The sequence below is a fragment of the Ruditapes philippinarum genome, unplaced genomic scaffold (genome assembly GCF_026571515.1).
Source record: "Ruditapes philippinarum isolate M1 unplaced genomic scaffold, ASM2657151v2 ctg6132_1_1_1_1, whole genome shotgun sequence".
Classification (NCBI taxonomy): domain Eukaryota; kingdom Metazoa; phylum Mollusca; class Bivalvia; order Venerida; family Veneridae; genus Ruditapes; species Ruditapes philippinarum.
The window spans coordinates 4,038-148,216 of record NW_026856819.1 but is presented as its reverse complement, the minus strand read 5'-3'; the positions used below and the strand labels follow the sequence as shown (position 1 = coordinate 148,216).

The 144,179-nt window shown below is 32.8% G+C and overlaps 5 protein-coding genes and 2 long non-coding RNA genes across 8 annotated transcripts; 1 reads left to right on the top strand and 6 right to left on the bottom strand.

The window, feature by feature from the left end:
* Window positions 1–5,278: 5,278 nt before the first annotated feature.
* Window positions 5,279–13,223, bottom strand: LOC132747796 (tripartite motif-containing protein 42-like). Its single transcript, XM_060737296.1, has 2 exons — window positions 12,800–13,223; window positions 5,279–5,387 (listed from the first exon to the last, which is right to left on the bottom strand). The coding sequence occupies exons 1-2, from the start codon at window positions 13,138–13,140 to the stop codon at window positions 5,345–5,347; spliced, it is 384 nt and encodes a 127-aa protein (XP_060593279.1). The 5' UTR covers window positions 13,141–13,223; the 3' UTR covers window positions 5,279–5,344.
* A 22,571-nt stretch (window positions 13,224–35,794) lies between these two features.
* Window positions 35,795–42,891, bottom strand: LOC132747801 (uncharacterized). Its single transcript, XR_009628164.1, has 2 exons — window positions 42,590–42,891; window positions 35,795–38,785 (listed from the first exon to the last, which is right to left on the bottom strand). It is a non-coding gene; the product is annotated as an uncharacterized LOC132747801 (long non-coding RNA).
* Window positions 42,892–65,279: 22,388 nt separating this feature from the next.
* Window positions 65,280–65,765, bottom strand: LOC132747795 (uncharacterized). Its single transcript, XR_009628163.1, has 2 exons — window positions 65,662–65,765; window positions 65,280–65,442 (listed from the first exon to the last, which is right to left on the bottom strand). It is a non-coding gene; the product is annotated as an uncharacterized LOC132747795 (long non-coding RNA).
* Window positions 65,766–70,009: 4,244 nt separating this feature from the next.
* Window positions 70,010–92,840, bottom strand: LOC132747800 (E3 ubiquitin-protein ligase Midline-1-like). Its single transcript, XM_060737302.1, has 2 exons — window positions 92,488–92,840; window positions 70,010–71,462 (listed from the first exon to the last, which is right to left on the bottom strand). The coding sequence occupies exons 1-2, from the start codon at window positions 92,826–92,828 to the stop codon at window positions 70,370–70,372; spliced, it is 1,434 nt and encodes a 477-aa protein (XP_060593285.1). The 5' UTR covers window positions 92,829–92,840; the 3' UTR covers window positions 70,010–70,369.
* A 4,114-nt stretch (window positions 92,841–96,954) lies between these two features.
* LOC132747799 (uncharacterized) lies at window positions 96,955–100,850 on the bottom strand. The gene is made up of 2 exons (XM_060737301.1): window positions 99,933–100,850; window positions 96,955–98,979 (listed from the first exon to the last, which is right to left on the bottom strand). The coding sequence occupies exons 1-2, from the start codon at window positions 100,271–100,273 to the stop codon at window positions 97,638–97,640; spliced, it is 1,683 nt and encodes a 560-aa protein (XP_060593284.1). The 5' UTR covers window positions 100,274–100,850; the 3' UTR covers window positions 96,955–97,637.
* Window positions 100,851–106,030: 5,180 nt separating this feature from the next.
* Window positions 106,031–122,435, bottom strand: LOC132747797 (U2 small nuclear ribonucleoprotein auxiliary factor 35 kDa subunit-related protein 2-like). The gene is made up of 10 exons (XM_060737297.1): window positions 122,330–122,435; window positions 120,752–120,843; window positions 119,691–119,896; window positions 119,103–119,186; window positions 116,710–116,748; window positions 114,843–114,949; window positions 113,702–113,808; window positions 111,724–111,886; window positions 108,057–108,166; window positions 106,031–106,919 (listed from the first exon to the last, which is right to left on the bottom strand). The coding sequence occupies exons 1-10, from the start codon at window positions 122,386–122,388 to the stop codon at window positions 106,132–106,134; spliced, it is 1,755 nt and encodes a 584-aa protein (XP_060593280.1). The 5' UTR covers window positions 122,389–122,435; the 3' UTR covers window positions 106,031–106,131.
* On the top strand, window positions 122,424–131,669 carry LOC132747798 (motile sperm domain-containing protein 1-like). 2 transcript variants are annotated; one of them, XM_060737299.1, is made up of 7 exons: window positions 122,424–122,522; window positions 125,717–125,978; window positions 126,839–126,914; window positions 127,575–127,669; window positions 128,622–128,756; window positions 129,946–130,110; window positions 131,401–131,669. In XM_060737299.1, the coding sequence occupies exons 2-7, from the start codon at window positions 125,831–125,833 to the stop codon at window positions 131,430–131,432; spliced, it is 651 nt and encodes a 216-aa protein (XP_060593282.1). In that variant the 5' UTR covers window positions 122,424–122,522; window positions 125,717–125,830; the 3' UTR covers window positions 131,433–131,669. The 2 variants fall into 2 exon arrangements, with proteins under 2 accessions (XP_060593282.1, XP_060593283.1); XM_060737300.1 differs by having other exon boundaries at window positions 122,445–122,576.
* Window positions 131,670–144,179: the final 12,510 nt, after the last annotated feature.

Genomic DNA, 144,179 nt, shown 5'->3' with positions numbered 1-144,179 from the left:
TAAAATAATGCAACAGTAATGTACTGTAATATTCACTGCTGACGATTGTAAACCTTTATACGAGTATGCCGTAATTTGAGATAAAATGCATATATGCATATATATTGTACTGTTTGGATTCTTTTATAATAATTGAAGCATAAACGTAACATCTGATGTTAAGCATTTGATGTTTGGGAATGACACCAAAAATAGCGACCAGTGGAGGTATAAATTGCTATGTGAAAACATCTATTAATATTACCCCCCCCCAAAAAAAAAAAAAAAAAAAAAAAAAAAATCTTATTATATTTGTATTCAACTTCTCGGTATTAAGATGTGATGTTTTGATGAATGATATTGTGCAATGAATAAGCAATTACATGGCTACAATCTTTATTTTTAAAGCGCACGGCAACTGAAATGGCATAAAATATAATTGATATTAGATAAAAATGTATTACATTTTGACACATTTTTGATAGCACGTAATACGTCAATGACACTTGACATTTTAAGGATTATTCCAGAGTTCTGGACTTTCATATTCCCAAAAGCTCAATACATAATAAATTACGTAAGTTTAAATTTATGCAAATCCTAAGGTATATACGTTATGGCATATATATTTATGGCATTTTTTGCATGTTACCTTTTCAATTTAAGATTGTGTATTCTATCATATTGTGATAATTGTTTGTATACATGTATGTTGTTTACATGTATAAAATCTCAAAACTATGACATCTTTATTGTTTTAAATTTGTTAACAAACAATCGTTTATGTAAGTGTAATTGATTTGCTCTGCATTTGAGTTTGGAACAGTTTATGTTTACAACAAATACAAAAATTGCGCTTCCAACAATATACAGCCACAGCGAAGCGGTAGCCTAGTGGTTTAGGTATCTGCCTCTCCACTAAAGGATCATGGTTCGATTCCTACTACTCGAGTCGCGAGCATGACTCCTCATATGACACCAGTACTAATTAGGTTTAGGAAGCGAACTCGAAAATCATTATTATAAGTTCAAGAACTTGCTTTGCAATCGGGCTAAAACAAATATGTTTAAAATAAACTATATTTAGCCCTATCAGACTGCACGGATGCTGGTTTGTTTGGCACTAGCTTTGCTTGTGGCAAAAAACAATTCACTTTCTGTTGCAGTAAGTTACTTGCTAAATGCATTCAACTAATATGGTCATATTATCACAAAATAGATAAAAACAAAATCCCTAAAAAAAGCCCAACACGTCAAAATTGAAAATGTTGCAGGCTCGGTTTGATTGAGCCTGTTCATGGACGGTACTGGAAAGTGCAAGTTACCATCCACGCCCCCTAGCACCGGCTTAAGCAGAATTCAACATTTAAACATGAAATAGTAAAAACTTTGAATTTAGAAACATTTATTTCATGCTTTCCAGTGTTTTATTGTAATATATCAGATGATTATATTCTGATAAACCACTAGTGAAATTTATAAAATATAATTTTCACTGTAGCCGGACTATATCTGAATGCGGATGAAAAGAAAATCATAACTAAATGGAATAACAGGTAGAAATAAATGCCGTCATGCGTAAATTTTGCTTCTTTAGGAAAAGAAAGTCGATGCCATCATACATCATGCTAAAATGTAACAAAATAAGAGAAATTTAACAGACCTATATTTCAAAATTGATGATGTGACGTCATGATGTGATGACGTCACAAAGGAGAATGCGTGACGTTACGCGGCAAAATTAGTAAAAATATACTTAAAATCAATTAAAAAGCATGAAATAAAAAGAAAATTTATTTGTTTTACATATAAGATTGAAATATATTTCATTCGTGAACACCAGCTATTATATTTTCACTCGTGGCTACGCCACTCGTGAAAATATTACATCTGGTGTTCACTCAGTGAAATTATATTTCAATCTTACATGCAAAACAAACAAATATCCTCTATCTATCTAGAAGCTACATCTATGTATTATTTTAATCTGTTTTACAAGTCCGAAGTGTTGTTTCAGGTTGTTTTTTTTTTAAATCGTACCTGAATAGATGCAGAAGGGACAACTTTTAACAGTAATGCTAGAATGCCGCATATGACATTCAAAGATAATTCTTACTTAACACAAAATATTGTCATTTACGCCAATAGATCTAAAGCTATTATAAGAATTAGAAAGGTTTTGGTCTCTTAGGCAATACAACAAGCTTGAAGGCATGATATTGAAAATGTATACACTTTATGTCATTAAGCCTTTATTTAATATTTGATGTTTTCAATATTTGGTAAGAATATGCCTTTGTGTAGAGATTGAGGATCATTAGGGTTAAGGCCACCAGTGCTTAAAATTCATTCTTCATTTCTCTCATATAGTCTTTATTCATTAACTGAAGTTTTTTATATCTGCATTGTTCCTAAGTTTGAATGGAGCTTAGGATCACTTAGTCCAGTCAAGTTCAAGGTAACTGTACTAAAAATAGGTTTTTTACACTTATGGTTTTACAGCATTTATCTATCAAATGATTTTTTTCATATTTGGTGTGTAAATACAATGGTCTTCTAAGCTTTGTTGGAGCTTCGGGTCACTTTGTTTAAGGTATCATAATTTGAAACGTCAATTTAAATAGCACTAATCCAGTTATCTTTTTTTTTTTGTTATTTTTATATTTATATGTAAGTCAAATATCATATTTTCATAATAAAAAGTAACATTTTATTTAAATATTTATATACAAAACAATTGTGAATTTGAAGAAATAGCAAATAAAATAGTGTTCTTTTAATGATCATGTTAATATCATAATTTAATATAATGTTAATAATAACTTTTATTTTACAGGAAATTGTACATAAGATATAAAAATATGTATATTACAATATAAAAATATACCAATGTAACATTTGCGACAACAATTAGACAAATGAGGTCTGCAGAAAAAAAACACACAAAACAATACATGTTTGTTTGGCATTATATCTCAATATTTTATATGCAACTTGTTTTGATAAGCCTTTCCTGACATAAATTTTCAACAAATAAATTATATTTTGAAAACTTTGTACTCATATTGAATATGACTTTAACATCCTCTTGATGCTACTTATTTCAAAGCATAACATACAGACTCGGAACAACCGGTTGTCGTCCATTTTCCCTTTTCAAGTTAGTACGCCAACATTTTCAGAATTTCCTAAAAACTCAAATGCACCATCAACAAAAAGTCCAATATGGAAACAAGCTCGAAAGTATTTGTCAATGAAATTATTTTACAAACACAGCCTTTAACAATGTACATTATTATAGTTTAATAATTGATTTACACAAAAAACTGCAATAAGGTAGTTTTCTTAATTTGCTAAATGCATTTATTAACTTTTTAAAATTCCTTGATGTTTGTTTTACTTTCTACTTTTCATTTATGAAGTGACAAATATTTGTATCATTTCAAGAACACTTTAATCACAGATATAACTTTATTGGTACATAATAAATTCCTTTTAACAATAATATTCTAATTTTTGTCCATGATCCCTGTAATATTTTCAAAAGCTGAAAACAGTACTCTTTTTTCAGAAAGTGCTGTTTCAGCACTGAACTTCATCAAGTACCAGTAAACATTTGAGAACCAATAAAAAACTAAGCAAACATCAGAGAATGTTTTTGATAAATACTACGTAGTCTCTAAATCGGAGCACCTCGGCTATTATTCTTAATAACTTGTCCGAAGTTTGACGGAAGAGGACCGAGATGATGCGATTGATAGTCTCTATGCTCTGTATCGGAAATCATCCAATAAATTACCTGAACATTTTCAATTAAAAAGAATGAATTAGATATAAAGCATACAAAACGACTGCAAAACACCGATCAGATAATTGAAATTAATATTTATCTTATCATCAACTATATTTTTGCAGCAGAGTGTTAAAACATTTTTTTTCACCAGACAAAAATTTTCAGTGACACATACCTTCCATATTTCACAAACGGTTAATTTGATCAAATTTCAACTCGAAAACACTCTAACATCACACCGTTTGTTTTCCTTAAAGACAAATTAATTAGTTACTTTTAAAGTATAAACCATTATTTTGTCACTTGTATCGCTGGAGACAAGAAGCCTAGACCTTTTGTAATCGAAACATAGACCTATAGGATTTTTTATACCATTTTTTCCTGTCAATAGTTCTACTCGATCCTTCCCGTCATGTGACATCAAAAGAACATTGTGTGATAAATTAAAAGCAACACAGAACTGACTCTTGTTTATCTTACAGATACCTTCAGCATGAGAGAATACGTTGTTATCTACATTAATGTTTGTCATGCCTCGCGTTTTGTCTATGAGAAAGATACCTTTATACGCGTCACTCACAAAAATATCCACTGTCGAAATCGGGAATGCTACACCTACAGGACATTTTATCTCACCATAGTATGATGTTACCATTTTTCCAGTAAGTGAATATACTCAATATGACCAACACTTCTTTACGTTTTTCTGATCCGCCACAACAAACATAGATCATCCCGTCATTGTAAGCAAATACCCCGACATCTATCACGACTTTGAACGACTGTTGCAACTCCATTGTATCCTTTTGAGAGATAAACTGAACTTTTCTATCATTAATCAGTGTAACGGCAAGCAATGACGTTCCCACTTTGGCAAATCCCATAAGGGTTGTCAGCGACATTGAGTGAATATACGACCTGGAATGATTCATTCATTTTCTTAATCCTCTTGTTGTTGTAATCAGTCATAACAATACAACCGTCTTCACACATACCACATTTCAATTATATTGCTCTTCTTCTTGTCATCTGCTATCCGTACATTAAATTCAGTACATTTTCCTACTTCAATGGCTGGGAGATGAAGTATGTTTCCAACAGTGTTGCATTTTCGAATCTGTCCCACGTCGATATGGATCAAACCTTAATTTGCCTGTCTCGTTTGCCCTTTTTTGATTCTTTTAACAATCGATAGTATTTTGATATTTTTCTTTGAACAGTTGTATCTGTACATATTTTTCTGATTCGTTTTCATGTTTAGCAGTAGTTATCTTCTGAAGACTTTTTTCTAGTATAGCAATCCGCGTCATCAACTTTCTTCATGCTTGACTCTAGATGTTGCATTTGATCTGAAAAGTTCGCATCGACTTCTTGAGAAGTTCCATTTCCATCTTGTCAACGGTCGTTGATATTTTTTCCTTTCTGATTTTATTTCTTGAATCAATTGCAATTTTTTTTTTCCTTGCACTTCCAGTTCTTTTGCTTTGTTTTGTTTAACGTCATGGAGAAGCGGGATTCTAGTGTGTGTTTATTTCGGTTTCGAGGATCTTTATTGCCTGAGTGGTGCCAGTTTTACATGCTAGGTTCAGGTATGAAGGTAATGTCTTTACAGCCACTGCAATGACCATAAACAATAAAATAGCAATGTTGACAGTTTTATGGGAATACAATGTAATTTCTTTTCAATGCATTTTACTACTGTAACTATGTAATGTTTATCAGTGAAAACTGACTTTAGTCAGCATGAAATAAATATAAAAAAACACTTTTTCTGGTTAAGCTTTGCCCAATGTTTGTTGGTGTGGCAAACTACCTTCTTGATTTGATACGTTTTATTGAAATACATTATTATCATTTCACTAAAATTGTAAAATTGTTTGTTACTATATGATGATGAAAATGTGATATTCTAAATAATATTATATAATGTTTGCGCAATTGGGCGTTACAGCCGTTGACGGCGTTACATTAATTCAACTGTCTTTGTTCCGCTTTTTCAATAAAATCATTTAAATATTATCCATTATTAAAGTTGTTTTTTATTCTTCAAAATTATGTACATTTAATGTTTCTCACAGTGAGGTAAGAGCGTACCCACTTTTTCACTCGCGTTGAGGTATATTCATCATATTCACTAAAAACAATTGGTTACTTAAAATTTTGTTGCAAAAATGAAGAATGAATATATTTGTGTAATGTAATCTTGTAATAAAAAACAACACACGTGTGCCTAAATATCATCATGGTTTACAAAATTCAATATCATAACATTACACTGCGGATTTATGTTTGATTGTTTGTATTTGTAGATTTTACGCCGATTTAACAATTGTTTTTTCATATCTGGGCGATTGATCCGCTAACCGGCTTTCCTGGATAACCAGTCATTACCAATCTCACTGTTAGTGACCGACTACTTATACCAAATGATATCTTAAACAGCGGCGAGAGAAAAATTATTGTTATAAGCTAGCAGACTGTGATTCTAATAAAGTTTATCATGAATGTAACTGATTCGTGTGATAATCATGATAAATGTTGACATAATAACTAATTTTTTTTATGCTTTTCAGTGGATTACTGATTTATCGGTGAAAATTATATTTGATAATTTCACAGTGAAAATTATCAAATATAATTTCATTTCACTCTTTTCAATGACGAAACTACTTTTTTTTGATTTTCCCCATGTGGTACCTCAATTTTATTTTTGCTGACAATTCTGACAATCTCAGGCTGTTTAAAGAAAAAGCAAAGCTGAAATTGATAAATAACTTAAATGTCAAAAGTAATAAAAAAGAAAAAAACTTACTTCTATTCATTCAAATTCCAATCACCAAAATTTGTCTCTAATTTTTTTTGTTTCATTTTTACAGTCTGAAAATACGTTCTTACCCATGCAAAACTACTCTTTAGGCATATTAAAGTATCCTACGAGCAATAACTGCCGTATGCTTTATGAAAAATTGAAAAGCATTGACAGCCATCACTCGAAGAATAAGTAAAACAACCCAGCGTTCTTGAGCAAGCTTCCAAGTTTTCAATATTCTAGCTCCTTTTCTGAATGTTTTCATATCTGTCAACACTTATTTTTTGTCTGTTACAATCCTCAAATAAGTTTTCTTTCTTTTAAAAAGGTGTAGGACTAACAAATCCAATGATATTCCTCTGAATCAAACACAATCATTTTCCTCCCGTGAAATACAAAACTTTAAAAAAAATGGCTGCCGCTTACATTTTACAAAGCCAGGTCTAATATAAATTCGCAGTAAGTAACAGAAATATGGATGGATGGTTGGACGTTTTCTCCTACAAGAATTGTTTGTTTTTATTTTTGAAACAAGCGATCATTCATATTTTTTTGATAAAATGAATAATATTACCATCATTTAACGTCGATTGTCGGAACTTATTTTTCAGCTCAAGACTTCTTGTTTTTTAATGAGAAATTCCGACTAAATGGGCTCTCAATGGGGAAAACAGATTTTAATATTAACGTTAATATTATGGAAAATTTCGTTTAACTTGTTTTTAAGCATAAAATAAAAAGAAAATTTGTTTGTTTGTTGTGGAAGATGTAATTTTATTTCATCTCGTGAACTTTAAAAACAGTATTCTCACTCGTGGCTACGCCACTCGTGAGAATACTGTTTTTAAAGCCCACTCGATGAAATAAAATTTCATCTTACACACAAACAAACAAATATCCTCTATATTGTATGGTGTTAATGGACTCTGTCAAATCTGGTAAAAAATCTTTATAATCATTCACCCCGTGTCTGTTCTATTCTGTTATACTTGTACGGCTATTAAAAGTTCTGGATAAAATTAATCTCTCGGAAGTTTAATATTTAAATGTAATCTTATTTTTTTGTTTCAACAAGTAAAAAAAAAAACGTTGCTTCTGTGGTAGGTCTGTCTATGAAAGTATTTTTTCATGCAAAATATTTTTCTATTTAACATAATAAGAAATTGTGCAGCGTAAGCATCTGTTTTAAGGCGAAATCATGTTGTCAAAGTATCATCAACATGTATCCCAGTTCGTATGTTTACAATGCTAAATGTTACAGATTCTCATTGAAACTGTTTGGCAAAAATAAATTATGTGTAGCAGTGATTTTTGTGGGCAGGAGACGGCGATATTTTATTTAGACCTTGTACTTACCCTCGACTGTTTTGAAATAAAAAGGGAAAAAAAATTTAAAAAAATTTAAAAAAAATGCATTTTCGTTTCACCTCGAGAAATTGGAACGGCGAACCTTTTTTGGGTTTAAAAAAGCTGACCGTACAATACTAATTTAAAAAATTGAAAAAGATCTTGCCCATTATTTTTAGCCCACCCGTGGGGAAAAAAGTGACACTACTTTTTCAGGTATTTTGCCCCATTAAAGCAAAAGGACCAAGTGAATTTTCAGTTTCAGAAAAAGCGTTTTTAAAATTTAAGTTCTATATAAAGGTTTTTTCAACATGGAAAGAAACTTAACATTTTTAGATAATATTTTAATGTCAGCTCAAAAATTGGAAGCTTATATTTACTATTAGTGTAAATTAAACAATTAAAGGAATGGGGTTCCCTTTTTTTCACTAAAAAAATATTTTGACCAAAAGCAAGAAGGTACCATATGATCGCTTGGCCCCTTTTTGCATTGTATGATTTTTATTATTTGATGTTGAATATATCATAAAAAGGGACCATGTGGCAGTTGGCAACTTTTTGTCCCAACAATATTAACAAAAAGCATCATTTGGTTACAGTTTTATTCTACAATGATGCAAATAAAAATACGAAATTCTTGTGTTTTTAGTAAATGTTTGATACAAGTATCAAACTGCATGTTTTGAAAGTCTTCCACTGTGATCAATCTCAAAGCCTATGTCAAAATCTTCTACATTGTTAGTCAAAATCAGAATTATTCTCATCCGATTCCATCGTGACATAACCCTTTTCTTTTCAGTATGTTTTTAAGTGGCATTATAATTATGAAACTCTTTTGGGATAATTTTCTTTGCACACAAAGTAACCAAGTCATTTTACTTTTGAAAAGAAACTGTAGGTTTTGGTATCATAACTTCATATCCATTTGTCCACTGATACTTTCTTTCTGTCTAGATTTTGTATTCTGAACTTCAATTTCCATAAAATCTTCAGCATTGAAGCTGTTATTTACAAAAACTGACTTTGGGCTTTCCTTTGGTACCTGTATCCATTTCACCTGTAGCCAGTTTACTCTTTGTCCGTCAATGGGTGTTTTGAATCTCGGACACTGTTTTTTATTAAATATTTAAAATAAAAAACATAGTTATATTTCATTGGCACAGCAATGTTTGGCTGTGATTTGCTGGCCAGTGATATAAGAGAACACAACTGAATGATACATAGTTATACAGGAATTATTTTCTTTGCCCCTTCAAAGGTCAAGTTTTCACTCCATCTGTAAGTGACCCGATACAAGAAATTTGTGATGACCAATCTTAAACTTGGAACTTGTGATAATATAAAAGAAGAGACGCAGCTGCGAATCAATTTCTGTTTTGTCCCACGTATGAATCTGAAAAAATATGACTTATTTGACATTACCACTCTGGCAAGTAAAAAGGGCTTTTATTAAACAAGAAGCTATTTCACATGCCTCTCTTTGCAGTTGGTTTTATCCCATACATGACAAACAACATTTTTGTCTCATGAGGAATATACTGTCAAGTTGTGTAGCAAGAGTTTTTTTGAATAGTAAAGCTCACTCACTAATGAGCAACCTTGGGATTGTTACAACGGCCTTGAGGTCAAAACATGCAACATAAACGCATGTGTCACCTTTTGCTCCAACTTTATTTTAACCTTTACTTCTTGCGAATTTTCTTTCTGTTTTTGATGTTCAATATATTGTTCCTCGATCGTGCCATCTAGTGTGCCTACTGCCTTCCTATACGTATGTTGCTTAACAGGTTTTATTTCCTTTTTTCAAATTCAATAGTTTACAATTTCCACATCTTTGTAATGTTTAGTCACAGTCATGAGATAGGTATTGTTTCTTTCAGTTTTTGTTCTTGTATAATGAGATTTCATTTTAGGAAATTACTCTTTATGCTGTTTCACCAATTTTACTGTATCATAATCTAGTATATTTGCAGATGAACGCTTCCCTGTCATGCTTCTCCTTCCATATAACCCATGTATCTTGTTGACAAGAGTATAGTCAATTACTTTTCTTTTAACGTCCACGTTTTTGTGAAGAAGTCATTTATACACTATCATAATCTTCACACTGTTATCATACCTCAATTTAAAACAGAAACAATAATTTGGGATATATTGTTATATTTGATGTCCTTATCAACATCTAGATTGTGTATTAATTAAAAAGCTAAAAGGTACCAAGCAAACAATTTAATATATAAAATAATCCTAAGAGTCGTAAATTATTTGTATGCAGAAAGGGACCATGTGACACATGGTTCCTTTTTGCATAAAAATAAGTGCTCAAAACTTACATAGTCGTTCAATGCAAAAAGGTACCATGTGACGCTTGGTACCTTTCTGCTCAAACTGGTATACATACGGTACCTTTTTGCATTACTAAATGGGAAAATATTGACATTGTACCTTTTTACATTACCTTATATGTCTGTAAATAAACATGATACTTCAGAGATATTTCTACAGATTAAAGACATCATTAAAACATTAAAAAGTCATTTTTGGCCAAATTGTCGCTTGGTACCTTTTTGCTTTAATGGGGCGAATTTTGATAATGTGTACAGTAGAACCTTATTGTGAGTAACCCATCAAATGCCCGTCCCACGCAAATACATCCCTTTTGTTATGGTATTAACTATGCATGCGTCGGAAAAATACCGGACCAAAAATTATTTTCTGTCATTACTTGTGAAACATTTCATTATATTTTATTTTGTTTTATTAATAAAAGAGTCCGCGCATTATCTCTTTGTTAAACGCATATGCATGTACACACAATGATTCCAGGGGAAAATCTTCTTTTTTGTAAAGACAGGTTTTAAAACATTCTATCTACGTACATCTATGTTTGTGATTTAGAAATGTATTCAAGAAAAAATATATACGCAAGGTATTTGCCTGCGGTGGTCATTTTATAATGGGTTACTTAATAAAATATGCGGGTGTGTCATTTTTCAACGGATTTTGATCAATTTTCAACTTTGAAACACCGACGCGTGATTAAATGACCCTCGCTTAAAACTGACCAAATATGACATCATCATTGATAAGTATTATAAATCAAAAATAATATTTTCAAACATTGCTACTTATAGTCATACACATAAAACAGTAATAAATCTGTATTCCTTTCAGACCTTTAAGTGATGAAATATTTATTCATTTTAGTTCAAAAGGTCCGTGAGCTTATAACAATTTAAAATCCATCAACACAGATATATGGTACTTATTTGGTGAACTATGATATGACACTGCATGCAGGGTAATGTATTGTTTTCACTTTTATTTAAATGGTTTCCTCATAATATTGTTAAAGTTGAAAAGATAACACACTAATTAAAATCCATCTACCTCTATTATAAAGGATTTACAACAGTCGTGTTATCTTTTAATCGGCCGTGTTATATTTCAATCTGCATTCGTATTACAGTTCATTTTTTACTGCTCAGGGGAAGGAACCGCTGCGAGAAGTTTAGTGTTTCTCCAACGGTTTCATCCCCTGATACGTACAGAAAGTTAGCAAGGTGCGAGAAGATTGGTTAAGCAGACGAAAAAACTATTATGAGAACAAAGTGCACAAATGTTATCCCCTTAGGTCTAAATATTGTCGCAATGTAAAACTAACAGTTTTTTAGCTTGGGAAGATATTAATTCATTATTGGGTATAGATCGGTTTGTTTAGAAACACCATATGGAAGATAAAATCGTTCTTAAAGGGACTCCACTGAGGTTTTTTGACATGACGGGACTGGAAATAATTTTTTGAGATTATTACTCCAGTTGATGTAGATCTTTACTAATAACGTATGTGCAAAATTTCAGATCATAAGCTCCCTCCGTTTTTCCAGAATAATTATAATAGTGAAAAATGACCCAAAATTGAAAAGCGTTTAAAAGCTTTTCACTCAAATCGGACTGACAATAGCACAAACATATGATTGTCAAGGTATTTCTTGTATCTTTCTTTGTTATATTTTATTTATATTTCTGTTTTAAGTGCTCATGTTTATCTATGTGAAAAATTAAAATTTTATGTTTTTAGGCTTATAAACCTCAGTTCCTTTAACACAATTTTAAGAGAGTATTTCTTAAAACCATGGCTAGCTATAGATATTATATTTCAATTCAACATTTGATTATACTAGTTCGTAAATACCTATTATCATGGTTTAAAAACTTGAAAAGATCCTTCCTATGTAGGACTCGGACCACATAGATCCATCTGTTGGAAACCATGGTCTTCAACTTTCGTAAAACAGTTCACTGTCCAACATACAAATTATATTGCCTTTCTTGAGGAAGTACTAATAGGTCGCATGTGACAGGCTTGATCATGTTATGCTTGTATAATCATTTTCATGACGCCCGTGAGAGATTCTGTTTCTCTACTTAAAAGAGACATTTAACTAAAATATAACTCACCGTTAAAATTGACTCTAATCTGATAAAAATTTAAGGATTGATTATTTCTCGACGACTGTTTGATCAAACCGAATGTTGAAATGCTGGTAGGGTCACTTCTGAGCGTTGAAAAATGACCCAAGTTTAAGTTCTCAACATTAAAAAATGATCCATGTTGTTAATTTTCAACGGGGGTCAAAATTCAATGTTTCACCCTACGTACTGTACACCTTATCCAATAAAATATTATGAAATAATAAAAAAAGGTAAAAAAGCCGCTAGACCTACATGCAATATTTTTAAAATGCAATGAATCACTGACAAGTGTTAGTTTTTTTCCCCCTCATCAATTATTATTAATTTAAACTGAATTTTGAATGACATCTCCATTTGTTTGTCATTGAAACCGAAAGTAGAGTTAACTTTCCTACCTGTGTTCAACAGTCATACAAGTTGAGCAGCCAACCTTATCATGACCAGGGCAGTAGTCATCTATCAATTTTCCTCCATGTTTTTCGCATCTTTGACTTGGTAATTCTTGCTTTTTCCCGCTCGGTTGTTTCACCGTGTCAAGTAACTGGTGACTTCTCATTGCCGAAAATTTATTGTGATCACCAACACATTTTTGACAAAGGTTTTCGTCACATTCCACACAGTGTTTGATAGCGGTTACATTCTTTTCTTCTTTAGTACAAGGTAAACACGGAAAATCATGTTCTATGTCCGAACCTTGATACAAAGATTGTCTTATTTTACGACCGTCTACTGCCATGTTTCCCCTTCTTCGCTTGTCTCACATATCGTTACTTTTGAGATAAGATAGTTTAATTTGCATTATAATAATATTATACACTATTTCAAATGTTTCATTGTTTCAAGTGAAGTGGTAAAACTACTTGATTTAGTATTTCCTGTGACCGGCAATATTATCGGAAATCAGCCAAGTGTTCCGAATGTATAAATATGGTAATTTAAAAAACATCATTTAATGACGCTGGATGATTTATATAACTTTATGTTTGTTGTCCTTTTCCGATAATACGAAATAAGGTGAATTAAGCTTGTTTTCGGCTATACACTGTTAAAGATCTCAATCGCACTCAGTTCGACAAAATTAGGATGTACTTACAAACATAAGCACACACGCACACATGTTCGTACGCATGCACGCATGGAAATCGAATTAGATGTTCAAAATTATAAACCAATATATGATAGACGATTTATATTGTCACGTTCTTTGCTTTTATCGTTATTACCTTATTTAGATAACATATTTTAACAAAAATATAACACTTACACAAAGTTTTATCGGAATACATTATTCATGTATTTACACGGAGGTACTTCGCTAACTCACAGCCTACAAAATGTTTTGAGCTCTATATAAGTAGGTCGAAATTCAAATTCTAGCTAACTTTGAACTACGATCAGACTCTGACATAGGTTTTTGTCAATTTAAAGTAAACAATATATGGAACATGTTCATGGAACGAGTTAGCTCTGAGTTTAGTATGATTGATCTTGTAAGACTGATATTAAAAATTCACTACATTGGCGAATTTCCCGCCAGCGTCGAATTAGGAGCCAGTTCTCTTTCACTCTTTCAAAAAACAATGTCAATATAATTATCCTAGGATAAGAAATATGGTAATGTTACTTGCTCGTGCGTGTGTCCGTGCGTCCGTGCAACAATTTAACCGAATCTTTTTCACTACTATTGGACATAATTGTTTCAAACTTTCGGGGATAGCTACATGTATTATAACCGAAATCTAGCTTCAGTCTGCAGGAGGATAAAAATTGATTTGATCTATATAAAGAGTAATAGCATTGTCTACAAGTGACAACGGCTAGGGATTTGTCATTCGACTGCAACTCCTGTTTGTTCTTATTTTGACTGACGATTCAAACTATTAGGCTATCGATTTCATCACTTTGCCTAATTTTTGGGGTATATTTGAGTATCATATTGGTCACAAAAATGAATATTAAAATAAAATAAAATTGTTGACACCACTTTCATCAAGGTAATTAGACGTAGTCCTTTTCCATGCTTCAATCGCCTTTTAACTACCCAGAAAATGAAATATTTACCGTCAGTTGCATCATTTTTTTTAAACTGTGAACATTTTCTTTTTAAATTTCGGACCAGATCACCGTTTCCAGTTTCAGAATGCTTACATTACACTGCACACCTGGTATACATATGAAACCAGTATGTTCTCTTGATGAGGAGGTAGGGAAAACCAAAATCAACCGAAGTCGGTATAGCTACATTTCTAAAGAGGCGTTATATATTACATGTACTTAAATTCTAAGAAAAGTGTATTAATGTATTTTTCAAGACCGACGTTGTAATGATCGAAATATTAAGAAAATATATTGCACTGGAAGTCAGTATTCATAAACAGGTACAACTTTCTTTCACTTTTGTGCGACTCAGATATTCTCTTTTTCTTTCTTAAGCAAATGACCTTTTTGTACAATCAATGACACATTAAAGTGTATGGACTAACAAAAGCTTATTTGCGTAGGGCATTCATTGCAAAAAATAACATTCGACAGCAGTTAACATTATAGTAACATGACTGTATTGTAAGGCAGAAATGTCATTATGGCGAACGTAAAAATGATTTTAAAAATATGCGATTCTTTTAAGGTTAGAGAAGAATTCTATGGGGTCATTTTAAAAGTTACATCGGCTATGATCAAGACCGATGTACAGTATTAACTGAATGCAAATATCATATGGAACTATAAGCGAGTTTTAGATTAGAATTTTAAAATTTAAATAAAATGAAATATTTCAATATCAAGGATTAGTTGCAATCAAAGTAAAATGTGAATAGTTTATCAATATGTCTTTAAAACTGTAAATCTTTTTTTCGGTAACTTATATTTGAGCATATACAATTAATGATTTCTATATATCTTAAGCCACTAACAGTTCATCTATAGATGATACTCAATTAATATACAGGAAGTAAATATTGGACCAACAATTAAACCACATCATGTATAGATGACTATCAATAAGCAAACAATACGTGACTAATTTTTGATCCTTGAAATCTTGACAAATAATAAGAAAACAATTGAAAATTTAAATTTCCGAAATACTCAATTAGTGAAAGAAATTGTTTTGGTTGAGTGATGATTTAAAGAAATCTTAAAATAAGTACAGTGAAAATGTTACACGGATATAAAGACCCCCCCCACCCCCAGGAAGAAAGAATTGAATTGTCGCTACAATTTATGGTAAAAAAGTACACATTCGTACATTTAACATCTTCCTAGAAAAAATAAACTTTAACACATATAAGAGTGGTATATTATGCTTTTCTTTCCTTGCAATATTTTTCACTTGTTATCAATATTAATATTGTTGCTCTGAAGATTTTTAAAATGCTTATTTTTTTTTAAATTTTACGTTTATGCTTCAATTATTATAAAATAATCCAACAGTAATGCACTGTATATACACTGCTGACCATTGTAAACCTTTATACGAGTATGTCGTAATTTGAGATAACATGCATATTGTACTGTTGGATTATTTTATAATAATTGAAGCATAAACGTAACATTTAAACAATATAAGCATTTCAAAAATAAAAAACCAGTCAAGAATGATATTTTGTCTTTATATATACCCATTTACAAGGCAAACTCTTGTTTGATAGCCATATACATAGACCAACCCTCAATGGCTGTCCACTCTAGAATAATACTATTGCTTTATATAGCCATATAGATAGATTGTCCCGTGCTGGATGCCTACATGAAAATGATATTATGACTTTATATATCCATTTACAAACAATTATCGTCACTGGATGTAAAATCAAGCAAAATAATATCAATGTTTAATCATTCAAGATTAAACTCTTTTATTTTACATGAATGACACATGTCTTAATCTATCGATCAGTTGTACTGCGTATCAATACACATGCTCAGTCTGAGAGCTATATTTAGAACACTATATAAGGAGCTGCGCGAGCCTGCTGCATCCTTTTCGTTCTGGATCTCATGAGAAAGGTAGCTGCTGATCATATTTTAAAATTTTTGTTAAAATCTTAATCTAGGTTTTTTTAATTTTGGATGTAAGTTGTAAAATTTTAATTATAATTTAAAACCTAAACTATCGAAGATTTTTATATTTAAATCTTTATAAATCTCGCTTTTGATTGAATTTTAAATAAACGAAAATAGAAAATAACCACGTGGCCCTATTTATCCGAAAGGGACAATGCAGTTACAATTATTCCAAATTATAAATAGTTAAAAAATAAGAAACGTTAACCATTGAATTGCTCTTTATATGTATATTTTTGTAAATCTTGCTTTTGATTGAATTTTAAATAAACGAAAAAAAGAAAATAACCACGTGGGTCTATGTATCCGAAATGCAGTACTGTCATAACTATCTATCCTAATTTATCCTATTAACCAAATGCAGTTATAACTATTCCAAATTATCAATAGTAGGTCTATAAACATATATTATAAAACATGGCAAGGTTTTTAGGTTGTTTATAATAAGACATTTTGTTGTTTTTCTTGATCAAAATGCCCAAACGACGTGCGGACGAAACTGAGAGACTGGTCAGTGCTGTAAATGAGAAAAGACGATAGCACAGAGGACAACTGGCTCGAATCCGAATCAACGTCAAGAAGTTGTTCAAACTGATGACTTTCCCCCCAACTTCAGGTGAAGTAAACTTTCAATCTAACATTATTTTGTCTACCCAAGTTTCTCACTCTATTAAGGAGATAATACGGTGTAATAGTTATATAGAACTACAACATTTTCTTCCTTAAATTAAACCAGATTCTGCAAGAAAAACAAAAAATACATTTTTTAAAATGGAGGGCTGATCCTATATCTTTTCATATATTCCATACTTTAATTATCGCTGTACATATTCTAAAGCATCCTATTTGCTACAATATATGGTAAACATACGACAGGCAGCAACCAGGCATATTGGTTGAGCCGCCTACGACTCGAGCTTTAGACTGACAAAATGATGAGATTAGCCATGAAACCAATTCAATCGGTTGGTCTTTCGAATACCCCCCCCCCCATTTCCATTCTCGAAAAGTATTTTCTTGTAATAATAAGGGCTTTTGCGTCTATACAAGGTCTTTTGCACATAAGTGTATAAAATAGTAAGCAGATACGACACCCAATATGCTTCTTCGATATTTAATAGAAGGCCTAATCGTTTTCAGTCCCAGCAACTCCCCCACTGTTCCTGTAACAAGGTTGTTCTCCTCGACCAGATTATTTAAGGGGCCTAGGTTCAACGCCAATTAATATAAGTTGACCGGTTACAATAAAAACGATGCTTGTTTTTTTTGGTTTTTATTTAATCATTGGTTTAAATTAAATTATACTGATCCAAGAGCACCAATCCAGCAGTTTTAAATAACACTTATATGAGGACAAACATTTAACTGGATTGTCGGACCATACAAATAACCACTTATTTCCAATTTTCAAATTAATGCTGCTTGGCTCGTTCCAAAAGTCACGGGTGCCCAATTTGTTATTTCCACCAAGTAACAGCTTAAATGAATTTATCGAACCAGTCTATTAGCATGTCAAATATGCACAATTCGACGGAGCATGTTTTATCATTGGTTCAACGTATAGCAAAATATGTCTGTTGCAAAACTGATAAAAAATCAGCTTTTAACTTGTGTCCTTTTAAATAATATGGCCAGGTGACTTAAATCTGACTTACCTGGTACATTATATTACCTGGTTAAAATAAATAAATAAATAAATAAATGTTACCTCAGGGTTCCGCCTACCCCTGTTTCATTTTGAAAAAATTGTTTCTTTCTTAGATTGCCTTGTTTAAAAAATGATTTTTTATGGCAAACGTTACTTTTTGAATCCTGTTTAGATATTTAACGTATTCAAACACGTTTGTTTAGACCTTGGGGTATCTCGATCTGCGCAGATCTATTAAAAACTATCGATTACTCGGGGGTTGAAATAAATGCGGAGAATCAAACCATTCATGTACCCGCATCAAAGCCATAGACGAGCTTTTGAGGCTTATATCTTCAAAAATATATATCTTTGAAGGAAATTCAGTCTATAGCATGATTATTTAACTTTATCACAAACGCTATTCCTACTGGCAGAGCTTTCTTGCGAAGATTTTATGATTCTATGTCTAAGATTAAACAATATTTTTATTTTATGCATGTAAAGGGAAATGCGCGAATGCGCCATGACCTGGCTCTTATTTCTTACTGAATCTAATGGACTCGCAATGTTACATGGTAAGAATTGGTCAGAGAATACATTTATTGAACCCTACACCGATGCGTCCTGTAGCAGTTATTTAGGTTGTGACTGCTACTTTAAATGTCAGTGGTGTGCCTTTAAGTGGCCAGCTCACTCGGAGGAGAATATTTTTAAGGACATCACATATCTTGAACTCGTGCTATTTTTCTAGCACTCCAGTAATCTGGCAATGAAATGAAAAACGAAAAGGTTATGTTTCCGTCTGCTAATAAAATATTCGTAATCAATTATCATGGGTTCGAAACATGAAACATTTGAAAACTGACCAAAGAGGTCATGGGGCTTCTCTCGATATCGAAATTAATAATAATAATAATAATAATTATGATAATGATAATAATAATAAACTGCTACATGTACAAGTTTTGTTATGATAATATTCACTCTTATCTGAACTACTGCCAATATAATGATGACCCCCTTTTTTCCATTTTGATGGGTCTCCTCTGACGTCTTACCAGTTCAATGTTGTTTTCAAAAAACTGTTAAAATTCATTGGTCTGCATAACAACAAGATAAGATCTCATTCTTTAGGATAGGATGAGCTTTAGGGATGTATAGAGTTGGATGTCTTATAGATACTATCAAAACACATGGTAGGTGGAGGTCTGATACCTATAAGTCATATATATATATATATATATTCGTTAATTTCAGACAATATTATGCAAAGTATCTCTATGGGTTTTCCTGAAGCCGATGTCGGATCATTTAATCGCCTTTGTGGCCTGTAATTCTTTAAAATGACATAAATAAGTAGTTCATAATATTGAATTCTTCTCGCTAGTTCCTCTCTGTTTTGCATTTTTAAGACGTCTTTGTGTGAAATTATTTTTCGTGTTATCTAATGTGTCTTATAATAGTTGAGTCGCGGAGCTTAATTAGTCAAGTGATAGCAGTTACTTATTTTTCTAAATTATAAAGATATTAGGAAGGATCTGCCAAATGCCAAATGATAAAGATAAAGTTGTGTGATGAAATGATATAGATAATGATGAACTAATAAAGATAATGTAGAAATAATAAATGCCAAAGGATGAAGATAAAGTTTTGTGATGAAATGATAAAGTTAATGATGAACTAATAAAGATAATGTAGAAATGATAAATGCCAAATGATAAAGATACAGATATGGTGAAATAATAAAGATGATGATGAACTAATAAATATAATGTAGAAATAATAAAGATAAAGATGAATGTTGATTAGAACATCAGAATGTTTGTGTTGTTACGATAATTATTTCAGATTAATGATTATTTGATAAAGATAATGATGAAATGATGGCGATATCATCAGAATGTTTGTGTTGTTATGACAATGAGTTCAGAATTTTAATGATAATACTATAAAGATAATGATGATGATAACATCATAATGTTTGTGTTGTTATAAAATGATTTCAGAATAATGATAACTTGTTAAGATAATGATGATATGATGATAACGACGAAATGATGATAGTCGTCGCTGTATGATAATGATAGTTTGATAAATATAATGATGAAATGATAATATGATTTAAGAATGATAATGGTAATTTGATAAAGATAATGATAATAATAATACCAGATCGATTCGATGGTATACATATTTATGTATTATTTATGTCATAATTGGTGAGGTGATATTGGCTATAAGTCTAACAAACGCATTTGTCAATTATAATGTTGTTACTGGTCGGCGATCCGCTTTTGGCAACTTAAATGTAACATTTGCTATCACAGTAGAGGTAGACCGCTGGCGGATACCTTTACCTTAATATTGACGATTAAGCTCCAAATTTCCAAGTCTCTTTAAGGCATTGTGTAAATAACATGGTATTGATAATTAGTTCCTTCTTTATACTGGTTCCTTCATTTTAAGCGGTGCATATCAGAGACTGTGTTCAACACCAGACGGTGTTAATCTAGGGTTAAGGAACACTATTGGTGGTAATCTTGTATGGGAACATATGGGTGGTATGAAAATCGAGGATCTCGAACAAAGTATTCGTATTCATTGTGGAGGCAAGGATATAGGCCTTAAAACATCTGCGGCTATTATTGCGGATCTCAAAATAATTATAGATAATATCAGAAGTAAGTTTCCATATACAAAACTAATTTGGTCACATAATTTACCAAGGCGATCATGGCGATATATCACGCTGACCGAGCAAGAAAACGTATAAAACAGCTCTATAGTCACCTATGTAATAAATGGCGGGGTCACTACTTAAAATACCGGTATATAAACTGTAGCCCCAATGTTCTTTAGGTACGACGATACACACTTGTCTCCCAGTAGCTATAATATACAGTAGAACCCCTCCTTAAGACCACCCCGGAATTAAGACCACCCCGCTATTAAAGACCATTTTTTAAAAGAATGGAATTTTCTGTTCTTTATATCAATGGTTACATGATCCAGAATTAAGACCACCCCTCTTATCCACTTTTAAGACCACCAGATTCGGTCCTAATTCATTGTTTTATTCTTAATTTGACCTCACTATTGAGACCACTGATATTAAAGTCAGCACCTACCTAGATCTTAAATTTGTTGTCATTGTCTGCTTGAATGCTCTTATGTATGACCTGATGCTAAATAATATTTTCGAGGCCATTTATTCATTCAGCCTATCTTCCCGATGTGATTTAGTGACGTAAAGACAGATTTGTCACTTTTATCAGTATTGGTTGTTAGTTATTCCTAAACAATTTATATATAAATCATGTTTCTAATATTAACTTCTAGAGTTTTTCAACGTGGCTGGGTATAGTCGTTATGTTAAACCGCTTTGGCGGAAGGTCCTCTCATTCTTCGAGTCCCTTTTTGGCTGAAATTTAACATAACGTTTTTCTATTTGCGACCGTTGTCGGAGCAAATATGATGTGTATTTAAAGTTCCTAAATTGCTTTTATACCCAGTCATGATGGAAATTATTCGCCAAAAGAAATAAAAAAGTTATTACAAAAAATTGTTTTTATTTTCTTCTTGTATAAGACTGATTTGCGATGTACAATGGCCTCTCGGGTTCGAACCAGCAACCTTCGTCCAGAACACTCTTTATTATGCATTCATTGGAAAATAATATCAATGTTTAATCATTCAAGATTAAACTCTTTTATTTTACATGAATGACACATGTCTTAATCTATCGATCAGTTGTACTGCGTATCAATACACATGCTCAGTCTGAGAGCTATATTTAGAACACTATATAAGGAGCTGCGCGAGCCTGCTGCATCCTTTTCGTTCTGGATCTCATGAGAAAGGTAGCTGCTGATCATATTTTAAAATTTTTGTTAAAATCTTAATCTAGGTTTTTAATTTCCCGCCCTCCGCAACCCTTTTTTCTGCTGTGCTATGTTTTTACATTTCAGGAGTCAGCTATCACAACTCTTCGTCATGATTGGGACACATGTTTTATGCTGGGCGACGGAGTACCTAAATAACAGTCAATTGCTAATCGAATAGACATTAGTCAATTGCTTGATGCAACCGTTGTCGGTGCTCTTGCAACACTATGATATGATCCAAAGGACATCAAAAATGTTTGTGTAATTATCGGACATACATAACACGTGTAACCGTTGCATTTTAATTGTGTTAATTTTGCAAACTTTCATATTTGACTACTCCTCTCAGCTGAAATTTAACATAACGTTTTTCTATTTGCGACCGTTGTCGGAGCAAATATGATGTGTATTTAAAGTTCCTAAATTGCTTTTATACCCAGTCATGATGGAAATTATTCGCCAAAAGAAATAAAAAAGTTATTACAAAAAATTGTTTTTATTTTCTTCTTGTATAAGACTGATTTGCGATGTACAATGGCCTCTCGGGTTCGAACCAGCAACCTTCGTCCAGAACACTCTTTATTATGCATTCATTGGAAAATAATTAGGTTTTATGTACTCTATCATTTACAAAGACATACCCTCGCTGGATGGAGTCCGTTTTAAAATCATTATTTATGTTTTATGAATATACAGGTTTTTTTTAAGACCTACCCTCGCTGGATTTCTAATTTAGTCTGTATTATCTATGAGGTTTATAATCATATATAAATAATAAGAACTATCCTTGTATACTTAGAGTAAGAGAATCATGCTCTTCATGCTTTCAATCTGTCTCATTGTTTTAAGAAAATTAAGAAGAAATCAACCATACGACCTTTGTTGTAGGTCCTTTTATTGTGAACTTTGCCTTTGTCAGTTGTATTGTACAAGAAGCAGAGTACAAAATTTGTTACTTGAGTTATACATATAACACATAATATATACATTTCTTTTAATCTCTGAACTTTGCAGATTTTTGTGTTATACAACTATGTTAATCCCCATAAACACTTTGCAGTTATTGAAAGACACGAGCATCACTATAATCTAGGCTTTTAAAGATCCTGTAACACAATTTTTTCATGGTTTTATTTCATAAATATGATGCTCAAGTTAAGACTTGTCAGTATTTTATGTTATAATAAGCATTATTTATAAAGATATTACCCAATTTAACATTTCATGTAAATAAAGAGAGGTAATTAGAAATTCATTTTCTATAAATTCTAAGTCAATTTTTCCAATAAGAAATGTATGCATGCAATTTATTAATTAAATATAATGTGCACAGAAATTTGCAGTACACATTTTACATATTCTTCAATGTTTGAAAATTGTTTTATTTGCATAATTATATACATATATAATTGTTTGCTAGTGTGGTATACACACAGTAACAATATCGATAAAAAACATACAGGATCTTTAATGATTTATAAGTAAAATAACTGAATTATTTATTTAAATAAAACGTATAAATGATTGTGGTAAATTTATGTATTCCACACCGATACAATATATTCCCATTTATTTGATAGTTTAATTATCTGTTAGTACAATAGACATATCAATATATACAGCTGCAACAATACGAAATTAGCGGATACAAATACCTACAAATTTGTTTTGAATCTGCTCAGCAAATATAGTGTTCATATATATATATAGTTTCCTTTCTTTTGCAAGCGGATAACAATCTTTGATTAATTTGGTTCAGAACCATAAGGGTGTAATTTGAATCGATATTTATGTCTTTCATGATATATTCTGAATGCATTTTAAAGCTGCAAATATACCGTAAGTTGTCATCTTGCAATGACAGGTTAGATAAGATTTGAAAGGAATAGTTTTGGTAACGAACATACTCGTGTTAATTCAACGGTAATGCTGAGGCTTGCTATATGGCATCATTACTTCAGATAATTTAATGTCGTTGTTTAGATTAGCTAGATAAGAAGTCGTAACAAATGATTCAAAGCATAAACAAAACTAATTAAGGCAAAGATTTCCTCCCTTTTTACACATTATTATTATTAGTAGTATTATTGTTAATACGGCGCTTTTTCCCCTATAACCACATATATATTTCTCTTAAATGCATTTTAGAAATATTTGCATTTTTTAATTAAACATTTTGCTTTTTGAAATATCGTTGTGAATTATACCACAGTAACGTTATCAAAATACCACTTCATTATAGGCAGCCCTCTATTATATTCAAATACTTAGCATCATGTATTATTTATATATTAATTCTAGCAGAAGAAATGCATAGTTTAACTAAAATGATACATAGTAACAAACGCCCATATTCGCTACTTCTTTTGCTGTTGAAATTTGCAAATGCCTGTGATAAAGTAAGTTATTAATTAAAGACAATAAAAAACAATATCCTTAATTTATCACGTCTTGTATAGTTTTATACAGAAACAGACACGTGTGGTAGTCTTAAGGAATAGGCCTAATACCGACACTAGACAGCCATTTTAGGATGGTATTGTGTAGAGTGTAAGCAATTACATGGCTTAAATCTTTTTTTAAGAAATGTATAAACAGCATGAAATGTAATTGAGTGTATTTTATATATTACATTTTATTAGGCCAACATTTGTCTCATTTGTGGCACATTGTTTGATAGTTATATGTCACTGACACTGAACGTTCTAAGGATTATTCCAGAGTTTTGGATTTTCATATTCACAAAAAAAGTTCAATACAAAATAAAACTATAAAAAATGTCTGAATAGCAGAATTTTAATATGAAACTTAAACCTATAAACCTGAGAGCATGCCACGCCTGGAACAACTGTTATCCTGTACTCCCTATTAAATAACACTCTCGATGCTCCACCGAATGCATCAAATCTCCTTTTGTCAACCACTGCATGTTACCATCTTCAAGTTACAAATTTGTAATGTATGATTTGTATTGACTGTTTATATATGTGTGTATGATGTTCACATAAATAAATTCTAAGGAATATGACACCTGTCTTGTTTTTAATTTGTTAAACCATAATCTACTATATTGTCTTGTATTTGAGTTCGGTATAGTTTATGTTAACATCAGAGTATAAAAATTGCGCAACCAACAGTAAAGAGTCAGCGGATAGCGGTAACTTTGTGGTTAAGGTATCATAAGTCGTATATGAGATTGTATCCCAATCGAGCTAAAATGAATATGTTTAAACTAACTATAGAGCAGGATCAGACTGCACGGATGCAGGTCAGGCTCTAGCTTTATTGGTGGCAAAGGCTAATTCACTTTCAGTTGCAGCAAGTGATTGGCCAAATACATTCAATTATTATGGTCATATCATCACAAAGCTATATCTACGTATTGTCTTAATCTGTTTTACAAGTGTCTAGTGCTGTTTCATATCGTACCTGAATAGATGCACAGGGGACTGTACTGGAGACACGTTAGGTCAACCTTCAACAGTAATGCTAGAATGCCACATATAACCTTCACAGATAATTCTGACTAAACATAAAAGTTTGTCATTGACGCCAATTGATTTATAGCTATAATGAGCATTAGAAACATTTAAGTCGCTTCGGCAATGTTTCAAGCTTTGTTATTGAATGAAGCGTTTATGGTGACGCTCTTCAAACCAACCAAAGAGTGGAAGTAAACATTTCTATAAATGTTGAATTTGTGCCCTAACAGAGCTGTTAGCAGCGGCGTTTTCCTTCAGTTCTTTTGTACATAGTTCGTGCTTTCCTATACTTTAACTTATTGGTCTTCCCTTATTATCTTTCATATTTGGTTGGTAGAAACTTTGGATATTCCCATATAATATACATATCAAGTCACAAGTGCTAAAATTAGATTACTAGTATTACTCGCCAATGCTAAAATGTAGGTTTCTACACTTTTAGTCATACAGCCTTTAATTTAAGAATTTGTTTATACAGTATTAATTTATTAAAGGATTTCTTTCATATTTGGCTTGTAAATACGATGGTCTTCTAAGTTTTGTTGGAGATTTGGGTCACTTTGGTCAAGGTCATGGAATAAATTTTGTTACGCTATTGCCTTCACAACCTTTATCTATTGTCGGATATCTTTCATATTTTGTAAGATTTTTCTTTTTCTATGTGGGGTTTAGGTCGATTGGGTCATGGTCATCTGTGCTGAATACAAAATGTTTACATATGTGCTTAAACAGCCTTTGTTTTCTTTTTTGACGAATGCATTTTGCAGAAACATACCTTTGTCTATTTCTCTTTTGCTATGTTAATTTTGCTTGATATTTGCTCATGTAAGCTAGATCTATATCTTTAATTGTTACTTGTTAATGGATTAGCATAACATTTGGATATAATCTTTTGGACAACAGCTTTAAATAGACCGAATTGGTTTTCAGCTTCACTCATCAATGACCTTGATATAGTAGGTAAGGTTAATGAATTTTGTTTGATTTTGCCATAATTTGCTTTTACTGTAATTTATAAATGGATTGCCTTCTTACTGGAGCACAACTTCCGTGAGGACAATGTCTTAAGAAAATGTGACCTTGACCTCGTAAATTAACAGGTTTTTTTTGCTATAACTGGCCTTAACGTTGTATGTAATGTGTAACAGAGGGTCAAAAGCAGGGCCTGCGGTTTTGGGTCGTGCCGGGGAACTAGACTCACTGACGTAGTAAGCGCTTTATGCGGCAACCCTCGTATACTGGGTGGGATACTGGTGTATACGTTCCTTTTATTTAATCAGTGACATCCAGTATTCTCCATGTTCTCCTTGTAATTGGTTGTATATTAAAATTAAAAAAATAACACTGTTCAGTTCTTTCCTTTATTTTCATTTTGATGAAATAATGATAATTTCTCAAACTTAATAAGATGCCACATATATTTTATAAAAGCTAGCACCTGAATTCTCTAAGTTAAATTTTAATGTTGTTCTAAAGATGTAATTAAGACTTGATATCATTCGTCCGAAATCAAAATAAGACTTATTTAACATATGAAAATCAACAATACAAAAAGAGAAATTATACTCATAGTAATTAAGCCTTAAGCGATATCAGCAATAAATGCAATTAGATAATAATATTTGACTTGTTTTATAAAAAGACTAGGAAAAAGATAATATGCTTTAATTGAACCTTAAAGTATTAAAACTAAAAGGTGATAATATAGACCACTACATGGCAAGTTTATACAAGAGTTGTGAAAGGAAAATCTAAATCTAGAATCTAAAGTTAGTTATAAAAAAAATATTTTTTTAAATGAAATTCTATCCAAAATCGTAAAAAAATGTAAGATTATCAATAATATTAAATGTTTTAGATTTTTTGAATAATTAATGCATTTAAAGAATTTTCACAATGAAATGCCATGTTACACATCACCTATCTTAATAAAATGAGTGTCATCAGTCATAGTCGTATTTCATAATGAATACAATAATAAGAAACATACACAATCATGCAAACAAATCAAAATTCCTCAATTACACAAAGAACATACAAAATTGATCATACTAGGCTAAGTATTCATTTTTTTCTCTCAGAAGTAACTTTACTTGAGACGTCAATTTGAATAGCAATAAGCCAGTTATGATAATCAAAACGTAAGCTATTATGTTAATAATTACTTATTTTAGAGGAAGTTTTACATTACATTTAAAAAATGTGTCTATAACAATGTTAAACAAGTACCTCTGTTACATTACGACAACAATGAGGCAAATGAAATCTGCAAAACAAAAATAACAAAAAAAATCTGTTTGGCATTATCTTAATATATTATATATTATATACAACGTGTTTTGATAAGTCTTATTTGGTATACATTTTCAACAATAATTACTTTTATTATGAAACCTTTATATTCATATTGAATACGAATTCACATCCTCTTGATACTACTTATTTAAGGTATGACATACAGACTCGGAACAAACTGTTTGACTTCCATTTTCCAAAATCCCTTTCAGGTTAGTACGCCAACTTTTGTTCAGCATTTCCTCAAAATACAAATGCACCCGTCGGGTTTTCAAATCAACAAAAGTCAAATATGGAAACAAGCTCAAAAGTATTTGTTAATGCAATTATTGTACAAACACAGCCTTTAACAATGTACATTATTATAATTTTATAAATTTAAATGATACATATATTCACAAATAAAAAATATGGCATCAGGTAGATTTCTTTATTTTACTAAGTGCATTTATGTAACTTCAAACATTTCTAAATGTTTGTATTTCTTTTTACAATTTTATTTATCAAGTGCAAAAAATTTGAATCTGTTCGAAACCTTTTAATCACAGATATTATTTTATTAGACCATAATAAATTCCTTTTTAACAATATATTCTATGTTTGTCCATGATCCCTTTAACGTTATTCAAAAGCTCAAAAAAGTACATTTTTACAGAAAGTGAGGCTTCAGCACGAAATTCTATCAAGTTCCAATAAACATATGAGAACCATTCAAAAATAAGCAAACATCAGAAAATGAATTTGAAGAATATTACGTAGTCTCTTAATCGGAAAACCTCGGCTATTTTTCTTAATAACATGCGAATGTTGACGGAAAGGGCCGAGATGATGCGATGAAAGTCTCTATGCACTGAATCATTGGAAATGATTTTTCCTTATTGACAAATCAATCAGTTATTTTTAAAGTATAAACCATTATTTTTTCACTATCATCACAGGAGACAACAAGCTTCGATGTTTTGTAATCGAAACACATACCTATAGGATTTTGTAAACCATTTTTTCCTGCCAATAGTTCTACCCGATCTTTTCCGTCATGTGACATCAAAAGTACATTGTGTGACGAAAAAAAAGTAACACAGAAAAAACTTTTTATGTTACAAATACATTGAGCACCCGAGAATACTTTGTTATCTACATTAAAGTTTGTCATGGTTCGCGTTCTGTCTATGAGAAGAATACCTTTATACATATCTGTCACACAAATCCCCCCTGAAAAGGGTGGGAATGCTACACTTAGAGGTAATTTTATCTCATCATAGTATGACTTTACTATTTCTCCAGAAATCGAATACACCTCAAGATGACCAACACCTTCTTTACGATCTTCTGATCCGCCGCAACAAACATATATCATCCCGTCATTGTAAGCAATACCCCTGCATCTATCACCGACTTCGAACGACTGCTGTAACTCCATTGTCTCTTTTTGAGAGATAAACTGAACTTTTCTATCATTATACAGAGTAACGGCAAGCAATGACGTTCCCACTTGGCAAATGCCAACAGGATTGTCAGGTACGTTCAGCGAGAATACGACCTGGAATGCCTCATTCATTTTCTTGATCCTCTTGTTGCTTTCATCAGTTATAACAATACAACCGTCTTCACAAATTAGCATGTCAGCTATATTGCACATTTCCTTGTCGTCTGCTACCCCTGCATTAAATTCACCAACACAGTTTTCTACTTCAATGACTGGCAGGTGTAGTATGCTTCCAATAGTATTGCGTGCCAAATCAGCTTCACGTCGGTATGGATCAAACCGTAATCTGCCTGTTTCGCTTGACCTTTCAAAGTCTTTTAAATAATCGCTTGTATTGTTATATTGCTCTTTGACACATTTTAATTGTACATATTTCTCCGATTCGTTTTCATGTTTAGCAGCATTTATCTCCTGTAAACTTTCTTGTAGAACAGCGATCCGATAATCAACGTCTTGCATGTTTAACTCTATATGTTGCAATTTGGTCTGAAATGTCGCATCGACTTCTTGAAGGAGTTCCAATTCCATCTTGTCTAAACGGTCGTTGATATCTTTCCTTTCTTTATTTATTTCTTTAATCAATTGACTTTTTTCTTTTTTAGTTTTATCCAGTTCCCTCATTTTCTTTTGTTTTAATGCAATGAGGCGAGATTGTAGTGTGTTTATTTCGGTTTCAAGGAGTGTTAGTGCCTGAGAGGTGTCAATTTTACACGCCATGTCTGGTATGAAAGTAATGTCTTTACAGCCACTGCAATGACATAAACAATATATTTAATATTTGAGTGAACAAGTGAAAAACAAAATATGTTTACATTTTGCAAGAATTTCTTTCAATGTCTTCCCACAAATAATAAATAACTCATGTGGCGACAGTCACTACAGTTAATATCCATCCCAAGATACCTAAAACGTAACGTACAATTTATAAAAGTTTATATATATAGGCAATCTTATCCATAACATTTTCTAAAATCAACTTTTCGGCAATCACCATTTTAATAGTCAAACTTTTGAAATATATAGTCTATTCAGCTAAACTTGACAATGGAATAATGAACATAATGTTCATCAGTGTAAAAATGAGTTTAACCAGTAAGATTTAAATTATAACACTCTCTGTACACTTTCTGCAACCAAAATAACTTTATATTTATATATTTATAAAAAAAAAAGTGGTCGTCTGTTTTTTACCACGGACTTTAAGTACAGTAATTAAAGTCTGTTATATTCCCTTTTCAGAAATAATACTTTTTATTAATATACATTTTTATCATTTTTCTAGTATTGTAAAAATGTTTCAACACCTTGATGACTTTAAACATGGTGTACTTATGGCACTTAATGACGAAAAAGTTGTTTTTGATCGACTATCTGCCATGATTTTTATACACTTTGATCTCAAATCAATAAAAATCTTCCGAAAAAAAAATGCTTTTTTAAAAAAGATGTACCTACTGTGTACGATAATATATCTCTTCGTTAAGTACCGGTGACTTAATTTAGCGATGAAAGGGTACCCTGTTTGGAACCTTATTTTGATGATTCAATTGACAGACTACTCCTTTTCTCTTCGTTAGGTACCGGTGACGTAATTGAGCGGTGAAGGGGTACCGTAAAGGGAATCTTAATTTGATGTTTCATTTGACAGCAATGATTTATTTTAAAATCATCTTACTCGGCAGGCGAGGGGGATATAAAGTCTTGGCAGGTAATTTATCCACATAGATCACTCCAAAACCCAAACAATATTTTTATTACCCTTCCCCTGCCTAACGGATCGGGTGATATAAAATCTTGGCAGGTAATTTATACACATCCATCACTCCAAAACCAAAATAATAATTTCATTACCCTTCCCCTATATTACAACGTTCAAATGATTTGCTTCAAGAAAATACATCTTATTAAGTTCAATGGGACTTTAGTGATAAGATCTGAATACATAGACAATATCTGGGTGAAAGGATGTTGACAGAACGACGAAATGGTAACTATGCTGTAAGTTGTAAGTTGGTATGTGAATGATTTTGTGTACAAATACGATGCCACTACTTCTGTGTCAATCGGTGCTCGCCGAAGGAATACACGCCCACGTGTTTTACCACGTGGCCAGACAATCGATGTTTTACACGTAACGCACCTATTGGATGTACGAGACCACGTAAATGCTGAAGTAGATCCCGATCAACCGCGAATGTGGACGTTTGCCATTGTGTATAACTTATTTTGTTAACTGTATAAAATACTGGTGTAAATTGTTGACTGTGCCAGATCATAGATATCCTAGACAATGTTATAAAATGTTAAAGTTCCTAGATGAGAGCGGTCAAAATTGTTGGGCATCTAAAGTAAAATCACTACTTTATACTTATGGTTTTGGATATGTATGGCTTTCACAAGATATTGGAAATATAGACACATTTATTTTAATTTTTCGTCAACGACTGAAAGATTGTTTTGATGTTCCTGTCACAAATTAACGATTTAAATGGTAATACAAAGTAATGTACCACTTCATGAAAGAACATGTTTATTTTGTTTTAACCAAAATAATGTAACTGCTATTGATTGTAAATAACATGCTTTTTTCAATAATCTAAGTAAAGTGACGTCCGAAGTAATTATCTCTATAATTGGTAGTCAAATGGTACTACAATTAACGATTTTTATTCGTTAATGAATACACAAAAATGAAGGAAACATTTTTAAACTATCTCTGTTTGTATTTCACTTGCTAAAAGGTACCAGCTCTTGACTTATTGTATTCTAATTTTATATATTATACAACTTCATTATATACATGTATACACTATTATATTTATACTGATGTGTATTTTGGGCCGGAGGCCTTTATTTACTTAAATAAAGTTGAGTTTAGTTTAGTTGAGTTTAGTTTAGATATATCTATTTCTTAAAAAGGCGTTTAGCCGGTAGTTTTTTATTGATTTGAAAACTGTGTGTGTTATGGGTGAAAGTTTATAAAAGTCACGGCGGGTGGTCGGTCACAACGGTTAGTCGATCAAAAATGTTTTGCCATCAAGTGCATAAATTATGGCGTTGACGTCAATTCTACTGCTTATATTCCCACGCTTCAATAAAATCATTAAAATACTGTTTCTTCCAGTAAAAAGGCCTTAAAAAGATGTTTTTTTTTTTAATTATGTTATGTTTCTCACACAACCGGAACATCTCGGCTATTTTTCAAAAATAATTTCAGACTGAAAGTAGTCTACCACATGGTTTTAAATAACATTAAATCACTTTCGGAGATTTCTTTTATGTAAACATTGAAGGCCAGAAGCGTGAACTATTTTTCAACAATGCACTCGCCGTTCTTATTCCCTCCTTCTGTATTTTCAAACTGACACATTGACGGCGCCATTTTATTTGAAAAATCTGATAAATAGAAAACAAGTTTTTGTTGAGTTTTGCTCTGAAAACTATCTAGAATGACAGAAAATGGTCTAATTAAGAAAATAAATCCGAACAGTAATATCTTTAATTTGTTTGTTTGCTTGATTGGGTTTTACGTCACACCGACACTGTATAATTCATATAGCGATGTTCCCGCTTTACTGGTGTAGGGAGACCTTAGGTGCCCTTCCGTGCATTATTTCAGGCACGAACGGACGCCTGAGTAGAACCACCGACGTTCCGTAAGCTAGCTGAATAGCTTACTCACAGGAATAATTTCAAAGACCCTGTCGGGATTCGAACCCTCAGCGGTGAGGGGCAAGCAGATTGAAGTCAACGACCTTAACCACTCGGCCAAGGACCACAGTAGGGAACGTATTACAGTATTGCGTTTTCCGGTTACATTTTTGAATTTTAAAGGTGGAGGATTCTTTGTGTAGAGGACAGGTAGGTGGTTTTTTGTTTTGTGTCCATACTACAAGTAGTTTAGTTTCTTTAAGATGTTTTTGTGCTTTGCTTATAAGGAACATAATTCGTAATCTAGTCATTTATTTCTTCAGACCCTGCAGCCCACTTTGGCAAATTAGAAGAACATGCGGGCGATAATACGCACTTTACTACCGTTCTTGAAACTCTACGCAACAAACTTATGGCGCTGGAAGAGATCAACGAGAAGATAATGTCGCAGGTAGATGAAGTAGACATGGAGACCGAGATGTTCGAAACAGAGGACTATATGCTGGAAGTTCGGCTACGCATTGGAGATTTGGAGGCTCAACACTGCGCTGTCGTGGAGATAACCGGTTACCCACAGATTGCCCTTGAGCATGCCACACGTTTGCCATATTTACGAGGTTTGAAACAAGCCAACCCAGTACTGGAAGTTGACACATTCAATATTTCATTACTTATTGGAGCGGATAGATATTGGGAGATCATTGGAGACCGTATTATACGGGGCGACGGACCGACAGCTGTCCAGTCAAAGATTGGTTTTCTTCTGTCCGGACTACTTCCGATGGCGTCATCAAGTACAGATACGAACTACATTATGAACATTATTACATCTGCACCAGATTATGATGATCTTGAGCGATTCTGGAAAGCTTTTAAAAGTGACAGCCTACATGATGAGATTCATTCAACATTGCCGATCTGCGAGAACTTCCGATAATACGTCAACTCTGACGTTAACTGTAAAAGAACTTGCCGATGCAGAGAAGATGTGGCTTCATAATTGCCAAGCAACCACCTATAGCGCTGAGATTACATGTATCAAGACCCGAAAAAGAAACCTAACGCTTGTTAGGCAACTAAATTATACCTTGACAATAATGGCCTCATTCGCTGTGGTGGTAGGATTCATAACGCTCCTCTTGCTAAGCAAACCCGAATACCATATCTGCTTCCGGCAAACTACCAACTGACAAAACTTATAATTATAGACGCCCTACTCTCCTGCGCATCGGTCGAATGTTCCACTATCGCTCACTTCTTACCTCTGCTAAAATTGTAGGTTCAGACCGATATTTCTATTTTTAGACAGGAAAATCCATGTCTACACTTCAGCCAATCAGTGACTAGCTTACTTGTAACGATTTGTCACATACATGAATTTGACGCACCGTAATGTAAACAATGCGTGTTCATTTGTACTTTACATAAAATTGTTCGTTTTAAACGATCAAAATGGTAAATTCGCGATGATATATTATTTATGGATAGTCAATTGTAATGGAGTCTACGTAAACGGTAGTTCAATACGAATAATGGACCGCGTGCATATTCTGGCTGCAAGATCCACGTCAGGCCGTTAAAATTATTTTTCTTATATTTTCTCAGATGACCAGATGCATTTCGACAGTAACTCAACCAATCCCTCGAAAAACAGAGCCATTCTTATATACATGTATGAATAAAGCGGAAGAAGTTATCACATGCTATTGCAACATTACACCAGGTGTATACTATGCACAAAAAGAAATTTAAAATCTATTAATTTGACTGATCTTATATAAAACAGTACATACAAAGTCAGTATCATCTAGCTTTAATGATGGCCATTTAAGAATATCCAAGATCATATTTGACGTACTTTCATACCCTGTGTTTTTTCCATGGATGGGCAGGTTTTGTACAGTCTAATATATACATGTATGTGCAAAATGACATATACATGTATATAGGCTACTACATACAGATTTGTGCAAACTCAACCAACACTATTTTAAACATCAATAGTAAAACTGCATTGGTTACTCATTTGAAATTCAGCTATTCTACTTAATAATATTGTAGTCAATCAGGAGACTACCACAGCAACCACAAGCTTGTCCATTAATATCAACAAGGGCTGTCAATAGAACAGTTGTTCTATTTAACTATTCTCAGAACTTGATTGAAAATGTTTGAATTAACTAAGGAATATTTCATTTATATACATATGATCAAGTCTTGCAATTTTATTTATGTTCGCATGAGGCCATATTTCATTTAAAATTCACAAGTTATGAGCCTTTGACAGTGACCTCCAAGGTATACTATTATTAAGTTTCGGGGCGTCTGTGGCCGAGTGGTTAAGGTCGTTGACTTCAACCCACTTTCCCCTCACCGCTGTGGGTTCGAATCCCGACAGGGACTTTGGATTATTTCATATGAGGAAGCTATCCAGCTAGCTTACGGAACGTCGGTGGTTCTACTCAGGTGCCCGTTCGTGCCTGAAATAATGCACGGAAGGGCACCTGAGGTCTTCCTCCACCAGTAAAGCCGGAACGTTGCGATATGACCTATACTGTGTCGATGTGACGTAAAACCCAAAACAAACATACAAATTAAGTTTCAAGATTAATTTTGCAGGCAGAACTTTAACCTGTATTAAATCAGAAGTTTAAAGGGTCATACTTCTGTCAAAATCCATGCTAGAGTTACTGGCCTTGGAAAGTGACCATTTTTACGATCCCAAAAAGTGTGCAAAGTCTTTTACACATGAAATAATGTGGATTTCAAACCAAGGTGAAGTGCAAGCCATTAGTTGCACGAAAAACTTTAAGATGTTACACTGATGAAGAATTCCAGGTGTAAAGGATAGCCCCATTTTTCTTCAAATAGTTAAGCTAAAAATAATAACTGCACTGTAGATCATCAATGAATTTATTTCATACCTCTAAGTCTTGATTTTCAAAACAATGTGTAATATGAAATTACAAATGCAATATTTTATTGATTTAACATACATGTATAACCACAGTCCTAAATATAATGTATCAAGGTTTGATCACATAAACATAACAAAAAAAAGAGTACATAAGTTGGCTGTAAGGTCACTCAGAATCACAGGGATAAATTGACAAATATTTCTCTTCCTATGAAGTTAACATCCTAAGTCAATAGTAACAATAGAATAACAGCAAGATCAAACTTGACCAACACTAAATATATATAGGTTGGTATAAGCTAGTTATTGAGTAGGCAATGCATATTTAATTTCAGGTTTTAAAGTACAATTTGTGTCTTCAGCACTGGTTTAATACTTAACTTTCTGAGTCAGATACCCAGTCATATTGTTACTATGTTCAGTGAAATCATGATACCCATTCACATTGTTACATTGTACAGTGTTTACTAAATATGCATTAAATCAAAGCAAGAGCCTACAGATTATTATCTTATTTTTGGTAAATCAATGGTAATAATTTAACAAATTTCTTTCAAATTTGTTTTTATTTTAACCACAATAGTCATGTGACCAGCATTACTTCAAATATAATCAGAAATAACTTACATGTAGACACTAAAGGTAGATCAGTTTTCATCTACTTGTACCAAGTAAACTATTTTAGGATTTCTAAGCTTTATCAGCAAGTATGTAAGCTAACTAATTAATAATTTCTCAAATAATGACATAGAAAATCATTCACAAGAAAAAAACAAGAGGGCCATAATGGCCCTGAAGACGCTCACCTGTATATAGGCCCCCGGGGTGAGGCCAATTTTAACCCAGGGGCTTTTATTTGATCAAACTTGGTAGACACCCATTTGAAGATGTTTCAAGATAAATATCTAAGCTCGAGCTCTTAATTTTTTTTAAGTTTTTACTATACACATTAAGGGAAAAACAATGACCCCCTTCTGGGCAGGGCCAATTTTGTCCCCGAGCTTTTATTTGAACAAAATTTATTTGGTTAACACTCACTAGAAGATATTTCATGCTTAGTATCTAAACTCTAGCTAAAAGAAGATTTTTAAGTTTTTACTTTACACATATACCCTAGGGCGGGGCCAATTTTGAACCAAGGGCTTTTATTTGAACAAATTTTGTAGACACCCATATCTAAGCTCTAGCTATTTGGGTTTTTTAATAGAAGATTTTTAAAGTTTCTACCATATACAAATAAGGAAAATAAATGCCAATTTTACGCTTACACTGCTGAAACCAAGTGATTAGCCTTTGCCAGCAGTATACAGCCAGGCTATTGAGACTGAACAGGCTCCACACTGTTGTCTCACTAACTTTAACTTTTCATCCTGATGTATAATGTACCCAAAATGATAATAAACACTTTAAAATATGAAAGCCAGACATGTCCATTAAGAAACTCTACAGGCTAAGGGTTGATATAATTTTGCATCAATGCTTTCATTTTGCAAAATTCAAAAACAAATAGGTAACATCTAAAAGCATTTAAAGAAAGGCTGCAAGTCTTATTATGTTGTCATGAATGACAAATATCCCATAAATAATTTCATGTTAAAGCAAAACTGTTAGTTCAGACATTACAAGTTGAATTAAAAAATCTAACTTAGGATCAGGAACCATATTCCTAAACAAAAATAATTATGCAGGATTTATGCAGCTTGTTCTATATGATATGATGCTTAATGTGAAACAAATGCCCCCAGTTCAAATGCAATCATTTACAATGTAATTATAACATTTCCTGCAGATCTACATTTATTCAAGACTGTGAAAAAATTAGACATAACTCATTGTTAATTAATTAAAGGTGCTATCTCATTTAGGGTAAGCAACAGTAATAACATAGATGCTGTAAATACCCCAAATATTCAAATTTATAAAGGGGATATCATTCACAAAATACTGGTGCCTGATGTGGGCAGAAAATAAAGTCAACAAAATTCAACTTGTTACATCCTTAATGCATTACACAATATCTCACACAGTAAATTTTCATGTTTCAGAAACAGCTAATTTTAAAATTTATCAAAAATTACAAAATTGTAAAAGAAAAGATCTAAATTTCATGGAAAATGATGCCAGAATTTTAAACCTAAGTACAGCCATTTGATGTGAGTGTTGATAGGAAACTAAAGATTCTGATTTAATATATAATTTAAATTGCACATGCACATGTATTTCATATGACCAGTAAAATTTCCATCATTACATCTTTTTGATAAAGGTCACAACTTGCAGCACCAATACATATGTAGTTTTCATGAATTTGTCACCATAAGGCTGTCGCCTTTCACAAAACTTAACATTTTGGGCAAAACCTGGGCAAAACCTTGACCTGAAATTACACATACTATAAAGTAATTAAAGCATTCCATGAGAAAGTGTTCCAACACAACTTAAACTTAATCTCTATGTTGAATGCAGGTATCTGATCATATACTGATGATGGTCCATACTGTACAAGTATTGAAGTCTAACCATATTTCAACATTTTTGCAGTGGTGAAGACTTTAAGACTGCTATTTGGCTCTGATTGATGATTTGATTTGATCTTTGCTGTAGTAATATGTCACATAATTCTCCATCCCAAATTTTATTTTAAAATAAATAAACAAGGTCAAAAATCCTTATTTTATCTTCTGTAAATGCATGTAAATCACATTATAAGTCTTTGTTCATAACATTTACTTCCCACTTACAAGAGGCTTTCAGATCCACAGATACTTTGATCACTGATTTCTTCTATGTTTTATGCCTTGGAGTTCAACTGTACTATTTCTAATGGTTATTTTATACATGTACTTAGTACACAATGTTTACAGTATTTGGCACAATCTGTTGGACTAGCTCTTGCTGTAAGTGCTAGCAAAGCTCTTCAACCCCTGTGAACACTGGATGAAACACATCTTTCTTTTTCTTGTCATATACCCTAAAAAACAGAAATTATGACATTTATTCAATTATAATGTATATAAGAATTGAACAGTATGAAAACATCATTTATACAGTAACAATCCTGTTCTTTAAAGAAAATAACCAACTGTTCCTCCTCTACAACCCAAAAGCCTTAAACATCTTCCAAACATCACAAGTATTGACAAAAATAAATTTTATGAAAAAAAAAATTATGGCTCTAAAAATGAGCCGCGTCACAACAAAACATAATGGGTTTGCGACCAGCATGGATCCAGACCAGCATGCGCATCCGTACAAACTCTATAGCAAACAGCATGGATCCTAATCAGACTGCACGGATGCGCAGGCTGGTCTGGATCCATGCTGGTCGCAAACCCATTATGTTGGTTTTGTCGTGACGCAGCTCAAATTATAATTTTTATAAAATTATAATAATACCACTGTATGAAATGATGGCTACTTAATTTTCTATATTCCAGTTTGAAATGAAAATCTTCAAATTTATGACAAATTCATTGTATAATATTTAGAAAGAAGTTTTCCAATATTACATTATGACAATTTATATATTCACATGTACATCACAAAATTATTTCATGCTGATCAGTGATTTTCCCCAATATTTAAATAAAGGTTATTTCCCCAAGTCCAAAATAGGTATATTTTGATATATTTTCCCCTAAAAATGCTATTTCCCCAGAAATGCACTGTGCACAGCCTTCTCCATAAGCATGTCTTAACAGCAGCTGACTTATATCAGGTACATGATACATGTACATCTTACTCACTGAAAGCTGTCCCTATATATAAGATAGTCTCGGCTATGTACCATGCATGTTAAATTGAAATGAAAATTTTATAAAATGTGTGTGTAAATTTATTATTTTGTTCTCAGATGTAAGAATTTGATTTCAGGATTTCACCCTTTATCCTGCTATATTTTTCACTTCAGGAAGCCACAGTGTTTAAACAAAAATCACTCTATACAAACATGTACATGTACTGTATTAATATTAACTTACAGTCAAACCTGTCTGTAGTGGCCAGTAAGGGAATTAAACTAAAAAAAATTAAGGACAGGTGACCACAACATCCAGGTTGACGTCACATGAATAAGTGTAATATGTATATTTATGTATAAAAAATGTATTAAGTACAATAAACTTTAAAAGCTTGCTTTAATATGATTTTTTTTGGCAAAATGATCAGCAGCTTGTACTCATTCATTATATTTTATATATCACATATATTTATTTATTCATATTAAGATTATATTTAGTTTTAAAGCAAGTAAATAAATGTCAAAGTCAGAAATGTTCAATTTTCAGGTGAGAAAATGTGTGAGCAGATGTATAGGGCTATTGGTAGGGCAATGGAAACATGTTTCAAAGGTCCCTGGTTTGAGTCCCGATCAGGTTGCAATTTTTTCTCAACCTGTGACATTTGGTGCAGTCCAAAATTTAATTCACATTGCTCTGTTACATGAGAAAAACTTCAAGAGCTGAGAATCATGTATATCATGTTTCAGAACTGTTCCCAGTTGCACTGAGAAAATGTGAAAGCAGCAGGATATTTCAGTTGGTAGAGGGTCCAGGGTCAGACTGCATTTTTCTCACCCTATGACATGTACAGATGATGTAGCACTTCTCCACTAGTAACAATTAACACTAACAGATATTGTAAGACATGGACACCTTTTTTGGGTGAATTTTCCTAATTTCTATACATTTAATTATTAAGTCAAAATCATCAATGTTTTTTAATGTGTCGATACAGTATCCATAATTGATAGACAGAAATTTTGAGGAAAATATCAATGAAACATCATTATTGTTTCTATCAATGAAATAAAATGTTGAGAAAAAAATTATACAAATAATCATGATAATACTGGGCTGAGTTGACACCTGCTTAGTTGATGCAAAGCTTATTTAACAATATAAAGCTTTTAACAAATAGAAAATAAGATAGAAAGTGGCTAGCCGTACGGCTAGACAAAAGTTCTTGCCGTATGTGGGTCATCATACATGTGAACTCTCCCACTTTTAACGGGAGACTCCCACTTTCTGCAGCCATATTTTTAAAGATTTTTCTTAAAATAAGGGGTATTTTCACAAATTAAAGAAATCTCCCAATATTTGATGTCAGAACTTCCTTCTTTGTTTCTTAAAAATTCTAAAATCTCCCTCTTTTTGAAGAAAAATCTCCCACTTGATCATCAAAAAAGTTCACAATTACGGGTCATATATGACACACTGTATTGTCTAGCCGTACGACTAGCCTTGCCACTTCCAAAAAGAAATCTTAGCTTCACACCCATTGTACATATAATAAATTAAAATTTGACATCAAATTATGGTATACTGTACTGGTTGGAGAGATAACTCCGACACTAAATCACATATTTTTTGCAATATTTTAATTATCTTCCAGTATATTTTAAATATTGAACCACCTAAACAAAGTTCAGTTCAAAGACTTTACATTACACCACAAAAACTATGTATGAAAATGGAATCTGGTACTTCTTTAAGGTCTTGAATGAGGTATACAAAACATGGTCTTTTTACCCCACAACAGTAGATAAAGTCGACACTTAAATTTTTAAGTAAAAAATGACTGGAAAATCAGCATCAATAATTTATTTTTACATCTTATATGGTTTATCTATTTTTTGTAAATATTTAAACAATTTTTCAAAAATCTTTCCCAAGTCAGTGGCCTGTGGTCAATACATTCAGGGTTCTCGGGGACGCTTATTTCGGCGTCCCGGTACGCATGTTTATTACAGCTGGACGCAAATATTTCAGAGCAAGGATTCCACGTACGCTTAATTTTGCCTGGGGACGCATAAACATTACCGATTGTTTACAACCAGAAACAATACACAAATGCGTCAGCGCGTGTCAGTCTATAGGTAGGCGGTCCTATGCACATCGACCCGTGAAGCGATTAGCCAATCAGCGATAACAATTACGATCTTTATCACGCAATAGTGATCAGACTAATGTATACACGCGCTGTACAGTACATGTAATTACCAGATATAACACGAGGTGATAATTTTATATCTTTGATCAACATGCAGTTGATTGGAAATTAGCAAATTTTACCGACAAAAGGATAAAATTATCGACTAATTACGCCGCAAGTTTAAAGACTGTTTCTCAAATGACAAATGAGTGTAATTTTGAATGATTGTCGAATATTTTCGGCATTTTCTATGCACAATTTTGCTTTAGTTTCATTCTTGCAAAAACTTTCGATAAGGCTATTTAGAATTTAAGATATTGTGCCGAAATGCCAGGACAACAAACCAAAATACACATTACGCTTTTCTTTGATATTTAGATTCTATCCGAAAATTGATCCCGTACATCGGCGATTTCATCGCAAAAATTCTCGGTTTCCAAGCCAAACATGCGAACGAATTGTTCCTTTATTATTTAATCAACATTAAATCTTTAAATATCGATCTTCAATTTGCCCCCTTTTGAAGATATTTGCTAAAATGACATTTCTAACTACCTTACTGTAATTTAGTAAAAAGAACGTTTTGAAGCAGTTTTTGCCTACAAAAAGTTTAGGTTATTTGAAAAACATAAAAAATTCTACCAAATTATAACAAATCATCACATTCTGTCCTGTTCCTATAATATTAGGTGATCATGTGCTTGTTTGTTGAAAAACAAAGCTAAAACAATTATATTTATCAAGTGTCAGGGTTATCTATGCGTCGGAGTTATGACCAGTATAGAATTTAATGAAAAGCATGTTTCTTACTAGTTAAAACTGAAAAGAACAATGAAAAACATACCATGACAGTGTGTACTTCGTCGAACAGAATACAGATATTTTCCTCTACGAATATCCCCATTTTTGCTGATCTATGTAAGTGGAAGAAATCTGTCTAATTCCCAAACTTGTTTCTCCATCAGCAAAATACCAAAACAATCACCAAGTTCACTAAACCCTTGAAAACACAGAGACTTTCCCGATCATGTCTTTGCACTCACAAAAGTGTCATTGTTCTGCTCAATGATAGATTGTACCATTGCCTTTTGAAACGGTTTAATGGATCAATAATTGAAACGTTTTGCAAGCTTATCGAAAGTTGAATTATTAACAGTCGCCATTTTGTTTACAAAATTTTGAGGAATTACCCGTCTATTTATAATTTTGTACATACGTCATCTGTTTCAACCAATGAAAATGCGTATAAAGATTTTCGGGCGATTTGGATTTTGGAAAACTTTCATTGGTCGTTCAAAGTTCACTGTAAAGGTCAATATCATGAATCGACGCGTTTTTTATGTATTGTCCAGGTCAAGCAAATATAACTGGCAAGACGAACTTGTTTGGTATGAGATAAAACACAACACTTAGGTTGAATGAAATAGGGCATTTATTAAATGCCATAAATGACAAATGTTACATAATAACAAACATGACAAATGTTACATAATAACAAACATGGCATGTATATATTTGTATCGAAATAACCAAACTGGGAGGTAAAAACCGCCAAATAGGGCATTTATTAAATGCCATAAATGACAAATGTTACATAATAACAAACATGACAAATGTTACATAATAACAAACATGGCATGTATATATTTGTATCGAAATAACCAAACTGGGAGGTAAAAACCGCCAGATTATGATAACATTGTAATGTAATTCAAATAGATTACAATCTTAACAAAAATTATGTAAGATGACAAAGTTGAACCAAAAACCATCTATATAAATATAATAAAATTGATTGCTGATCAAAAACAATTGACCAGAAAAAATAAATATTTTCCAAATCGTGGTCGACTCGCCCAGGAAAAACCATAGTTTGGAAACCTGTGCCCTTTTATCTTGTGTCTAGTACCACTTGATGTAGGGCTCCATCCTTGGAAAATATTTTAAACATTCTATACATTAATAAGTGTATTACACATGACTAGATCATAAGTATTTATGACAACAAATAGAAAAATATTTGAAAGAGATAATATAACATCGACTAGTTTTATAAATCTTTGCATGAACAATATACATAATATTATATACATATATATAGTGTATATCATGAATAGTTGCACAAAAAATTGAGATAAACAATAAGTGAAACAACTGATTCATTAAGAATAAATGAAATGGTATTTATATCAACATCAAAAATTGAAAGGGGAGGATGGAGTTGGAGGAGGTGGATTTTAGTAAACAGAAAGGCGAGAATCATTCCTCGCCAAAATTATTTCTTTGTGATAGATCTAATGTAATCATTGGTTAATTAACATCACATGATTTAAGTCTTGATACCGATTGGCTAAGACGTACTTGGCTAAAACCTGACCCGTAATGGCTAAAACCTGACCCGTAATATTCTGTACAGTAAAGAGAATAGGGACAGAACAATGACATAAATTATTTTATGTGGGCACAAAATCTATTTTATGTATTGTCCAGGTCAAGCAAATATAACTGGCAAGACGAACTTGTTTGGTATGAGATAAAACACAACACTTAGGTTGAATGAAATAGGGCATTTATTAAATGCCATAAATGACAAATGTTACATAATAACAAACATGACAAATGTTACATAATAACAAACATGGCATGTATATATTTGTATCGAAATAACCAAACTGGGAGGTAAAAACCGCCACAAAGGGAACCTTCCGCCACCCAGAGAGACTTGACTAGGGATGAGCTTGAGCTGTAATAAGGATTGAAACAGAGGGGCTAAATTTGCCGAAGTTACCATTAATTTAATCAAGTCATGTTAGGACAAAATGTTACGACAAATCATATATCTAATGACAATATTATAATATGTGTAGAATTAATGTCTAACATTTAAATGGATCCTGACTGGTTCTTTAAATATATGTGGACTGCAGCCTTAAACTGTCAGGCACATTACAGGATATGCTATTGTAAACCAGCAACTGAGTTAATAGACCAAATAATTAGCTGTGAAAATACTTATAACAATTACATTATATATGTATTATTGAGACATCCGACAGTATGCATTATCCGGACTGTTTCAACGTCTAAACTGATTGTAACAAATAGAGGTAGCATGAATCAAATTTATAGAAGTTTCAAATTATGTGTAATGGAAAAAATTTACAAGATAATATTATACTAGTCATCAATGACAATGAAACTAGAAAAAATTCTTTTTAAATTAGAAATTAGGAATGGACTATTATTGTATCAGCAACCAGATATCCTTCAATGGTTAACAGCCAAAATTGCATGGCCATGGCTTCCAAGTTACAGTCATCAAACTTAGCACAGGCCCCTAGCCTGTGAAACTTAGTTCATGAAGTGAAAAATATACAAAAATTTAGTTAAATATATAGTAGTATGAATTCAAAACTGGAATTTGGGCTAGTAGATTGGAAATTAAAATCTTTAATGCATAGACTGGAGTATGTCAACAGTGCGTGGCACCTTAGACATTAAAACATACACATCTCCTATGTAAGGTATGTGACATGTTGAATTTCAGTTAGTATCTTCAATTTGCGTAAGTCCTAGCGGATATGCCAATTCTTTCGAATCATTTATTCCTTAAACCTTTAAAATGTATTAGACCAAAATAGATGTAAATGTCAATTTGTTCGCTATACGTTTTTCCAATTATCAGTTAAGACCTAATGTAGAATTGAAATCAAAATTGTAAAATATCTAATTAAACCTTATTTATGCATTTGATCTAAATACATGTGAGTCTGGCGTGTCTATATGTTAATTTGTTCATTATATGATTGTTGCATGAAAAATATAAATTAATGTATTAATTAAGGATAAATAGAAAAAGTTTCTATACAAGACTAGACTCTTCCAAAAAATTATAAAGTAACAAGACCTTTGAACAAGATGTGAATGTAAACATTTCTACAATAATACATAAAAACCTTCAGTACAAATGTACTTATAACATTTACATAAATCCATTCAACTAGTGACAGTAGCATGAACTCAATCTGAAATTATATGTATGATTAATTATGAAACCTGCAGCCTTGTACTGTCAGATTTATAAAACCTTAATGAAGCCAAATTGTGCATATCTGCCACAAGGTATACATGAATAGGAATACCGTCATACACATTATTATGGCACGAAAGAAATAAACTTCGGCCTTGCACCGTCAGCAAGGAGAAAACTGCAGCCTTGAACTGTCAGTTATTTGAAAGATTGTAATGACACTCAGTTTGCAGTAATTCACTGTAAAAGTGGAAAACTGTAACCTACAGTATGTCCAACGTACTGCAGCCTTGAACTGTCAGTAATTTGAAAGATTGTAATGGCATTCAGTTTGCTGTAATTCACTGCTTTTTCTATATATAAAGATCTGCTGCCTTATACCGACATATCTTAAATTACGAAAAATTTAAGTGTAAAACTGTAACCTAGATTAATTAAAAACTTATGTATTTAAGACATGATGTGGAAATCTCCCGCGGCCTTTTATAAAGGCTGTCGTTCCTGACTAGATATTGGACATTTTTCTTGCGCGGGCTAGTAGGGTTCCCATACATGATTAATTTGAAAAAGAACTTCTGGCATGATGTGACAATGTATCTATGTACAATTAAAATCCAATTTCATATCAAATTAAAGCATCAGCCGTGCAGAATGGATAAAATAAACTAAGCCAAGCTGACAAGACAGTACATAATTTGAGACTTGAAAACAAATTGCAAAGCATTTAAACTAAGCAATGCTCACTATTAAAATTTATGAATGAAGGCAAATCGCGTCAACTAAGCAATGCCTAATACAGCAATGGTATGCTGAAATAATATCAAGGCGTGTAAACTAAGCCAAGCTGACCAGTACAGACAAACAAATGGCAAAGCGTGTCAACTAAGCAATGCCTAATACAGCAATGGTATGCTGAAATAATAGCAAGGCGTGTAAACTAAGCCAAGCCGACCAGTACAGACAAACAAATGGCAAAGCGTGTCAACTAAGCAATGCCTAATACAGCAATGGTATGCTGAAATAATAGCAAGGCGTGTAAACTAAGCCAAGCTGACCAGTACAGACAAACAAATGGCAAAGCGTGTCAACTAAGCAATGCCTAATACAGCAATGATATGCTGAAATAATAGCAAGGCGTGTAAACTAAGCCAAGCTGACAAGTACAGACAAACAAATGGCAAAGCGTGTAAACTAAGCAATGCCTAGTACAATAATGGTATGTTGAAAGAATAGCAAGGCGTGTAACTAAACCAAGTTGACAAGACAAGTACAGAATCTACTTGAAGGGTGTACTGTGTAGGTTTTTGAGAAGAAGCTATGACGGTTGCCATGAATATAAATTTGTTTTTTTTTCCTCTTGCATAATGAATATTTACCTTGGTTTATAAAAGGTGTAATTATTAGCTTAGCAAGCATAATGAATATTTAACTTGGTTTATAAAAGGTGTAATTATTAGCTTAGCAATCTGAATACCATTACTTCTTATGTTATTTCAACTGTCTTGGGCAATAAATATGAATTTCCTTGAAGCTGTGTAAAACATGTATGCCAACATCAGTTTATTCATTATCTGACTCAACCTTGAAACCTATGAAACATGTAATGAAAGGCTGCTAATGTACTGATGAAAGCATTGTCTTAGGTCCCAGGTCCGCTTGCACTATTAATTCAACGATAATGATTGCTCCCTTGACTAGTCTTGGTTTTTGCAGGATTTACTGGACATTCTTGGTGTTTGGCTTTTCCTTGTTGAGGACCTGAATAACAGGTGTAAGGTAAATTTGTGGCCGTTTCATCTGAAAAATATGAATTATTTTGTCATTAAGGTAGACTAAATGTATGAAATGTAATTGATTAATAAAATAATTCTGACTACATTGTGCGTGATTCATAAGCATAATCATGCAAACATGGACTATCGACTAAACCATGTATAATAGAACCTGTAAACTAACTCACACGGAATGTAAACTCAACTATGTGTGAAAAAATAAGCGAGAACTGAAAACTATATCAAGCAGACATGATCATAGACTAAACCATGTATAATAGGATAATTATGTGTGAACTATAAACTAAATCACACTCGCACTGACTGTAAACTAAACCATGTGTGAAAAAATAAGTGTGAACTGTAAATTAAATCACGCAGACATGGGCTTTAAACTAAACCATGTACAATAGGATATGTGTGAACTATAAACTGAATCACACTCACATGGACTGTAAACTAAACCATGTGTAAATAGGCGTGAACTGTAAACTAAATCACGCAGACATGGACTATAAACTAAGCCATGTATAATATGATAAGTGTGAACTGTAAACTAAAGCACACTCACATGGACTGTAAACTAAACCATGTGTAAATAGGCGTGAACTGTAAACTAAATCACGCAGACATGGACTATAAACTAAGCCATGTATAATATGATAAGTGTGAACTGTAAAGTAAATCACACTCACATGGACTGTAAACTAAACCATGTGTAGAAAATAGGCGTGAACTGTAAACTAAATCACGCAGACATTGTCTATAAACTTAAGCAATGTATAATTGGATATGCGAGAACTCTAAACTCAATCACACTCACCAGGAGTGTAAACTAAACCATGTGTAGAAAATATGCGTGTAAACTAAACCATGTGTATCATCGGTAAACTAAATCACTAAGACATGGTCTATAACCGGAGCCATGTATCATGGGATGTGTGCGAATTGTAAACAAAATCACACTTACATGTACATGTATTATAAAACTATGTGTGAACTGTAAACTTTATCAAGCAGACATAGATTATAAACCAAGTCATTTATCATACGATGCGTATAATTGTAAACAAAATCACACTCACATGGATCGTCAACTATATTGTGTTGAAAATGTGTACTAAATGTTAACTAAGTCACGCAGACATAAAACTATATATTAAGCCATGTATACTAGAATATGTATAAATGCAACTAACACGGACTGTAAACTAACCTTGTGTTGTAATCGTGTTTAAACTGTTGTAAAACCAGTCATAGAATTTAACACTGGTCCAAGGCCAGTGAAAATTAGTTCAGGTCAGTGTAAATTTTAAGAAAATTTGATTAAGTGTATAGTAGAATAAATTCAAAATTAGAATTCAGAACAGTAATTTTGAATCTTAAATTCAATGACTGAAAAACTAAAACAGTGAAACATGAATGTATGGAAATTATAAACTAAATCACACTAACTGTATTTAGTTGGAGTCAACAAAAAAAAAATGTAAAATTAAAAAGAAATAAGGCTAAATCGCTCCAATCTGGACTGTTACTTAACATGTTGCTAAATAATACTGCTATGATGATGTGTGTACAAATGTATAGTAGACTAGCAGAAAATCAACATGTACTATTATCTACTCTAATTAGAAGTTTGTGTGAACTGTAAATGAATTGGAAATAAGTGATAACTCACATGACTAATATAGAACTTCAATTATGTGTCCAGGAAAAATTATGCCGGATTAATATTGCATTCTTGTACATTATCATTAGGAGAATAATTGATGACCAACAACAAACCCGGCAATGCATAACCTTATATATTATAAATATAAAGAAATTTACTCAATGATAAATTCATTAAGTAGATCTACTTCGAGTCATAACCAAAGCTTATTATATTAATTTGTTAAGACAAAGCAACAAACCTAGACTTCATCTGTTCATAGTTTATATAACAGGGCAGGCATACAATGCAGTAAAATACTGACTTTAGTACAATATAACTTAAAGACATAGTAAACAAAATACTTATCTTTGACAAATGAAATGCTTCGGGGCGGCGACCAAGCTGCTGTTCTTATCTCATTGATGAGACGTAGCTGATCAGAGTAAATAGGTGGCATCCATCTGGTGTAAACAGGTAAATGTTGTTAAGACATGTCAACCATGAACCATTTATTCGCCATAAGTATGATCGTTTATGTTTGTTTTGGCATTTGTACAAAACTTGAACTGTTGAACAATGGTAACTTTCAGGACTCGTAAATAGAATGGTATCTACGAAATCTGTAATATGACGAGCAACGTTTTGTGGATAAATTCTGATTTGTAAATGTCATTAGTTCCAAAGGCCGGCACAACTGTTTCCTGACTGATGATGTCTCAAACTTTCAAAGCGTGTACCGTTGGTCCAGTTATCCCAAAAAAGTTGCATTTCTACAAAAATGTCTGTGAAGATTAAATCCATATCGTGGATTACAATCGTCTAAATTCCCGAGTCTCAAATGAGGTGAAATTTAATAACGAATGTAGAAATGTTCATTTGATAATAAATTGTATCCTGTTACGATATCCTGCCCGTGTTGCCGTGAAATGAATTGCCATTTTCGTCACGAAATTGAATATGAAACCGGGGACACCGTCCCTAAAATTCGCTTCCAGCAGATTAATAAGATAACTGTTCATAGTAATACGTAATTAGTTCACTTTAAATAAAGCTTATGACTTCAAAAATAGATAAATTTTAGTAAACAGAAAGGCGAGAATCATTCCTCGCCAAAATTATTTCTTTGTGATAGATCTAATGTAATCATTGGTTAATTAACATCACATGATTTAAGTCTTGATACCGATTGGCTAAGACGTACTTGGCTAAAACCTGACCCGTAATGGCTAAAACCTGACCCGTAATATTCTGTACAGTAAAGAGAATAGGGACAGAACAATGACATAAATTATTTTATGTGGGCACAAAATCTATTAAAGCAGCGGTCTGAAGTAACGGGAGTGTATTCAGTAAGCTGCGAAGGGAGCGTATAGACGCCCATGAAAGACACTTACACGCAGGTACGAATGCACTTATTACCCATATACATCAGAAATACTGGATTCCATCGATATGCCAGTGTATTTAGAAATTACTTCGGAAGTGTAACCAGTGCTGCCGAGTGTCAGGAAGACCGTACACAGTGACAGATTCACCACCTTGTCCAAAGATACGAGTTCAAGATACACAACCTTTTACTGTGACTGGAGTTGATTTCACCGGAGCTTTACAAGTACGAGGAAAAACCAAAAATGAGAAGGCATACATTTGTCTTTTTACTTGTGCTTCGACGAGAGCTGTTCATCTAGAAGTAGTCTCAGATATGACTGAATCTTCATTTTTACAAGTGTTCAGGCGATTCAGTAGCAGATAATCTCTACCCATGTTTATGATATCTGATAACGGAACAACCTTTCAAGCAGCAGCAAATACAATACGAAAATTAATGAATTCTACATCCGTAAAAGACACGTTACACAACCATAGTACAGAGTGGAGATTTATTCCCAAGCACTCTCCCTGGTTTGGTGGTTGGTGGGAAAGATTAATCGGTCTTACCAAAACAGCTATCAAAAAGGTTCTTGGTAGTGCATACGTCACTTATGATACTCTCCAAACAATCGTAACAGAGATAGAAAGCATCATGAACGACCTTCCATTGACTTACGTTACGTCAGAGTCAACCGACCCAGAACCAATTTCACCAGCTCATTTACTATACGGACGGCGTTTGACAACCCTGTCTTACAATGAAGATATATCCGAACCAAAACCAGTTTCAAGAGATGGGATCACAAAACAAGCGACAATACAGTCACAAATCATTAGCCATTTCCGGAATTGATGGCGCCAAGAGTACTTGACGTCATTACGCCAGTATCACAAAACTACGGGAAACAATAGCCAAACGATTAAGATCGAGGATGTAGTAATTATTCATGATGAAACCCCGAAATCACAGTGGAAATTGGGAACTATTGAACAACTGATTACTGGTAAAGATGGTTTGACACGAGCGGCCATGGTTCGCACCAGTAACGGGTACACTACATCAAGACCAATTATAAAGCTCTACCCCCTTGAGACTATGTAACAGTTGCCATATTTTGCGCCCAGGAGGATGTCGTAAAGACGACGTTACGTTAGCGGGAACGGCAGGCAGACAACGTTACGTTTGCGGGAAGAAGAGTTTATACGACGTCATTTCCGTTGTATTGTTATTTTACCGTTAATAAACTTTATTATTTTAGACACAACGCAAAGTAGTTGCTTCTTATTTCACTGACCACTTTTACACAGCTTAGACTTCGATATTTTCTATATATACTAGGTAAAATGTATGAATGATACATAGACTTTTAAATTTCTACAAACTCAACTTGTGAGCGTATTGGCCCGATGGCTATTCGTCCGTATGTCGTACACATTTGTGAACAATCGCATTCGCTCAGTAATTACTTGACTAAATGTGATGAAATTTACATGACTTTCTACCAAAGTTGTTAAAATGGTTTCGGTTGCGATCGGGGATACGAAAACTCAAAATAAAGATTTAAAAAAAAACCTTCTTATCTCGAACCAAAAGCATACAAATCAAATCATGTTCATGGCGCCATTTCGAATGCTTTTTTGTTGAAGCTGAGATTATTTTGTCATTATCAAATTTAAAGTCGTTTTCTTTTATTTCAGACATCCTGTACTGGGATCCTACATGTTTACCGGACAATCAGTTTACCGGACAAAAGCTATTCCTGCTTAATAGTGCTTTTATTTTTGCTTTGATTAAAACATCATCCGGTCTGAATCGTACATACACTTTCTATTTCAAAGTAAACAACAACAAACCACTCTCAGGTAAATATGGTTGATTCAGTTCTTTATTTACTACCATGCTCTTGTGTTTACTAGTTCTTTTATGACCTGGTTATGCGGGGGAATAATCTGTTCTGCGAATGCCCGAATAAAGAGGCCCTTTTTGGGTTATTTTAGATAGGTTTTACTTTTAATTCTTCTCCACGTTATCTCAGGAGACAATCGTACCATATTTTAATGATAAAAAAGTGATTTTAAATTTAGTCCGAAAAGTATCTCGTTGTTGTCTTTTACAAAGAAATGCACATTAAAAAGCATATAAGGAAACGGGTAACGCCAATGGGAGGAATGTCTACATGAAATGTGAATAAAATAGATTTTATGGCTTTTGTAACATGCTACATGATGACTAAAAGGAAACTGTATGACACAGAACAGAATTCCATTTAAATATCAAAATGTTTTATACGTTTAAGATTCATTAAGAATCAATACGTTAATTGAGTTAATAGTGTTAATTTTAATTACACCCCATATATTGGCCTCTTCGTAACAAACATGGCTGCAGTGTCTTGTTTTAGTGACATACTGTTTTTTTCCAATATCTTAACCTTGCCTTTCAATAGTTGTAGTTTTCAAGCTGATTATTTAAAGATTAATTTCAATTCAGGAATTAAAAAAATTTGATACGCAATGTCCGGTAAATTGAGCTGTCTACACGATGTTTCTCTCTCTTATAATGCCCTACTTTAAAGACACATTTCTACGGTCAAATATTTAATTTCATGTTTGTTAAAGTAATGTTTACTTGTATTAAGAACCCAAAATTATTTTGGTAAAATTCCATTCTTTTTTATTGTTTTAAATAAAAGTTTCAGCGAAAAAACATCATATTTTGTCCGGTAATATGTAGGATCCCAGTATAGAAGTTTTCATGTTTCTGAAAAGGAAAATAATATTGAAAGTTATACAATTGTAAAGTATATACATTATGATCAGACAATTACAATATCTTCTCCAGTGAGCCTGATGGAGGTACATAATAGCAGAGACATATATGTGTTATCTATGTCTCTGATAAAAGTGACAGAGTGGGATAAGGTCGTTGACTTCAAATCATCTTTTCTTTATACATGCTGTGGTTGAAATCCCATCATGGCTTTGGATTTTTTGTATGTGAGGAATCTATCAAGCTAATTTACGGAAGGTCGGTTTTTATAAGCAGGTGCCCACTTGTGTCTGAAATGTTTCAAAAAGGGTATCTGGGGTATTTCTTTACACTAAAGCAGGAATGTTTTCACATGACCTCAGTGTCGTTGTAACTTAAAATCCAAGCAAGCCAAACGTAACAAACCCTTTTTAATACTTACAAAATAGATTATTGTAGATAGAAACTCCAACTTAAAATAAAATTTCAGGTTGCAGTATTTCTCACTTAAATACTGTTTAATCACACTTAGGGTATTGCCTGCTTTTTTATTGTGTCTTTAGACAGCTTATCTGTGGTATGCAGGCTTCATAACCTCCGATCCCCTATAAAATGTCTGTTTTTGTTAGTTTCACTCATTGTATTCTCGTTAAGGGCACACGCAGTTTTGAACTTTGGGGTAATATGCCGATTTTCATGGAATTGCAATAACGTGTAACATTGAAGGTTCCATGAACACATTCACAGATGTAAAAAATCTAAAGTTTACCAGTCCACGTTTAATGTGAATTCTGCTGAAGCCGGTGCTAGGAGCGATCAAACTGAGTCTGCAACATTTTCATGTTTTCCGTGTTGGACTTCTGTTAAGGATTCTGTTTTTACTAATAGGCATTATTATTATGTGTAATGGAATCGAGCAATAATCTTTCTTCTCAGCATACAATTTGATAAAAGTTACTGTTGTTGTCGTGAAAACAGTTCTTACTTTGGGCATGACTTATTCTGCAAAAAGTCTCAATCGGAAACTTATAGTAAGGAAAATAGCAGACTATAACTTTACTGCTGAAGAGAAAAAGTAATACAACCTTTCAAGAATGTATTAAATAGAAAAGTATGAATCATTTCATAAAAATAATGGATATACGAACTTTGTTTGAAATTTTGCAAGTATCTAAACTGTAACTGAATTCTGGGTATAAACTGTAACAAAATTGGATCAAAGGCGCTAGGTCTATGCTGTTACCCTACAAAATTCACCTCACTCAATACTGTAACATTTTTTATTTTTTCAAACGCATTTAACGAACAGGAAAATAGGTTCAACTGGTCATTTACTTTTATAAAAGTTTCGTAACACAAAAGACTAACGTTTTGTAGATTTACTTTATCTAGGCATGCTTAAATAATGTCGGAATGGGAAAAACATGCTTTGGTGTCTCGATTTAAATTTTTAAACCGTCAAATCTGCATATTTATGAGACATTATAGAGATAAATATGCGGTGCAGGGTCTGAAGAAATATATGACTAGATACCGGATCCTGTTCCTTATAAGCAAAGCACAAAAAACGTCTTTAAGAAACTAAACTACTTATAGAATGGACCTGAATAAAAATCATCTACCTCTCATCCCATAAATCGAGGGTTCAAAGGTAAAAGGTTATAACTGCCACTTTTGCCGAAATTGACTTTTTATGTTTTTTATAATGTACTTATTGTCCTTTATGTCTGACGAAAATATTATATAAATATTCAATCCTTATAATGGCAAAAAATTAAAAAGTATTTTGTAATAACTTCTTTTCTACAAATTATTTAGGGGTAAAAGGTTCTAAGTGTACTTATTACCTGTTGTTTACTTGTTGTTCCACATGTTGTGAAGAATCTGTAGTGGAAAAAGGTTATAACTGATTTTATCACCTTTTTCCCCTGACAGAATGCTGCATTCATACAGTTCACAGGCACTATCTGTTATCTCTTTTTCCACGAAATTTATCTTTTAGAATTAAATGCAGCGAGAATATAACCGAATATGAAAGACAGAAAATATTCAGTACATACTGGTAAATGGTTGATTACATAAGTCAGAGGCAATTCATTTGTTTCCATGCTGCCAATAAAGAACAATTGAATGTATCTAAACAGAGAACAAAACAAAGAACTATTTCGAATTCGTTTTTCACACAGGTAGAAAAGAGGGCGTGAGGGATGTTGCACTTATTCATTATCTCTCATGTACAGACTCAATCAAAACAGAGTCTGCAATTTTTATGTAATTTTTTTTGTGATTAATGCTTCCGAGGGATCACTTTGTTTCCAGAATTTTTACTAAAAAACTATCGATGTCGGTTCCAAAACAGTTGCAAACGCAGTTAAGCACAAAGTGGCAGGGTTATATGTTGGAAATGACAAGAGAGGGAAAGCTGTGCCTGGAAATAAAACCACGGAATATCACAGATCATTTGTAAAGAAACACAACGAAAGCTTTCCGACTGTTGAATCACACTACACACGAAGACCCCAACAGGAAGTATCTAACGCAAGATTTAAATATAAAACGAATATACTCACTGTATGTAGAAAAATGCAAAGGACAAAATAGAAAGTGTGTTTCAGAGGCTGTGTACTGAATCATTTTAGTACAGAATATATCTTTTTTCTTCCGTCTTAAGAAAGATCAATGTCCACTCTGCAATCTGTATGACACTTTGACAATAGAAGATAGACTAGATGAGGCAACAAAAGCAAAATATCAAGTACACCAAGTGACCAAAAAGAAAAAAAAACAGTGCTAGAATGGAAAAATCAGCCAATAAAAAACGCACAAAGAAAGATCCAAAGTTTTCTGTGTCGGCATATTTTGAAAACACCACTCAGTTTAATTGGTGATCTTCGTTACAAAAGAAAACTGTGTTGTTGCAATTTGTCATTCTATGAACTGGGAAATGGTAACGGGACTTGTTATCTGTTGGAGGGGAAACCAGGCTCGTGCAAAGTAGGAACTTTTGTGTACTTGTATGTAACCTCTGTTGCAAGTAAGACATCTGGTATTGAAGAAGTGACATTATATAGTAATGCATGTGGAGGACAGAATGGCAATCAGTTTGTTGCAAGTTGCTTAGTTCACTGTGTCCAAGATATACCTCACATCAATGGTAAAACCACACATTTCTTGAAATTGGCCATTCATTAATGGAATGCAAATTCCATACATGCATCTATCAAACATGCAAAAAGCCTTACAATAGTTCATGTTCCATCGCAGTGGGAAACAGTTATATCATACCAACGCCGGAAGCAACCATATATTGTCGTTCTAATAAAATACAATGACATACTAGATTACAAGTTGTACAAAGAACAAAACTTTTGCTCGATGAAAATTGATGTTGATGGTGAACGTGTTAATTTGCTGAATATATATAAAATACATGGTTGATTTAGGGATGGATAGGGCTTATCCGGTGAGCTAGGAAGTGTATCTTGGCGAGCTTTAGCAAGCCAAGATTCACTTTCGCAGTGAACCGGATAAACCTTCTCCAGCCCGACATCAACCATGTATTTGTTTTATCCTGCTTTTAATAATGTTTTTATAATAATTAAATGGTTTCATTCTTCTTTTTCCCCGATAAAATAACATCTATATGTAGTTTTGTTTTGCTGCTAAACACGTGACGTAATCATATGACGTAATGACTGGAGATAGATAAAGACAAAAATACAGTATTGTTGTGAGCTATGGTTTTGTGGTTAGTGAGTTCAAGGCAGTTAGGTTAATGCAGAAGAAGAACAGAAGCAAAGAAAAGTCTCTTAAGGCTCCACGAAAGGCTTATACAGAGAAGCTTCCAATATCTGCTGCAAAAGCTGATTTGATGTCACTTGTTGCCTCTGGAACAATTCCGAAGGAGTGCGAATCATACTATGAGTCATTGCCATGCAGCAAATCTATAAAAGACAAACTTTCAGTGCCTTCTGTTAGTGAGAGTAAGGAAGAAGAGGGGAGGTCATAGAATAATTAATGACAAACATTCACATTTTGTGACATGAAACAGTAGTCTTTATTTACTTAACTATGATATGGGTCACTAATATCCTTAATTGCTGATGTCTGGGGTCTGTTTGACTTCAGTTCGATTATATACCAGAGAACATTCAAAATAAATGAAATTTGTAAACTTAGATTTAAGTGCGTATTTTCGTAAACTTTTTAGTTATTAATTTATTTCTATAGAATCTAAATATTGAGCAGGTACATATTTCATATTTCTATGAATGAAAAGTGTTAATTTTGTGTACGAGTATTAATGTGCATTGTGTTAATTACATTACGTAAGGTTCTTCAAAGTAAGGACATAATTGATAAATTTGCAACAGTAACAATTACTGCAACATCTAAATTGTTCAGAGGAACAAGGCTATAACTGCACTTATAACCTTTTACCACAGTTTATCTCTAACTTTTATTGCTAAACCTTCAGAAGTAAAAGGTCGTAAGTGCAGTTATTACCTTTTACCGCTCAAACTTGTAGTCTTGACAGGATCTAAGTACATTTATTACCTTTTACTTCTGTAAAATGATATTATTTTGATCTTAGAACTTTAAAACAAACTATAATTACAGTGTTTTATCAGCACCAAGCAATGTAAACTAAACAAAATATGATCTAATGTAGTCAACAAATATGGGAGAATCAAAATTGTTATAACAATATTACGGAAAATAAAGTTGTATTAAAAAAATATGTTTTTTGCGTTTTTCTCGAAATCTTGAAAATGGCAGTTATTACCTTTTACCTTTGAACCCTCGAAATAATCCTTCATCTTTAAAATTCTATACTGTGACCGGAAAACGTGATAACATGAACCTACTGTGTGGATGCCCCAATATCTTTAATTCGGTGTTGTTTACGTGACGTCATAATGTAGCGCCAAATAGCGCATGCAAAATCAGTCAAAACAAGAACGCTATTTTGATACTGCAAAACAGTTAAATTTCACATTTATTTCACTCTTCTACACTCTTATATTACGCTTAAAAAAGTGAAATAAAAAAACACACAAAAACTTTATCAACGTTTCAAAATTCATTATTGTCAAAATGTTTGTTTTATTTCAACCGACTAGAACAGCCTTTAAATAACGTTTCTGGCGAAAACAAATTTCACCACCAGTCCAACTATATCTTTTCTTGACTTGTAGAATGGAAATCGATATTAATGCTTCGTGCATTGTAGTATAATAATGCACGGTTGTTTTCGTTTAAAGCTTTGTAATTAATCACCCTTGCCTATCGGCCTTCGTGATTATATTTCTACCCATTTGAACTCAAACCGTGCATAATTCTTCAACAATGCATTCAGAATTGATATCTATTTCCTAAATATACACAGAGAATGTTATCTTTAATTATGTATACCAAATGTATATGTTTGACATCCAAAAGAAAATAAAGTTTTTTTCGGTAACTTATGATTGCAAATATATCTTAAAAGCATAATCAATTCAAGAATGCCCACTGATGTAGAAATATTAACAAATACGAAGTAATGTCAACCGGTACACATGTTTTACATTCGGTTTCAACACCCATTATAATTAATAGGTAAATAAATAATGTACTGATTAATTTTCATATCTATTAATTTATTTTACTAAGGTGGACTTTGACTCTATATATTGGAGTAAACTTAGTCAACAAATCCCAGCATTAGATTACTATTTGTTTACATATTTAGTTTCTTAGCGAAGGTTGGACAGAAATATCGCATCAGTTCTGTGTATTCTGTCTAACATTTGTGTTTGAGGTCCATATCCGAAGTATGGCGAACAGGGCAGAGAAGTTGCGATTGGTTTCTCACATAAAGGTGAGAAAGAATCCACTTTACACTCACGCTGAGATACTAGTTCATAGCATATTCCCTAAATTCAATTGGTTTTGTTATAGTTCTCTTAAAAGTTATTGCAAAAAAATAAATAAAGAATGAATTTTTATGTGTAATGTAATCTAGTCATAAAATACAAAATATATTCCTAAATATCCAACATTGGGCTACAAAATACAATATTGTATAAACATAACACTGCAGATTTATTTTTAAATGTTATTTTTGTGGACTTATGCCAATTTTTACACTATTTTGTCATATCTGAGCGGCTGAATCACCTTACATTCTTTCCTTGATAGCTTACCACTAAATAATTATCTCTGCATGTGACCGCCTACTTATCCCACATGATATCTGAATCAGCGGTAAATGTAAAATAATCATTAGACTGAACGTCTGTGGAGAAATTACGTCTGATGCCTCACCTGAGGATCGCACCAGCAAGCTCTGGATTACTTATCTGATGCTCTCCCCAATGAGCTAAGCTGATAAACTGTTGATTCGAATAATGTTTGTGATGAATTTAGCTGATTCGTGTCATCAATCATGATAAATGATTACATATAACTGAATTTGTTATGTGTTTAAGGATTTTATTAAATCTTGTAAAAATGTTCAAAATCATTACTCGTGTCTGTTTTCCACAAAGTTTTCTCTTATTATGATTGTATTGTAAGTTTCTATGTAATCTTATCATAATCTCGCCAAGTATAACTATTATAATTGCTATGTTTGTATAGATAAAAGATATTAAGTTAGGGCTATTCTTAAGATTACTTTTGTTTCATCTTGTGTCACATTAACAGATAATATTTTCATGCAAAATATTTCTATATAAAATAATTTCAATTTATATATTTTATATATAGTATTATTTAATTTTACCCATGGAATATGGTGCTATATCAGTCAAATATAGTTCATATTTTTTAAAAATAAATATGAAATATAAATATGAAAGTATGTGGAGTCAAAACTCATATTTATTTTAAGGGACTTCTTTCGCGATTTTGTTTGAAAAATCTGACAAAACAACTTTTTGTTGAATTTTGTTTTGAAAACTATCTAGAATGATGAAAATTGGTCTAAATAAGAAAATAAATCCTAACACCAATATCTTTAATTCAGTCATTAACGCTGTACAGACGTTTAAAGAGTTGTTTACATGACGTCACAATGTTCCGCCAAATATCGCGTGCAAAACAAGACGCATTTATGAGTAATATATTACTGCGCGCTGTACAATTGCAGTTGCGTAGCAAGCAAGGGGGTTCGTAACCATTTTTTTTTGATAATGAAATTAAATAAAAAGGTTATTTTTACGTTTTTTATTCCATATTTCACTCAAACGAAAAAATATCCTCTTAATATTGAATTTAAAAAAATATTTGTATGCTGAGCAACTGTTTAAACGTGACCCCCCCCCCCCCCCGCAAAAAAAAAAAAAACAACAACAAAAAACAAAAACAAAAAAACAAAAAAAAAAGCAACAAAAACAAAAAAACAAAAAACAACCAATACAACAATACAATAAAACTAACAACAAAAAACAAGTTGTCAAAGTTAAATTCAGTTTGCATGTTTAAAAAAAAGTTAAGCAGATATTAATTGACAGACTCTGCTTCAGTGTTTTATATTTTGTTTGGCAATAATATATTTTGTGTAGCAGTGATTTTTCATGGTAGATAGAGGGAGAGGATAATAAAAATATTTTAGTTTAGACCTTTTATTTAACCTCCACTTGTTTAAACAGTTAAAAGTTACACAGAGACTTTGGAAGTTTTTAAGAGCTTCGCATGGTTTATTTACTTCAAATAACTACATAAAATACTTTGAAATATCATCTTTTATTTCTTTTTATCGCCATTCCTTGACGGCGATATATAGAATTAACAAGATTTGAACAGTTCTTCTTGTATACACCGCTTGCCTTTAGCCAATCAAAGCGAATAATCTAATATCACATGATTACAAAATGGACTCGCCCAACCGCCATTTTTGTCGGATTACCTATGCGTACAACTGAAAAATACTATTATCAATGTACGAACTCAGTACCAGTCTTTACGTTCTTGCAGGAAAAACACAGCAAAATGCAATATTTTGCTTCATGTCTTTTCTGATTAGATAATGTAGTCTAAATAAGCGTGCTTTCTTTGTTTTCTTTCCAAAACCTTGCACTTGAAGAGACAAATGCTTTCTTCCGGGCGAGTTTAAACTATGAGAGTTGTATTGCATCTATAGTACAGCAGGTCAGTTATAGTCCGTTTCAACAAGAAAAGCAGTCACGTACGTTAGCATGAATCATTCGCATACATAAATTTTAATGTAGACGTCAAAATATTTAGACTAGAACGAAATGGTAGAGTAAATCAATTTTTTTTGTTGGCTTTATGTGTTGACTACATACAATAATGGTATTAGGCAAGAACTATGCTCATGGCTTGACGGCGATTCCAAGCATTTTTGGAACTGCTAACACTTGTTTCCATTAATGATAACTAAATTCAACTGAGTTTTGAATGATATCACTATAAGAAAACAACATTTGTTGGTCATTGAAACCAAAAGTAGAGTTAAATTACCTACCTGTGATCAACGGTCATGCAAGTTGAGCAGCCAACCTTATCATGACCAGGGCAGTAGACATCTATGAGTTTTCCTCCATGGTTTTCACATCTTTGTCTGGGTAATTCTTGTTTTTCCTCACTCAGTTGTTTCACTGTGTCAAGTAACAGATGACCTCTCATTGCTGAAAACTTATTGTGATCACCCACACATTTTTGGCAAAGGTTTTCATCACATTCTACACAGTGTTTGATAGCGGCTACATTCTTCCCTTCTTTAGTACAAGGGGAACACGGAAAATCATGTTCTATGTCCAAACCTTGATACCTAGATTTTCTTAATTTACGCCCATCAACTGCCATGTTTAACTGTTGGCTCTCGCCTCACATATATATTTAATTTTGAGATAAGATTGTATTAAGTTATCGGTACGCAATGTAGGTCAAGCGTACATGAAGTTCACTTTAGATAAACAATTATCAAGCTAAAATAACAAAAATAGCATTGTTAGTAAATCTTATGTTTTCGATTAATAAAAAAATGTATGTTCGAAAACTATGGAATGATCGAGAGGATAAAATGAATAGACCGTGGCGTTCTCTCACATAATGGACAATTTGACGTCAAATGCCTCTTAAAGCATGTTATTTACTGTCTTAAAGAGACTACTAATATACCGTAAGTCGTCATTTTGCGATGACAGGTTTAATATGACTCGAAGGGAATTATTGTTAGTTAGAGCATAAACGTGTTAAATCAGCGGTTATGCTGAGGCTTGCTGTATGGCATCATTACTTCAGATAATTTAATGTTCTTGTCTAGATAAGAACTCATGACAAATGGTTCAAAGCATCACCTAAAACCATTAAGGCAAAAATTTCCTCCTTTTACATAATATTATAATTATCATTATTACACTTATTATCAACATCATTATTATTCTTATTATTATCATTTGTCGACTGCGAAGCAGAAGAATATAATATAATTTATAATAATGCGGACTTACAAGATTGATTTTGCGATCATCATCAGTGACTGATACGCTCTTGTTCTCACTCCATGTACCGCTACTTTTTTTCATCTATAATCACATATAATGATCTCTCACAATGCATTGTTAAAATATTAATATTCTTAAATTAACTTTTTTTCTGAATCATACAACAGTAACGTTATCAAAATACCATTTCACTTAAGGCAGCCTACTATTATATTTAAATACTAAGGAAAAGCATCATGTATTTTCTATCAGGCAAAAAACGAAAATGATAAATAGAAATCTAATACATGTAATAACTAAAGCTCAAAAGCGCTCCTTCTTTTGATGTTAAAATTCATATGTGCCTGCGTGAAACTTTAAACAAAGACTATGAAAAAGTGAATATCCTTAATTTACTACTTCTTGTATAGTTTTTTCTATGTAAATCTAACGGAAATAAACTGACAAGAGACAGCCATTTTAGAGGTTAATATGATATGTATGATAATTGATAAAACATTTAAAAAACGATATAAACAGCTCATTTATATGAATTGTCTGATTCTTTTATACATGTCAAAATTTTTTATATGTTTTTATGCAGATGATAGCATTTTGAGACAGTTTTTTTTATATCTTATCTTAAGCATATGATGCTTTGGGTATTACACCCAAAATGGCGACCAGAGGAGGTAACAATTGCTATGTGAAAAACATCTGTTAATATTACCCATATAAAAATAAACAAAACTTATCAATTTTGTATACAACATAAATAATTAAGTTGTGATGGTTTGATGAATGTTATTATGAAATGAATAAGCAATTACATTGCTGAAATCTTTTTTTAAAAAAAGCACAGCAACTGAAAAAGCATAACATATAATTGAGTGTGTTTTATATATTAGGTCAAAATCTATTACATTTGTGACACATCTTTGATAGTACGTAATACGTCATTGACACTTAACGTTATAAGAATAATTCAAGAGTTTCTATTTTCAACTTCCCAAAGAGTCAATACAAAACAAAACGCCTTTACGAAAACAATCAGACTAAAGTTAACACTTAGTAAACGCAAATCTGAAGGTTAGGTACGTTAGTAAAACGGGCCCCGAGATCTAGCCCTTTTTGGAAGTGTGATTATCCAGTGCTGACGTTTATGTTATATTTCAAATGGAAGTGTGATTATCCAGTGCTGACGTTTATGTAATATTTCAAATACTTCACTGAAAGTGATAAGTCTGCTTTATGGCATTAATTACATGTTACCTTTTCAATTTAAAATTGTGTACTGTTTCATATTGAGATAATTATTTATATATATATCTGTTGTTTACATGTATACAATCTTAAAACTATGATATCTTTCTTGTTTTTAATCTAACAAACAATATTCTATGTTAGTGTAATGGATTTGCCCTGCATTTGATTTTGAACAGTTTATGTTTACAACGAATACAAAAATTGCGCTACCAACAATATATTTAAAAGGGAGTGGTAGCATAGTGGTTAAGGTGTCTGCCTCTTAATCCTAGGGCCATTGGTTCAATCCCTACTCGGGTGCAGGTTTGTCTGGCTTTAGCTTTGCTTGTGGCAAGAGGCAATTCATTTTTAGTTGCAGCCAGTTATTGGCTAAATGCATTCAACTATTATGGTGATATCATCACAAAGCTGTATCTATGTATAATTTTAATCTGTTCTACAAGTCCGAAGTGCTGTTTCGTTTTTTTAATCGTACCTAAATAGATACACAAGAGACTGGATACACATGAGGTCAACTTTCAACAGTTATGCTGAAATGCCACATATGACCAAATATGACCGCCACAGATAATTCTGACTAAACTCAAAAGTTGTTCAATTACGCCAATTGATCTATAGCTATAATGAGAATTAGAAATGATTGGTCGCTTATGCAATGCTACAAGCTTAAAGTCATGTTATTGAATGGAACATATATGTGACGCTCTTTAAACCATCAAAAATGAGAAGTTAACATTTCATTAATGAGGCTTTTATGCCCCAACAAATATGCCGAGAGCAGAAAGCCGCTGCTTTGTCCTTCCGTTCTTTTGTACTTCTTTTGCGCTTTCCTACATTTTCTCCTTGTAGTTTCATTTATTCTTCTTCCTTGTATATTTTTCATTATTGTAGTTATATACTTTGGATAGTCCTATATTATATAGATATCAAGGTCACAAGTGCTTAAATTAGTTTACTACTCGCAAGTACTAAAAATCTGTAATTGATGATGTTTTCAATATTTGGTAGGAATATGCCTTCCCAGCAGGCACATCAACGTTGTTTCAACGTTGAATTGTGGTCAGATTTCAACGTTGAAATAAGGTTGGATTTATATTCGGATTTGAAAGTTGAAACAACATTGAAATTTCAACGTTGATACAACGTTGCAGTGTACAACGTTGAAGTTTCAATGTCATTTCAACGTTGAAAACCCACCATACTTTAATTTTTGGATATAAAACAAAGTTACCAAGTTTAACAAAATATCAAGACAATATTAAATACTTCAGATATTTTATTTAAAAAATACAGTTCAAGTGCAGCTTAAATTCACTTAAATAGTTTTAACAATTAAGCTACAATCTGTTCCAATCTTTTCTTCTAGATCTTTCTGGGTATGTCAGGTGTTTGAGTACTTCTTTGGCTGTCTCTTACTGCTTCTGCAAATAAAAATAAGAAGTTGTTGACTTGGTCAATCTCAAATTATACATATAATTACTCAACTTAGTGATTTGTTTTTATCTTAAAATGCTTTTCTCTAAGATTTACATCATAAAACAGCAAAGAAATTGAAACATAGCTAAGTTTCATATTGACAGCAAATACTGTATTATAAGACAACAAAATATTTTTAAAAAGAAGCTATTTAAAAGTCTCACCTATGATTGGTAAGAAAAACTGCTCCCCGTCAGTTCCCTGCAGCATATTCACAAGAAATTAACATTCTAGGCTCTAGCTTAGACCATTTTATGCAGCATCCTGAAATCAACAAAGTTTAACATGTAAATTTTTTATAAATAATGTTACAGGAATATTCAGAAAATAATATATTTTAAGACAAGATAAATATCCAGTAGTTGAAAAATTTATACTTTGTATTGTAAATTAATTCAAATATATAATTAATTAATTAATAAGAATTTATTTCAATTTAACAAACCTGACAGTCCTTTTCATGTTGAGTGTATGGTATACAGACTACAGCTGAAATACTCTAAATTTCAGCAAGGACCAGGATCTAGAATATAAAATAATATATAATAAAATAGAAATATATTTATTATTCCCTATAAATTTATGACTTTTCATCTTTAAAGTTTAACACTCAACTTTGTTATTTAACTTAATAATAATGTTTTTTTTTTCAAACTAATTAACACTCTGTATTGTACTATCACTAAAATATAAACATAGACATATTTATATATATTGTCTTGGGACGTAAATTATGTGGGCCGAACTACTTAATAGGTTTCAATTTTATAATTGATTAAATTATAATTAGGATATAGTACAGACAAATGTTTAATAATATGAAAAATAAATTAAAGAAAGACAAAATTTGTAAAATCATAAATTGCCAAGGACATCATGCTTACAAGGCCTACCGAACCCAAATCATTCAATTAGGTCGCGAAAACGTGTCAAATCAACTCAGTCATGTGTTTTCATCTCTCATTTATTTCATAAAGTAAATTAAAGTAGAATTTTAAGAATAAATAATAATATTTTAGAAAATAATCAGTAGACTAAAGTAAAACATTACGGTAATACCTTCGAAATCCAAATAAATTGCCAATCGTATTGTTTTCAAATTTTCCAAACAGCGCCACCATTTGCACGAACGATAATCATAGACAACAAACAAAATCATTGACCGCAACAATAACTTCCCCTGACCAGCGGTATTTTATAAACGGGGTTTTGACTAATATCAATTTATTAATTAATACTATTCATAAAGAACTAAAAAATAAAACAACAAACAACAAAACATATTAACTAACATTTAAAGCGTTAATATAAAGTGAAAAATTATTTCCAACTTTTTTTTTTGTTTAAGCGCTAATTTTGAATATACGGAAAAAGATTGTTACGCAAATTTTCCTGACAAAAATCACTTACAGACTAATTCAATAAAGGAATATAATAACACAAAATTAGTGGTATAAAGGTTTATATATGATTAAACTAAATGTAAAACTTCGACCATAAACAACGTTGAATCAACGTTGTATATACATTTGCAATATATCCGTATGGTCGTCCATAGTTGAATATTGGTTGAACAACGTCACGACCATATTTCAACGTTGTTTCAACGTTGAAACAACGTCGAGTGCCTGCTGGGTTTGGATAGAGTTTGAGGATCATTGGGGTCAAGGTCACTAGTGCTTAAAATGAACTATTCACTTTTCTTTTACAGTCTTTTTTCATTAACTGAAGTCTTTCGTGTCTGCATTGTTCCTCAGTTTTAGTAGAGCTTAGGGCAGTCAAGGTTATGGTATCCGGTGCTAAAAATAGGTTTTTACATTAATTTATGGTTATACAGCATTTATCTATCAAATGATTTCTTTCATATTTGGTGTGTAAATACGGTGGTCTTCTAAGCTTTTTTGGAGCTTTGGGTCACTTTGTTTAGGGTAAAGGATTTCGTTATCTAAAATAGTTGGACTTATTGATAGATTAAATCAAGGTCATTTGTGCTAAAAACAAATTTTTACACGGTTGCTTCTACAGCCTTTATTACTTGACAAATACATTTCGCATGGACATATCTTGTGAAAGCCTCTTTTGCTACGTTAATTTTACTTGATGTTGGCTATAATTATTGTTACTTATGATTGGCTTTTAATTTAAACATGATAATCTTTTGAACAAGACCTATAATCAGACCAAATTTGTTTTGACCTTGAATTTGAAGGTAAAATTAATGAATCTTTCTTACATTTGCTATTACTGGCTATGACTGTAATGTAATTGAATGAATTACCACAATACTGGAGCATAACTTCTTTGAGGACAATGTCTTGAAGAAAATTAAAATTACTCTGATATTTACTCATAGCAAACTTTTCACTGAAGGTCAATTATTGTAAATTTTCATTTTTTGCATTGCATTATATATGGCCTTTACTTTATAAGTAATGTGTAACTGAGGGTCGCCGGCTGGGCCTGCGCTTTGGGGTCATGCGGAAAAATTAGACTCGCCGGCAGAGACATCCAGTATTCCCTTTGTAAATGATTGTATATAAAACACAAAACGTCCAATGTTCAGTTCTTTCGTTTATTTTCACTTTGATAAAATGATGATTATTTCGCAAACTTAAAAATTGTTCACATATGCATGTATTTAGAAAAGCTAGCACCTGAATTATTTTAAGTATTTTTAACGTTCTTGGTGTAACAAGTTCTATAGTTGTAATTACGACTTGATATTATTCGTGAAGACTGATTTAAAATATGAAAATCAACAAGTTACTGAGAAATTATATAGTCATAGTTATTAAGCCTCAAAACACATAAGAAATAAAATGTCATTATATAATCATAAATGGCTTGTTTTATAAAAAAGACTAGAAAAAAGATAGCCTGCCTTAATCAAGCCATAAAGTATTAACATTAAAAGGATATTTTTTCAGTAGACTACTATGACATATTTATACAAGTGTTGTGAATGAAAATGATCAGTTAAGAATCTTAAAGTAATTTATATAAATATTTATTTAACATGATTTGTTTTTCAAATTTATAACGAAGTTAAATTAAAAGATAATATTGAAATGATTCTGTTATTCATAATTAACGTATTTAAAGATTTTGACATGGAAAATGCCATGTTGCACGTCACCTATCCTTATACAATGAGTGTCCTCAGTCATAGTCTTATTTTATAATGAATACATTAAAAAGAGACATACACAATCATGCAAACCAATCGGAATTCCTTAATTATACAATCAAACATACGGCATTGGTCATAAGTATTTATTTCTCGGAAGTAACATCATTTGAAACGTCAATGTAAAAAGCACTAATCAAGTTATCTTTTTTTGGTTATTTTCATATTTATATGTAAGTCAAATATCATGTTTTCATAATTACACAATAACATTTTATGTGAACATCTATATACAACATAATTGTGAATTTGAAGGAATAGCAAAATACATGGTATTCTTTTAATGATAATCAAAACATAAGTTATAATGTTAATAATAACTTTTCTTTTAGAGGAAATTTTACATAAGATATAAAAAATATGTCTATTACAATATAAAAGAATACCTATGTTACATTTGCGACAACAATAAGGCAAATGAAGTCTGTAAAAAAACACAAAAAATACATATCTGTTTGGCATTATCTCAATATATTACATGCAATTTGTTTTGATAAGCCTTTTTTGGCATAAATTAAATTTTCAACAAATCAATTTTATTATGAAAACTTTGTATTCATATTGAATATGATTTTAACATCCTCTTGATACTACTTATTTCAAAGTATATCATATAGACTCGGAACAACCTGTTTGACGTCCATTTTCCCAAACCCCTTTCAAGTTAGTACGCCAACGTTTTCAGAATTTCTTCAAAACTCAAATGCAATAGCAACAAAAAGTCAAATATGGAAACAAGCTCAAAAGTATTTGTCAATGCAATTATTGTACAAACACAGCCTTTAACAATGTACATTATTATAGTTTAATAATGATATTCACAAATAAATAACATGCCATAAGGTAGTTTTTTTAATTTGCTAAATACATTTATTTAACTTCTTAAGATTTACCTTCTACATTTGCATTTATGAAGTGACAAATAGTTGAATCACTTCAATAACATTTTAATCACATATATTACTTTATTAGAGCATAATAAATTCCTTTTCAACAATTTATTCTAATTTTGTCCATGATCCCTGTAATAATTTTCAAAAGCTGAAAACAGTACATTTTCTCAGAAAGTGCTGTTTCAGCACTGAACTTCATCAAGTACCAGTAAACATTTGAGAACCAATAAAAAAATAAGCAAACATCAGAGAATGTTTTTGATAAATACTACATAGTCTCTCAATCGGAGCACCTCGGCCATTATTCTTAATAACTTGTCCGAAGTTTGGTGGAAAAGGACCGAGATGATGCGATTGATAGTCTCTATGCTCTGTATCATTTGAAATCATCCAATAAATTACCTGAACATTTTAAATTAAAAAAATCAAAATATTTTCAGTGACACATACCTTCCATATTTCACAAACGGTAATTTGATTAAATTTCAACTCGAAAACACTCTAACATCACACCGTTTGTTTTCCTTATAGACAAATTAATTAGTTACTTTTAAAGTATAAACCATTATTTTGTCACTTGTATCGCTGGAGACAAGAAGCCTAGACCTTTTGTAATCGAAACACAGACCTATAGGATTTTTTATACCATTTTTTCCTGTCAATAGTTCTACTCGATCCTTCCCGTCATGTGACATCAAAAGAACATTGTGTGATAAATTAAAAGCAACACAGAACTGACTCTTGTTTATCTTACAGATACCTTCAGCATGAGAGAATACGTTGTTATCTACATTAATGTTTGTCATGCCTCGCGTTTTTGTCTATGAGAAAGATACCTTTATACGCGTCACTCACAAAAATATCCACTGTCGAAATCGGGAATGCTACACCTACAGGACATTTTATCTCACCATAGTATGATGTTACCATTTTTCCAGTAAGTGAATATACCTCAATATGACCAACACCTTCTTTACGTTTTTCTGATCCGCCACAACAAACATAGATCATCCCGTCATTGTAAGCAATACCCCGACATCTATCACCGACTTCGAACGACTGTTGTAACTCCATTTTATCTTTTTGAGAGATAAACTGGACTTTTCTATCATTAACCAGAGTAACGGCAAGCAATGACGTTCCAATTTGGCAAATGCCATAGGGACTGTCAGCAACATTCAGTGAAGATACGACCTTAAATGATTCATTTATTTTCTTGATCCTCTTGTTTTTGTAATCAGTCATTACAATGCATCCATCTTCACACATACACATGTCAATTATATCGCTATTTTCTTTGTCATCTGCTATCCGTACATTAAATTCAGTACATTTTCCTAATTCAATGGCCGGAAGATGAAGTATGTTTCCAATAGTGTTGCATTCCGAATCAGTCCTCTGTCGGTATGGATCAAACCGTAATGTGCCAGTTTTGCTTGACCCTTCAAATTCCTTTAAACAGTGTCTTGTATTTTTATATTTCTCCATAATTCTCTTTATTTGTACATATTTCTCTGATTTGTTTTCATGTTTGGCAGCATTTATCTTCTGTAGACTTTCTTGTAGTACAACAATCCGCGCATCAACTTCTTTCATGTTTGACTCTATATGTTGCAGTTTGGTCTGAAAGGTTGCATCCACTTCTTGAAGAAGTTCCATTTCCATCTTGTCTAGACGGTCGTTAATATTCTTCCTTTCTGATTTTATTTCTTTAATCAATAGACTTTTTTCTTTCTTTGCATAATCCAGTTCCTTCACTTTCTTTTGTTTTAACGTCATGAAGCGAGATTCAAGTGTGTTTATTTCGGTTTCGAGGAGCTTCATTGCCTGAATGGTATCAGTCTTACACGCTAAGTCTGGTATGAAGGTAATGTCTGTACAGCTTCTGTAATGATATAAACCTCAGATACAATCGTTTTAACAGTTATTCATACATTTGCATTTATGTCTATAATTACTTTGTTTATTCTACAATTTAATGTTCACCAGTGTAAAGATTATGATATTAATCGCCCTGATTAAAATTATATCACTCACTGTATCACCTTCTGCGACCGAAATAACTTTTCCATTTTTCGTTTGTTTGTGTATTACCACAGAAGATACAAAGCTCAAGGAAAACAAGTAACATATAATTATCATGTTATTTGTTTTGATTATTGCTTCTGAAGGATCACACTTTATCCAGATGTCTAATTACGGTAATAGGTATTACGTTTTAGATTGATACTTTTATTGAAATACAATATTATCATTTTACTGAAGTTGTAAGAATGATCCACCACTTTGATGACTTGAAACTTGATGTACTTATATATGTGAACCGTTCGCACAGCTGTTGACGGCGTGATGTCAACTCAACTAAGATTGTTCCCGCGCATAATTAAAATCATCAAAATACTGTTTTTTATGCTCCCCGAAAAATTTCAGGGGAGCATATAGTCGTCGGGTTGTCTGTCCGTCCGTCCGTCCGTACGAACGAACTACGTACGTACGTCCCGAATTCGTGTCCGGCCCATGACTTTTTTATTTGAAGTCGGATTTTAAAATTATTTCACAGAAATGATCACCATATTGAGACGACGTGTCGTGCGCAACATTTGGGTCGGTACCTTGAAGGTCAAGGTCACAACATTCCCTTGCAGCAAAATCGTGTCCGGTCCATAACTTCATTATTTGAAGTCGAATTTTAAAAATATTTCACAGAAATGATCACCATATTGAGACGACGTGTCGCGCGCAACATTTGGGTCACTACCTTGAAGGTCAAGGTCACAGCATGACCTTGCAGCAAAATCGTGTCCGGTCCATAACTTTGTTATTTGAAGTTGGATTTTAAAAATATTTCACAGAAATGATCACCATATTGAGACGACGTGTCACGCGCAACATTTGGGTCGCTACCTTGAAGGTCAAGGTCACAGCATGACCTTGCAGCAAAATCGTGCCCGGTCCATAACTTTGTTATTTGAAGTCGGTTTTAAAAAATATATTCCACAGAAATGATCACCATATTGAGACGATGTGTCGCGTGCAACATTTGGGTCGGTACCTTGAAGGTCAAGGTCACAGCATGACCTTGCAGCAAAATCGTGTCTGGCCCATAACTTCGCTATTTGAAGTTAGATTTAAAAAGTATTTCACAGAAATGATCATCATGTTAAGATGACGTGTCATGCACAACATTTAAGTCGCTACCTTGAAGGTCAAGGTCACAGCATGACCTTGCAGCAAAATCGTGTCCAGCCCATAACTCCCTTATTTGAAGTCAGATTTTTAAACTATTTCACAGAAATGATCACCATATTAAAATGGCGTGTCATGCGTAACATTTTGCTCGCTACCTTGAAGGTCAAGGTCACAGCATGACCTTGCAGCAAAATTGTGTCCGGCACAAAACTTTATTATTTGAAGTCGAATTTTACAACTATTTCACAGAAATGATCACTACAATGAGACATTGTGTCACACGCAACATTTTGGTCGCTACTTTGAAGGTCAAGGTCAGGTATGACCTTGCAGCAAAATCGTGTCCGGCCCATAACTTTCTTACTGGAAGTCGGATTAAACAACTATTTCACAGAGATGATCACCATATTGAATCGACGTGTCGCATGCAACATTTGGGTCACTACCTTGAAGGTCAAGGTCACAGCATGACCTTGCAGCAAAATAATGTCAGGCGCATAACTTTGTTATTTGAAATCGGATTTTACAACTATTTCATAAAAAGATCACCATATTGAGACAATGTGTCGTGCACAATATTTGGGTTGTTTTTACACTTTGAACTTTGTCTGTGACATAACTCTGACACAACAAGAGGTATACCTTCCTGTGTCCAAAACCTATTCGGGGAGCATCACCCGGTTCAACCGGCTCTTGTTTTTTTGGTATATCGACATTAAAAATAAGTGATTGTTTTTTCTGCTTTTTTGAGATTATGCAATGTTTGTCACACAACCGGAGCATCTCGGATATTATTCATAATAACCTCAAACTAAATACGGAGTGAAATGAACTCTACCACGTGGTTTTAAATCTAAATACTCACAGAGGATGTATTTTTCAGTAATGTTTAACAATTGTATATGTTCGACATCCGAAGGAAAATAAAGTACTTTTTTGTAAACCTATGATTGAAAATATGTCTTACAAACATAATCAATTTAGGAATGCCCATGATGTAGAATTATAAACAAATACAATTTAATGCCAATCGGTAGACATTTTGTACTTTGGTTTCAACAAATATGATAATTAATAAGTATATGAATAATGTACAGTTTAATTTTATATCTATTTATTTGATTTAGATTTACTTTTTCTCAATATATTGGAATTAAATGTTTAAGTTAGTAAACAACTCCCAGCATTAAATAACTATTTGTGAACATGTTAAGTGTCTTCGCGAAGGCTAAAAGAAATACCGTATAAGTTCTGAGCATTCTTACTAGCAATTTGAATTCGGGGTCCTTATCCGAAGCTTGACGGAGACGGCCGCCGAGTAGATGCATTGGTTTCTCACACAGAGATGTCCAGTGTTTCACTTGTGCTGAGATACGAGTTCGTATCATTTTCAATATAAACATTCATTTTGTTATCTTTCTCTTAATGATTTATGGCAAAAAAGTGAAGAATAAATATATTTGTGTAGTGTAATTCTGTAATAAGGAACAACACACGTTTCCTAAATACCCAATCTTGTGTTACAAAATACAATATCATATTGTTTGATTGTATATGTAGATTTTACGCTGAATTTAAAACTATTTTGTCATATCTGGGCGGCTGATCCACCTAACCGGCTTTATCCAGTAATTACCAACCTCTCTGAAAGTGACCGACTACTTATCCTACATGATTTCTGAAACGGCGGCGAGGGAAAAATTATTGTTAGACTCTGAGATAATTGTCAAGGAAAAAATAAGCTTCGTCAGAAAATATCACCAGCGAGCCCTGAATTACTAATCCGACGCTCTCCCAATTGGTCTGTTCTATCACACATCTTTCTGTTATCCTTCTACGGCTATTTAAATATCTGGGAAAAGTGATCCCTCGGAATTTATATATTTATATCTCTAATATTATAATAAGAGGATATGTTTTCGTTTGAGTGAAATTTGAAATATATATCTTCACGAAGCATGATAAAATGCCACATATTTTCACGGGCCGGGGCGGCGAGTGAAAATATGTGGCATTTTATCATGTCTCGTGAAAATAATGTGAGGTTAGGTAATTTTCAATTACATTAGCTTCTTACTTAGTTAACATAATGATAACGGTAATTAAGTATTACTAGCACCATGGATAATTGCCATAATTATTGTTCCATTTTTACTTACATTTATTGAGGTCAATATCACATGTGTACATGTATAATTTAAGAAATCATAACACGAGAGATGATATTTACGTAAATACATATTGTCATGCCTTAATAGCGAGCTCGACGAGCTGGCCCGAAGGGCCTGCTCGCAAAGCGAGCTTTACAGTAACGCGAGTACCTGCTAAGTGATGGTTTTGAAAACTTTCGTCCAAAGTAACGAATTTGACACATCGCAACCTTTCGAATTTAAAGATAACGATAAAAACTGAGGAATTCTGACTGAAAACGGATGTGTAGACTGGTCACCCGCGCACGTCTATGGGAACCATAATAAGACAGAAAACCAGAATAACGGAAGCTGTGAAATATCGAAGAAAATTGAAGGCGCCATTTTGTTTGAAAAATCTGATAAATTAAAACAATTTTTTGTCGAATTTTGTTGTGAAAACTATCGAGAATGGAAGAAAATGGTCTAACTAAGAAAATGAATCCGAACACCAATATCTTTTATTCAGTCGTTAACGCTGTACAGACGTTTAAAGTATTGTTTACGTGACGTCACAATGTAGCGCCAAACAGCACCTAATGCATTACCTCCACTTTGAAGAGTACTCAAATAGACTAGAACTACTGTCAACCGCATTGAAACTGAGGGGCGCGGGTTCAAGCCCCAGAAGAGGCAACTTTTTTTTTTCTTTCTTTTTTTTCTTTGAACATTATTTGTGTCTCTCAGATCACAATTGATAAGAAAAAAGTGTTTCATTTTAATTATAAAATTATTATTGGTATATTTTGGCTAAATTGTGCCAAATCTATTATCAAATATGGTACCTGATATTTTCAAAGTCTAATAAAATAAAAACTAGACGGTAAAAGTATTTTATATTTGACAAGCGCATCCAATTTATATTTGTCGAGCTCGCTATCAACGTTTTCAAAACTCGTTATTCATTTCACGACAGGGACGGGGCCATATTTAACACAGTACGTGTGACGTCACACGCACTCGTCACTGCATTTGAGATTATTTCATACTATTTCACGTACATCGAGCTCGCTTTGAGGCTTTGCCTTTTTCATATTACTTTACAAATTGTTAGAAAAATACCTGTTTCTACTAAGCTCATCGTTAATTTTATTCATCTTGACTTCTTTGTTATGAAATACGAGTTTATGTTATAAAATTTCTCAATTTCCTAGTCCATGTCCGCCATTTTGTCATACTTCCGGTTTCCGGTTTAGTTCTATTTATAATCTCAATTCGAGGTCAGATTCATGTAAATGATTTCGGAGGCAAAGTTGATTAATAGATTAAATGTTATGTATTAATTATTGATTTAAATTGTATTTTTGTTCTTATAATGAGATATTATGACATATTTATTTTCTATTGTAACCTCGAACCACCTAATTTGCATACCAAAATATGTTGGTACTCATTTGCATACCCAAAGCTGATACCAGCGTTCGAATACCAAAAAATCACTTTGCCTCTGTCCTTACAGTAGAATAGACGTACAAATTTTGTCTCATCCAATTCTTTCGTAAATTCTGATAAAAGTTTCATTCATTACTAAATTTTATCTTGAAAAGGTATCTTGTAATAGATTATTTTAAACTTGTTGCCGGAAGTTCAGTATCGGTAACGATTTTGTTTACAAACTGTCAAAATTCTGACTTAGTCTTTTTGGGCACATATTTCGGTATTTCGTATATTTGACGGCACTTTTAGTAACAGATAATCGATCTGACCTCGAGCTATTATAGTTTTTCACATTTATGCCATTTATTTATGCTGAAATCGTTACAGTATTTATTGATTCATGCATTTGGTCTGAATCCCAGCCAGAGTTATTTGTTAAGGCCGTTTACAAAAATAAATCATAATTTAAACCGAAAGGAATGGCTTTGTCCTGAATTTAGTTAGTTTTCCATGTGTTATTTTTAATTGGCCGCTACCAGGCTTGTGGTTTACGCTACCAGTAAACTGTTTAATTATTTATTTACGTTGATACCGATTAACTTTAGCAATTTATTTGAATAATTGCTGATGTAGTACCCTTGCACTTTGAAGTAAAAAGTACCCATTAAAACAACCTGACTATAAAAATCTGAGAAAACTTGGTTAAGAGAGTAAAACAGGTGATAGTCGAGAGAAAAGTCATACACACGAGACAGGGGCGCTACATAAAATGGTGGCAGCGGTGCTGATACCAAGTACCTCCAGGAACTAGTAACCAATACCTATAACCTCGCAGTCCTACCAGAGATAGACTGTTACCAAGTCTTTGTACATTTGCTATTTTTTCATGTAATTAAATAATACGGCATTTTAGAATTTTCAGTGCAGTTTGATCATCAAGGCTATTCCCAAGCCTTTGGCAAGTATAAACAAGTAGTAGTGATAGGTTTTATTTATTCTTTTAAATTAGTACAAAGCCAATACCACCAGTGTGATAAGCCAATTCCAGGCTTTGGTAATTTTGTGTTTGAAAAATTAACATTTATCGTTGGCACGTTGAGCTTGGTGTATCTTTTTTGGATACATTTCATAGAGCCGTGCCCAGTACACTTTTTATTAAATAAGTTTAGTCTACCAACACTGATTAAAGCCAATACCAGGCTCGGGTAGTAATAGAGTAGCCATTACCAGGTTACTGTAGTATCAGCCATCTACCAGGCTTAGGTAAATAAAAATATACATACAATATTATAGAAGTTAAGTACAACCATCCAAAAAAAGTCACAGTGATATTGTAACTTCCAGACCATTACTATAACCTTTTAAGTGTTTTCTAACTGTTTCCAAGTTAGACTTTAACTTCCAAGACATTGCCATAATTGTTTTGTTTAATATACAAAAAGAGTATATATTTTTTATCAGTAAATAAATTATCACACAATTATATTTGTGGTGTGAATTGTAAAATACAGAATTTATATATTTTTATATAATTAAGTAAAATATTAGAACTTAACATAAATTGAAATATTACTTAAATAAAAACCTTAGTTACCAGTATGGATTTTTTCGCTGGACCCGGCTGACATTCCATGTACAGACAATGACCAGTCTACCAGTGACCAGCCAATGATACCAATATACATGTCCAGTAGACCACCTTGAAGACCCCACAACAACAAAACCACATCAGTACAACTATACCTACAGTTGGGACAGAGGCGGAGTCAAAAACAAAGTCAAAATCAAAGTCAAAATCAAGGTCTGAAGGTTGCGGTGATATGGCTGGAGTTGACTTAGTGGCAACTGGACAAATGACCAGTTGGTACTTGGGACACCTTCCGGTGAAGTGACCTGGCGCAGGCGTCCAGGGGTGGATAACGAAGTTTCGGATGACCAGGGAATTATCAACCCTGGCAGTATATTACACCGGACTCAATGGAGAAGCCAGGGCCTCGGGGTGTCAGGAATAAAGCCTTGCAAGGTGGAACTGATGGGGTGGGGGTATATAGGGATATTTTTTGATACTAGACATAATAATTTACAGATCAGTTTCAAATAATAATTGAGAGGACCTTTGACCGATGGTATTATAGACCAGTGTTCAGGTACCTAGGGATTTAACCGGCAGGGGTAGGGAGCCGGAAGGGGGGTATATTTACCTCTGATTATGCAGAGTCTGGCCCGTTGGGTGTTTTCCGGTATAGGAGAGGGAAACCGTGGGCTTTAGGGGCAAGCAGCTACCGGTATCCTTGGCCCTCCATGCCCGATGAGTGGTGTAGACCTTGAAAGATTCTGGTATGATTCCAAGGGGATTATGGAGATGTTTGGAAGACAATTAACTGCAGACATACCACTTAGACCAGTACCATCAACACGACAAGTACCATCAACACATCATCAGACATATGAAGCTCCCCGCAACAACCTTAAACCTCCAACTTATGATGGCACAACCGAACTTAACTCATATATTTACACAATTTGAGATGACCAGTGAATTAAATGAGTGGTCTTATGAAAAGAAAGCACTCCAATTAGCTGTATCCTTAAGAGGTAGAGCTGCCCGAAATATTAAATGACATTCCTACTGACAGACGTAGAGACTATAACTTAATAATTGAAAGCCTAGTGGATAGATTCCAACCACAGAACCAAAGAAAACTTCATGTTGCGAAGTTAAGAGCCAGAATTCGTAGACGTAATGAATCACTTGAATGACCTGGCCAATGATATCAAAAAGATGACCAGATTAGCTTACCCAGATTTAAATATGAAATGCAGAGAAGAAATGGCATTAGAATGCTTTGCTGAAGCCTTAAATGATGACAGTTACGAAGAGACTTAATTGTAGGTGGTCCTAAAACTATGTCAGAAGCACTGAGGTTAGCCACTGAAGCAGAACTTAGTTATTCTAGAAGAAGCCATTCTTATTCTAGAATGATTCAAAATGACCCAAATGAAGCCCTATTAAGAAGAATAGAAGAATTAGAAAGAAGTGCTGAAAACCAAGCATTTCACAGAATTGCCAAATTGAAGATTTTCCTGAAGAGAAACAAAAATTTTCAAGACCTCCAGTTAGAAACCCCAGAACAAATCCAAATCAAGACTAGCAGGTGTTTTGTTACTATTGTAATGAACCAGGCCATATCAAAAGAGATTGCCCTTTACTTAAAGAGCCTAAAAATCACCCTATAATAAATATCATAACCCACAGTACAACGGTTCATACCAAACAAAATAATTTCAGTAGACCAAATAGTAACAGAAGTTACCACCAAGGTTCCAAAATGGGAAAACCAGGGAAACTTTCAGTAGCTGATGGTGAGGTCAACCTTCAGCTAAAAAATAGAGCATACAATTTTCAAAAAGGACCTTTAAATTATTATGATTCAAGGGAGACAAATCCAAAAATCTCCATATATAAACAATTTTAATACATATTTTTTTGCCCTTGACTGTTAAAAATTTACCTTTAGTTGCACTTTTAGATACTGGAAGTGCTGTTAGCATATTGAAATATGAAAACTGGAAAATGATACCAGACAAAGAAAGACCACCTCTCTACAAGTGACCCAATACAATATTTAAAAAGCAGCTGATGGTGGAAAATATACAGAATTATGGCTTTGTGACCTTACAAATTGATATAAATGGGCTTAAAATTTGACCATGAAATTTGATAGCAGAAATTGATGTTCCATGTATACTAGGTTGGGATTTTATGCATTTACATAATTTGACCTTGTCAATGGGAAACAGGTGAAGTCCAATGCCAGGGACAGATACTTAAATGTTTTAAAAGAGTATCAATTACCAATAGTTCATAGAATCCAAGCAACTGAAACCTTTAAATTGCCTCCTACTAGTGAAACAATTATAAATGGGGACCTTTGACATAGAAACTCCTTATTTTAGGACTGGTTTAACAGACAATTATGAAGAAAGATTACTTTCTGAGGGTGTTATTGTGGCCAAAGCTTTGGTAGATACAAACCAAGATAAAATACCTATAAAGACTTATAAATCTAAATGAAAAACCTATAACCATTTATGAGCATATGAATATAGCTACATGTACACCTGTAACCCCAGTTGAACAGACCCAGAGAGTAAATCACATAACTTTAGAACAAACTGAAAAACCTTCCCTTCCAGACCATGTGAAGCCAGTTTATGGATGAATGTAAGAGTAACCTTAGCCTAGATGAACAGAACCAAGTAGAACAGTTATTATTCAAGTATCAACATATCTTCAGCAAGTCTAAATCTGACTTAGGGAACACAGACCTTATAAAGCATAAAATTAACACTGGATTGGCACCACCTATTAAACAACAAATACCGCAGACTTCCTCAAAAAGTACAAGAAGAAGTTAACAAAGAAGTTGACAGGTTGTATGATGCTGGACTTATTGAAGAAAGTCATGGACCATGGGCAGCACCTATAGTACCTGTACGCAAGCCCGATAACTCCATCAGATTGGCCATAGATTATCGCAAACTAAATGCAGTTACATTAAAAGACAGTTATCCCTTACCCTAGAATTCAAGATTGTCTAGACTGCCTTAAAGGAGCCAAATTTTACAGTTTCTTTAGATTGTTCTTCAGGTTTTCATCAAGTTCAAATGGAACCTAATGACATGGATAAAACCAGTTTTTGTATGCCAAAAAGGACAATATCGCTTCAAAGTTTTCTCAGTTTTGGACTTACCAAATGCTGTAGCTACTTTCCAAAGACTTATGGAATTTATTATGTCTGGCCTACAATATCAAACAGTACTTATATATGTTGATGACATATTAATATTCACCACTGACTTTGAAACACATTTAGCTCAGTTAGAAGAGGTTCTCAGAAGACTAGAAACAGCAAATCTTAAAGTAATGCCAAAGAAAGTTCATCTATTTCAAGTTCAATTACATTTTCTAGGCCATATTGTTAGCCAAAATGGTGTTGTTCCAAATGATGAAAAGGTCAAGGTTGTAAAAGATTGGCCTATACCAAAGAACTCAAAGCAATTATCTTCATTTTTGGGTCTTGTTTCCTATTACAGACGTTCAATAGAAGGATTTGCTAAAATAGCTCAATCCTTTACATCAACTTACACATAAAAATACAAAGTTCATTTGGACTGAAGAATGCCAGACAGCATTCAAACAAGTTAAAAAAAAAATTGACAGAAGCACCAATATTAGGTTATCCTAATTCCCATGACTTATACATATTAGATACTGACTGTAGCTCATATTGCCTCGGAAGTGTGCTACAACAAAAACAAGGTGACACTATACGTGTCATAGCCTATTACAGTCGTACCTTAAACCATCCTGAGAAGCAAATACTGTGTAACACGTAAAGAACTATTAGCAATAGTTGAATCAGTGAAGCATTTTCACAATTATTTATATGGGGTTCATTTTTTAATTAGAACCGATCATTCAGCATTATCATGGGCTTTGAAATTTCAAACCCCTATGGGACAATTGAGTAGATGGATAAATACCCTTAGTTTATATGATTTTGATGTAGAACACAGAAGTGGTGTTCGCCATAGAAATGCAGATGCATTATCAAGAAAACCTTGTGGAGATTGTAAATACTGCAACAAAACTTGAAACTAATGACAAAGATGAATCTGAGTCAGATCAATGTCTTGGTTCACGTGTTGGGTCTGTTACTACATCCATTCGAGAAGTAAAAATTGAATGATAAAGAAATGACCAAGTGTGAAGAAAACAGCAAAAGTAATAGCAATGAAGATACAGACTTCCTGACAAGGGCCCTGGAAGGTGGTCTGTTAGTAAATGCAATAGAAAGAGAGGGCGAGAATTCCAATAGGACCTCTGACCCCCTGAGGAATTCTGTTAGTCTGCAAGATAACTTGTAAGAAGTGGATTGGAAAGCAACCCAGCAGGCTGACCCTGAAATTGGAAAGATTCAAGATAATTTATCACAAAATAACAGACCTACAGCCAATGACATTTCACATTTAGGTAGAGAATATAAAGCTTATTGGTCTCAATGGCCAAGTTTAATACTTCATGATGATGTGGTGTACAGAAACACATACCAATAAATTGGGGGAGGAGCAATTTCAAATTATTGTGCCAAAAGTTGTTAGAAATACAGTACTTAAATACGTACATGACCATAAAACTGCCGGACACTGACGATGAAGACCACCTGTACCTTAAATGACAGCCTCAAGATATGCAGAGGAACACAGACACAGACAGAATAAATTTGGTATTTTTTTTTTTTTAACAAGATAAACAAACTCAATAAAATATTGTTAAGGTATTAAGTATTTAATGTATTATTTGTTTTTGTAAATTATTAGGTCTTCATGGTAGTGTCCTTCCATCTCCATCTTCATTATCATCTATAAATTTTTGTCTAAGTACCATTTCACATCATAGTAATAAATTAAGTATTTGTAAATTTTTATTTTTTTTACTTCTAGTCAGTCATAGTCATGTCTACATTTGTCTTAAATTAAATATACAGGGTTGTGTCCGTCCGAGTAAAATATGTTATTAAATGCAATTTAATTCCGTCCAAATACATATATAAAACAATATCATTAATTGTCATACTATTTGAATTATACTTGAAATTGTTTGTTAATTAAACAATTTTTTATGTTAGTGTTAATTCTAGTCTATTCTCTAGTCATGATAGAAGGCACAGTATTTGTTGTGATAAAATTTAATTTTTTTTCATGTAAAGTAGTTATCAGTTATTGAATGACCTGGTTGTCTTCCCATTGTATGCGAATATATAAAAAAAAATAATAAGTCAATTGTTGGATGTCTTTTCAAACTTTTCCTCAAGTTGTTGTTTTCTTTTAAGTTCCTAATGTCCTTCCATATTCTTCTTGTCTTTAAAGTAGTTGTAAGTCATTTCAATTACATAAGTAATGCATTACTAGCAAAATGAATCACTATTAAATTTTCAGTCTTCATTAACTATTTGTTTTAAATGTAATGTAATCTTCAAAATGTTGTTTGTTTATGGTATGATATCCATAATAGAAGTATTTTTAACAAACAATTCAATTAAACAATAACTTTTATAGATATTAAATTGTTGTTGCATAAATGCTATATTATGCTATATGTATAATGCCCTAAAATTTAAGTGCATTTAAGTTAACATGTTTCAAATTTCAATTACCACAATGTCTCTGTAATGTGATAGCACATTACTAATGTATCGTTAACAAAAATTGTTTTTTAAACAAATGTGTTTAAACATTTTTATTGCATAATAGTATTATGTATGACTGTTCAGCCTACATGTAATTGTATGTAACTTAATTGACATAATGTAAGAGTATGAATGTATGAGTAAACTATTCCAAGTTGCATGGAATAGCCGATATGTTTTACTGTTATATCCGATACCTGTTATTATTGTTAAATTTATTGTTAAAAACTTTTAAGTATAAAAATTTTAATTGTTGTTAAAGTTTAATTAACATGGTGCTTTCAATTTCGAGGACGAAATTTGTTCAGGAGAGAGGGTAATGTGAGGTTAGGTAATTTTCAATTACATTAGCTTCTTACTTAGTTACATAATGATAACGGTAATTAAGTATTACTAGCACCATGGATAATTGCCAATAATTATTGTTCCATTTTTTACTTACATTTATTGAGGTCAATATCACATGTGTACATGTATAATTTAAGAAATCATAACACGAGAGATGATATTTTACGTAAATACATATTTGTCATGCCTTAATACTTTACAAATTGTTAGAAAAATACCTGTTTCTACTAAGCTCATCGTTAATTTTATTCATCTTGACTTCTTTGTTATGAAATACGAGTTTATGTTATAAAATTTCTCAATTTCCTAGTCCATGTCCGCCATTTTGTCATACTTTCCGGTTTCCGGTTTAGTTCTATTTATAATCTCAATTCGAGGTCAGATTCATGTAAATGATTTCGGAGGCAAAGTTTATTAATAGATTAAATGTTATGTATTAATTATTGATTTAAATTGTATTTTTGTTCTTATAATGAGATATTATGACATATTTATTTTCTATTGTAACCTCGAACCACCTAATTTGCATACCAAAATATGTTTGGTACTCATTTGCATACCCAAAGCTGATACCAGCGTTCGAATACCAAAAAATCACTTTGCCTCTGTCCTTACAGTAGAATAGACGTACAAATTTTGTCTCATCCAATTCTTTCGTAAATTCTGATAAAAGTTTCATTCATTACTAAATTTTATCTTGAAAAGGTATCTTTGTAATAGATTATTTTAAACTTGTTGCCGGAAAGTTCAGTATCGGTAACGATTTTGTTTTACAAACTGTCAAAATTCTGACTTAGTCTTTTTGGGCACATATTTCGGTATTTCGTATATTTGACGGCACTTTTAGTAACAGATAATCGATCTGACCTCGAGCTATTATAGTTTTTCACATTTATGCCATTTATTTATGCTGAAATCGTTACAGTATTTATTGATTCATGCATTTTGGTCTGAATCCCAGCCAGAGTTATTTGTTAAGGCCGTTTACAAAAATAAATCATAATTTAAACCGAAAGGAATGGCTTTGTCCTGAATTTAGTTAGTTTTCCATGTGTTATTTTTAATTGGCCGCTACCAGGCTTGTGGTTTACGCTACCAGTAAACTGTTTAATTATTTATTTACGTTGATACCGATTAACTTTAGCAATTTATTTGAATAATTGCTGATGTAGTACCCTTGCACTTTGAAGTAAAAAGTACCCATTAAAACAACCTGACTATAAAAATCTGAGAAAACTTGGTTAAGAGAGTAAAACAGGTGATAGTCGAGAGAAAAGTCATACACACGAGACAGGGGCGCTACAATATATTATTAAATCTTAACGTAAACAACACTTTAAACGTCTGTACAGCGTTAATGACTGAATAAAAGATATTCACCAAATCTACATCAAATTTTAAGAAATGAATTATCGAATACGGCTGCTACGACATTATATTTTTACCTGCATTACATTTTTTTTTACAGGAATACGTTTACTTTTTTAGATCATTCGTGAGAAAGACAATCTGATTACTGTTTTAAATGAGATTTTTGTGTTTTGTCAAATAAATATGTACATTTAAAACTGATTTTTTCGTATTCTGTAAACCTTAGACATTTGTCAAACTACATGTTTCGCATAATAAAAAGAAGGAAGCTGTTAAAATAGGATTTAGCTACTTTTAATGAGACAACCGCCGTTGCTGCAGTGCTTCATTCACGAATTCGGTGTTACCTCATAAAATGCTCTCAATTACGTTTTATCTCAAGTACAACGAATATAAAAATCATAAAGTAATATGTACGTTATTGTATTTAAAGATATCACCGAAACTAGAAATCGCCATTAATACGCTAGTCTTCTTGTCATTTTCACGAATGATCTTGAAAAATAAACATTTTCATGGAAATATTTTTGATGCTAAAGTTTAATCTTTCAACAACCGTATGCGCTAACTCATTTCTTCAAATTTGGTGTACAATAAAAAATATTGGTCCATTTACTTATCGCGGTGCTTATTTTGGCCACTAAATTGCACAATTCTGCGTTACTTTTGCACAATTCCTGTGTATTTTGCACATTACTGCGTTACTGGATATACACGGTGATATTGGTGTTCGGTTTTATTTTCTTAGTAAGACCATTTTCTATCATTCTAGATAGTTATTAAAACAAAATTCAACAAATTTTTTTTTTTTATTTATCAGATTTTTTAAAAAAAAATGGTGACAGAAGTCCCTTCAAATAAATATGAGTTTTGACTCCGCCAACTTTCATATTTATATTTCATATTTACTTTCGTGAAAATATGTGGCATTTTATCATTTTTCGTGAAAATATATACCATATTTCACGAAAAAACGAAAAAATAATCTTTTTATTTAATTTCATTATCAATGAAAAAAAGGTAACGACCCCCTTGCTTGCTACGCAACTGCAATTGTATACCGCGCAGTAATTAGACGCCGCGTGCACGCGGCGTCTAGAAGATATATGCATTCATTCAGTCATCAATGGGAAATATTAGTTTTGTTTTTGTTTAATTTTTTGTTCTAACAAAATTACACAGTTTTCAGATTTTGGGATAAAAATGGCTTTTCTGATGATCAACATGTCCCCGAGCATCATGGAATGAAATAAACTTTCAACAAAAGTGATACTTCCATGGTGAAATATCACATTCTTTTTATTTTAATCTTTTTTTATATTATAATTTACCAATAAAATATCGTGCCAATGAGCCAGTCTGTACTCTAAAGCAGGAAATTATCGAGCGGAATATCCTCGGTTATTATCAATATCAAGAAGAAGGGGCATTCGGAACTGCCTCGGCTATTATCTTTAATAACCTCGGAATCAAGTAGTTCTACCACGTGGTTTCAGATGTAAACAGAAACAGAGATATTGTTAAACGAATTTATATACATTTTGTATTTGACATCTTATGTCTGTTCCGATACTCTTTTGCTTGAAAATATGTCTGACAACAATTTGTAATTTAAATATGCCCACTGATGTTCAACTTTAAACAAATCCGACTAAATGTCAACAGGTTGGTTGTTTGTACATTCGGTTTCTACAACCATAATAATAAATATACCTATGAATTCTGGCGTTTTTCTTACGAAACCCTCACATTTCTTACTATTATAGTAGAATTCGATTAATTATTATTCCTACATGTGTATTTTCTATATTGTATTTATTTGCATAATATTGATGTATGTACTATATTTTGCACATGTTTAAGTATTGTTGGTTAAAACAATAAATAGAGGCCATACCTTATAGTACAGTGTATGGTATGGCCATTAAACACAATTTGATAGTTTGTTATTCCTCACGTGGCTGTTCATAAATATACCTATGAATTCACTTATTTAGGTGGACTTTTACTACATTTATTGGAAATAAACTTGTCAACAACTCCCAGCATTAAATTACTATTTGTTTACATGTTTAGTTTCTTAGCGTAGGTTAGACCGAAATAACGCATCCGTTCTGTGTATTCATACTATTGTTTTCTTATCCGATGACTGACGGAAAGGGCCGAGTAGTTGCGATTGGAAGAAGGGGTTGAGGAAATTAGGGTATAATCAGCGTAATTCCTTCAATTTCCGTAATGCATTTTCAATCTTTATTTAGTGGTCATTGTATCGACGATATATAGAATAATAGAATATGTTTTACATTAAACACGGATAAATGTAAACTTACATTTTGAAAATAATAAAAAAAGGTTAGATTGAAAATCTAAAATTTAGTATACAATCATTTAATTATGCCTCGGTCAGTTGGGGAGTATTTCTTGACACTGTAGGCTAGGTGGATTTTGGTATTTTTTTAACCCTAATACCCTTTTTAGGTGTTTAAACCAGACGTGTAAGCTATTTTCGCGAAAACAAGTTCGCGGCTATGAAAATAAGATTTATTTTTGAAACAGTGCATTTATCTGTTTAAATAAATATGTTAATCATATATTTATGCATTCTTTGAATGTTTTATAGCAAATCAAAATTTCAGAATAAAAAAAATATCTGAAAAAATGCAGTTTGTGCCGAAAATATATACGTACGAACGAACCTCAAATGGCCGTGTAAAGCGTAGAATAAGATCGGGTCTACGAAATTGATACAATGAATTAAAAACGTATTTTTATTGTTATTAATTTTTAACATAAGTTATGAAGCATGTTTACAAAACTTATTTTCGTAGTCGCCTTCTTGACATTTTAGCATGCATTTTTTCTATATACTGAATCATGGTCAGCTCGGCCCCTAAACCGTGCTTGCCACCCCGCCCCCCCCCGTGTCAGTCCCCCCGCCCCAGTGTCAGCTCTGTCCTATTCTAACTCGGCACGGGTCAACTCGGCCCATTATTGTATATTACTGGCAATGATAACTTTTATTACTTTTTATATGTTTTCATCATAACTGTTTCATTGTTCAACATTTTTACAGTAACAGACCTCTACTCAAGGATATTGAAAAGTTTTATTGATGACAGTACCAAATAGTATGTGAATTTTGAGAAAGGAAGAATTTACAATTATATGCATGTTTTACCTACTTCAGATTTTTTTAAAAATAACGTTAAAACAACATTGGTCGTATTAACATTTATTGTCATAAAGATTTAATCTATAAAAACTTGTTTTATGGATCAATATTTAACATATATAGTCTTGATATCTCTTTTTAACAAAGATAATTTCAAACAATACGTACACGCATGGAGCATGGTGCATGTACACTGCCAACTTTTTCAATTTCTGTGTGAAAGTGATCGTCCTTCTGAATACTTAATTTACTCCTTAATTTTTTTTATAAACTAAACAATCTTTATCCTAATAAAGGTTTTTATTAGATGGCCGAGTTGACCCGTGCCGAGTTGCTATAGGGCCGAGTTGACCCTTTACCGTATAGACTATTTGGGTAATGTACCAAATTTACCGAACAAATGTGTAATATTTCATTACAAAACATTTCGTTCTTTATAATTTCATTCATACAAATCATTTATTAACAACAAAAATACGTTTAAAAATTCAATAAAAACTTTCTCACCTCTGTTTTTGTCTTCAATTTTTTTTAAGTATACCAATCATTTCATTTTTATTTGTTACCCAATTTATTTTACTTGGAGCAGACCTTTCAATGCTTGTCAAAACCGACAAACATTGTTTACCGAGTATTCAGAATTTCTGACATGGCATTACTTTGCAAATTTATGCATTAGGTTGTAGACCCAGGCGTCATTGGTTCAATTCCCGGCATCCGAACCCACTTTTGTTCTCAAGTTTGTACAAGCAGCACGGTACATACTAAAAAAAAATGATTACTGCTTCGGATATTCAACTGCAGAGAGCATTTTGCTGATTTTGTACTCTACCTGTGACTATTCACATCATTTTGCAGCGTCTTTGATGTGCAACATCAACATTTAACTTGTATATTATTTATATAGATGCGTCAATATTTGGCGCTACATTGACCTTTTCGAAAACCTAGCTAAACATCCTTATCCGGTACCTTACGGATTTAGCTTTCGGGAATTACACCAAATGAAGTACATAACGCAATTACATGATATTTCTATTTTTCTATCATTATTTTTACAATTTAAGGTGAAAAAAGATGTGTTTGAAAATCCTCACTTTTCCGTTAATATAAAATAAAGATATTTTCTGCGTAAACTTGTGTATTTACTTTATTTTATTTTTTTTGTATGGAATTATTCATACAATTACATTTTATTATTTTGTTACAAAGAAATAACTGTTTTATTTCACTTAGATTATAAATAGGCCAAACACTTATAGTTGGTTATTACACTCCATTAGATGAATTTCCCAGAGGTATGTACAGAAAGTAACCGGTAAACGGCATTTAGCTAGGTTTTCAAATTTAGGAATTGTGACGTCACGTAAACAACTCTTTAAACGTCTGACTGAATTAAAGATACATGTATTGGTGATCGGATTTATTGTCTTAGACCATTTTCTATCATTCTAGATAGTTTTCAAAACGAAATTCAACTTAAGTTGTTTTGGTTTATCAGAGTTTTCAAACAAATGGCGAAAGAAGTCCCTTAAAATAAATATGAGTTTTGACTCCGCCCACTTTCATATTTATATTTCATATTAATTTTTAAAAAAATATGAAATATATTTGACTGATATAAAACCATATTGCATAGGTAAAATTAAATAATGTAATCGTATTTATTATCAAACCAAGTGAAAAACATTGTGTCTGTGCTAAATCCGTAACGATGAAATATATTACGTTAGACTAACCTTACAATTAACACATTTTCGCTCCTGCGGCCCATATGAGTTAATTTAAATAGGGTGAGTATTTTTATCCAAAATAGTATTTCTTTTGACGAAAACTTTTATATTATAATGTTTATATATTATATATACGTTTTATGGAATTAAAAGAAGTAAGCATCTGTTTGAAGGTGAAAAGATTTTTTAAATGTATCCCAGTTTGTATAATTTATTTACAATGCAAAAGTATGTGACATTGTTTTGAAGTAATATGATATATATCATATATAGAAGCAGTGGCTTTGTAGGTAGGTAGCGGGAGGGGGAAACAAACAATATTATATTTAAAACTATAATTTAACCGCGACTGTTCTGAAACTACTGAAACTATAAAAGATAAGATACACGAAAAGTTTTTGAACAGCTAAGCACGGTTTGTTTACTTTTAGTCGTAAAAGTATAGTCGTGAAATTTGTACTGGTGCGACCTTATAGATCATTTGTCAAAGCATGACTGGTTACATAGATTCTAAAATTCAACATTGAAAATGACTTTGCAAATGATTTAATGATCCATCCCCCACCAGGCGGAAAGAAAAGAAACGACATAGCTAACTCGTGGCCACGACATAGTACCTAGTGGCTCCAAGATAAATAAAATACACACATGTCATCTTTGTGCCATCGTATCATACACATGAAACAGTAATAAATCTGTATTCTTTTGAGACCTTTAAGTGATGAAATATTTATTCATTTTTATTCAAGTGGTCCAGGAGCTTATAACAATTTACCAATCCATCGACAAAACTGATAACAGACAGCTATATGGTACTAATGTAGTGAACTATAATATACATTGTATGCAGAATAATGTATGTCACGGCTCAGTACTGTTCATTAATTAGGAGAGATAGTGTGTATAGTGTCCATGGTTTGAGTCCCAGTCAGGCAGCACAAATTCTCACCCTGTGATATGCATATTTATATTTTTCGCTATCAATGGGATAGCCTGCTGGTATATAAGTGATTTCCTGCTACTGTTATTAATGTTTAAAGGAAAATAATAATGATATTCTAATTAAAACCCATCTAGCCCTATTTGAAAGGATTTACAACAGCTGTGTTGCATATTTTATTGTCCGGGGAAGTAACCGCTGCGAAAAAATGTAGTGTATCAGCAACGGTTACTTCCCCTTATGAGTATAAAAAAGCAAGGTCCAAGGAGGTTGGTTAAGCATACGTAAAATATATACTGGTATGAGATTTGTATTTAGAAAACAAGTCATAAAAGTTCACAAATTTTATGCAGTAGATAGAAGCCCGAAATTGTCCAATATGTAAAATATTGTATTTTAAGAGCGTTCATAAATTACTAGTAACTTTAACGATAAAATATCATGTTATCTATCGAAGAAATAGAAAAAAATATGTACTAGACATTTACAATTTTAATGCTCTAGCATTTACTTGCAAATGTGCCATAGGTAGCCTTTTGAATAACTAGATGCCCGTAGCATGAAATTTTCGTACCAATTACAAACTTAAAATGATATACACAAAATATACCAGTTACACAAAATAGTGGACTTGTGTGCTTATAATATACATCCAAATAGTTTGGGTATTTTTACATAAAAATAGTAAAAATAAATTTTTTCTTTTGTGATAAGTTTCCGACCACATAGATCAATTTGTTGGAAATCATTGTCTTAAACTTCCGTAAAACAGTTCCCTCTCCAGCATACAAATTATATTGCCTTTCTTGACGAAGTACTAACAGTTCGCATGGGCCCAGGCTTAATAATGTTATGCTTATGTACGGTATTTATTTTCATGACGCTTGTGAGAGATTCCGTTTCTTACTTCAACTAAAATTTAATTAACCGTTAAAAATTACCCTAATTAAATTTTGATCTTTTTTACGATTGATTATTTCTCAACGGCTTTTTTCATCAAAATTTAATGTTGAGTTGATGGTAGGGTCCGTTCTCAACATTGAAAAATGACAACTTAAGGTTGAGTTCAATGACCCATGGGGTCAATTTGCAAGGGGTCAAAATAATGATACACGGCCTCTACGGCGTATTTTATCCAATAAAATATTATGGAATATTAAAAGAAGAAAAAACTATAACTTACAATGCTATGAATCACTGACAAGTGTTAGTTTTTATTTCTCCCCCCCCCCCCCCCCCATCAATTATGAATAATTTCAACTGAATATTGGATGATACATCACCATGAAGACAAAATTTGTTTGTCATTGAAAACGAAAGTAGAGTTAAATTTCCTACCTGTGTTCAACGGTCATACAAGTTGAGCAGCCAACATTATCATGATCGGGGCAGTAGACATCTATCAATTTTCCTCCATGTTTTTCACATCTTTGTCTTGGTAATTCTTGCTTTTTCCCGCTCGGTTGTTTCACCGTGTCAAGTAACTGATGACCTCTCATTGCTGAAAACTTATTGTGATCACCCAAACATTTTTGACAAAGGTTTTCATCACATTCCACACAGTGTTTGATAGCAGCTACATTCTTTCCTTCTTTAGTACACGGTAAACATGGGAAATCATGTTCTATGTCCGAACCTTGATACAAAGATTGGTTAAATTTACGCCCGTCTACGGCCATTTTAAATTAAGTTTTATAATTTCCTTGTTCCAGTTGCTACGTAAACACACGCATGATCGATATTCATATACATTTACCGTACTGTATAATAAGTTTATGTTATTCGGGGTTGAACAGTTTTGTTTCTTATAATTTACTCATCTGTAAAGGGAAGTATGCGCTTGGTTACTTTCATACAAGAGCAAAACATTACTAGATTTAGTATCAAAATTTGCAAAATGGATTGACCATACAAAGGATTTAATTTGTATTGAAATTTGATTACTATTAGAAGTTTGGTTACGTGTAAATAGCGGAAAAGCGAATGGTTAAATGTTTCAAAATTGTGATTTAAATGTTTTATTTGCTCGTTACGTGATCATTAATCAGTATATCTTTTCCGTTCGTAAACGAAACTGTTTGAGAATGCATGGGCCTGACTTTACGCCATCTGGACATGGGTTTGAATGGGGTTTCATTAAAGAATTCAAGTATCCACGGGCAAAAACGCATTAATTAATTTTACAAAAAAGCGCAATTCTTCAACTTTCATTTTTCATCACTTAGCTGTTTAGTATTACACAAAATAATAAAATTATAATTAAATATATGTAAGCAATCGTGTAGTCAATATAAATCTGCAAATGTTGAAACCAAATATCCCAATATTTTTTATAAATACTCGTAAGTATACAAAAATTCCCTATGACCAAGTGCACACTTTCTTTGAGCAACGATGCATATGAATGCATATATTCTATAATAATCGTGTTTATTTAGATTATTCAAGAAACTGTAAAAAATCGAACATTTTAAACGGCCACTGTCAACATAGACTCTAGGACGGTTGTGGAACCCATCATTTGTCGCACCAACATAATACATGTCATATGGCGAGTTTCCAGATTTACTCTAGGAGAAGACCTCAGATGCCCCTTCTTTGATTTTTTTAATTCAGGCACGAATGGACAACTGAGTAGAACCATCAACCTTCCGTCAGATAGCTGAATAGTTTCCTTACATGAAAGAATTCACTGTGGGAATTCAGACAAACAACGTTAAGGAACAAGTTGTACATTGCTCTCTGAATATTGATAATATAATTGCACAGATAGTCACTATTAGTTATATATAAACTTTCAAACTTTTATAGACGGCTTAGTGGGTTTTGCAGACCCTACCTTAACTGAACTTATTTTTGCATATCATAACGACCTTGTTATAATCATGTATTAAACATATGAAACTTTTTCTTTACTATTTTGCCAACCTTTAGAAAATACTAAATACTCTAAATTACCTCTCATTCAGATAATAAAAAAAAGATCATGAAAAAAATAAACTGAGCATGGTTGCAAAAGTAATGTAAAAATCGTATTGAATAATATGATCACATTTTTCAGCGATGCCAATAATAATTTTGATCTAGTTAATTGTTTGTAACATTATAATACATTCAAAAGTGCTATCTTTGTATGAAATATACACACATTTGAGATGCTTACAGGTTCAAACCCATAAATAAATGAATATACATTCCATATTCTGCTGTAGAAGTATACCTTTTCTTTTTTTGTGTAAAGTTACGAATTTACGAGTCATGTTCAAACTGGTAAATAAGGTTTCTTTTTATCAAGCATGATAATTATAATGACAGTTCAAAAAATGTATTATTTAGTAAATTGAGCGCGGCCAAACAACCGATTGATGCGACTTCAATTGGGGCAATTTGGCTCATTTCGACTAATGTACTGGCCGGAGCCGCCGAGTAGAAATACTCAATATCCACACTCTTAGCTTAGTAATAGCCCTAAGAATTCTAGAGTCATGAGAATATGTTGATAGACGACTTAGCCTACTATGTTTTAACATGTTTGTATTAACATTGTTGTTATTTATTTCAATGAACATTACCATTTATTCATTTTGTACTTCTAAATAGTTTCTCAGTTCATTCTAAAAAGTATAAAAATCAATTATTTGTTTTGCATAGTTTGATTCAGCAACGTTTTAAGATGGTTCACACATAAATGCAAATATTTTGATCACGGAGATCTCGCAAGGTGGTCGTGGAATGCATGTTCCCTCGTTTTCTGTTGTTTTGGTCTGTTTTCGAGACACACTACTAGTATTGGCCTCACACATCGATATTACAAATACATGTATATGTTTTTTGAAATGTCAGAATGTTTTAAATTAGTCACTTTGGTGACATGTTATAACGGTATTTGAGTAAAGCACAAAATCATATATGAAGGGCTGTAGAGATTGTGGAACAATGGGAGGCGGTCTCGTTCGCCGGCGCTCCGCACAAACCTTGTTGCTAAATAGAGGTATATTGTAGTGTACTGGTCAGCTAAACACGAAATGTTTAACACCCTTTTGAGACTGTTTACCGCGGCAATTGACAATCGCTTCATTTAAATTGACGGTAATTTGCCTTCCCAGAAAGCTGAGGCGGTCCATGATTACTTGCAGAGGGACGGTGTTAAGCGCATTGACGGGCCAGCTCGATCACTCAGCCTAAGTTCAAATAAGCACATGTGAAATGAGGTGTAGGTATGGGTATTTGTTCACCAGTTGCAGTCTAGGAGCATCCAGGAGCTTTGTCGTGTTTCTGTAGGCCGCCATCAATGACTGTCAGAATCGTTATAAGGAGCATGAGAAGGCGTTTCCAAGAGATTCTCGCTAAATCACAAACACGCTACTGAGTCTAAACTAGTAAATATAAACGAGTTTGTAAAAATTTGGAAAACCAAGTTGCGTGTCTAAAATCTTGGAATAGGGCATTTTACTTTTAGGCTTATCTGACACATGACTTATCCAAAATCAGTAAAACTGAAAATAGTGTCCTTCCTTAAATTTGATTAAACATGAAAATGACATTTAAAATTATTTGTTTGACGGTGCCTATTCAAGTTATTGCTAAAATTATTCACTCTTAATCATTTGGTTGCAAAAGTTGAGCAGTATATGTTTTATTTATCATAATAGAATACACATCAGTGAGTGAGAGTGAAATTGACCCTGCTTCATTGTGGGGGTTCAGTCCGGCTTTTGCCAAATATATCTACAGGTGCTGGGCACCATAGTCTTCATTCTTATTTGATCACGATGGTATGATACCTGCACATAGGTACAGGTTTTTGATCGGAAATATAAATTAAATTTATTGGATGCATTTGTTGTAAAAAAAACAAAAAACATTAAATGTTTGCAGTGTGGTACTAGGATTTATTTACAAAATGTTCAGGCATAATTATGATGTACACATAAAGAATGAACATATTTAAAAACACAAATATACATAATAAGTTTAAAACAAGTATATGTACAAACGTAAGTCAAGCTACTGTCCACGACCTTTAGCGTTGACTAATGCAAACTCAGTATATAAATATATAAATGATGAAGTTTTGATTTTAGAAACCCACACGTGCATGCATACGGCGATGATTATGTAATCTTTGATGTGGTCAACACGTAAGCGACATTTAATATAAAGTGGCATATGGTTCGCGAGAGGACGAATGTATGAGCCCTAAACTAGGAGAGAAGAAAAAAACCAATAGGCGGAACTAATGGAAAAAGGGAATTTTGATAGAGATAAATAGACGACAAGAGACAAATTTAAAACGCAAGCAATATATCTTTAGGGTAACTTTACAGTTGGAAAAGTGGAACAGTTAAATAAGAACATTATTATGTGTGTATTAATTTATTTCTGATTAATTAAATGAAATTAAAAGAAAAATATATTATACATTAACTAAATGTTAACAGTCCGTTGTTTTACAATTGATAGATATGAATGCGCTAACTTAGCGATCTCGTTTAATATACTATATGGACCTATCACAACTTTTCGATCCTTTCCGATACTGATTGTCAGACATCATTTTTAAAAATAAATGTTTGTGTTTGTTTTTTCACAGAATTTCATCAATTAGTACATCCGATACTTATAACCTTAGATAATACCACTAGATATTTGGTAATCGACGAGGTGATGTAAATGTTATGTGTATCCAAGTAAAGGTAAGTTTTCTCCAGAAGAAAATCGAGCAGAAATAACATATTATTTATTGGTAAATAACATGTTCAAATTTAACTGTGAATTTACATGTTTTTTTTTAAATAAACAAACAAATAAACAAACAAACAATCAATCAATCAATCGAAATGAAAGAAAGACAAGAACAACAATTAATGAATTTGTAGATTGTTCAGTTGCCTCCTTATGAACACTAACATATATTTAGCGCTATCATTTGTACTGTTACTGCATTGGTTTGTTCTATATACAACTCAACAACTGTCCACAATCAGAATAATATGGGTAGCATATTGTAATTATTTTATTATGAAGTCAGTTTAGCTGTGTTTCATACGTAGATAATTTTACATGCGTTTTCCTACATATTTGCTTATCTTTGATGTATTTAATTAAAAAGCCACACATAGTGTAAATCAGTCATTAGAATGAAATTTCTATCAATGTACTTTAAACCTTTCATTGTATTTTTTTGCTGCATAACTAGTATTTTTATTACACTTCATATGAAGTTTGAAGTCATCAAATAAACATGCCTAAACATTTTAATGAAAACAAGTTATGTGTATATAACATAATCTTACGCTGCAATATATCGTCCAGAAATATTATATAGTTCATGCTATTTCATACATATTTTGTGACACAATGTTGAAGCAATATTCTTTACACCGGTCAAAACTTTTATTCAGAGACACACATCTGCCTCATTTCACTAGCGGTATTCCGATCAGATTTAATCACAAGCTACACAGGTATGTTCATTTAAAAATAAATCAAACAGTTACTTTTAAAGTATAAACGAAAACTGTGCTACTGTCCAAATAGGCGACAAAAAGCCGTGATGTTTTGTTATCGAAACATATACCCTGAAGATGTGCTTTACCAGCTCGTTTTATCGGTATTTCTACCTGATCTTTCCCGTCATGTGACATCAAAAGTAAATTGCTTGATGTAAGAGCCACACAGAAGAGATTCTTGTTTATCTTGCAAATACAAGAAAAGTCAGAGACTCTCTTTGCCACATTTGTTGACACGTCACGGTTTTTATCTATATGAATGATACCTTTATACCCGTCGATCACATAGAAACCCTTTGAAGAGCTTGAGAATGCCATACGTCGAGGCAATTCAATTCCACCATGATAAGATAATTCATATCGAAATACTCCAGAAATGGAAAATACTTTAATTTGGCCAGGACCTTCCAAATCCCTATATCCATCACAGCAAACATAAATCATCCCGTCGTTATATCCAATACCTCGACATTTACCAAAAACGTTGAACGAATTTGTTACTGTAATAGGATCTTCCTGTGAGATAAACATAACTTTTCCTGGAGAGAGAGTAATGGCCAGCATTAATGAGTTTATCTCACAAATACCAACAGGATTGCTAGAAAATTTCAGCGAAGAAGTGACCTTGAAGGAATTGTTCATTTTCTTGATCCGCTTGTTCTTGAAATCCACCATAACTATATAACCGTTTTGACACATACACATGTCAGATATATCGCATATATACTTGTCATCTGCTACCTGAACATTAAATTCACCAAAACATTTTTCGACTTCAATGGCTGGGAGATGAAGTATGCTTCCAATAGTGTTGCATTCCGAACCAGTCTCATGTCGATATGGATCGAACCGTAATTTGCCTGTTTTACTTGGCCTTTCAAAGTCTTTTAAACAATCGCTTGCAGTTTTTCTTTCCTCGTTGACTCGCTTTATCTGAACATATTTCTCCGATTCGTTTTCATATTTAGCAGCATTTATCTTCTGTAAACTTTCTTGTAGTACAGCGATCCTTGCATCAACTTCTTTCATGTTTGATTCTATACGTTTCAGTTTTATCTGAAAGATGGCATCCGCTTCTTGAAGAAGTTCTTGTTCCATCTTATCCAAACGGTCGTTGATTTTCTTTCTTTCTGATTTTATTTCTTCAATCAATTTACCCTTTTCGTTCTTAGCATTTCCCAGTTCTTTTTGCTTGTTTTGTTTGAAAGCATGAAAGCGGGCCTGTAGAGTGTTTATTTCAGTTTCAATCAGCTTTAGTTTCTGAGAGGTGTCAGTCTTACACGCGATGTCTGGTATGAATAGTATTCCTTTACATCCACTGCAAAAATCGTTAAAAATAAATAAATAAATAAATAAATAAATAAATAAATAAATAAATAAATAAATAATAATAATAATAATAATAATAAAGACTTTATTTAAAGAGGCATCACAGTTGGGCGTGCATTAGTCTTCCCTATGAGCTTATATACAATGAACTTACTAGTAATACATGTAACAAAGGTATGATAAACAACAAAAATACAAATAGATAAGAAACATATAAAATGAATAACTACAGAAAAGAAACTTTTAATAAGAATAAAAACATTTTATGTAAGATATACATTTATCAGTTTGTTTATAATACAACATGATGAGTTTTATTTCCAACTGGGAACCACCATTTACCTTGGCTTATTTCTTGAGAAAAATGCATAGATCACAAAGAAGACAGTTGATAATTTTCAACTGCTTCAGTCGGGACTCGAATCCCTGAATTATCACATCATATCAATATCTTACCCCCGGTCAAAGTCAAAAGCAAACCAAATTATTCTAAATCAACGGTTTTAGGTTATACAGAAATACATTTAGTTGATTGTGTATAAAGCTAAAGCTTATTGAAAAACTTTCGAATTCGCTCCAGGAACCAACCAGGACTGAGAAAATTTACGTCATGGTTTCTCGATCAAGGAAACAACGGAATGCACCTGACAGGGTCTACACTGACGCGACTAGAGTTCATTAGATTATTAGTCTGGCGAGGTAATCATCCGTCCATGTTCCCCCACCAGCGTTTGATGATGTAACGTTTGGTCAGTACAAAAGTCAAAATGTAACCTTGGCAAAACCATTCCCCTAGTTCTGTCTCAATATTCCTAGGTGTTTTAAAAACTCATTCGAATAAAACTTGTTTCCTACTAATTTGGATTGAAAAAAGAATGATACTCGTATTTCCATAACGTATATATATCTTTCGGTTATCGAAAGTTAAGTTAAATTTCCTACCTATGTTCAACGGATATGCACGTCGAGCAGCACACTGTGTCATGACCAGGACAGTAGACATCTATCAATTTTCCTCCATGTTTCTCACATCTCTGGCTGGGTAGTTTCTTTTGTCGCCCGCTCGGTTGTTTCACTGTATCTAGTAACTGATGGTCTTTCATGGATGAAAATTTATTGTGATCATCAATACAACTTTGACACAGATTTTCATCACATTCCACACAGTGTATGATAGCGGCTTCATTCTTCCCTCCCTTAGAACAAGGGGAACACGGAAAATCATGTTCTATGTCCGAACCTTGATACAAAGATGGTCTTATTTTACGACCGTCTACTGCCATGTTTCCCCTTCTTCGCTTGTCTCACATATCGTTACTTTTGAGAGATAAAATGGTTTAATTTGCATTATAATATACACTATTTCTAAAGTTTCCTTGTTTCAAGTGAAGTGGTAAAACTACTTGATTTAGTATTTCCTATGACCAGCAATATTATCGGAAATTAGCCAAGTGTTCCGAATGTTTAAATGTGGTAATTTAAGAACATCATTTAATGACGCTGGATGATTTATACTACTTTATGTTTGTTGTCTTTTTCGCGACAATACGAACTTTAGTGAATTTAGCTTGTTTTCGGCTATACACTGTTACAGATTAATATAATCAATCTCAATTCCATTCAGTTCGACAAAATTAGGATGTACTTACAAACATAAGCACACACGCACGCATGTTCGTACGCATGCACGCATTCAAATCGAATAAGTTGTTCAAAATTATAAACCAACATATTATAGACGATTTATATTGTCACATTCTTTTGCTTTCATCGTTATTACCTTATTTAGATAACATAATTATTTTAACAAAAATATAACACTTACACAACGTTTTATCGGAACACATTATTCATGTATTTACACAGAGGTACTTCGCTAACTCATAGCCTCCAAAAGGTTTTGAGCTCTGTATAAGTAGGACGAAATTCAATTTCTAGCTAACTTTGAACTACGATCAGACTCTGAAATAGGGTTTTGTCAATTTAAAGTAAACACTATATGGAACCTATTTTGAATTTTGAGTTAGCTCTGAGTCTAGTAAGATTGATCTAGTAAGATTGATATTAACAGTTCAGTACATTGGCGAACATCCCGCCGGCATCAAATTAATTGCCAGTTCTCTTTCACTCTTTCAACAACATGTGCATGCAGTGTCAATATAATTATCCTAAAATAAGAAATACGGTTATGTCACTTGTTCGTGCGTGTGTCCGTGCAACAATTTAACAGAATCTTTTCTCTACTATTAGACATAATTATTTCAAACTTTCGGGGATAGCTATTATAACCGAAGCCTAGCTTCAGTCTGCAGGAGTATATAAATTGATTTAATCTATATATAGAGTAATAGCATTTTCTACAAATGACCGTGAGCAATTTCCTTTTAAATTTTGGACCAGTCCACCCTTTACAGTTTTAGAAAGCTTACATTGCACTGCACACATGGTATACATATAAAGCTGATATGCCCTCTTTATGAGGAGGTATGGAAACAACATCAACCAGGTCGGTATAGCTGAATTTCTAAAGAGGCGTTATATATTACTTACATTCTAAGAAAAGTGTATAATTATTAATGTATTTTTGAAGACCGACGTTGTAATGATCGAAAAAGTAAGAAAATATATTGTACTGGAAGTTAGTATTCATAAACAGCTACAAATTTTCTTCATTTTTGTGCGACTCAGATATTTTCTTTTTCTTTTTTTAGCAAATGGCCCTTTTTTACAATCAATGACACATTGAAGTGTCTGGATAACAAAAGCTTATTGCAAAAATAACATTCGACAGCAGTTAACATTATATTAACATGACTGTATTGTAAGGTGGCGGATGTAAAAATGATTTTTAAAGTATGCGATTCTTTTAAGTTTAAAGAAGAATTATATGGGGTCATTTTAAAAAGTTACATCGGCTTTGATCAAGACCGATGTTCAGTATTAACTGAATGCAAATATCATATGGAACTATAAGCGAGTTTTAGATTAGAATTTTAAAATTTGAAATGAAAGATTATCAATATGCTGTAAATCTTTTTTTTCTGTAACTTATATTTGAGCATAATTATACAATTTATGATTACTATATATCTAAAGCCACTGAAAGTTCATCTATAGATGACACTCAACTAATATATAGGAAGTAAATATTGGACCAACAATTAAACCACATCATGTATAGATGAGTATCAATAAGCAAACAATAAGTGACTAATATTTGATCCTAGAAATGTTGAATGTTGACATATAATAAGAAAACAATTGAAAATTTAAATTTCCGAAATACTCAAGTAGTGAAAGGTATTGTTTTGGTTTAAGGGTGATGATTTAAAGAAATCTTAAAATAAGTACAGTGAAAATGTTACACGGAAATAATGCACCTCCTCCACGAAGAAAGAAATTAAACTTGCGGCTTCAATTCATGGAAACAATACACATTCTTACATTTTCCTAGAAAGAAAGAATTTTTACCATGGGAACTTGAATTCTATCAAATAACAAATATAATAATACGTTTGACAGAAACTTTCAACACATACAAGAGTGATATTTTATGCTATTCTTTCCTTGTAGGTTTTACTTGATTTAAATAATTATGAATATTGTTTCACTATATATATTTCTATGTTCTGAAGATTTTTGAAATGCTTATTGTTTAAAATTTTACGTTTATGCTTCAATTATTATAAAAGAACCCAACAGTAATGCACTGTATATACACTGCTTGCCATTGAAAATCTTTTTACGAGTATGCCGTTATTTGAGATAGCATGCATATATATGAGACCCTTGAATATAAAGGCTGTCCATGTTGATAACAAATTGCCTGTCCCTTTGATGTTCAAGGGGTCATTCATAAATTTGCAATAAACTCATGCAAAGAAGAGACCTTGTCTTAGCGTGTCTTACTCAATATCATGCAGACGCTTTAATTATGCCATTTAACTGACCAAAAGTAATGCATTTAAAATGATTTATTACATGCTTTTTGATGGTTTATAGAAATATATCAGTGACATAAAACTGGTAATTTCACTGTTTGAAACAGTGAAATTACCACTTTGATAATTTCACTGTTTTGAATTTAAGCCCCTTACGTTGTTTCAGTGAAATACCAGCGTGCACAGTACTGGGTACCAACTTAATGACGTGACGTCGTAAATGACGTCACGTTGTATTATTATTTGGCGCGCTTTTCATTCAGTATTAGGTTAAATGTCTTTTTAAAACGTTTCTTTGCATGTAATAAAAAGAAAATTTGTTTAGTTTAGTGTAAGATTGAAATATATTTCACCTTGTGAACACCAAAAGTTCATATTTCACTCGTGGATGCGCCACTCGTGAAATATTCTTTTTGGTGCTCACTCGGTGAAATATATTCCAATCTTACACTGAACTAAACAAATATCCTCTATTTCATGACCCCAAAATATCAATTGTAAACTTTCGACAATTTCCGTCAATCTTCGGATAAATATAATAAATCATCGTCGAGGTGTTCCGATTCCTAAAATTTATCACATTACAAAATATTATGATGTTAATAATAAAGTGTTTTCATAATGGCCTCGTTATTGGGCTGAAGACATTTTTTCTGAGGTACAAAAGCCTGAAGGAAAGCATAGAATTTGAATTTCTTATAAAGATCAGATGGAGCTTTTAAAACAAAGATATTCAGAAGAGTGTTAAGAAATAATGTTGGAAACGAGATAAAAATTGTATTTTTTTACCGGATTTGAATGTGCATCTCTTTAAATTTTGGTCATTTTTAACAAGTAATTATTCTGGAAAAAACGAAGTGCACTTTTACACACAACCTTTTTGTCTGAATCAGCATTAATGAAGCATTTATGTAGAAAAAAATTTGTCAAACAAATTGAGTGGAGTCCCTTTTAAAATCTTGAGGGTTTCTTTACAATTATAAAATACAAATACAAGCAACATTTGGCTTTAGGCATATGGTTCCAGATAAGAAGTTTTACTAAATAAATACACTACAACCTCCCCCTATAGAGCAACGTTCATCGGGAATAACAAAGATTTTGGTTGCAGCCGACAAAAATGACATTATCAAGCATATCTCATACATGTATTTTAACCTTACTTCCTCAATTTAACAAATAAAGCCTGATCACTTCATCTTAATTGTTAGAAAACGTTCGACCCTTTGTTCCAAGATACAAGAACATTTATTCTGATTGTTTACTTAAAAAAGTCATGGCCTTTACAGTGCTCTGACCTATTTCTATTTCTATCTAGTACATAAATTACGCAGTTCATAATTCTTAGAAATTATAGTAATACGTAAATCTACTTTCCTATCATTGTTTATTGAGGAAAAAAGTATCCGCTAATATAATAAACAATGGTTTTATTTTCCTCTAAAAACTTAACAAATGAAGAGTCTTTTGTGGTTAAATTAACACCAATATAAACAACAATGGCAATTTCTTCCTTCTTCTTGACTTTATAATTTAATTCTAGTTTTGCAGAACTCCTATCTGACTTGATTCATACTAGGGTTTTCACTGAACAAAAACTTCCCCAAATCATCTCATATTTTCTCCACTTACATCACTCTTCCACGACAGCATCTATCTTCACTAGTTACCTTCTTCTTTACCTTCACTTATACCACTTTTCCTCAGCTTTAATCATTTATCCTTCACTTTTAACACCATGTTATATTAACTTACACATTAGTAATTTACTAACACCATTCTCCATTCACTTATTAAAACATTTCCTTTAAATCATACCACTTTACCTAAACTTCAACACTCTCCAGTTACTTACACCACTTAAATTATTTTCACCATTCTCCATTCACCTATGCCCATTTCAATTAACTAACACCATTCTCCATTCACTTTTGCTCATTCCAATTAACTAACACCATTCTCCATTTCCGTACGCCAATTTCAATTAACAAACACCATTCTCCATTCACTTACACTCATTTCAATTAATTCAAACCATTCTACATTCACTTGCGCCCATTTCAATTAATTAACACCATTCTAAATTCACTTATGCTCATTTCATTTAACTAACACCATTCTCTATTCACTTACGCCCATTTAAATTAACTAACACCATTCTACAATCACTTACACCCATTTCAATTAACTAACACCATTCTCCATTCACTTAAGCCCATTTCAATTAACTAATATCATTCTACATTCACTTACGCCCGTTTCAATTAACTAACACCATTACCTATTCACTTACATCCATTTCAATTAACTAATACCATTCTCCATTCACTTACGCCCATTTCAATGAACAAACATCATTCTCCATTCACTTACACCCATTTCAATTAACTAACACCATTCCCCATTAACTTACGCCCATTTGAATTAACTTACACCATTCTCCATTCACTAACGTCCATTTGAATTAACTAACAGTATTCTACATTCACTTACATCCATTTGAATTAACTAACACCATTCTCCATTCACTTACGCCCATTTGCATTAACTAACACAATTCTCCATTCACTTACGCCCATTTGAATTAACTAACACCATTCTCCATTCACTTACGCCCATTTCATTTAACTAACAACATTCTCCATTACCTTACACATCTCACCACTCTCCATTAACATACACAATTCTCCATATCTTATACCATTCTTCCTTCATTTACACCAATCTTCATTCAAAAGCATTACACTCTCTTTACTCACATCACACTACTGTACCTACACTAACTTAATGACAATTCATTTACTTCACTTCCACCATTTTTCATGACTGTACCTACACTTACATATAATTATGAAATTTTTAAAGATTTTCCCTTTAAAGTCTTTTTTTCAGCTCCTGTGATCTACTTATACATCAGGCTGAAACTAATAAAAGGTTACCTAAAAATCATTCCTGTGAATTTTGGTAAAAAATCCACAAAGTGATTAAGGAGATGCTGTTTAAAGAAATTGTGGTTAATGAAAAACGACTGACGACGAACACACTGTCATCACAAAAGCTCAAGTCTGAGCACAGGTGAGCTAAAAAGCTTACAATAAATAATATTCCATACACAGTTTTATTTATCAGAATGATTTAAGCAGCATGACCAAAAAAAAAACTTATCAAATTAGAAAAAACTACTAGTAGAAAGTTTCATATCAACTTTCTTTCAATCTTTTATGTTTTTTAGATTTTTTATGTCTCTTCCTATGTGACTCATTCTCAGAGTCAGAGTTTGACCTTTCAACTCTCTCCTTATCACTGTCGTCTGGAGAATGGGATCTGTAATTCTTGCTGGTTTTATTGCTATCAAAACTCTCTTTAGTCTTTTCCACCCAAACCAGCATATCATTATTGTTAACACTATTTTCATAACTTTCAATATTATCCACTGAAACAGATTTACGAGAATTAGAAACATTGTTCTCTTTTGATTTTTTTTCTCTACAAGGGGATTTCCCTGGTGAACTGTCCTTTGACTGAGATCTAGATCTGTCCTTGATTTTACTCTCCTTTGACCTATGTGAACTACTTTTTCTATAAGGAGACCTGGATCGTTGTCTTGAACGACTTGACCTATAATCAGGAATCCTTGACCTATTTCTTTTGTTATATGACCTTTGATCAGGTGACCTTGATCTGTGTTTTGATCTATATGATTTATGTCTTTCTGGTGACCTTGAATTATGTCTGGAATATCTACTGTTGAACCTATTACTGTCATGTCCGTCACGTGACCGTGAACGTCTGCGACTCCTTGATGACCTTGAAGGTGAGTATCTCCTATCTTGTGACCTTGACCTTCTATTTCTTCGATGAAAGCCTTGTTGAGGAGTAAATGGCTCCATATCTCTGTCAGCCATATTAAACTCATTGTTTGGGTTCTTAAAGACATGAAGAAAGTTGCATTCTCTACCTTTTGGGCAGCGTCCCTTACCAAATAATCCTACAAACATATATACATATATAAAACAAATTGTTTTTAATTTCAGTATCCTCCCTATAACCAAAATTAATTAAATGGTTTCTTATAGAAACAGGAGCATTGATGCGGTGCTAAGGCTTGTCTGTTAAATATTCTAAGTTTAAAAGGGGCATAACTCCAAAAATATTGCTTTCAGATTTATACCACTTGTCTAACAACTGCACCTTGTCATGATATGCAAGTAATGCCAAGTTTTATGACGGTAACTTGTAAAATTTGAAAGAAGACAAGCTAGTGATAAAGTTGATTATACAAGATTCATTAGAAGAATTTCAAGAAACCATTTAAATGAATACAATATAAGACTTAAGACATATATCTAAGTTTTAACCATAATGAAAATTGAAATTTCAATTCACTCTATAAGTTATCAATATTACAATTTATGAAAAGATTTTGATTTTAAATCACATGATTAACAAGTGTATTGTCACAAAGCCTGGTTTTCCTCCAGTTTTAATAAGGTAAAAAATTCTACCAGAAATGATGAAATTAAAATATCCAGACAAAATGCACAAGTGCAGCTTATGACAATAATTCTTAAAGTGCTTGGTTGAAAAAACCTTGATAAATGGTTGAAGTCCCTTGCAAAATAGATGAAATGCAATGAGAAATTTTTTGAACTCCCTTGAGGAACCTTAATTGTTGAAATCCTTTAAAGATCTTAATAGTTGAGATATCTTAATAAATGGATGAAATTCATTGAGAAATGGTTTATATTATTTTAGAAACTGTTGAAATTCCTAAATAAATCTTAATGGCTAAAATCCTTTTTTGAAAAATCTTAATGGCTAAAATCCTTTTGAGAAATCTTAATGGTTGAAATCCCTATATAAATGGCTGAAATTCCTTGACAAAAATGCATAAAATCCCGTAAGAAATTATTGAAATCCCTTGAGAAATGGCTGAAATCATGAGAAATATAGGAGTTGTGTACAGAAGAATTGTTTCTATCAAACCCCACTGACATTCACCAATCAAATAGCCAGAGTTTTCTATTGGAATACCGGGTTGAAAATTAATTAAAAATCTGTATTTGTTCTAAAGATTTTTTCAATTTCAACTTCTTCTTCAGAGATAAGATAAAGAAACTCTTACCACAAATTGCCCTTCTCCAGGATGGTATTTCCACAAACTGGGCAGATATTTGTTTTCCCCCATACCATCTAGCATTGAATTTTGTAAGTGCTTCCAGTGCATGGTCTTCCCTAAAGTGAACCATGAATATGTTCAAAGGTCACAATTTTATAAAAGAAATGTCAATAAAAACATTTTTTTTTTAATTAAAAATGTTCTGCAAGTGTAACAATGTCAACATACATGATGGTTATATTGATAAGGAAATGAAATTTTCAAAACATTTGCACAATGATAAATTAATACAAAAACACACACATGTATATAAATAGTAACAGATTAAATATTGAGTTGCCCAAGCTAAACACAAGTTGTCTGTAAGACAGTGTGCTCTACTATTCTTAGCACATGGAAATAACAAAAAGGCCATAATTCTGTAAACAAGAGGGTCATGATGGCCCTGAGGTCGCTCACCTGTATATAGGCCCCCGGAGCGAGGCCCGTTTAAACCCCAGGGCTTTTATTTGAACAAACTTTGAAGACACCCATTAGAAGATGTTTCATTATGTTAAATTTTTACTACACACATATAATGAAAAACAATGACCTCTGCACCCCCTCACCACCCCCCCCCCCCCCCCCCCCCCCGCAGGGACAATTTTAACCCAAGGGCTTTTATTTGAACAAACTAAAAATTAAATGGTAGACACCCACAAGATGTTTCATGTTAAATTTTAACGAAGATTTTTTAAGTGTATACACATACACAATGTATAATAAACAAGAGGGCCATGATGGCCCTGAGGTCGCTCACCTGTATCTAGCCCCCCCCTTCCCCCGGCCCAATTTTTACCCAAGGGCTTTTATTTGTTTATTTGAACAGACTTTGTAGACACCCATAAGAAGATGTTTCATGCAAAACATCTAAGTTCTAGCTCATTGGGTTTTTTAAAAGAAGATTTTTTAAGTTTTTACTATACACATATAGTTAAAAACAATGACACCCCTCGGGCAGGGCCAGTTTTGACCCCTGGGCTTTTATTTGAACAAACATTGTACATATTTACTTAAAGATGTTTCATGCTTAATATCTAAACTCTAGTTATTTGTGTTTTTTAAAAGAAGATTTTTAAGTTTTTGCTATGTATATAAGGAAAATCAATGACCCCCGGGGCGGGGCCAGTTTTGACCCCTGGGCTTTTATTTGAACATACTTGGTAGACACCCATTAGAACATGTCTCTTGCTAAATATCTTAGCTCTAGCTCTTTGGATTCTTTAAAAGAAGATTTTATAAGTTTTTACTATATGCATATAGGGAAAATAAATGACCCCCTGGGGCGGGGCCAATTTGGACCCCAGGGCTTTTATTTGAACAAACTTGGTAGGAATTCACTAGAAGATGTTTCATGCCAAATATCTAAGCTCTAGCTCTTACAGTTCTTTAAAAGAAGATTTTTTAAGTTTTTACTATATGCATATAGGGAAAATCAATGACCCCCTGGGGCGGGGCCAATTTTGACCCCAGGGCTTTTATTTGAACAAACTTGGTAGACATTTACTAGAAGATGTTTCATGCCAAATATCTAAGCTCTAGCTCTTACGGTTCTTTAAAAGAAGATTTTTTAAGTTTTTACTATATGCATATAGGGAAAATCAATTACCCCCCAGGGCGGGGCCAATTTTGACCCCAGGGCTTTTATTTGAACAAACTTGGTAGACATTCACTAGAAGATGTTTCATGCCAAATATCTAAGCTCTAGCTCTTTGGGTTCTTTAAAAGAAGATTTTTTAAGTTTTTACTATATGCATATAGGGAAAATCAATGACCCCCTGGGGCGGGGCCAATTTTGACCCCAGGGCTTTTATTTGAACAAACTTGGTAGACATTCACTAGAAGATGTTTCATGCCAAATATCTAAGCTCTAGCTCTTAGGGTTGTTTAAAAGAAGATATTTAAAGATTTTTCTTTCGGTTGCCATGGCAACCAGAGTTCTGCATGGAATTAAATTCTTTGAACAATTTTTAAAGGTGACCACCAAAGGAACATTCCTGTGAAGTTTGGATGAGTTGGCTCAGTGGTTTATGAGGAGATGTCATTTAAAGCAAAAGTTTACGGACGGACGACGGACGGACGACGGACGGACGGACGGACGCCGGACGAAAAGCGATCACAAAAGCTCACCCTGTCACTTTGTGACAGGTGAGCTAAAAACAATGACACCTCTGGGGCGGGGCCAGTTTTGACCCCAGGGCTTTTATTTGAACAAACTTTGGAGACACTTACTAGAAGATGTTTCATGCTTAATATCTAAACTCAAGCTTTTAAGGTTTTTTCAAAGAAGAATTTTAAGTTTTTGCCATACACAAATAAGGAAAATCAATGACCCCGGACAAACTTGGTAGACACTCACTAGAAGATGTTTCATGCTTAATATCTAAACTCTAGCTATTTGGGTTTTTTCAAAGAAGATTTTTTAAGTTATTGCTATACACATATAAGGAAAATCAATGACCCCCGGGGACAGGGCCAATTTTGACCCAAGGGCTTTTATTTGAACAAACTTTGTAGAAACCCATAAGAACATGTTTCATGCTAAATATCTTAGCTCTAGCTCTTTGGGTTCTTTAAAAGAAGATTTTTTATGTTTTTACTATATGCATATAGGGAAAATCAATGACCCCCTGGGGGGGGCCAATTTTGACCCCAGGGCTTTTATTTGAACAATCTTCGTAGACACTCACTAGAAGATGTTTCATGCCAAATATCTAAGCTCTAGCTCTTTGGGTTTTATAAAAGAAGATATTTAAAGTTTTTTCTTTCGGTTGCCATGGTAACCAGAGTTCTGCATGGAATTAAATTCTTTGAACAATTTTTAAAGGTGACCACCAATGGAACATTCCTGTGAAGTTTGGATGAAATTGGCTTAGTGGTTTATGAGGAGATGTCATTTAAAGTAAAAGTTTACAGACAGACGGACGCCGGACGGACAGATGCCGGACGAAAAGCGATCACAAAAGCTCACCCTGTCACTTTGTGACAGGTGAGCTAAAAAGTTACTCAGAGTAATAGAACCTGTGCCCATCATGTGAGATAGTTTGTGAAGTTTCAACCAATTACCTTCAGACGTTTTTTAGAGATATCAAATTGCAGTCTAAAACTAAACAGAGATGTGATGGCAAAGTTGATGGCAGGATGAGTACAACAGCTTTCCCTATTCTTTGAATAGTCAAGCTTCAAACGCATGTTTCGCTCAGTTTTTGCCAGATGATATTTTGTAGTACATGTAGTAGTCAAAAAATATGGAATATGTGTGATATGGTATATAATTGCCTTCATTTTTAACTTGCTACTAGTTTATATGAATTTGTTTAAGTTCAATAGTGTTGGCAACTTGTTTTTATTGAAGTACAATTCCTGGAACCATCTAATGCTAGGCAATTAGTGAAAATAATGTTGAATCAACTGAATATTTTTTAAACTTTCATAATTTGACAAAGAATTGCTGTCAATTACCGGTATAGGGATTTGGGCTGTAAGCAATATATCTCTTGTGCCATGTCAATGGAATATTTTATTTACTAGAGATACATTGACATTAAAACCTTATATCATAAAAGGTTAAAAACATTGATACAAATTTCTCTCATTTTTTTTTTATAATAAAAATCTGTAAAAAATCACAAACCTGGAATACGACACATAAACATTTCCTCTAAGGTGAGGTTGATAATTACAGCATACTTTGAACTGAACCATGTGCCCAATGACCTTGAACTCTGGCAGGGTGTCCTCATAAAACTCACGAAACTTTTGGTAGACCTCACTATCTTCATACTCCAGCACTATATCTGTATGATATATACAGATAATGAATGAGTGAAGATTCAATACTGATTTTTATTGAAAAAGTTGTATAAAATTATATAATGCAAGCTTCTGAGGAGGAGTGTATTATAGCACTACATGATACATGAGTTCAATAAATTTAGTAAGAACTGGGAGCAATGCTTTATTACACTCCATGAGTTTAATAAATTTATTATTACATGTATCCTGAAAAAGAACTGTTTACAGTTATAAAATATTCATTTTGTCAATGACACATTTATATTGTAACATTCACTTCTGGCAATTTTTATGCTATATTTATATGGTATGTTTGAATAACTCAAATGAAGCCACTTAAAAATATATACACAATCGCAAATATATGTGATAAAGAAATACATGAAATAACATTTTATAATGTGATACACATGCATTACTCATATGAAAATAAAAAAGGAATGTAAATCAACACTCCAAACACCAGGTAAAAATTAACTTAACTTAATGATCACAACTGTGCAAGACAGTTACCAAACAACTTCTAAATGGACTTTGTATGAAATTGTACACAGAATAATTATGTGACAAATGAAACTTAGTACACGTGTATATGAGAAAGTGTGTATTCAGATAAACTTGTATGCCCCCCAAAAAATCATCTACTGTGCTCAAAAAGACCAAAAGGTATGCCTATAATGATCTACTAGTGTGCCCACAAAGATCGAAAGTTGTGCCCACAAAGTTGATAGCATTAGGACCCATTTTTATGCCCTGCTATTTATTAGTTTGAGGAACTTATTAGGAAATACTTGATTCATAGGCAGAAAACTTATGCCTGTATTTTTATGTATCACCACAGGAACTTGATATTTAATCAATAAATCACAAAATATATGTATTATTATATGTAAGATATAGCCCTTATCTCTTTAAAAACAAGAACCGGTTGAACTGGGTGATGCTCCCCAATAGGTTTTGGACACAGAATAGCCTCTTGTAGTATCAGAGTTATGTCCCAGACAAACATTAAAATGTAAATATGAACAAAGAGCAATAACTCCAAAATTAGGTTAGGCAGAGTTACAGTTCTTGTGCACTGCACTTCTACCCAATGAGATCTATCTACATACAAAGTGTCTTGTTCATATCTCTTATACTTTCAGAACTTTGTCCCAGACAATGTTCAAAGTGTAAAAATGGACAAAGGGCAATTACTCCAAAATAAAAGATCTTTCTACCTACAAAATTTTATGTTGATATCTCTTCTAGTTTCAGAATTATGTCCTGGAAAAAGTTCAAAGTAAAAAAATGAACAAAGAGCAGAAACTCCAAAATTAGGCAAGGCAGAGTTACGACTTTTGAGCATTGCACATCTACCTAATAAGATCTGTCTACCTGCAATGTTTCATGTTGATACCTCTTGATGTTACAGAGTAATGTCCCGGACAAGAAAGGCAGACGGACAGACTGATGTCTGGCCGTAAAGGAATATGGGGCCATTTCTTTTATTTTTTTCTATTGTTTAATAGAGGGCAAATGGCCCCTTACTCTATTGTTACGGAATGAACTCTATTGTTCTCTTTTGTTCTGTTTACAGTTAGATAGCCCTATCCCTATTCAGTAGTGTGGAGGGACAGACAAAGTGATGACTATATGCTCACCCTACAGGAACATGAAAAACAAAAAACGCACACACTTAAATCACAAAATTTACATATATCAAAGATAAAACCTTTATCTCTATAAAAAAGAGAAAAGGTCTGACTATATCTTTAAAAAGCATATATTTTGTAATATCAAGTTCCTGTGATATCCTTTATCAGCATATTACATACCTGTGTCATATTCCTCACATTGACCTTGATCAAGCTGGAAATGCCGGAACATGTTTGAGAATAACAATGTACGGCTGCTATCTGGGTACGGATGAGCTCTCGAACACCTGAAAGTAAATAATCATTCATTTAAATACCATAATAGTAAATTTCAATTAAACTGATAAGTTGATAAGTTTCAAGCTTTTATGGTATAAAAAAAATAATTCCTGGTATTAATTCTTTGTTAAGGATGTCTCTGCACAGATGTTTCATACTTTGCTGTCTAGATAACTGCCAGTTGAACGGCGCTTTAACTTAACAAAGAGCATGACAGTAACAGAAGAATCTGGATAATGCAGGACATTCGCAAAGTACACAAGGGGAATAATTCGTCTAAAAAAGACAACAACAACGACAAAAAAGACAATGCTAGAGTTCAAGGTCTCAGTGAGCATCCTACAATAACTATTACATCAAAGACATGCCTGAAGATTTTAGCTTGTATCTTCCATGCTTATGGAAACAGAAGTTGTGCATACAGATCCTTATCTCTAGGATTTTTTTTCAATTTTCAGACACAACATAATTATGCTAGAGCTATTGTTTTTGCACAATTACCTACAATTGATAACTTAAAACTTTACTGAGGAGTAAGGGGTTAAAAATGTAGACATTAAACACAGCTCTGCCCAAACAGCAATTAAAATTGGTAATATATCTAAGTTTTTTTCAGAGAAAACATAATACAATGTACTGGAAGTCTGTGCATATTGTAACTTTCTAAATTTCAAGGAATGAGCCATCATCCAAGTAAAACCACTGACAAATAAAGCTAGCTGGATAGCTTTCTAACATCAAAGATTTCAAAGTCTCAATTAAAAGCTTTTAAAAGTTTTGAGGATTTGAATACATGGAACTGAGCAACTAAAATTTTCAGTTACTTTTAGTAAGCATTGCAATTGATACAACATCAAAAAAATAGCACTATGGCCTGCAGTTCTGCTTCTTATCTGATGAAAAAGTTCACACTAATCTCAATACTAACCACTAGGATTAAATTGAAAACTGTAGGATTATTCCACATTAGTTTTGCCTTCTATAATGGAGAATTAACTTTTAAATAATAAATAATTAAGTATGAAATTTTTTTATATAATACCTATCTCCAAATCTGCATGCTCCAACTTTCACAAAGAACGGACAATTTTCTACCTGTCTCTCTTTCCCATACTGTACTGGGGCAAGCGGATTTGACCAATCACCATCCTACAAATTGTTTCAAAAATGTTGCAATAAATGATATTAAACAGTCCCAAGTTTATCATAATTGTTTCGATGGATTTTTTCAAAATAATAAAATATACTCTGCAAAAACTAAATAAATCCACATGAAAATATCCAGGTGCACAGCTACACACTCACCTGAAAGATCTCCTACCAGCAAACTAAATAGTGAGTTAAAGATATATTATGCACAAACTTGATATTTGAAAAACAACAACTGATATACAGTCTCATTTGAAATGTAAAATAAACATCATTTGAATACACACAGAGAAAATATGTTATGTTTTAAACTTTTCAACCTACATGTAATCACAGTATGATACCATACAAATGTAGTGTCATTAAAAAACTGTCTTTTTTATAGAACAGATCAAATTAATTTGACAAATAATGAGGAATGCAGCTTCTCAAGCTTCTATTCTAATCCCAGATAATTTGGTAGTTTGTTTGTTTGATTGGTTTTTAAGTCACACTGACACAGTATAGGATATATGGCGACGTTCCAGCTTTACTGATGGAGTAAGACCTTAGGTGCCCTTCTGTGCATTATTTCAGGCATGAGCAGGCACCTGAGAAGAACCATCAATGTTTCATATTTAGCTGGATAGCTTCCTCCCATGAATGAATCCAAAGTCGCTGTCAGGATTCAAACCCACAGTGGTGAGGGGCAATTATAATTATTGGTTTGAAGTCAACAACATTAATTAGGTAGTATTTCACTTAAATTTAGGTGAAGAAGATTTTAAATGTTTTCCTTTTTGACAATATGGACAACGTAAAATTAAATGATCCTATTTTTTACCCAATGGTTAAGATTTGATCAAATGAGGCAGTGATCCACTTGATAATGCTACTAACCAAAAATCTAAGATCTTGGTCTTGTGGTTTAGGTGAAGAGTTTCAAAGCTTGCACTTATAATCTATTTTTACCTTCATTGACTCAGATATGAAATGGACTAGAACCATTTGAAAAAACTTTGGTAGAGTTTAAAATTTATGCAAGGAATATAACTAGCAAATTTCAGAAAATGTGGCAAATTGGTTACAGAGGAGATTTCATTTGAAAAAAATTGTTAACAACAGACCAATGCACAGCCATGGATTCTAACAACTCACTGAGATTTCAGTATTTAATCATTCAAGCGCCTTGGCCGGTATATACCGGAATACAGTATTTAATGTTGTGCACCAACACTTTCTTTTAGTCTCGCTCAGAACATATAAAGTTTTTAATCATTCTCCAGCACTATTTTAAATAAACCTGTCAAGCGTTTAATTATAGACTTATTCATTAACTATTTTGAGGGTTATCAAGAAGATAATGCACAGTTGTTAGCCAGTTTAAGGACCGGAAATAAAGGCAAGCCATGATTGAATTTCAAGAAGAAATGGGGTCATCTCCCCTTATCATCATTATGCAGAGTTACTGGTCTTGCTCCTACAATTAAGTATATGAGCCATGTCACGACAAAACCAACATAATGGGTTTGCGACCAGCATGGGTTCAGACCAGCCCGCGCATCCGTGCAGTCTGATCAGAATTCATGCTGTTCACTATCAGTTTCTCTACTTATAATAGGGTTTGTAAGCGAACAGCATGGATCCTGATCAGACTACGAGGATGCGCAGGCTGGTCTGGATCCATGCTGGTCGCAAACACACTATGTTGGTTTTGTCATGACGCGGCTCATACTTCAATAAATTGATACACTGAGAATAACATAATTATAGGTACTGACCTTATTTTCAGCTTCTCTAGCCTGCTTCAGAAGTTCCTCCTACATGTTGAAAACAAACAAAATCTGACCCTGAATATACTGTTAAGATATTAAATCATTTTCTTGCTACAGTTAATAATCTTTAACATTTGCAAACACACACAAGAAGTTAACATGTGTCATTGTGTCATGCCTGTTTAGGTTATACCTTTTATTCATCTACTCTTCACAACACAAATCAACACAAAATCATAAAATGATACACTATTTGCACACAAAAAATATAATTGTTAATAACCCAATACAAACCCCACTCAAGACCATGACTGTATATTTAATTATGTTTGTTTGCCTGTTGTTTTTTTTAATGCAATTTTCTACACATTTTTTTGTCATATAGGTCTGTCAACCTTACTGGCTTTCCTGGATAACAAACCAGTATTCACCAATCTCTCCACAAATGATCCATTGTACAGTGTATTCATTAAAATGTCAATCACCAGAAATGTAAGATTAAATTCCCAACCTTGGCTGTATAAATACCCTTAAATAACTTAACTTGCTGGAACTCAAAGTAATTATATTAGCCCTTGCCACCAGTATACAGCCCAGGCCAGCCTGTACATCTATGCAGCCAGAATAGGCTCTATACTGCTGGTAGATGGCTTTTTTCATATTTTGAAAATTGAACTCCCTTTTAACTTTGAATAGACTGTTATCAAAATAGAAGGATAAGGAGACTGGTTCATATTCAAGGTAGTGCAAATCCAGTACAGAAAAATTCTCCAGGTTAGGAGATATCAATAATCATACAGAGCTATTACATTAGCCTATGAACATTTTCTTAGCTTACAAATTAACTCATAGCTAAAATAAAATTGTAATCATACATTAAAAGATACAGTGAGTCGTTGAATATCTCAAACTTCCCTGAAGCCATATTGTGTGAACAGTTAAGGAAACATTTTCAATAACTTATTCAGCTTTACACTTTCATACATTGATAAATATTTCTTCAAGTACATGTATAAAGAAACCACATATATATGTCTGTTTGTAATGATAAAGCTTTTTATCGAAAGTACTTGACTGTTACAGACACACTAGTTACAAGAGACAAGTATTGGCTTCATTACCATATAACTGCCTTATACTTGGTAGAACATTAAAGCTGCATGCCTCCAGATGAGCCAAAACATTTCAAGAAAATCAACCTTATGAAAAAATGAACTAAGACTGTAAGAAAAGTAAAACTATTTATATATAAATTACAATAATTCAAGTAATAATTTACATGCACTGAATGACTAATTTTCAGCATTTATCCCCATTTTTCTACAGCATAACTTACGCAGTATGACATCTACATGTATTCCATAATTTATGTTGAATGGCAGTGCCATTTGCAATGTATAAATAACTTTCAATGTTCACTTTTAAGTATTATACTCTTTTAATACATTTTAAAATTTTTCATTGAAATAAGCATAAATCTGGAGATATGCTGCTTTAAAACAGAAAATCATGTAAACCTGTTTAACTATAAGCAAAAATACTGTCAGAATCTTACACCAGCTGCTGGTACAGACCGGAATATCCAGCTCAAGGTACTGTTTACTGCGGTAACAAGGCTCTGCCAAGTTTCTGCTAAACAGTTACCCGAGAGCTAGATCTTCTCGCCTGTACTGAGCGGTGTAAACGGTAGATATTCCTGTCTGATATGCAAGAAAAAGCCCTAAATAACCATCAGACAGCTTGTCACATAGCCTTCCTAGTGCTTAGTGATTATTTTCCTAACAAGTACAGTTTGAAAACATATTTTTTGCATTATAATGCTTACCGGTACATCATTATTCATCAATAAATTCTATGCCTAATTTCAATGTTTCATCTCTGTGACATGTAGATAATTAAAGGCACAGTATGCCTCAGAAATTCATTTTTTTTTTAAATTCTTTAGAAGTGTCAAATATGTGTTATTGTTTTTTTTTTTTTATAATGGATTTAGAGTATGTTAGACGTTTAAGATTTAACAGCTGAAGAAAGAAGCGCTGAACATGCTGTTATGTGCTGTAAAGGTAGCAAAATGTAAACAATGTAGTATTTTGACTTCCATACAAAATACTAATTCTTAGCAATTATATGAATTGCCAACAAAGCAAAATGGGGCAAAGGTAGTTCATCTATAAGGCAAATGAGTATTTAATGGAGACTGTAACAAGATACCGGAAAATTAAAAAAATTTGCGAAATAAAAATGACAGCATTTCTGAGGCATAATGGGCCTTTAAATATGTTCATAAACTGAGAATATCAGTTTCCATACCAACTTGGTTGTTATTCTTGTACATATACATGTAAAAAAAATAAAAAATTAGGATATGTTATCCTGACCCATCTCTTTAAATGGATCACCTGTTTTTCCTTCTTCTTTCTTTTCTCTTCTTCCTCTTCATGTTCTTTCTTCTGTCTTTCCTCCCATTCTTCTTTTATCTTTCTCTAAAAAATCAGCAATAAAAAGTGACAAAATTTAATTTAAAACAAACTAATCAACAAATCAAAGAAATATAAGTAGCTTAAATACACCAAAAAACACGGAAAGAAATTAACTTTTGCAAAGGAAACATCAATTAACCTTTAAAGGAACTCCACTGAGGTAAAAAAAAGCCTACAAACATAAAATTCTACTTTCTTACATACATCAGCTGGGTCACTTGAATACAGAAATATAAATAAAAGATAGTTAAAATGAAAATCGTATTTTTATGAGCTCGTTCGAGCAATGCATTTCAACTTTGGGTCATTTTTCACAATTAGAAGAATTATTCTGGGAAAAATGGTATGAGCATACGATCTGATATTCTTCACACTAATTATTGGTCTTAATCTACATCAAATAAAATGTCACATTCAATTAAGAAGTACTGGATGTCCTAAAATTTATCTCTATTATCTTTTTAAAAAACAGTCATAACAAAGCGTTAAGAATGTCCATGTAACTACCTCTATTTCAATTTTTAATTGTTTTTCACGTTCTGCTTGCTCCTCCTTCTCTTTCAATCTTTGCTTATATATTTCCTCATGCCACTCCCACAATTCCCTTTGTCTCTGTGACTCCGCCTCTATTCGTAAAAGCTCTGCCTTTTCAAGCTCTTCCTCATATGCTTGTTTATGTTGGAAGGTTGGTGAATTCTTTTTCAGCTCTTCTTCTGGTATAATTGAATAGTTGTTGATTTATTCAGGGCTTCCATTAATGGAAGTTTGGGAGTCATTTACTCCTTGATTTTGGCTTGTGACTTAAAAAATATAATGCTTATCCTAATTTATCTATATAAAGAGACTTCCAATGTAAGACAATTTGCCGTCTCTGACTTCTAAATTTTGAAACCTAATGAAAGCCCTGATTATTATGTTAGATTTTTTTAAAAGAAACACTTACTTTGAACTTATTACACTGCCCTTGATATTAATTGATATTAAAAAGATTAGTTTAGTTGTCATCAGCTATGTCCATATTCCATTAACACCCTTTCCCACCCTCCAGATGACAGAAAATTAACTTTTAACTATTAGTCTAACTATAACACAACAATTTTGGAGGCTTGCAAGTTTCCCTGACAATTTAATGTAGTTATATTTGACATTAAAAAAAATTCATCATTATAATAAGGGAAAGTCAATGGCTGAGACTGCAAAGTGGGCCTGGGCTTTGACTTGCCTAGCTATAGACTACATGTGTATATTTAAAGGGAAATCAAATTAAGAAAACAATTAAAAGAATATATAGAATTCTATAATGAAAATTTCAGTGTCAGTTCTTAAGTTGGGCGCCACCATTTTCAATGTTACTTAATGATAATGGAACAATCACAACTTTTTGGATTATTAATTATTGTTGAGTATTCCAAGTGAAAATGGAAGCAGTGCATAAAATACGGAATGACACCTTTAAAAAGGAAAAATGAACGATATTTCAACAGACTCCCCTGTTCATAGGCTTTGCCTAATTTCATATTATAAACTCTTTATCATTATAATATAAACTCCCTCTGACACTTTAATACCTTTCTGGAGTTTTTCATCTCTTTCCCTGGCTTCTGCTTGTCTCTTGATTTTTCTTTTCTGTTTCTTTAACAAAGCTTTTCTTCTCTTATGACTGAAATACAGAACAATACGAGGTATCTTCAAAAAAATTGTGAACTCTTGATGTCATATTTTACTTGGTTAATAGCGAGCTCGACGAGCTGGCCCGAAGGGCCTGCTCGCAAAGCGAGCTTTACGGTAACGCGAGTACCTGCTAAGTGATGGTTTTGAAAACTTTCGTCCAAAGTACCGAATTGGACACATCGCAACCTTTCGAATTTAAAGATAACGATAAAAACTGAGGAATTCTGGCTGAAAACGGATGTGCATGTAGACTGGTCACCCGCGCACGTCTATGGGAACCATAATTGGACAGGGAACCAGAATAACGGAAGCTGTGTATAAAAAATGAAAATCGAAGGCGCCATTTTGTTTGAAATCTGATAAATAAAAACAATTTTTTTGTCGACTTTTGTTGTGAAAACTATCTAGAATGAAAGAAAATGGTCTAACTAAGAAAATGAATTCGAACACCAATATCTTTTATTCAGTTGTTAACGCTGTACAGACGTTTAAAGTATTGTTTACGTGACGTCACAATGTAGCGCCAAACAACGCGTGCAAAACAAACAAATCAAGTACGCTATTTTAATGTCGCAAACGTTTTAAGTTTTACATTTATTTCACTTTAAATAATCTTTATTTCGCTTGAAAAATTATAGAGTGAAATAAAATAAACATAGTTTTATAAACGTTTTCAAAACTCGTTATTCATTTCACGACAGGGGCGGAGCCATATTTAACACAGTACGTGTGACGTCACACGCACTCGTCACTGCATTTGAAATAAAAATGAGCGATTATTTCATACTATTTCACGTAAAAAGTACATCGAGCTCGCTTTGAGGCTTTGCCTTTTTCATATTAAAAACAAACTTTGTTAATATAAAACAAAAGGATGTTGTACTTCCGCCATTTTCAATGTACATTAAAAACATGCGAATGAGACCACTGAAGGGAAAAAATGAACTTTTTTTTAACCTTTGTATTTTTAAGCATTCCCGAGCTATTAGCACTGACATGTATAGTTTTGTCGGGTTTCATGTCACACCGACATTAAGGCGACTTTCCATCTTTATTGTTGGAGGTTCACTTAATGTACACAATTTCAGGCACTGGTCCGACTGGAGTAGAACCATTGCACTTCTGTAAGAGAAATGAACTGAAGTCCTTGGTTGTGTCGAGCATCATATGTGCTGCGGCCCCGCTAAGGCTTTCTGCTTATTACTGAGGTTAGCGTTATAACGGGCTGCAGTGTACTAAGCTTTATTGAGTTTGACAGCTTTTTGAAGACGGTGGTGTTTTTAATTCAAACAGTAGTGTTCAACCTAAATATGTTTATACGATGAAAAAGCGCCCATTGATTCAGATGAAATAAATCAAAGTTTTCAATAAATTATGATCCGATTGTCCGTAGACAACTTGAGTTTCAATTGTTAGATAATTGTACATAAAGTAATGTTCCTGTCTTCGTTGATTTCTCTAAAAAAAAACTTTACCTTAGGTGGAAAAATTCCGGATTTGCTTCAACTTTTAACTCATTGCTGGTCTCCGCCATTTTTTTTTTGTATTGGGGTAAACACTGAGGACATCCGCAAATAAGAACGCAAAATTGATGACGTTTGACACATAACAAATAAGTAATAGCAGCTGATCATTTACTAATTTAGATCAAACACAAAGAAATCGCAGGTAAAGGAAAAGTTTGGAATAAAATTGTTACCCATTCGTTAATCTCATTTGCTGGTTTGTTTATCTTGTTTATTTTTTATGACCTAATATTCTATTAAAGTATCAAATTTAACATTTCTAATAAATTTTTCTGTTGATGAATGTTGTTATTGAATATTGTTTATACTCAACATCACTAATTCCGCGTCATCACTTATCTCACGGTAATGGCATATTTTCATGTGACCAGTGTTAAAATTGGTCAGAATTGACATATTTTATTCAAACACCTTAACAACAAAGTTTTTGTGCAAAATAATTTAAATCTATAGATTTTTACGTAAAACTGAACAACATTTTACAAACTTCTGCAAAAAACAACAATAGTCCATTAAATTTGTGCATACGTCTGAAACAATCATCATTTTCTAAATGTTCTTGTTTGTTGAAAAAATAAATTTTGAGTTACAATGTAAAAATACTTTTAATATTTAAAATTATGCAAAATAACTTAAAGAAATTTTAACTGAAACATGAAAAATCTGAAATAAAACACCATTACCGCGAGGTAAATGATGACATACTGTTTTCAAAATGGCCGACACACGGTTTACATCTGACAAATTAAAACTAATTTTGATTGAATATATTGTTGTTTCCTTGTGTCATATAGCAGAAAAAATGACTAAATGATACATTTTATGACAGTTTTTGTAGTGTAAGTTTATTGTTTGTGTTCTTTACTGTTTTAAAGTGTTAAGTACCGTGAGTTAAGAGGAGCACAGTATATATTTCTTAAACTTTAAAGCGTATGTCAAGGTTCAGAACTTTTCATTTTTTAAGGGAGATGATCTGTAAGCGCCAGACTGCTCAAAAATTAAGTAGAACAGCGGTACAGTTAGTCCAACTAATTAGACTTGTCAAAGAGACATTGTGATAATTTTGACGGTTGATGTCTTTTAACCGTTTGACAGTATGAAAAAAAATTTGTAGAATGGTTAAAATTGTTCATGCCAAATTAATTAGGCTACGGTACGGTATTCTGACAGTCCAGGTTTTGACTGAATCCGGGTCAGCTCGGCCCTAAAGACGTACTCGGCCCCCGAGTCAGCTCAGCCCTATTCCAACTCGGCACGGGTCAACCCGGCCCACTTTTCAATTTATGAATATTTCGGTTAGTGTTATCAAAATTTATTGTAATTATTTATAATACACGGATTGACAGTTTCCAAACTAGCAGACGACAGGCTTTTCTTATCAGTAGAATTGTGAGTAAAGATAACCGATTGCGTATCTCACTATATTTCTGACTCGTGGTATTTTTAACCGTAAATTTAAATAACTTCAGTGTCAAACAATGTGTTGAAATATATATTGTTGCGGGCTATTATTATCAATCAGTGTGTATCTTAAGGATACTGATTAATTAGGTGATAATTATAATTGACTCATTCATTCAAATTTGATTAGTGACCACCTGCAATTAATTAGAAGCTTAAGATATTTTATTTTTGTAAACACTTTTTTGTTTCATTTTTTTAAATATTACTTTACAAACAAAATGCATCTAAGGAAACACATTTTTATTAGATCTATATTAATTTTATGGAATCTGCAAGACAAATAAATAACAATTTTTTTTCTAAATGTACTTTATTTCGGCAGAAGTACAATGTATAATTATATAATAATAAGATATTTCTCATTATTCATTTACCTTAACAACATGCAAAGCAAAGTTAATACGTTATATATATTTTTTGTAAAGTGGGCCGAGTTGACCCGTGCCGAGTTGGTATAGGGCCGAGTTGACTCTTTTCCTTTTGACTCCTGGTCAGGCAGTAGTCTAGTACTGGCGTCCAATTAACTTTATATGTCCCTTTTTTAAAAAAAATTCTGGTCAAGCAGTACTATAAAACCTGTAAGGTGAAGTCTCTGAGTAAGCTAGCTGTAGTATAGTCAGGCTTCACATTTTTCTCAACCTGTGACACTTGAGGCTTTAACTGGATATAGCGCAGAGACAGAGTTAAATAAGCATTGCTCAGTAACCCTGAGAAATTCGGGGACAAATTTCAATATAGCGGGAGAGTATGTCACAGATCAAAATTGTTCACTAAAGAAGCAGCCGGATAGCTCAATCGAGAGAGCTAACACACTTTATTCCGAGGGTCCCAGTCCAGATCAGGCTTCACATTTTTCTCACCCTATGACACGTAATATATGTGGTATATAGATCCACTTATCATGTATGATTAACTTAAACATGTGACATTGTCTTTATTATTAGACATAAATGTTTATTTATCATTCCTTCCTTCCAATTTCTCTTTCCTTTTAATATTTCGAATAATGTCATTAATTGTGTTTATGCGTGTGTCCTCGGGAGAAATCATGCGTACACAGAATCCTAGCTAATAGAAACTCAAATATGTGGTATTGAAACATCCATACCAGGAAGGTGATATTATCTTCAGTTTTGCAGTTGTGATCATGGTGATTGCAATTGTACAAAAACTGCAGTCATTGCTGTTTTCCTGGAGTGCACAGTTTGTAAAATTAAAAAAAAAACAAACAAAAAATCTTTTTTGGTAGGATATATTTTCCACTGTTGGTTTGAATCCTCACAGGGACTTTCAATTCTTTCATCCAGCTAGCCAGGGGTGTGGAAATCCTATGCCTGACTTGTGCAACTCGGAAATTATCTTGGCAAACAAGTAGATTTTTCTATTGAACTTTTCCATGGACAGGTAAAATCTGAGCCAGTAGAAGATACAGAATTCTGCATTTCTACCTCTTATTAATGAGGAACATTCATTCTAGTACATGTATGTTCAGATTTAGTAAGCACCAAAATGAAGATTTTAAGTTAGGAAATAATTTTATTGTCTTATACAATTTGTAGAACGTTTCCTCAAACTGCAGAAATTAAATCTGATCTTTACATTGTGAAATAGATCTGTTCACACCTTTAAATACAATGAAATTTAGGAAACTATTACTTCTCATATACTTTTATTAACATCTGGGCAAATAAAGTTATGCTGCCTGTGGACAAGTAAAATTCTTACCCAACAGGTCGGTGGGCAAGTGCAAAAATTCATATTTCTACACCCCTGAGCTAAAGCTTACGGAACATTGGTGGTTCTACTCGGGTGCTGACTTACATGTACTTAGCTGAAACAACTCCTGTTTTAATATGGCATTATTTATTTCAGATCTTTCAGGCACCAAAGCTACAAATTACATCATACTATAAAGTTGTCAGTAATAAAACATATCACTGAAGCAAGTGTTCACGGCATGAAGTTGGAAACACACGGTGGTGACTGATGTTTAATCAAAGCACGAATCTGGCGGACGGAAAATTACCTGTGTTTGTATTCCCGACTACCCTGAGCTTCTACTCCGATGACCAATCCTCGCATAAGCAGGTCCTTACTCTGTACAACCCATACGAGTTCCCACTCAAATTTAAAGGTAAAATTTTAAAAAAAAATCTGCTTCATGGTTTACATGTAGAGAATGTGAGTCATTTAGAAGGCATATGTGGCTGATGTTTGTCAATCCCATCTCATCATGTAAGACAGCTGTTGAAGGGTGCAAAGTATTAAATGTATAAAGGCTCTGTATTTCTCTTAAAACAAGTAGGTTTTGTCGGCTCATGTAAGACAGCTGTTGAAGAGTACAAGTACTAAATATATCCAAGCTCTGTATTTCTCTTAAATCAAGTAGGATAAGTCAACTCATATAAGACAGCTATTGAAGGGTACAAAGTACTAAATGTATCCAGGTAGGAATAAACATAACATATTTATTAGGGTCTTGCACCTTGCAAGTCATTTACCTGGAAGTAACAAGAGTAGTACTTATGTAATAACTGTGATAAAAACATTGTCATCACACAAAACAGGAGTCAAACCCATGGTCCAGAGGCAAGTTTATCATTACATTGGTCTGTATGCACACTTTACAGGTATTCAGTTATGTCGAAAATAGCGACAGCTTGTGTGTTATTTCACCATTCAAAATTAGCTCAAATTACATGACAAAAATTGTGCACATTAGTTTGTTAAACATTCTAGAATACAAAATTTCCCAATTTAAATAAGCAATTTTACTAAAGGTACATTATCTAAGATATTCTTTGTAATTGTTTTTAGAAAATAAAGTAAAAGACTGAAAAATAGTGTCCTTGTAATTTTGAGGTTGTCATACAAAGATTTAAGTTAAGGAAACATTTATCCATATTTAAGATTTTTCATTGGTAAATTTTTTTTTGCATATATATAAATGTAAAGTTTTATGAATCATGTTTTGCTTTTTTTCCCTGCTTTCAGTACTATGTACAGTACCTCGTAAATATACAGTGGTAGATGCAGAGGGTACAGTCCGACCAAGATGCTGTGTCGATGTGTAAGTCTGTTTAATATTACAGCTGTTTAATATTACAGATTTTTTTTTCAGTTTTCAAAACCTTGGAAACATACAGCATGATGAATCAGAAACGGGAGAAAATCTGAATTTATCCACACATTTTTGATTTTTATCAAATTTTCAATTTCAATTCAATTTAACAAGCATGGTATGTAGGATAGGCTGTCAATAGGGACAGCTAACTCTCTGTCTTTCAGTCAATAAAATTAATCATCTAGCTGATAAGTCAGCTTCTTTTAAGTTATTGATCTAGTGTAGAATGGTCACATGTCATTTCAGGTGAAAATGTAGCATTTTTAGGGGAAAATTATTATATTTACTATTTCAGGCTGGGGAAACAGAAACAGCCTCTATTCGGCTGTAAAACATAGGGGGGGGGGGGGGGTGGGGGGGACACTGAATATATACAAAATTTTATACATTTGTAGTAACAAAAAAATCCTATAAATCTGCAAATCCCATGCCACCAGTATAGCAGTATAGAGCGTCGCATGCTTACTCACTTGTGTCACCTGGCTTGGCTCTAAATTTTGTTGCTGAGTCAGAGAAATTCATTTGTTGTTCTCAATAATGACAGTAGATCCATTAGTGTTGTTTATTTAGTATTGTTGTTGTGTAATCATCTATATTATATTTCAGTGTCGTGAGACATACAGATATTTGTATCAACAATGAAGGAGTGAATGACAAGTTTAGAATACAGGTCTCTGAACATGGACAGAGAAAGATTCTAGGTAAACTTCCCATAATATTTGTTGTAACAAAATGGTTTTACCCAGAAATTGCTGAGTGTGTGAAATGGACTTGCCCTGATCTGCTTTTAATTGGATCATTCCATTCAAGGTTTAAGGGGCTTCAGCATCAAAATACAAAAACAGTATAGAGCCTGGTCAGACTGCCTCTATACTGGTGACACATGTTTATATTTTGTTGGTTTCAGAAGGTTAACTGTTTATATTTTGTAAACAATAAATTGAAAGATTTAGAGGGGGAAAAACACATCAAAACCCCAGGTCATTTATATATTTAATTTGGGTATTATATACGCTTCATCAGATTATGACTTTTAACTACAAAAATTAGACTTAAGTTACTAATAAAGATTGTACAATTTTAGTCTGATGTTACTTAAAATAGGAATTTTGTTACTATTTATAGTTAGATATTGGATATTAGCCAAATTAATTGGCATTGTTCCAGAATTGTTGAATGTTACATGTTTATATTTTGTTAAAACATATCAAGGTAACATTACTTCTTTTGTTAGAAAAATTAATGATACAATTGTACATATAGATCAGTAATTATTCTATTTTTAGTAACAACCCATGCCATTTTAACAGAAAAAATGTTTTCATGGTAATAATGAACAAATTGGGAAAAACATAAAATACCTATTAAGATAGACTTCTCAACTCACTTTTTTCACTTCATAATGGCATTATGCACAATTTTAAATGTTATTTTTAATAAGTGGCTGTGTATGCCTAAAAGCTGCCAAGAGAGGACAGTAGGGGGTGAAGGATGGGGTGGTAGTACCCCAGTTAAATGCCAAGCATCTACATTGTTCATTTGCGTATATTTAATCATGTTTAATATAAATTAGTTTTTTTAGCCTGTAAAAGTTAATTAATGTATAAAGATCCTGTGATATCTTCATCTGTACCTGTGATGGCCTTTTTTCAGGGAAGAAGGATGTCAATGCTGTCTTGTTACCTACAAAGGGTCGGGAAGTCACCCCGAACAGGGAGGACAAGTTTCATGCTCTTGCCCATTCGAGTCAAGGACCTGACATACAGGGTCAATCATATACAGATTCAGGTAAATATTTCATCATTGTGGACATGTACATGACAATACATGTTTTATTAAAATGCTATTTGATCTTCATCAGACAATTGTGAATTTTTTATACAACTGATTCATATATTGAAGTTTATATGTTTTACTGGGCCATGTATGTTGCTACCTGCTAAAAAACTAGATAAATAATGATAAATGAGCCGCGTCATGACAAAACCAACATAATGGGTTTGCGACCAGCATGGTCCGCAGTCTGATCAGGATCCATGCTGTTCGCTTACAAACTCTAAAACAAGTAGAGAAACTGATAGCGAACAGCATGGATCCTGATCAGACTGCGCGGATGCGCAGGCTGGTCTGGATTCATGCTGGTCACAAACGCATTATGTTGGTTTTGTCATGACGCGGCTCATATCTTTTTGTATGTATACACAGGTATAAACAAAGTATACTTCTTTATAATTATTATGTACATACACTGTAATGTCAACCTTGTTTTAGATGGTCCAACTTCTAGGTAAAAACTTTAAAAGTTATTTGTTAAATCCATAATCAGGTTAAAGTTTAGACCAGTATGACAATTATACAAGTACCTAACTTCATTGCTTGGAATTCCACAATGATGAGTTATGTCTTGAGTGATCATTTGTTACTGTTTTTATAAATACGCACTACAGACTGATTTTGAAAATTCTACGGAAATATGCAAAAAACTTATGTTTTTAGTCATTTTTTGATAAATAATGTTTTCTGCACATAAGCTTTCTTGCTGCTAGTTATTCATAATAACTTTCATCATTGTGGACATGTACATGACAATACATGTTTTATTAAAATGCTATTTAATCTTTAAATATTAAATAATATATTTTATATAATATAGAATATTTAAATTCTGAATTGTGTAGACATTATCATTTAATTATATTTCATAAGCATGTTCAGTGATTTTTGTGCTTATATAACAGACTCCGATAAAAGGGCTCTTCCCAATCTAAATTTTCTTTTAAATCATGCAGTTTTTCCAAAAATCTGAACTTAATAGCTTTTTTACTTCCCAAATCAGCAAATTTTGCGATAATTTTTCCCAAATCAAGGAACTAAGGCCTCTTCCAAATTAAGTGAGAAAATCACTGTTGTTATGAACACTAATTATAGAGAATCCTGTCTGTTATGTTAGGACAAATATTTCCTTGATTTATTTCAGATGTAAGAAAGCGTCCTGTTGGTGGTCCTAGTATAGTTGTGATTCTAGCTGGTCTGGTGTGTATTGTGGCGCTAATGTTACCCCAGCAAGGGGATTCCGGCTCAAGATTACCAGATTATATCCACTTATCTGTCAACCAAAAGCTTATAGCAGCTTATGTTTTAGGTAAGATTATGTGCTTCAAACTAGGTGGCTCATCTGTGTCGAACAAAAGTTCGAGCCGATATGATAGCTGCAATATTGTTGCCATTGTCATTGTTATTGATCTAAAAACTTAAATGTAGCCAATTATTCAAACGTGTTAAAAAATACCAACATGAAACTTTAAGAGCACTTGCTTATTGTGACAAGGTGCAGATTATAGACAAGGGGCATAAGTCTGAAAGCAATATTTTTGGAGTTATGCCACTTTTGCAGAGTTTTAACAGACAAGCGTTAAAACTGCATGCACTGCTCCTGTTTTACATTTAAATGAGTTTGTGCTTAACATTATTCTGTTAAAAAGGTGAGTACAGAAGACTGTCTAGGAGTTACTATTGATAAAGCACATTCAATTGATTTTTCTAGCTCTTTTTTTTTTAGCTTCTGTTTTCAAAGAAATAATGTAGCTTTTGTTAACACCCCATTGTCTGAGTCTGAATGGACAACGTGTTTGGTTAACCTTTCAGGTATCATTAATAGTCATAAACTTTAATTCTAAAAATGCTATTACTTTGAAATTAAATATGTGAATGTACACCTTCACCTGTCACACCTATGTTAATTTCAACGGTCAAGGTCACTGATACCTGTAATAGCAAAACATAAAAGCCACATGTATCCTTAAGTCAAAGTGCATTCACCTGGAAACTTTTATGTAGGTGCACCTTGATTAGTCTACCCGCCTGTGGTCATATCTATTTTGGGTCAAAAGGTCAAGGTCACTGTGACATTTTAAATTTGGTCAATTAATCAGACATGATTTTTCAAGTTATATCTTCATTTAAATAATATGCAGTGTACTCTCCAGGTCTGAGAAAAGTGGAGTGCGCTGCTCCTGGGCAACTTGTGTTTTTTCTGTCATGGTTTTGCAAAAGTAGTTGGCAGTAATTTCATCAGAAGCAAGCTACTACATATATTGCTAGCCATTTTGGAGAGCTTGATTTATCAAAGGTCATTCACCTTTTGACTGTATGTTTATTGCAGATATTTATCAGGGTAAATGTCATAAAAGTTAACTCTTAAACTTACAGTATGTCTAAAAATGGGTGCCATTTTGGAATAGTCAGTCTTATTATCAAGTTAAAGGAATATCAAGATGTAAATTTGGAGTTAATCAGCCAACTGTATAAAACCTGGTCAAACTGCACGGACATGCAGGCTGGCCTGACTCTATAACTGTGGCAAAGGCTCAAGATTCGCTTTTGGTTCCAGCATGGTAAATGTTGATTTGGATATTTTTGTTCTATATTTCAGGTCTGGTGACGATGTTAATTCTCCACATATGACAGTACTGACAATCTAGATTATCAAACGTAGATATTGTGATATAACTGCTGACATAGACAGTTTTTATACGTTTAAATCTTCTTTTTAAAAAATCAGCGAACTAAAAGTGCCGGACTACTTGTACTTACTGTAGCACCTAACATAACATCATGGACTAGGAGAAACAGGTTGAGTCTCTATCATAGGAGGTCGTAGTGAAACTGAAATACTTTTACTGCTCAATAAACAAAGGAAAATAGCAAAACAGTCCAATTCCTGAAATAAAAATAGAATGTATTAGTGTAAGCTGATCAAAAAAATGAAGTAGTGTAAAATACAATGTGCAATTATTCATTGATGTTGTTTGCTTATTATACCTGACATTTTAATATGATATGCTTCCAGTTAAATTATTATTGATTTAAGCTTATATATGTAATTTTAATTTACTATGATATTACACCAGTAAATGAAGAATGTCTTAACTTATTGTATTACAGTGATAATATGTCAATGGTTTTCACATCTACAATTGCTTATTAAGTAATGCATTACAGTGTCGATACTTTTCAACATTTATGTAATAAGAAAGTGGGTGGTGGTGAATGTCTATACAGATTCTTATAGTGTTTTTGTACCTGTTAAAGTCTTAACCTTCAAAGCAGGATGCCTCCAGGTTCATTCTATAGTCTAAAATTAGTATATTTCATAACGATTTGTATAGCAAGAAGTCAAGTATGGATGACAGGATTCTTCATGGTTTTAACATATATGTGACTGAATAATGTGATATATTTAAGATATTAAATGCCCATTTTTATGTTAGATGTGGATTTTATTGTATGTTATATAACAGTTTAAGTTATATAACACTCTAAGTTAAACTGTTATATAACAGTTTAAGTTGTATAACAGTTTAAGTAATAACAGTGTCCTTATCAACAGAATATTATTCATGGGGTACAGTTACACAGCAATCACTATAACTGTGTTGAAAGTATAGGTTTATACAATGCTTACCTTTTTAACCCTTAATCTTCTGAATTTATGATAATAGATTTGCCCGGCTTTGTATTTAGGAACATTCCATTCAAATTTTGAGGGATTTCAATTTGAAATACAAAAATTAGTCTATTAACAGTATTGAGCCTGGTAAGACTGTATGGATCTGATTGCACTGATTTGCCAGACTCAGTACTGGAGACAAAATCACCTTCTGTTACCACAGAGTAAGGATTAACACTAACATAATTTAATGTTTCAGTTTGTAAAACATTAACAAGACTTATTTCAACACTGTCTGTACTCTTTACAGTTTGTTTTTTTGTGGGTTTTTTTTACCAAGAACATGTAATGCATGTTTTATATAAAGATTTTACTGGTTTTATTTTTCAGTAATGTTTTTTATCAGAAGATTTGCATAAGTTATTATTATTATTTTTAAAGTTTTATTTAAGCTTTATTCACTCATTGGTTTATTAAATCTTCTGAAGGTGAAGAAAGATCGTTGCTAAATACAATGTGCTTGACTGTTGTGTGTTAGCAACTTTTCAATAAACAAATATTGCCAGAAATGTCGAAAAGAATGAAAAGCTGTGGCTTATTACATTTGTTGTATTTTTCATAAAGAAGCTGATAATTTCTTAGTCACAAAATTTGAAATTTTAATATTAAAGCAGCAATTGCCTCCAGATTCATGCTAATTTTCATGAAACTTTTAAGAATGTTTTTCGAAAAATAAATACGGTTAAGAGAACAAAGACGATAATTTACATATTGCAAACAGAGCTTACAATCCATGTAAATTACCAAAAAGAGGTCAAAATATGCAAAAATAGCCCTTACTGTGTTAGTCATGTGATAGAAATATTTTGATAAAAATGCTGCAAAATCATTTGTCATTAATCGCACATAACATGTAAATTATTACTAAAATCTTTTTACTTTACTTAAAATGTAAATTCAGTTATCTCGAGTTTGATTTCCTTGAATTATTTTCATTTATCAGTGGAGGCATACGGCTTAAAAATGATTGTTTCTAGCTAATTCACGAATTCGAAAACCTAGCTTAACGCGGTTTTCTGGTACTTTCTGTACATAGCTTTGGGGAATTCTTTTTGTTTCTTTGTAAGAAAATAATTAAAATTTAATATCATTATATGAATAACTCCATACACAAAAATACATTAAATACACAAGTTTACACAGAAAATATATTTGTAGTTCATAGAAGATGCCACAACGACTTTTTTGATTTTATTGAATTTCATTATAAACATTTTATTTTTTCGAAAAATTTGCAACAGATATTAAAAGAATATTGATAATTTTCAAACACATCAATTTTTTTTCACCTTAAACGGTAAAAAATGAAAGAAAAATAGAAATATCATGTAAGTGTGTACTTCATTTGTTCGGACTTCATTTGGTGTGATTCCTCAGATCTAAATCAGTAACGTACAGGAAAACGGTGTTTAGCTAGGTTTTCAAAAAGGTCAATGGTGCTTTAGGTGTACGTGTTATATCTATTTATGTATGTATTTGGTATAGTCCCAGTGATTAATCTAGAAATTCCTTACAATGCGTCGGATGACGCACATGTTTGAAAACAATGAGTCCTGTAGCAAAATCAATGAGTCCTGTAGCAAAATAAATGCGTCTTAGCAGAATTTTTTTTTTAATAGCAGATCCCTTGACATGATTTGCATGTTTATTTAACAAGCGATTAAGTAATTAAAGTGTATAAAAAAAAGTTATTTTTGGTACTTATATTAATTGCAGGCAAAACAATTTTTATTGGCTGCTCAAAAATCTAATTTGCATAATTTATATTTTCTTACTACTTTTGTCTAATACTGTGCATTATCCATTTTAATTGTTCGTAATTTGCACAAAAATGTCCCTATCACACTGTATACATACTGACGACTTTTATTGCTCCTTGTATGCCTGCCTCTGTGTAGAAAGCATACACAGACAGACCTTTTGATCATGAAAAAAAGTCATGCACAATGTTTCCCCGATTGGTTAATCACCCTGTCAAATATTCTGATGACGTAATAGACATCACACTCCACGTGAACTTGAGTGACCTTAGGGGAAAGTATTACACACCTGTCAGATTATACTGTAACTTACAGCATTTCTTAAAATAGCAACACTTTTTTTCAGTTACCGATAATTATTTAAAATATTATTAAGTAGATTAATGATTTTTTGTTTGCTTTATTGGATTAAATTTACGGTAGTAGAAATGCGTATCTGTGTGGGAAAGGGATTAGGTAAGTAGATAACTTGGAAAAATGCTATAGGGAAATGGATAAACTCAAGAATATGTGTAATTACAGGGGAATGGGCAACCTGTTGCTGTTGGTTCCAGTTTTGTCTGGATGACTAAATAACATACAAAATAAGTCTGGGACAGATTTTAGATGCGCCTTTGGCCTTTTGCTGACGATTTTCCTGTGCCCTTCTCATTTTTAGCGCCAATGTCTGCATATTTCACCATTGTAGGTGATTGCTCTCATGCAAAATGGACGCTCTGATTGGCTAATGCCGATAATGGGCTGTTACCGATCACAAGCAACAATTGCTTGGGATTTAACGTTTCAAGCAAATGGGGGATTAGTCTTGCACCTGTTATTATCGGAAATTAAATTATTCAACTGAAGAAATTGAAAAATTATATAACTAATGAAATTAAAGTAATCGAACGGTACATAGAAATCACTTGTCGTGATATTTTGGATTATAAACTACCTGATTTGCATGCGTCAAATTGAACGCACATATTTTGAAACTGTGCGTCTTTTTCGATTTTTATGCGTATTTTACGCAAGACGCACATCTAGATTAATCACTGTAGTCCATTTTAGATCAACAGCTAGTATGTTATATACTTGCCTTTATCATTGTGTACTAGATAATGTGTTCAGTGTATTTTTTTTTTCACTTTTAAGGAAATGGTGGCAGGGCAAATACATGAAATAGAAAAGGGAAAGTTGTGTTGCAGAGGGGAAAATTAAGTAACTGATAAAACATGTTTGTTTGTTTTTTATGTTAAATTGTTAATGTTTCCATCAATTTTTTAAAACTTCAATGTCCATAATGATATCATAAAATGTATCTATTAAAAAAACAAACAAAATAACCCAAATGTTTTTTCTTTTGCATTGTGCTTTTGAGATGGATTTTTCTTTTCAGAAATAGGGGAAATTATACATGTATACTTCTTGGAGAAGGAAACAGGGTCGAATTTCAAGGGCAAATTGACCTTGATAAAAAGGACTGGAGATGTTTCTCCACATTATGCAACTTTTCCTTATTTTAACATAATGTAAATGTGTAAGGAATCTTTTGTCATTGAAATGTATTAGAAATATTGATGTTATGGGATATGCAGAATTAAATTAACATTTACACAGTTATAGTTTTAAATACTGTATTGTTCTTGTTTTTTTTGTGTAAAAAAAACATAGTAACTTTTAAATTAAATGGATGAGAAATCAAAATTAGTCTGTGCCAACAAATTAAGTGCATGGTTCTGAAATACAATGTATAAAAATTGTTCTAGTAACAGTATTGAACCTGGTAAGACTGTATGGATGTGATTGTACACATGTGCAGGTTTGCCGGGCTTTGTACCGGAAGCAAAAGCTTATAGCCTTCAGTTCCAGCAGAGTAAAGATTAAATTTTGATTTCTGATCCATTTATTTCTTTTTGCACCTCTGAACTGAATTATATTTATGTATGCTACCTTATTTTTGTTATTTATTTATTGTTTTTATTGCTATAGAAAAAAATACATTGAACTTATTGAATTTTCTTAAATGGACTTGTCCAGCTCTCATTTTTGATATTGTCATTTTAGAGATATGAGCCGCGTCATGACAAAACCAACATAATGGGTTTGCGACCAGCATGGATCCAGACCAGCCTGCGCATCCGCTCAGTCTGATCACGATCCATGCTGTTCGCTATCAGTTTCTCTATTTGTAATAGGGTTTGTAAGCAAACAGCATGGATCCTGATCAGACTGCGCGGATGCGCAGGCTGGTCTGGATCCATGCTGATCACAAACGCACTATGTTGGTTTTGTTGTGACGCGGCTCATATCAAGATGAAAAGTTTGAAATAAGCCAGCTAACAATGTAGGGCCTGGTCGGAGTGCACAAGTGTTGTCAGGCTTGACTCTATACTGGTCCGTGACAGGCTAATCACTTTCGGTTCCTAAAGGGTAAAGGTGGCCAAGATAAATATTAATTTACATAATATATAAGGTTGTTGAAGTAGAAAAAGTGTTTCAGTTGTTAGTGAACATTTACTTGCTGTTAAAGTAATAGTTACAAATAGTTTTGACTGGTTTTATATGGCTATGATGGTATACATGTAATAAGTATTTACTTAGTTGGTTTCAAGCGCTATGTTTATAAATAATGTACAATAAATAAACAATAATTATTATTTTCTTCCAAGCCATTGAGAAATGATTCATTTGTATGGAAACCATAAATTACAAAAAAAAAGCAATTTGAGTAATTTTTTTTTCGATCTTGTTTTTTTTATTATAAGAAATAGCTTGCACATCAGTTTACCAAATACCCAAGTCTATTTATAGCTCTGTCTATAATTAGATGCTCATACAAATGTGTATTTATTATATTTGCATAGTTGATTGCATTCACCCTGTGCAGCCCACCTCTCATGATCAAATGTTAGAAAAACAAAAGTATTTTTGTACTACTACATGTACATAGTAATTTAAAAAAGAACTTTAAACACAAATTACACTTTTCATGCATATTATTATTATTATTCATTTGAAAACATTGCCGTGGTTTAAATGTTTTTGAGCTGACACAAAATTGAGCGGACATGAAATAAAGACCTTTTTTACACTTGAACTTTTAAGTGTGACCTTGGTAATGCATTTTTGCTAAATCTCAAATAAATAAATTTATAACACTACTCGCACTCTGAGGTAATAAATATTTTTAGCTTTTACTGAAAACCATTTTCTGCTTTTTACAAACTGGTCCCTCTATCAATTGTAGGTCCATGTTTAGATGAAAATATTTTAGTTTCTAAGTCAAACTTTGGAAAACGACTATAATTTCACCCTAAATAAAGCTAACCAATGGAACATATATCATATTTAAAAAAAAAAAGAAAAATGGGGATTTAAAAATGATTTATTTTAGCTCATTTAAACTTAATATGTGGAATCACTTTGTAAGTTTATATAACCCAAGCCATTAAATGAGGGTAATATAACCAACAGGCATATAACATAACCATATTTAAACTTTTTAATAACAAACCCATAATGCATTAGTTTGCACAATTATTTTCTTTAATTAGAATACAAGGTTAAATTACAGATCTTTAGATATCATCAGATTCTTAACATCTTTATTATCCAATGAAATTAAAAGTTACAAATATTATTCCCTTCTAAATTTCTGTAAAGTGAATGAATTATTATATGTGAGTTTTGTTATCTTAATTAGATAATTCATGTTCTTTCCTGAAAAATTTAATTTGAAAAAAATTAAAGTAACTTTTTTTGTTGTTGTTGTTGTTTTGGTCTATGGTTTTAACAAAATATTGTGTGTTCATGTGTAACTCAGGACCTCCTTTTGTGCTTATAAATTCTGGTCTTAATTCCTATTTGCCTTGATTGTTGTTTTATTTTTACATTTTGTGTATTTCTTTGCTAGTGGTTTGTGACTAACATGGTTATAACATGTGATCTAAATTTTATTAAAGGGCTTTGATTTTAGAATGTTTAATTCTTTAATGTTTGTAAAATGTATTGTTTTTCATGTAAACATTAGATTCTTTCTTTTGAGCATGTATCAGTAGCACAGTTTTGAGTAAGCTATCCAGCTAACTCATGAAAGGTCAGTAGTTCTGCTCTGTTCCCTGCTCATGCCTGGAATAATGCACAGAGGAGCACCTTGGGGTATTTCTCTACCAATAAAAAAAAAAAATGAAAATTGGTCATAACACCTTTTTACAAAATCAGAAATCAACATTTACATGTTATTCAGTGATAAGTTGTATATAAAAGGCAGTTAATCTATGAGAAAACCAGTCCCAAATTTTTTAGTTTAAGTGCTATAACCTCCCTTGATATTCTAATAATAGATTTGTGTGACATTGACCGTATACATGTTCATTGGTGTTTTATTTAATTTATCTGAATGGGTAATATGTGTTGCTTTTATCACTCTACATTAAGCATTTATAACTGTATTGTCATGGAAACATTAAATCATTATTTAAGATCATATAAAGTTTGTTTTCAATCCACAGTATCTGTCAATTTGTCTGGAATCTGGGACATTTATTTTTGGTTCCAGCTGGAATTAAATTGATTACCCTAACTGCGATTGAAATTATTTTATGGTACATGTAATTTGATTTTGGTAAAGTGAGCAGTGAGTCACATGTTACGTTATTCATGTATATGATGTCATTTCTAGATTGTATCATTATTGGGCCTTAAATCTTATCAATTTAGCCTCATTTTCATTTTCCATGTTCACTAAAACCAAATCATTCACTTTTTAGCTCACCTGTCACAATGATGTGCTTTTGTGCTCACTTTTTGTCCGGCGTCAGTCCATCCGTAAACTTTTACTTCAAATGACATCTCCTTATAAACTGCAATTTCATCCAAACTTCACAGGAATGGTCTTTCTGTGGTCACCTTTAAAAATTGTTCAAAGAATTTAATTCCATGCAGAACTATGGTTGCCATGGCAAACTTAAAATATCTTATTTTAAAAAACCCAAAGAGGTAGAGCTTAGATATTTGGCATGAAACATCTTCTAGTGAGTGTCTCTCAAGTTTGTTCAAATAAAAGCCCTGGGGTCAAAATTGGCACAGCCCGAGGGGGTCATTGCTTATCCTTATATGTATATATAGTAAAAACTTAAAAAATATTCTTTAAAAAAAAAACGAAAGAGCTAGAGCGTGAATATTTGGCATGAAACATTGTCTGATACGTGTCTGTCTGATGAGTGTCTTCCAAGTTTGTTCAAATAAAAGCCCTGGGGTCAAAATTGGCCCCGCCCCAGGGGCTCATTGATTTTCCTTATATGTATAAAGTAAAAACTTAAAAAAATTTCTTTAAAAAACCAAGAGCTAGAGCTTAAATACCTGGCTTGAAACATCTTCTAGTGGGTGCCTTTCAAGTTTGTTCAAATAAAAGCCCTGGGGTCAAAATTAGCCCCACCATGGGGTCATTGATTTTCCTTATATGTATATAGTAAAAACTTAAAAACATTTCTTTTAAAAAACCCAAAGAGTAAGAACTTCGATATTAAGCATGAAACATCTTCTGGTGAGTTTCTATCAAGTGTGTTCAAATAAAAGCCCTGGGATCAAAATTGACCCTGCCCCTGGGGGTACTGATTTTCCTTATATGTCTAGGGGCAGTACTGATTTTCCTTATATGTCTATAGTAAAAACTTAAAAAAACTTCTTTTAAAGAATCCATAGAGGTAGAGCTTAGATATATAGCATGAAACATCGTCTAGTGAGTGTCTACCAAATTTGTTCAAAAAAAAGCCTCAGGGTTAAATTGGCCCCACCCTGGGGGTCTGATTTCCTTATATGTCTATAGTAAAAACTTAAAAAATCTTCTTTTAAAACACCAAAGACCTAGAGCTTAGATATTTATCATAAAACATCTTCTAATGGGTGTCTACCAAGTTGGTTAAAAAAGCCCCTGGGTTAAAATTGGCCCTGCCCGAAGGGCCTATTTACAGGTGAGCGATTTCAGGGCCATCATGTCCCTCTTGTTTCTAAAGTGATCTGAGTTCATTGGTTACATTATTCATGTATATGAAATTATTTCTAGATTGTATCATAATTAGGGCCTTTTCTTATCAACTTAGCCTCATTTTCATTTTCCATGTACAATAAAACCAAATCAATTCACTATTTAACTTTGTTTAGCCTAGTTTTCTTTATCAGTGTCCAATATTTCCATATTAGTCCATTTTGTACTAATAGTTATTGTAAGTAATGTTACAGAATTAATTGGGATATAAGCAGCTAATTATACATTGTTAAGTACAATATTGATTCTATTGGTCCCATGCATTACTGCAAAGCCTATATTAGCTTCATGCAGCTGGCGTCTTGTCATGTCCGGCCCATATCTTCGTTATTTGAAGTCGGATTTTACAACTATTTCACAGATATAATCATCATATTGAGATGACGTGTCGCTCGCAACATTTGGGTCGCTACATTTAAGGTCAAAATCACAGCATGACCTTGCAGCAAAATCGTGTCCGGCCCATATCTTCGTTATTTGAAGTCGGATTTTACAACTATTTCACAGAAATGATCACCATATTGAGATGACGTGTTGCGCGCAACATTTGGGTCGTTACCTTGAAGGTTAAAATCACAGCATGACCTTGCAGCAAAATCGTTTCCGGCCCATAACTTAGTTATTTGTAGTCGGATTTTACAACTATTTCACAGTTATAATCACCATATTGAGATGATGTGTCGCCTGCAAATTTGGGACTCTACCTTGAAGGTCAAAATCACAGCATGACCTTGCAGCAAAATCGTGTCCGGCCCATATCTTCGTTATTTGAAGTCGGATTTTACAACTATTTCACAGAAATGATCACCATATTGAGATGATTTGTCGCGCGCAACATTTTGGTCGCTAACTTGAAGGTCAAGGTCACAACAAGACCTTGCAGCAAACTCGTGTCCAGCCCATAACTTTGTTATTTGAAGTTGGATTTTAGAACTATTTCAAAGAAATGATCACCATATTGAGATGACGTGTCGCACGTAACATTTGGGTCGCTACATTGAAGGTCAAGGTCACAGCATCACCTTGAAGCAAAATCGTGTCCGGCCCATAACTTCGTTATTTGAAGTCGGTTTTTACAAATATTTCACAGAAATGATCACCATATTGAGACGATGTGTCGGGCGCAACATTTGGGTCGCTACCTTGAAGGTCAAAGTCACAGCATGACCTTGCAGCAAAATCGTGTCCAACCCATAACTTGGTTATCTGAAGTCGGATTTTACAACTATGTCACAGAAATGATCACTATATTGAGACAATGTGTCGCGCGCAACATTTGGGTTGTTTTTAAACTTTGCACTTTGTCTGTGACATAACTATGACACTGCAAGAGGTATAGCTTCCTGTGTCCAAAACTTATTCGGGGAGCACCGGCTCTTGTTTCAGAGCATTCCCATTGCAATAAAATAATACAGATCAAGATTTAAATAATGAAAGGGAAACAGCTCGTATTGGAATGTTTTACATGTGTGCACATGTCATGCAATTTTCTAAAAAAGATATCAATAAGCTGGGAGTTTGTCTGACCCAGGCCTCTTGCAAGAGAGATGTATGAATTTCGCAGATGTTTATGAAGTGATTTGAGCACTTTATAAGGAAAATATGATTCACGCAATTTTGCCTTTACACTTGTAAAGAAACGGTAGTATATGTTAGTTTAAATATATTATATACATTGCCTCTAATGATGGTTTTAAATCATAAATGTTTTTTTATTGTAGGCAATCCTAAGTTGAAAAGATAGTATTTATGGAAAAAAACGTATTTTTAAGTTTTACAGCTATCGTAAATGTATAAAATTTTACCAAGTAAGAATACTTTTATTTTTAATCAATTATTATACTATGGCAACAACTGGCCTTGACACTCAAATACGCTAGACACTACTGCATTATGGCAATTGTATATAAACAAATTAAAGCAAGAGCCGGTTGAACCAGGTGATGCTTCCCGCATAGGTTCAGAACACAGAAAAGTATACATCTTGTAGTTTCAAAGTGAAAAAATAAACAAAGGGCAATTACTCCAAAAGTTAGGCAAGGCAGAGTTCGGTTCGTTTGCACTGCTCTTCTACCTCATGAGATCTTTCTACCGTCAACGTTTCTTGTTAATATTTCTTATACTTTCAGAGCTATGTCATGGAAAACGTTCAACGTGTAAAATGAACAAAGGGCAATAACTCCCTTAATACTCACTTCTACCCAATGAGATCAATCTTACTATATAGTTTCATGTTGATATCTCTTATAATATTAGAGTTATGTCCCAGACAAAGTTCAAAGTGTAAAAATGGACGAAGGGCTATAACTCTGAATTTATGCAAGACAGAGTTATGGTTCTTTTGCACTGCATCACTGCATTTCTACCCAAAGAGATATATCTACCTACAAAGTTTCATGTTGATATTTCTTATATTATAAGAGTTATGGAAAACGTTCAAAGTGAAACAATGGTTTTTAGTTTATGCTCCGGACAAGATTATTTAAAAAAAAAACGGGGCACAATAGAGTTATGATTCTTTGGCGCTACACTCCGCCTCAATGCCCTCTTCAAATGTGTGCAGTTTCAAGACATTTTGTCCAAGAGTTTTCAATTTATGCTCCGGAATAAAACGGATGGTCAGGCAGACGGACAAGGCGGCGCCGACTATAATAATTATGCTCTCCCTTTTGGGAGCATAAAAATATACATCTGTTTCTACTATTATGCATTGTATTAATGCGGTGGCATTGCATTTGTTTCACAAATGCAATCTTCTTGTTCGAGATGTGAAAATTCGAACTTGTGATCGTTAGCTTTCTATTGACATTAGTATTATCTGACCTCTGCAAGCCTAATTTATAAATTATGATAATGTCACATTATACATGTACATGTTGTTGCCACGAGAACGGGACATATGGTACATTAGGTCTTTACTGATAAGAAAGAGCCCAATACAGAAGACAATATTGCCCGTCAGAGAGAAGTAGATGACAGACATGTTTTTCGGGTTATTTTTACTTTTGGTTTTTTTCAGTAATGTTTGTGTTGCTGAACATAAGCGGGAAGAAAAGAGAATATTGATAGATGATAACTATTACACTTTGGTTTCACGATTGGACGCACTTGAGAAGGAGGTGACCGACCTGAAGTCCAACTATGGTAACATTTTTCATATGATAACACTTTGAATTCGTAGCAGAAAGGTGACTGGCCGAGCCTTAATTTTATCTGTATTAATCGGAACGTCTTCGGCTATTATCTATGATTATCCGAAGATTGACGGAAAAGGTAAAAGTTGCGATTGTACCTGTGACGTTCATAATGCAAATGCATCTGAGATCAAAGGGGGTTGTAACGGTGCCTGGACTCTATATTTGGGTTATTTGTGACCGGTGACAATCCTTATATATAAGGATTGTCACCTGTTTTTATTTGTTTGGGTCGTCAGACCAAACAAATAATGGTAGCGAAATTTCAGACTCTAATGCTGTTAATTGCAAATGCCGAAAGTAGTCCACTTTTTTGAAGCGGTTACTTCCCTTTATATGTAACACAAAAGCCGAACAATTCAGGAGAGATTACTGCGTAAATATGGTCACATGACAGGTGCCTTCATTTTCAAACAAAATAATTCTCGAATGGTCGAAGATTTCTAATATTGTTTTATTCTTTATAGATATATATGCTTATAGTAAGCGCGATGATTATTTACACAAGTGTTAAACAACAGTTAGCGTCTACAAATATGATAAGCAAGATCAACAAGGAAAGGCGGCGTTCAATGAACGCAACCCCCATATATGACCCAGCAACAAGAACCAATGGCAAGGAGCCCAGGCGGACCCCAAACAAAAACAGGACAGGGCAAAGACAGAGCACGGACAGGTTAATCATTAAATGATAAATAATTTGTAACTGATAAATAATAA

Bases quoted from the DNA above. Each gene is read 5' to 3' on its own strand.
- LOC132747796 (XM_060737296.1), bottom strand. From the start codon at position 13,140: ATGGCAGTAGACGGTCGTAAAATAAGACAATCTTTGTATCAAGGTTCG. The intron at 5,388-12,799 runs GTAGGAAAGTTA...TGGTCATTGCAG, and splicing joins TGTATGACTGTTGAACACAG to TGGCTGTAAAGACATTACCT.
- LOC132747800 (XM_060737302.1), bottom strand. From the start codon at position 92,828: ATGGCCGTAGACGGGCGTAAATTTAACCAATCTTTGTATCAAGGTTCG. The intron at 71,463-92,487 runs GTAGGAAATTTA...ATATCATTACAG, and splicing joins TGTATGACCGTTGAACACAG to AAGCTGTACAGACATTACCT.
- LOC132747797 (XM_060737297.1), bottom strand. From the start codon at position 122,388: ATGGCGGAGACCAGCAATGAGTTAAAAGTTGAAGCAAATCCGGAATTT. The intron at 120,844-122,329 runs GTAAAGTTTTTT...TCTGTATTTCAG, and splicing joins CCGGAATTTTTCCACCTAAG to TCATAAGAGAAGAAAAGCTT. The intron at 108,167-111,723 runs GTTTGTGATTTT...GGTTCACTTTAG, and splicing joins GTTTATGTGTCGTATTCCAG to GGAAGACCATGCACTGGAAG.
- LOC132747798 (XM_060737299.1), top strand. From the start codon at position 125,831: ATGTTTAATCAAAGCACGAATCTGGCGGACGGAAAATTACCTGTGTTT. The intron at 125,979-126,838 runs GTAAAATTTTAA...CCCTGCTTTCAG, and splicing joins GTTCCCACTCAAATTTAAAG to TACTATGTACAGTACCTCGT. The intron at 130,111-131,400 runs GTAAGATTATGT...TCTATATTTCAG, and splicing joins TATAGCAGCTTATGTTTTAG to GTCTGGTGACGATGTTAATT.
- LOC132747799 (XM_060737301.1), bottom strand. From the start codon at position 100,273: ATGGCAGTAGACGGTCGTAAAATAAGACCATCTTTGTATCAAGGTTCG. The intron at 98,980-99,932 runs GTAGGAAATTTA...CGATTTTTGCAG, and splicing joins TGCATATCCGTTGAACATAG to TGGATGTAAAGGAATACTAT.